Source organism: Sphaeramia orbicularis, chromosome 19, assembly GCF_902148855.1.
Source record: "Sphaeramia orbicularis chromosome 19, fSphaOr1.1, whole genome shotgun sequence".
NCBI lineage: Eukaryota > Metazoa > Chordata > Actinopteri > Kurtiformes > Apogonidae > Sphaeramia > Sphaeramia orbicularis.
In genome coordinates this window covers 17,941,603-18,079,162 of record NC_043975.1, presented here as the reverse complement: position 1 = coordinate 18,079,162, position 137,560 = coordinate 17,941,603, and the positions used below count along the sequence as shown (strand labels likewise).

General features: G+C 37.4%; 3 protein-coding genes and 3 non-coding genes across 10 annotated transcripts; 1 reads left to right on the top strand and 5 right to left on the bottom strand.

Annotated features, from left to right (window-relative positions):
• Positions 1-764: 764 nt before the first annotated feature.
• LOC115410310 (retinoic acid-induced protein 1) lies at positions 765-14,495 on the bottom strand. The gene is made up of 6 exons (XM_030121911.1): positions 14,312-14,495; positions 10,330-12,941; positions 7,354-7,447; positions 6,998-7,047; positions 5,284-5,355; positions 765-1,060 (listed from the first exon to the last, which is right to left on the bottom strand). The coding sequence occupies exons 2-5, from the start codon at positions 12,934-12,936 to the stop codon at positions 5,308-5,310; spliced, it is 2,799 nt and encodes a 932-aa protein (XP_029977771.1). The 5' UTR covers positions 12,937-12,941; positions 14,312-14,495; the 3' UTR covers positions 765-1,060; positions 5,284-5,307.
• A 7,442-nt stretch (positions 14,496-21,937) lies between these two features.
• On the bottom strand, positions 21,938-78,639 carry LOC115439233 (myosin phosphatase Rho interacting protein). 2 transcript variants are annotated; one of them, XM_030163036.1, is made up of 24 exons: positions 77,659-78,639; positions 71,107-71,184; positions 68,624-68,689; positions 58,890-59,041; positions 57,380-57,464; positions 57,103-57,274; positions 55,974-56,418; positions 50,840-50,966; positions 50,005-50,109; positions 46,392-46,448; positions 45,135-45,203; positions 44,961-45,050; positions 44,732-44,841; positions 43,366-43,924; positions 42,409-42,546; positions 40,712-40,771; positions 31,666-31,813; positions 31,464-31,581; positions 29,615-29,774; positions 29,433-29,546; positions 27,695-27,781; positions 26,868-27,030; positions 26,697-26,782; positions 21,938-22,913 (listed from the first exon to the last, which is right to left on the bottom strand). In XM_030163036.1, exons 1-24 carry the CDS (start codon positions 77,779-77,781, stop codon positions 22,842-22,844), a joined length of 3,384 nt encoding a protein of 1,127 aa, XP_030018896.1. In that variant the 5' UTR covers positions 77,782-78,639; the 3' UTR covers positions 21,938-22,841. The 2 variants fall into 2 exon arrangements, with proteins under 2 accessions (XP_030018896.1, XP_030018898.1); XM_030163038.1 differs by lacking the exon at positions 40,712-40,771 and having other exon boundaries at positions 77,659-78,638.
• Positions 77,260-93,214, top strand: dhrs7cb (dehydrogenase/reductase (SDR family) member 7Cb). 4 transcript variants are annotated; one of them, XM_030163042.1, is made up of 7 exons: positions 77,260-77,278; positions 83,819-83,975; positions 87,634-87,746; positions 89,586-89,796; positions 89,900-89,992; positions 92,642-92,815; positions 92,951-93,214. In XM_030163042.1, exons 2-7 carry the CDS (start codon positions 83,822-83,824, stop codon positions 93,157-93,159), a joined length of 954 nt encoding a protein of 317 aa, XP_030018902.1. In that variant the 5' UTR covers positions 77,260-77,278; positions 83,819-83,821; the 3' UTR covers positions 93,160-93,214. The 4 variants fall into 4 exon arrangements, with proteins under 4 accessions (XP_030018902.1, XP_030018900.1, XP_030018901.1 ...); XM_030163040.1 differs by lacking the exon at positions 77,260-77,278 and adding an exon at positions 80,335-80,481; XM_030163041.1 differs by lacking the exon at positions 77,260-77,278 and adding an exon at positions 80,335-80,512.
• Positions 93,215-93,729: 515 nt separating this feature from the next.
• trnat-agu (transfer RNA threonine (anticodon AGU)) lies at positions 93,730-93,803 on the bottom strand. The gene has a single exon. It is a non-coding gene; the product is annotated as a tRNA-Thr (tRNA).
• Positions 93,804-96,076: 2,273 nt separating this feature from the next.
• On the bottom strand, positions 96,077-96,150 carry trnat-agu (transfer RNA threonine (anticodon AGU)). Its single transcript has one exon. It is a non-coding gene; the product is annotated as a tRNA-Thr (tRNA).
• A 660-nt stretch (positions 96,151-96,810) lies between these two features.
• Positions 96,811-96,883, bottom strand: trnai-uau (transfer RNA isoleucine (anticodon UAU)). The gene has a single exon. It is a non-coding gene; the product is annotated as a tRNA-Ile (tRNA).
• Between the last annotated feature and the right edge of the window lie 40,677 nt (positions 96,884-137,560).

The following is a 137,560-nucleotide window of genomic DNA, read 5'->3' as shown; positions in this document are numbered from 1 at the left end:
AGAGCTCATAACAAAATCCATAAAAGGCATTGATGGATTTTTGGGGTTTCTCCTTTTCCAAACGCAACATGGGCAGGTTTAGAAGCTCCGTGGCTCAAGTGGAAGGAAAAAGTGCTTACAGCCAAATAAAAATCACACGGTCTCATCCTGACAGTTAAACGCGGTTGTTTCCGAGTTTACAGATGAACCCCGTGAACCAGAAAAGCCACACGAGAGAGCCTGAAGAGGACTATAAAATACAGGGGAGGCAGTCGGCTGAAGTGAATACTACCGCTAGAGAGCAGAGGACCACGGGTGTCCAAAGTGCTTCCTGTTGAAAAAAAACAACAAAAACAAACACCCTCACACGGGGAAAATACATTCAAACTCACTGAACAGTTCCCTCATTAGCATCGACTGGACCCATCATTAAGTGCGAGCATCAGCTGGTGAACGTGACACTGGCTTTTGTAAATGTAATGCCGTGGCTCAAATGTGTTTCATATAGATCCCTGTCCACCTGTGTTTAACACACTAATCAGGTACCTTGTTCTGCGAGGAAAAAAACTGAGGGTCACTTCTCGACTGTCCCGTCATTCGATAAAACCAGTATCTCCTCCACTGGCTTCGCACGTCAACATTGAACTGCTTTGCCAATAACTTAAACACACAATCAAACCTCTTTAACAAGAAGCCAATAAGAAAGTCCAGGAATAAATAAACCAAGTATATAATCAAATACTTACAAAATCTTTAAAAAATTAAATATATTTGATTGTTATTCATATTTTTTTTCTTTATCCAGAAAAACAAATTCCTTATAAATAACTACAAAGTGATAACACAAATTCAGCATGTCGCTTTAAGTGAAATCCGGTGGTGTGAATGGCGTTCATAGTACCGGCGAAGTTCGGTGACTCCGCCCTCCCGGAGTCACTGTCCTAGGGTTAACAGTGCAGCTGAAGAGCAGAGAGTGAAGTTAAGGTTTACGGGTGCTAGCTGTCAGTCAGAAGATCCCTGGTCCACGGTCGCCATGGTTACCAGTGGGAAGGGAAGGAGAGCCCCTGCAGGATGTTGATATCTGAAAGAGTAAAGCATAAAGTCTTGATTTTAAGGTGATGAAAAAACATTTATTCGGGCAGTACTTTTGTCACCATGTGCTCATTTATCATTAGAATCAGCGCCGGTCAAGTGTCATGAAAGAATTTATCACAAAAGTTTTTCAGATTCTCGCCATATGGACGTTTAGGATGATGTCCAATTTTAGTTTAGTTTATCCTCTTACAGACCATTTTTACTAAGGAACTGAATATTTTATTTTATTTATTTATTTATTTATTTTTTTTAATAACACATTAAAAAAAAAAAAAAAATGAAGCTGACCTTTGGGATATAAAAAGGTTATTGTCGCCACCCAATCAATACCAGAAACCTGATTTGTTCTACATGTGCTTTTTAGACACCAGTGTTTCTAAGTAATTTATTACCTCCGCCAAGGAGGTTATATTTTTGCGGGCGTTGGTTTGTCTGTCTGTCTGTCTGTGTGCAAGATAACTCAAAAAGTTATGGACAGATTTGGATGAAGATTTCAGGAAACAAAGAACAAATGATTAAATTTTGGTGGTGATCGGTGGTGGTGGGGGGCCCTGATCTGCGCTCTCCGAGTGTTTTTCTAGTAATATATACTTACATCAGACAATTAGTAGTTTTAGTATTCATGAAATATAAACTGAAACTATTTTAATTAAATAAATCAAACTGTTAAATCAGATGAGATTATTTACTGGACTATCCTCAGTTCACTCAAACACTTTAAAAAAATCTGGAAGTTGTATTAAAAACCTTAAAGATGTACTTACAATGTAGCTTATCTTCCATTTCATTAACAGCATATGTATGAGACAGTCTTTGCAAAGCTGGAAACAGATTTATTATTATTATTATTTTTTTTTAATCAAAGTGTCTGAATCCTATATATCATAAATAGTAAAAATGAATTTTATTTATTTCCATCTACAACACATTTCTTTTTATTTATAAGTACTGGTGACGAGGAGTAGATATATTATTGCACAAGTGTAGAGCAAATGGGTTTGTGGTTAACAAGGCAGTAACAGTTAACAGATGTCATTTTATCCAATTACACCTGTGCATGTTATCTCATAATTAACATGTGAATTCTACAGTTATTGCCAAAAGTGTTTCATTTTGTTACAGCAACCGAATCATAATCATAAAGATCATCTTCAAGTCCAAGTAAATGTTCCTGAGACATGTTCATAAAAATAAGATGGACAGACAACCTGAAAATGAAATGACTCCGGTTCTAGATATCACTGACATGCACGGGCATAAAAATATATTTTAACTTTTTTTTTTTTTCATGGTCTTAAATTCACTACCTTTGTCAGTGGACAACTTCAACTTCTCTGCAGAAAGCCATTAGATAAACCCTGAAATCCAACTACAGTTACACTATGTGGGTTTGATTGACAACACCCATTAAAGCCTGACACAAATCTATTTTCTTATGTTGGGTTAGTTCATTCGTTTTAATCCCACAGCACATGTTCTTTGACTACACTGTATTTTTATCTCATAATAACACAGTCACTGTGTCAAATCTGTAATTACAGTCACTCATTCTTTCCGAGATGTGAAGCTTTCCTATGGAGTAAAAAAAGATGTTAACAAGCAGGGAAAAATACTTCAAACTACAGACGATTTTCTTGAATGATTTTCAGCATAACAATGACTAAACAAGCAAAAAATGGTAAAACTTCAACTATTCAATAAGCTCAACTTGTCATCCTCAAAATAAGAATAGATATGTGTAAAAACAAAAACATTAAACATTGAATATTTCTGTATCTGTGTTGCATCCTCATGAGCAGGAGTCAACACCAGTCACTCCTTATATATGGTTGTTATGGTAACAGGCAGTAAGATGGGAAATGATAAAGCTGGAGGAAATGTGTCTTAGGCTATATTCAGACTGCAGACAAATGTGGCCCAAATCTGATTTTTTTGCCCATATGTGACCTGTATCTGATCAGTTTGAATGGTACAAATCAGATTTTTTCAAATCTGACCCAGGCTACTTTCATATGTGGTCCTAAATCTGATATGCATCTGATATTTTGCAGTGTGACTTCAGTCTGAACGGCCAGGTTGCATTTATCCAACCTTTACATCATTGAAATGCGACAAACGTCACAATTCTGCGTCCCAGGAGGAGGAGCGGCAGGAAAAATATATTTACTTCCGTAAACACAGTGCGTGCCTGTGTGGTCACATATTACATGAGGACCTCTTTTGTGTATGCGTGTCACTTCAGGGTTACATTCAGTTCATACTCAAAACTGATAGAAGTCGCATTTAACGTGTAATATGAACGAGAACACAAAAAAATTGGATTTCACCCAAAAATCCGAATTGTGCATTAACACCTGCTGTCTGAACGTAGTCATACTTAGGCACACTGACATTTTTTCCACTTCCACAGTAACACACACAGCCGATTCAGCACTGAACTGAACTGCTCTTAACTCAAACTGTGTGGCTGTTACTAATAATAACCGAATTAACTGTATGTGAGGTACATAAAGGTAATATATCAGTAAAGTAGGATTCCATAATAGTGGCGTTTAACACGCAAACTGTTGTGAGGTAATAAAGGTGAAGTGGAGAGCTTGGTGCGAGTTATGCAGCTTGCTGAGCTGGTGCCACATCTGAAGGAAAACACAAACCAAAGTGACTACAGCACAAAGCAGCAGTTTGTCACAGGAAGCTGCTGTTGGTTTTACTACTGAGAGGCAATATTTTACCTTCAGCAAAAACAAACATTTGTCAACAGCACCTTAAAGGCTAGACAGTGGAAAAATAGAGCCAACACTGGTAATTATTCATCTTGGTGATCATTACGTTTATTATTTCTCTGTGTCCGCTCCTGGATGATAACTCAGATGAGCCAGGTACCAGTTTAATGCCTTGTACGATATGTAAATTTTGTCGTTAAAATACTGTAGCATCACTTAAAGGACAGCTGAAACACTTACCTAGGCAGCAAATTACATAATGAAGCTCTATAGAGTACCATAAAGAGTGTATTGAGGGAGGAATAGCATCAACTGTGTCCACCCTTCTTTATAACATAACTCTTAATAACCCACAATTTAATCTTGTTGAAACATTATAAACACTGACTGTAATAATGCACCTATGGTAGAATGCGGCTGCAGTGCATTTAAGTCAAGAAAGACAAGTATGGAGCACTGGTTTAACACCAGATTCCAAGTATCCCTTACAACTCAAATGTTTTTTTTTTTCCTTAAGAAAACAGAAGTTGCATTTAATGTCAGGAGATCCAGATTATATGGACAAAAGTATTGGGGCACAATAATTAAGGTGTTTAACTGTTAACAGGGAGCTAGGCTACAAAACTAACACGTCAAATGCCATAATTTTATTTTATATTGTGATAAATGTCACTGCAATAAACATATCTGCTTCCTCTTTACAGTTAAGTTTCTTTATATATGCTTACACACTGCTTCTGTTTGTTTTTACAGAATTTTACTCAGCATTTTCTTTTCTTTATTTCATTCTATTGTTTTAAATACTCTACCTCTAGATTTCTGAGATATTTGTCATGTTCTGACTATAAATAATCATTATAAATCTAAAGTAACTAAGGGAAATCAGCCTCTAAACTCTGAGATTGATCTGACATTTATTGTGAGATTTGCTGACAACAGAGATGAGCGTTTTTAGCATGATACCACCAAGAAGGGGAAGTGTGACGAGTCCCAGTATTTTTGTTCATAGTGTTCGGTGGCAGTAGTAGCAGTTCTGTTTTTCACAATGTTGCGGTTGGACACTAAAAACTCTTTATATTCTGTAAATTATTCCTAAATATATGACAGTGGTGGCCAAAGTTTTGATACAAATTGACTCTTTGCATGAACGTGATTTGCCAATACAAGTCTTTCAAACTTCTAAAATACTTGTAATTTACTTCAGAGATGTGTTTCAAAAATAGAAAAAAGAAAAACTGAACCAGCAAATTGTGCAAAAAACTCGCAAAAAATTTTGTGGAGCCAAGCAAATCCTACAAAATCCTTCACATACTAAGATACCTGATCTATTCTGATTTGTATGATGATCATGACTCCAAAAACCATCAAGCCTGTACTGTCCTTGCACAGACAACGCTACTAAAAATGATAGTTTACACATGGATGAAAAATGATAGTTTACATGTTTATGCCTCCAGCACTGAAAGTGTAACAGGCACTCACTAACCATGTGAGGTTTCGGTTGGCGGTGTCACCTGTCAACCCATCTGCTGCCTGGAGGGGCTTTGAATGTCTTGTTCTGGAGGGAGGAGAAACAAAAGCTGTGCAACTCATTCTACATAGAGCAGAATTATATTATGTAGCCTTTGAATGTCATTACTGTCACATGGTGTAAACCCAAAAACAAAAGGGTGAGGTCAAGGGTGTCACGGATGAACAGCCCACTACTTTTTGATTCATAACTTTTGAACCGGACAAGTTTAAGACAAATATTACACATAATTGGAAAGGTCTACAAGCCATCTTAAACATACTCAAAGGGCAAAATTTAGTTTCAAATATTTTTAAATGAAAAATATCAAAAACTGATGGACAAAAAATTCAAGTATTTTTTGTAAGAATTACAAAGTTTTCAAAAGTGAAGTTCCTATGACATTTTCATTCTAAAATTTATTCAGTATATACCTTAAACCAGGGGTGTCAAACTCATTTTAGTTCAGGGGCCACATACAGCCTAATATGATATAAAGTGGGCCGGCCCAGTAAAATAATATAAATAATATTGTCAACTCCAAAGTTTTCTCTATGTTTTTGAGTGGAAAAAAAGTAAAATTCCGTAATGAAAATGTTAAAACTACGAACTGTGCTTGAACATAACATGAACAAATATGAACCTGGTAATTCTTAAGAAAAATAATTGCAATTTTAATAATATTACACCTTAGTTTATCATTTATACATGTGCATTACAACTCACAGATCACAGTGGATCTACAAAAACACAAAACATTTAGTAACAGGCAGAGTATTGGTACAATTCCACATACTTCTCTTAAGACATTTGAGGTTTTTCATATTTGTTCAGGTTATTCAAAGTTTGCTTGTAAAAGGCTAGTCTGTAAATGTAAACTTTTTTTTGTAATTTTCCTTTTTTTTTTATTGCAGTTTTCATTATTTATAGGTTATTATGATAGTATTTTCCTGGTCTGACCTACTTTAGGTTGAATTAACCTAAAATTATTTGAACATCCTTGATTGTTAATATCTTCAGTGTAATTTCTGCACTTCACAAATTCATCCCAGGGGCCAGATTGGACTCTTTGGTGGGCCGGTTTTGGCCCCCGGGCCTCATGTTTGACACCTGTGCCTTAAACCCTCTACTTTACACCCTAATAATTGGTTAGTGGAAAAAAAAAAAATTTGATCATACCTAAATAGCGAGAGTTTTGACAAATGGCAGCATCACGGATGGACAACAAAAGTAAATATCAAGTTAAACATTTTTTATTTCAATCATCAATATCGCATGCATTTTTTTAATATTTACAAGATACAGATAATATTAACATTATATTCAAATGTATTTTGCTTAGATATGTGCATATATTAATTTAAACACTGTGTGTTTAGAATATGACAAATAACATAATAGTCAAATATCAGTGTGTTTGGAATAAATTTTGTTTATTTATGAGTTTATAAAATGAACCCAGAATGATGGCAGAGAACTTTGTCACTTTCCAAACATTCCCCCTCATAAAACTCAATTTTTTTTTTTCACAATTTTTTTTCTCATTTCAAAATACATTTTCCTGAAAATATAAGTAATTACCTACCCAAAAATATAAATTTAGTGTAGATTATTGTAATTTATTTATTTTTGACCAGATGTCAACCTTCCCTTGACTTCGCCCAAAAGGCAAGTAGTTGCTCATGCTCACCTTGTGCTTTTTACACTTCATGGAGAAATTTTCTTCAATGAGGACGCAGTCTGTGAAAACAAGAACAGAACGTGTTGGAGTTAAAGATGCTGCACCATTTTTATCCAAAAGGTTGAACCGCCCACACGTGTAAGTTCAGACTTAGCGGAAGCTATAACAGTCGACCAAGCTATTTTCAGACTGATGCACTAGCAGTGGGTGTATTCAACTCTCAAAGTTAAAGCAAAGACTTCACAATCGATACTTTAATAGAAACGGTAGACCGAGCTGTATTTTAAGACAGCATCTGTTAAAAAAAAAAAAAAAAAGGTGTACCTGCAAAACGCACAGAATGAGGAGTGAAGATGAGGACTTACCTGACTCCAGAGCACACCTGTAGTGGTACTTGTTGGGACAGCCTTTAAAGAAGCAGCCCAGTGTGGCGCCTGGTTCACGGCAGGCCGAGCACATCTGAAAACACAGTGCATGCATAAGTCAAGTCAGAACACCGTGGACACAAATCCAGCAAGTGGAGAAAACAACAAACAGCACCTCTGATGTGAAATAAGTTGGAGATTAAATACACAGCGAGGAGTGTGGGCAAAGGAGCGTTAGTACTGATTAGTGTTTACCGAGAAGGCTGCTGGCACGGCTTACAAATCACAAGAAGATGCCTTAGATAAAATGCCAGACTTCTCATCAGTGACATCTTACGAGAAAAAGGGGCACACTAGGGGAGCTCCTCGAGACCTTTCAAAGTAAATCTGAAATCTAAATGTTGGTTTTCGCAGCTTTTGAGGTCTTTAATGGACTTGAAGTGGATGCTCTAGACCCGGAGGACCTGCAGGAAGCATATTAACATCGCGAGCAGCACATATACACACACAAATGCCTTAAATGCTATGGCAATTAAGGGAAATCTGCGCTGTCTCCAGGTTTATTTTTACTCCTTTCAGTATGATTGACATATGCTGAAATCTTACAAGCATAAACAACTGAGAAACTAAAGAGATCAGTGGGTTATAAATACATTTAACTGAATTTTGTTCTAACTGAAGCCTTTAAGTGCATCTCATATGGATCAGTTCTCATGAGATAGTACAGCTCTAACGGGACCCAAGTTTCAAGAGAACCGTGAAACCAAAGATTATTCTTAGAAAAATGTTGATTTATATGGATTAGTATGACCAACAGTGTTTTTTGACTAGACAGACAGTAAGAAATTCAACTAGACATAGCAGATAAAATAATGTAGAAGTAAAATTACAATAAAATCAGTCATTTCTTAATAGTCCTGGAATTTTTTTTTTTGAAGAAAACACAAGCCTTTATAGTAATTAGTAGTTTTTAACATGTTGAAGCACAGTGTTTCTCACACTTTTAAAATTGTGGAGCATTGTAACTTTTTAGATAAACTGAAAAAAAAATTAACTACCCTTTTGTATCACCACATTAACAGGAAAAGACATGTATGTTTGATATGTCACAATTTTACAGTGCATATTATTGAAAAGATATGCAAGAGACCAAATAAATGCATGAAGGCAGATATAACAGGCATCTATAATAAGATAATATACACATTTCATAATAAGTAGACTTTAAGTGGCATTAACAAGATTTTTTTCCCACTGCACTTTGTCATCCAAAGCATCCATTATCAAAAACATGAACACAGAAGGTTCTGAGTTACTTAATAACTTTGCCTCAAAAATAAAACTTCCAACACTAGTAATGAAGACTGGCATATCCTTAGAGCCTGGTAACTCTGCCCATATGTATTTATTTGGTCTCATTTACAAGAACGTGTTTTCAATTACAAGTCCATAATACCATTTGTGACTTAGTTGGTTTAACTGTTCAAGTACAGGTGATGAAAAAAAATAACAAATGTGAGGTCTTAAAAAGGATAACACCTCTTGTGGAATGTGTTGCAATGGTTTGTGATTTCTAAAACATGAGTCTGCAGGAAAAAAAAAAAAAAAAATTAGGAGACGCTGTTCTAGAGCAGTCTACTCAGCTGTGAATTGAGAACAGATGATGCATTTGTTGTTTTTTTTCTCCTCGTTATAGTGACCAAAGACCATGGCATTTAGTGAGGATGTCCTATTGTTCATTTTGGCTATTCACAATGGAAATAGTGTAACCAAAGAAGTTCTATTTACAAGAACTGAAAGTCAATAGTTTATACTGCAACAGAATCAGTGAAAACACTTCCCCACCATTTCAGACTGAAAGCAGTTCTCAAAACCATGAATTATGTCCTCTCGTTTATTTTAATATTCTTGTCTACTGTCAAATAACTTCTATTGATAAGAATTCAAAGATAATTGTTTGCTGCTATACACTGATATTAACTATAGATCAGAGCTACACTTTCAGCACATTGGACTGAACGCAGTTGCCAAAAAATGCACCAGTTTCACCAATTTGCTTACATACTCTTTCCTATTAACACTGCAGACTGTCTTTGAACATCATCTCATATCCAATCACCTCTTATCACATGACTTAAGTCCCATTCTCTGCTATCTCCATGACAACTGAGCAAATTCCATTTGCTGAGGATGGAAAAAAAAAAAGAGGAAAAGATACTAAGAGATACTACTAGTTGTGTTTTCTCTGATTTCCAGAAGACAGTAAAACAGACAAATAGAGTAAAATCTCCAAACAATTATCATGCTTTTTGGATATAAATTAGTAAATTTGAAGCTTAACAGCCAAGTAAGATTGTCATAAAGTCAAAATTACAAATGGTGCCAGTGTCACCTGCCTGCACATGTCATGATGGTGATTTGGAGACAATAAGAATCCTACAGGCCAAGAATACAAGTAAATAATAATACATTATCGTATTTGGCAATAATTTTCACACTGAAATTCATAAAAGTATCAAGCCAGACCCTAATGGCAGATGTGTTAAATAAACCAACCCTTACAATGCTATTTTTGCTCTGTTTATTTATTTATTTTTTGCATTCTTAATATGTTTGGTGGATATATAGTTTACGTTTTAAAGTTGCTATAAAATTCTTATTCATCATTTTTTTATTCAGGTTTATTTTCTTCCTACATGCTTTTCTCATCTATTATTTGAGATCTGTGTGGATGTATCTGATGTTTAATATGTTGCTAAAAGTTATACATCCTGTAATATTTTATTATTACATCAAAATTTCTCTGAATTGAGATTAGTTTCTTGTTTAGATTCAGTTTCCACAAGCATTTACAGCATTTTTTTTTTCACGTTTCAGCTCAGTACTTATCAAGTTATTTAAGTTTGTAGAATTGTGAGTGAAAAAGTAGATTTAAGTCATTTCTGATAACATGGCAAAATTATCGTGCTGATTTACCGTCTCCTGGGCCACTTTGACAGCCTCCTCCAGCCCGTAGACTTTGCCCTTCACGAGGAACACTCCTGCCGACCAGATGCCACAGTCTTCGTGGAGCCAGTACTCGCAGGGCTCCAAAGGCAGCAAAGGTGGGCTGTACCAGTCTTCTACATCTGTACAGTTGGTGTCTGAGCGCGCCCGCTTTGCCGCAGGGCTGCCAGTGCCGTCAGTCCACTGGCGGCTTTCGAGGCGGTCTTTCGGCTTCAGCTGGGTTCCTTGCCTGAGAGACCACGGAGCTGGTGGGACGGCACACTTCCTCCTCCTACCTCGGATACTGCAAGATGAGGAGTCTGAATCACTGTAGTCATCATCCTCATCTTCTTTGAGTCCTGATGTGCTGGCTGGTGTTTTGGTGCTTGGCTGGTACCCTTCAGGGTAATAGGGGCCGTGGAGGTCCCCCAGGTCCATGGCATTGGCTGACAGTCCACACAAGCAGCAGACAAGCAAGCGCTGGTGTTGACTGTGCGTGGATGGTCGGCCCAGCTGCAGACAGGAAGTGCTGGGAACAACTGCCGAAACAAAGCCACTGGAGTGACCCTGCTGCTGGTGGCCCTTCTTGTGCTGCGTTCTCACCTCTTCAGGGTAGTTGATGATAGTGCACAGTGATGGCGATGACTCTTTACTCTCTACACGGATGAACGGTGAGAAGGTGTCAAACCTTGTTTCCCTTCTCTCTTCTTTGTAGTTCACATACTTCAACTTGATCTCAGGCTCCTTCGGAGAAAACATAAATGAAGACTGTCCACGTTTGAGCTTCTTTCTACTTCTCTTGGGGGTCCGAGCTGCCTTTGTCTTGGCAGCAGGAGATGCTTTCCTCCTTGTCACCTTGCCTTTGGCTGTGCCTTGGCTTTTCTTTGGAGATTTTGAAGGGGAAATTCTTGTCACATGAACTTCAAGTGAATTTTCTGCACGAGGGGAATTTTCTAGTTTCTTGGAGTTTTCATGAACCCCAAACTGAAGACCTGATTCTGATGTGCATTTCCTTTTTAATCTAATAGGGGCTGTCTGTGGAGAGCGTCCCTGCTGTGAAGCATCCTCAGGTTTTTTCTTTGACTGCTGTGGGCTCAGCTGTTTTGTAGACCTTGGAGAATTATTAATGATTTCAGAATCAGAGGTAGAGTCTTTGCAGCTGTCAGTGTTAAGATTATTAGTTTGGCCCCTTTTCAGCCTGGTTTTTTGTTTTACCTTTTTCTCTGAGAAAGATGCTTTTGCTGTGATCTTCCGTTTTCCTTGAGTCAGGGTGCTGTTTTTCTGTGGACTTTTTGTGGTAGAATCACTAGTTGTAGTTTGGGAAGATTTCTTATTGGTTCGTATACATCCTGACACTTTATACCGGCTGGAGTTAATGTTCATAACAATAGCGTCTAATCGTGTCCCTCTGCCAGAGCGCACTGGCAGTCTTTTTTCTTTTAAAGTCCTCTGTAGTGCCCTTGCATTCCCATTTACATGAATTGTTTTCTTGAGATTTTCCTCCAAGACATCAGACATACAAGCATCCTCTGTCAAGTCAATGAGTGGCTCCAACACCGCTTTCCGTCTATGCTTATTTCTGTCACTTGAATGCAACACTGGAGTACTATCCCCAGTTGTAGAGTTTGGCTCAGTGGCCTCTTGTGTCCTCAGGCCATCGCCCTCATCAGCTGTGTCTAGAAAAGAGTTGTCGGCGCTGGGAGAACTGGAGGCCTGTGGCAGGATGAACACATCCTCCACGTCATCCAGTGAGGTAGCAGAGGGGGACACAGGGTCCTCCAGAGGACTGATAAACTCCCTGCCTAGTAAACAAATGTCTCTAGAACCCTCATTACGAGGGATAACCAATGCATCCTGCTTTGTAGACATGAGAAAGAGCACGTCAGAATTCTCACTTTCTGTATTTTCCTTTGTGTCAGCGTTGGGGGTCTCTGGTGGGGATTCAGCACACATTTCTGAACTTGACCAGCTGTCACCTTGGCCGTTCTGTAAACTATCAAGGTTATGAGCCTCATCATCTCCCAGGTGCTCTTCCACATCTGCACCATTGAACTCTTTAAGGTTCTGTCCATTGTCCTCTGGTCCCACCTGAGCCTGAGACAACGACTGAAAAAGTTCCGTCTGAGTAGCAAGGTCCATAGGCCTGTCCACATGTTCTAAATAATGCTGGTTCAGTGCATAGTCAGTCTCCCCAAGCCCTTTTTCTGAGTCACTAGGTGGAGGGTGTAGGGAGAACTTGCTAATAGACTGTACGCCATACAAAGGCGAATGTCCGGACAAAGACTCATGAGCGGTAAACACATGAGACCTGCTCACGTAGGAGAGGGTGACTGTAGTGTGGGAGAAGGCATTGTCTGGTTGAATTTGATCCCCTGATTGGATGTTTGACGAGCCAGTTTCTGAGAAGGGTAATCCAGTGCTGCTGGTCGCAGAGTTCGGGTACCAGCCGGGGCTCTTGACCATTCTAACGGCATCGAGAGACGTGGCGTTGAGGACACATTCCTCACTTTTCCTTGTCAGGTCGATCACAGTGGGGAGGCTGGAGATGGAGAGGTCTTGAGGTTGTAGATCATCTAAGCTGCCAGGTGGCTGCTCCATAACAACTAAGGTTGGACAGGTAAAAAAAGACAAGTGTAATGGCAATTAACATGGGAGGCAAAATCAATCAAATATTTGGGCATAAACATAACTAAAGACCTTTCCAAGTTATATAGAAGTAATTATGAACAAGTTGACATTATTATACGGGAAGATATTGAAAGATGGTTTGCATACCCATTGGGAATAACTGACAGCATTAATGTAGTAAAAATTAACATCTTGTCACGTCTGATATATATATTTATATATATATATATTTATTATATATATATATATTTATATCTCTGCCTATAAATATTTCAAAAGATGAAAAAAAAAAAAAAAAAAAGACAAGTGTAAGGTATAAGTATCTGTTTGTTTTTAACATCAATTAAAAGCTCTTTTGATTTAACCAAAGGACACTTAAACATGGTATTTGAAGACACAGATAACTTATATCCAATTAAACTACATCAACATCATATGTGAATTGGTGTGTTATTTGGTAGTTAAAAGTTTCTTTTTGATTATTATTTCGAAGCATAAAGTCAAACAATGTGCATGTACTGCTTTTGGACATCATAACTGATAGAAAACTGACGTATGCTTGAATGTAATTAACGTTGAAGGATGTGCCAGGAAAACCTCACCTGACAATTTGTTTTGGCATATTTCCAATAAATCTTTAAATACCCCTTGTCGTTAACGCCAAGCAGAAACCATAAATTAATAATGTACTTCGGGACAGCGGGCTTACTATTTGCCATCTACATGACAGGTCATAGCTGCTAACGATACTTAGCTTAGCCATAGCTAACGTTAGCTAGCTAGGCCCGGTTAGCTCCGATAATGTCCCGTACGCCAAACTCCATATGATTTCCAACTGTTTAACGGAATTTGTCTTTTGACGCCAAGTTGTACGGCGATGGATATATTAATACATTTCCTACCGATTAAAAGCAATTAAAAACTTCAATTCGGCGCTGTTTAAAACCTAAAGAAAATGTTAGTTTTGACAAAATAACAACTTTAAGGTCTTAGTCATCCACAGAAGTCTTCGTTAGTGCTCCGAACAACTTTATCACAGGATCAACGGTCGAGGCGGATGTGTAAATGTTAGATTTTATTAATATTACTGCGGTTTTTCTGTGTTATATGAAGTCCGAATTGAAGAAGAGATTTCAACGATCCAAATTAGTGTTATTTGTGTTTTGACTCGACACCCGAAGTTGACAGAAAGCGAGGTTTAAGCAGTTTAAAGTTTGCGTTTAATGGAGTGTGGTAACACGTTCTCACAGTGGAAGGGAACGGTGAGCATCGGGGCAAGGCCCGGCTGGATGAAACAAAGACAGAGCGGAGGTAACACTGCGATCTGCCGCTGCTCAAAACTTACCCGGACAGGAGGAATCGTAGCGTTTTTAAGATTTAGATTAAAAAAATCGATCCGGCCGTCATCGCTTTCAACAAGAACCCATCTTATCTGTCCAATCTAAATAAAAGTACTAGGATAGAAAGCCCCAAATTAAATAAAGATCCACACACTTTCCAGGAACACACTATTCTGATAGCAGCTCTGTGAAGTTGTTTAGATTACCATCTCACTTCCGGAATCTCTCTTCACAATAAAATAATTACAAGGGGACTTCTAAATTGATTATTTTTTTATTTTAAGTAGCCTGATATAAATAAACACAAATACTACAGCACAATTAAAAGAAGTATTAAAACATTTCTAAGCAGGCAATGTGGCGAGATTTTTAAACAGGCAGCCCATAGGTCAGCCATTATCATTAGCCGGTGGTCCTAAGGTGGACTGTTGAATGTTCACAAAGTTAAAAAAATAAAAAAAATAAATAAACAAGAAAAGCACTCGGAGAGCACAGACCTCCGCCATTTTTCTTCATTTTGTTATTATATTTTCTTCATTTTTGTTCGTTTTGTTCATTGTTTTCTTCATTTTGTTTTATATTCATTTTTGCTCATTTTGTTCCATATTTTCTTCATTTTTGGTCATTTTGTTTTTATATTTTCATTTTTCATTATTTTCTTAATTTTTCCTTCATTGTGTTTTTAAATTCATTTTTCTTAATTTTGTTCAATATTTATATTTTCTTCATTTTTGTGCATTTTGTTCATTATTTCCTTCATTTGTGTTCATTTAATTTTTATATTTTCTTCATTGTTGTGCATTTTGTTCATTATTTTCTTCATTTGTGTTCATTTAATTTTTATATTTTCTTCATTTTTGTGCATCTTGTTCATTATTTTCTTCATTTGTGTTCATTTAATTTTTATATTTTCTTAATTTTTGTGCATTTTGTTCATTATTTTCTTCATTTGTGTTCATTTAATTTTTATATTTTCTTAATTTTTGTGCATTTTGTTCATTGTTTCCTTCATTTGTGTTCATTTAAGTCCTGTATTTTCTTAATTTTTGTGCATTTTGTTCATTATTTCCTTCATTTGTGTTCATTTAATTTTTATATTTTCTTCATTTTTGTGCATTTTGTTCATTATTTTCTTCATTTGTGTTCATTTAATTTTGATATTTTCTTCATTTTTGTGCATTTTGTTCATTATTTTCTTCATTTGTGTTCATTTAATTTTTATATTTTCTTAATTTTTGTGCATTTTGTTCATTATTTTCTTCATTTGTGTTCATTTAATTTTTATATTTTCTTAATTTTTGTGCATTTTGTTCATTGTTTCCTTCATTTGTGTTCATTTAAGTCCTGTATTTTCTTCATTTTTGTGCATTTTATTCATTATTTCCTTCATTTGTGTTCATTTAATTTTTATATTTTCTTCATTTTTGTGCATTTTCTTCATTATTTCCTTCATTTGTGTTCATTTAATTTTTGTATTTTCTTCATTTTTGTGCATGTTGTTCATTTTTTCCTTCATTTGTGTTCATTCTGATGATGTGAGTCCACTTCTCCTTCTGATTGGACCAACCCCCGCCCCATCACCACCAAAATTTAATCATTTCTTCCTTGTGCCAGTATCAACATTTTCTGAAAATTTCATGAAAATCCGTCCATAACTTTTTGAGTTATCTTGCTAACAAACAAACAAACATGCACACAAAGCAAAATGATCACAATACCGCCTGGTGGAGGTAATAAAAATAAACTTTCAAACTCGGAGCCCAGAAAGGAGTAGGGACACACTGGACATGTTCAAATGTATTTATTAACATGCATTTTAACTGTGGCTTACATATGGGTGACTTATATAAGCTTGTATATATGTATATATATATATATATATATATATATATATTTGTGTGTGTGTGTGTGTGTGATGAAATATTTCATACAGTCACATAAAATGAGAAGTGGTTGTTGGTGATGAAAGCTAAAAGCAGCACAGTGTAGTCTGCCAGAACATTGCACCAACTGAACATGGGAAAACATTCTAGAGAGATACTGTATCACATAAGACCATGAGAAATGTAAAACTTAAGCTTCCTTTATTCTCACTTTGGATGTGACAGGGGCATTGTTAGGATCTGACCAGATAATCACACCTTTTTTCTGGTTATTTCAGTGTAAAATAACTCTAAGATATCAGACACAGCTCTACCAAAAGGCTCAGCTGAGGAGCTTATTGTGTGTGTGTGTTTATTTAAGTATAGGTTTCACAACTTCAAGTAAAAATAGCCAACATAAGTGAAATTTAAGATTCAGTGATCTCAGTTTCATTTTCAGGAGCAGAGGGAGAACAAGCTAAGTGGTGTAAAGTAGGTTTGAAAAATCAATGTTATTGTGTTTTTGTAAGTCGGATGGATCACCGAAATGTCCGTCTAGCTCTAAGTATCAGTAACATGTCCTACACAAAAAAGCTCTTTACCCCATTTATTTATTCATTTATTTATTTATGGGGGGTTGGCCTTGTGAGATGAATATACAGGGTGTCCCATAAGTCTCCATACATAGGAGACATAATACATTCCATACATATATGGTTCTAACATGCATTTCTTTATATTTCTTCTTTATAGTTCTTCAGCAGTGGAGGACACGCATTGAAATGTGTTCCCGACAAAATGGCAGTCATATAGAGCATATTATATAAATAAAAATGGTTTATGTCAAGAAACGTTTATTTTTCCTATGTATGGAGACTTATGGGACACCCTGTATATACGTGTTTTTAAAAGCATCTGTAATCCAAGTTATTCTTAAGCTTTAAGGCAGATGCATTCCTTAATATTAAAACTGTATAGATAGTCCATTAGAACTCTGTCTTGCTTCTTGGTAGTTTTTTTCAGTTCAGCTGGACTGGTTTTGCTCCAGTTGAACCGAGAAGAACTACCAAGAAGAATGATGCCCTAGGCAAATGAGAACCTACAGACATCTATCTTACTTGTTTATTTATTTTATTCTATTTTATTTTTTACTACATGCTTCTTACCTATATTTCACATTCTATGTATGCACCAAACCACTGAAGCAAATTCCTAGTAATGTGAACCCACTTTACTTACATGGCAATAAATATGATTCTGATATTTGTAATTGCTTATTTGTAGCTTTCTGTAAATACTGTACTGCTCACCTCAGGAGTAGTACAGGAGTAGTACTATATGTGTGGAAATGGCTCCTGAAACACATCACCCGAGGAATCAGTAAAATAACTTTAACCCTATAATGCCAAATGTATCATACTTGATACATGAGTTTTGAACCCCTCTACATGATCAGTGTGATTTTTTTTTCTTGAAAAACCTGATGTATACAATTAGATACGTGCAATACATGGATAATCCACCAGGGGGAGGAATTCATTCACCAGAGGCCTTTCCAGTGACACCACAAGATTGTCAATAATGAGGAAGGAGGCTGAACTTCAGCAATTTTGAAAAGGAATTACCAATTTGTTAGACATGTTAATGTTATATTAGGTTTTTGTTTGTTCAAAACTAATAATATTTGAACACTGAGACCTGATGTATCAAATATGAAACAAAACTGAAACTCATACATGGAAATATAGGCTATATATATATATATATATTTTTTTTTTTTAAATGGTTTTCTTACTTGTTCAGGAAGACCAATAAAGGCTCCAATTTCAAAAAACTGGAATTATCTGTCAATGATTTAATGGTGCAGGCCTTACAGGGTTAAAACACTTAGTTAAACAATATGTAGTGACAATTGTGAATAGCGCACAAATGTCCCAACAAAATAAATGTAAAATCTCCTTGTTTCCTTTGTGTTTACAGGATTACTGTTAAGCCATGGTCTCTTGAGTGTTTTAGTCACATTGCTGTTTTAGGTAAGTCCTCAAATGAACTGTTGATCTTATTTAATCTATATTTAACCCTTGTGTCCTCCTCAAATGCATTACTCTCTGGACAAAAATGTGTGGCAAAAATGTACACTGAACAAAAATATAAACACGTGAACCAAAAATGCAAAGTTAAATTGATCTATAATAAATTATGCCCACATATAGTGCTCATATGTGTACTGAATGATTTGTTTTGCTCAGTTCTGGTGACCTAATTTTCATTGACCGCTCCCTGTGGGATTTTTAACTCAATGATTTATTCTACCCCTGAGCTACATAGAACATAACATTGAGTTGGTCAGTCAGTGTGACCAGTACACAGGCACTTCTCGCACCAAGGTCGATAATAGGCCACCCCCAAATGTGTACTTTTGTCACAGGCCATGCACACTTTTGGAATGCTCTGGATCAGGGTCAGACAATATGTTCCAGAAAACATGTGCCAGCTCCAAATTGCGCCGCAGGAGGAATTGGACAGCATTACACAGGCCACTACTGACAGTCTCCTGAACTCTGAGAAGTACCGCTTTACAAGATACCAATGGTGAACACACTCGGTACTGAGTGTCGTGAATTGTGTACAAATTTTTAATCATGTTTCTGTTGATTGACTAGACTAGACAAGACTAGAATTTAATGTTTCCAAATTGATAAAAAAAACAAAAAACAATTTGAAACAAAAATTTCTGTGTGCATTTATATTTATGCTATTAAATATTTATTTATTTATTTACTTATTTATTTATATATTTATTTATTACCTCCGCCAAGGAGGCTATGTTTTTGCCAGGGTTTGTTTGTTTGTTTGTTTGTCTGTCTGTCTGTCTGTCCGTTATTGTGCAACATAACTCAAAAAGTTATGGATAGATTTTGATGAAATTTTCAGGGTTTGTTGGAAATGGGATAAGGAAGAAATTATTAAATTTTGGTGGTGATCGGGGGTGGGGGGGCCCACGGGGGGGGGGGGGGGGGGGGGGCGCAGACCACAAAATTTCATCAAAATCCGTCCATAACTTTTTGACTTATGTTGCACACTAACGGACAGACAAACAGACAGACAGACAAACAAACAAACAAACCCTGGCAAAAACATAACCTCCTTGGCGTGGGGGGGCCCACGGGGGGGGGCACTGATCAGCCTTGGCGGAGGTCTGCGCTCTCCGAGTGCTTCTAGTTTATTTATTTATTTATTTACAGGGGTTGGACAAAATAATGGAAACACCTTCTATGATGCCACAATGTTAGGTGTTTCCATTATTTTGTCCAACCCCTGTATTTATTTATGTCTTTTATTTTGTATAACTCTCTTAAACAACTTAAAACTTGCTCAAAATTGCCAAACATTCAATAATTTTTGGGATTTAACCCATCCAGTGCCAATTTAATTATCTGAATTATTTATTACAAAAAAAAAAAAAAAAAAATTCCCATATAGTAAATAGTAGGTGGATGGGACATTGGTGGTGTGTAGAGTCTTGGATAGGTCAAAGATCAGCAACAAAACTGATTTGATTGCATTAGTATTTTTAATGTAGTGTCTTTTACTCCCGTTTGGACACCTTAGTGGACTATAAACATGTTGGGAGAAAAAAAAAAAAGCCTGTAGGTAAAGACATTGTTGCAATAATCGAGCCAATGTCATAAATGACATCCGCATGGCCGCTGATGCTGGTTCCCCCTCCCTGCTCATTCTTCTCGACCTCACAGCAGCATTCGATATCGTCGACCACCACATCCTCCTCAACCGCCTTCATAATGAAACCAGTCTCTGCCAAACCACCATCAACTGGTTTGCATCATTTCTCTCGGGTAGGATGGAGTACGTCAGCCTGGGAAACACCAAGTCCCAAACAACCCTGGTCACCTGTGGAGTCCCCCAGGGTTCTGTCCTCGGCCCACTCCTCTTCATCACATACATCCTTCAACTGGGCCGTGTCATCAACCATCACGTTGTCTCTTTTCACTGTTATGCAGATGACACGCAACTCTACCTCAAGACCCACCCCAACTCTTCCTCCTCCTTATCATCTGCACCATCATCCTCCACATCCTTCCCCTCACTCTCCACCCTCACCACCTGCCTTGAGGAGATAAAGGCATGGATGAACCACAGCTTCCTCCTCCTTAACAGTGACAAAACTGAAGCCATCTTGATTGGCACCCTCCATCAGGTCCAGTCCTCCTCCATACCCTCCATCTCTTTCTCTAACCAGACCATGCCACTCTCAACCTCTGTAAAAAACCTCGGTGTGAAACTGGACCCACACCTCACATTTGAAAATCACATCAAGCACCTGTTTAAAACCTGCTTTTTCCACCTTAAGAACATCTCCAAACTCTGCCCCACTCTCAGTGTTTCAGACACAGGAAAGCTTGTCCACACCTTTGTCTCCTCAAGGCTCTACTCCTGTAACGCCCTTCTTTATGGGGTCCCCAAGAAACAGCTGCAAAAACTTCAGTCCATCCAAAACAGTGCTGCCCAGGATCCTCAAACGGACCCATAAACAAGAACACAAGAACACCAATCCCCTTCAGAATTACTTATGAGACCACCCTCATCACCTTCATAATAACACCCCTGACTACCTCAAGGACCTCCTCACCCCTCACACCTCCACCCGTAGTCTCAGACCACACAGCACCAACCTCCTTCTCCCCCCCAGAACTAAACTTCAGACCATGGGTGACCGGGCCTTCTCCTCCGCATCTGGAACTCCCTCCCTGACCACCTCAGAGCTCCTCAGTCACTGAACTCCTTCAAAAAGGGCTAAAACCTTCCTGTTTAGACAGGCTTTTTATGGGCCACCATGATGCTCTGTTTTATTCACCTAGTCTTTTATTCTTGATACACTATTTTTTTTTTTTATTGGACTGTCTTCTCTCTGTAGCACTTTGAGATTCTGCTGAATGAAAAGTGCTTTATAAATGCAATTTATTATTATTATCAATTTACATTAATAGTCAAACAAGTTCATTGTATTAGAGACAGAAAAAATACTTACACAGCAAAGCCACGATAATACTGAATACCCTGAAACATAGAATAGTAATTTATAGACACTGAAATATTAAGCATTTGATGATGATGCAACCTGTAAACATTCAATTGGGATTAGAGGCAGAAAGCCTATGTAAATGTGTGTGTATGTATCAGTGTATATATGTATTTTTACATGTATATGTAAGTGTGTGTGTGTGAATATAGCTGGTTTAGATAAAGGGGTGAGAGCTAATAAGCTACGTTTCTTCTCACTCCTTTTTGAGTATGACTCTTTTTTGTATTACTTTTCGCTTCCTTGAATTTTCATTTTTAGATGATGTTGTGCAAAGAACTCACTTAGTAGCAATCAGGAAACTTGTACAATTTCCATATTCTAAATAAATCAATAAAAAAAATTGTATTATTTGATGTTTAGGCCTACACTGCATTGATTTGGTTAATTGTGCAGCTCTACCTGACATGTTTGTTTTAAGTATAAGACAAACTTTCTGTAGTGAAACTATCTCATGGTTAATAGGGTTTAATTTTTTTTTATTAAAATGTGCTGGAATCTTTGAGCAGCCTTACAGTACCCAACAAGGGTCCAACTAAACTAAATATAAGAATTTTTACTGTTAAACTACATCCTCTTCACTTTTTTCATGACCATTTTCAGATTCAAGTGTGTTTAGCAACACTTTTCAACGTGCAAGAGCAGCAACCAAAATGAAACACAAGGCCAAGGGTGCAAAAATATTTATTGCTAATAAACCTGTAGTCAGTTGGTGTATATTTGCTTTATATTTACAATAATAGAGTACAGAGGAATGGGAATGTGAAAGAAATATCCCAACCATTTAAATAAATACAAAGGGACTGCCACTGAACAAGACTACAAACATAACCAACTCCAACTCCTATACAGCTGGACCAATGATTGCAGTGAGGGGAAAAAAAACAAACCTCTATATAAATTTTCATATATATATATTTAAATTATAATCAGTAAATCCCATCCAGATGCATTCAGCTGTCGCCTTTCCGCAGGTTACGTGATGTTAAGAGTTCAGGAGTCAAGCGATGCAGCAACATGGAAGGCATTTGATCGACAATGCAGATGAGCACTTTGTTGTGCTTTTTTTATTATTTGTTTTATCGTGCAGCACTGCTGTAGGTGCCGGAATGAGAGGAAAAAAAAAAAGCGTAACAGAGTGGTGGAGCATTAACGTGCAGCCCTGAATGCCACACTCATTCCTATGGGTTCATGTTATTACTCATCAAAATGTGTTTAGCCGTTTAACATCACATTTACGCCTTTGGCTAGCAACGGCCTCGGGAGTTAAAACAGTAGCTTACACAGTCAGAGTTTTAGTGTACGCATGACAGATGTTCAATTAAAAACAGTATTTACAGTAAGACATGGCAGCAACAAATAAACAATACAAAAAAAGTCACAGTTAACTGAAGTGCATGGAATGCAAACTCTAGACATGAAACTCAAACTTCATACCGTGTTTGTTTTTTTTTTTAATAATATATGATCTGTGTTTTGTGACCAGTGTGTAGTGTTACTAAATAAGTACAGAGCTAAAATATAGTGGACTTCTAAACATGCAGCAAGGTAGGCAGACACGATGCGTCACTGTCAGAACTCCTTAGTGTCTTTATTGTCGAACAGGTGGAGTCTCTGCTCAGCGGTCAGGCCTTCCTTTAGACTCTGCAGAAGAGAAAAGAAAAGCAACAGTTCAGTTTAATCACTTTCAGGCCAGATGTGAGCACACAATCATTGTTTCCATGCACAGTGATGTTCCACTATTATTCCAAATGTGACAATATTCTTAACTCTGAATATTTTCCTTTCTTGTCAGATTTCAGAAACCTCGGATCTTGGTTAATACTTGGGTTGAAGTGAATTCAATGCACTTTATGTTAGTATATGAAGAATGCAGTTACGTTTCTTAGTACTTTTAATATCTTTTCTACCATCCTAATCTTGTTAATTTGTTTCCCGCCTGCCACAGAAACGGAAATTAGTCAAAGCTAAAATCAAACACAGCATCTCCACTCTGAGTCTGTTTTAAATAAATGAGGATATTATCATTACAATAGCAGAAAAATGTTCAGGCATTCCAGGTTTTGGCTTTTTTTTGTAAATGATAACTTGTAAAGTAGGTGTAATTCATGTAATTCAATGTAAGCTACAGACTAAAGGCCTTAGAGTGAGATTTACACAAATACAAATCAACTAATATATAGTTTATCAGTAAGTGGTAAAAATGCAAAATAAGTCAAAAGTTGAAGGAGAAACACATTATGGAGGGACACCAGCATCAACAGAACCAAAATGTTAAAAAAAATATAGATGGATGGTCACTTTACATCAAATAAAACCAGAAACAAAATGTAAAAAAAGAACAGAAAATAGAGTTTAAAGTAAACCCTACAAGAATATGTAATAAAATGTTTACATCTGAGTTCTTTAGTACAAGAGTAGTTTGTGGTTGTTTCAGCCCCTTTTCCTATATTTTGATGTGATTTATTTATTTATTTTATTTAGCCTTTATTTATTCAGGTAAGTTAGTTGAGAACTGATAAATGACTAGTTAGAATAAAACAACTTATCATTTCTACAACTCTAAATGTTTAATAAGTTATGGAGAGCAGTGGGACTAAATACTTACTCTTTTGCAGATATGTAGAGACTATTTGTTGCTTTCTATTTCTGAGTTCTTCTTACATGTCACTGACTAAAACATCATTTGGATAGCTAAAATAAAAATGACAGACAAGAGGAATTGCAAGTAAAATCTTTGTTTATGCTTAGTATTACTGGTTAATCACACAGTGAAAAAGTTTGCACATTATTGGACCTTTAATAAACAAAGATGCTGTAAATCATAATTGACATCATAATTTTCAGTTTCTATAAATGAACACTTTCCTGAAAAACTGAAAAAAGCAGTAATGAAAAGCCAATGAATTCTGCATAGGACATAATTAGTCTGCATGTAAATAAGAATGAATTAGGAATATTGTCTTTTTTTGGAATAAAAGAAGAAACTGGAGCATTTTGTCCATGTAAACATAGTGGAATTAAGCATTTCCCCTCATTAATCTTTAATCAGGAGAGCCCACACACCACACTGATCCCCTCTACCCCACTGTGGATCCTGGTCTGATCATTCACTCCAGACATCCATTAATCACACTGCAGATTCTGAAAAGCCTGTCATCCACTCGTGCTTCACCACCATGCATCTTTGCAGTGGGATATCTGTGCATACGGATGTGAAGTAGCGACTCTAGAGGTGGAGGGCGGAGGATGCGGCTGCTGTCTGCTTTGGTTTACCTAAAGGAGGGGTCCTCAGCAGCCCTAACTGTCCCAGGGCATGTCACGACTCACAGACTGAGGACAGAAGGGGGAAAGACACACCGGCAGCTGTGTGTTAGATCGACTACTACGCCGTTCACTTTGTATCACAATCCCAAGAGTGCAACTCTAGATGGGAGGACAATTATATGCGGCTCAGCAGGAACACAGATGGTGGGCATGCAGCGCTGCATGCAACCCCGCCGGTGACCTGAAGATGGCAGTACTGCACTGGAAACGGTTTAGAGCCGTAGCTGCGGTGGAGAGCGCTGCTTTGACACAATGGACCTCATGAAAGAACCACTCCGCACAATTTGGCATCAACTAATTTTCTTCAGTATTTAAAGTAAGAACACAATCCACCAGTGGTTCAGACCTGTTGTATAAGTGTCTTTATGCACAAAATCGACACAAGTCTGACAGAAATTACAATTATACTGAAATAATTAAATACATAATGAAACTACCTTAATTCTTCAGTCCATTTATGTATATTTGATGATCATGGCTTTGTTTCTTTTTTGACATTTAATATTATTTATGATACAGACACTTGTTGCGCCCTTTGAAAATCCTCCGGCCAAAAATGTACATAAAAAACTGCTATAAAATCATATCAATGTGTTTTTTTTCTGTATAAATCCCTTAAATCATATCACTTCTGTTGAAAACTGCCAAACCTTCTGTAATTTTCAGGATTTTAACCCTTTAAATGACAGTTTGAGTACATGATGACACAAAATATGAGACATTTTCCATGTAATACCTGGTGGAGGGATGTGGCATTGTTTTATATCAGTCTTGGGAAAAGTCAAACACTTAACACTGATATCATTGGAATAGTAGTTTTTGTTCAGTGAAGGACCGTCATGACAAAAAAATGCCTCACTGATTTATATTGAAACATTTTTTAATCTCAAAAAATACTAATGCAATGAAATTAATGTTGTAGCTACTTCAATCACCAGCAATTTAATATAGAAAACATATAATGTTATGCGTTTTTCCCCCATATATAAAAGTAACGTCACATATTCAAACTGTCATTTAAAAGACTAAATTCCTGAAAATTATTGAACATTTGGCAGTTCTGAGCAGAGCTGAAGTTGTTTAAGAGACTTATACTGAAACAAAGCAGAAAAATATTGATATGATTGTTTTAACGGTCTTTAGTGCATGTACTTTTTTGTCTGGAGGTCCATTAAGGGTAATAAACTAGACACATCTAGGAAAAAAATATTCATGTCAAAAAAAGACGCCATTAAAATCACAGTGTATACAATTATTTTCCACTTTAAGAGAGTGTAATCTGCTAATGAACTTCAGGCCTGATCATAAATTATTCATAAACGTTTTCCAATTTTAACTCTATAAGTGCCATTTTAAAGGGATGTGGCCCTACTCTTTTAACACCGAAACACTGTATTTTCCATATAGTAAACACTACGTGGAATTGTTTTTCGAGTGTCAGTCAAACATTAAAAGTAAAATTATTAAGTTACATTTTCTTCTAAGACTGCATGATTTAATGAAAAAGTTTTCTCTGTGATTTGGATATTTTTCCATCAGTATCTCTCCCTTCTGTCACTGAATCATCGCTAACACAGTAAACCTCTAAAGTGCAGCCTTTTGTGATTATGTAATTGCACATTCTGACACTGTGCCTGTGATTCCATTAATTGTGCAGCTCTGACGCCCACCTACATTTTTTACGCTTAATTTGGTGTTCCGTTCCAGACTTACGATCCTTTGAGTTTGATGCTCACTGATCCAGATTATTTATGAAGGTATTTATTAGTTTGACTTTTGGGTTCATTTCTTAAGTTTTCCAGTTTCTGCTGAAGTCGAAGGTTATCATTTTCCAACCGTACCGCATTTTACAGTCTAATATCCATGAATATCTTGGTTCTTTAACCTTTCATATCAGTCATAAAGTGTTTTTTTTCCCTGTTAGGCATCAACATTTCCTGTATCTGAGGTGGTTCTATCATACAAGGCCACAGTGAGAAACGAGTTAAAGAAAGTTGAGATATGAACATGTTCTTGCGCAAGCCCCATTGGATGATACAATCTGAGTGGAAATGCTGGAGCAGGATGGATGACTGGTATGAGTCTTCACAGGAAACTCACCTTTGACCTCAGGGTTCGCTCTGAACGTTTGGCTGCAGCAGCTGCCATCTTGAGGATGTCAGGGTTGCTTTTGGACTTCATGATATCTGAGGAGGAAATATGGAAGAGTTAAAAACAGTGAATGGAAACAGAGAAACGGACCGGTATCCAGGTGTAGATAAGTGTAGTCACCGTATCCTCCTCGCTCCACCTCCTCCAGCGTCGACTCCCCCAGAGCCTCGTGGGCCAACTGCAGCTGGTCTCTGAGCCGGCCCAGATCCCGCTCAGCTTTGGCCTTGACGATGCTCAGCTCCGTGTAGATGTCCTTGTACTTATCTGTTGCATATTTCTTATCCTACAAACACATTGTTTTCCAGATCAGGGAGAAGGTGTGTCATAAGCTTATTATAGCCAACAAGAACTAAAATTAGATGTGAAAAGCAATGTGTGGTTTTTTTTTTTTTCTTTTTTTGAACAAATGAAAACTAAGAATGAAATAAAAACAGTAAAATATGCTTCCTTTTCCATGTGCGTTGATAACTGACGTGGACGAATAAAATGTCTTTGCACAACATGAACCTTAATCATGTCAAGCATTTTTCTTTATTACTTTTCAGCCTTTATAAATTAAGGCTCGTTATAACCTGAAAAGCACGGGAAACTAAAACCAGTCAATTCCTTAAATAAAAATAGAACTATTTCTGCATCCATGAAGTGAAATTAAAAACATCAGTAAAAACATAACCTAATGAACGTTTCAAAACTACAATAAATCTACTTCAAACATAAGTTATTATTCTGTCTTTTCAGCCTCTACAAACCAACGATCTCCTGAAGAACAGTAAAACTAAAAGGTTTTAGTAAATAAGTTGTTTCAGAGTAAAAATACATGAGCATATGCAAAAATGACAAAGATTAAAAAACAAAATAAAAAAAAACAAACTAATGGACATTTCAGAAGTATAACAACTCCAGGAGTCCTTATAGGAAAGTATTATCTGAATTTAATTATTTCTCACTCTTTGGGCAGCTTGAAGTTCGTCTTTCAGGGAGTTGATTTCCTGTTTTAGATACTGGACCTCTGACTCCTTCACTCTCAGCATCACCTACGAAAAAAATAAGACCAGGTTGATAACGTCACAAACTGAATAAGATGAGGAGCTTCTTCCAATGTTTCTAAGGCTATGTTCAGGCAGCAGGTTTTAATGCACAATTCAGATTTTTTTGGTGAAATCTGATGTTTTTTTGTGTGTTCGTTCATATTATACATTAAATGCGACTTCTATCAGTTTTGAGTACGAACTGAATGCGACCCTAAAGTGACCTGAATACGCAAAAGAGGTCCTGACGTAATACGTGACCACCCAGGCATGCACTGTGTTTACGGAAGTAAATATATTGTCCCCACCGCTTCTTCTCCTGGGATGCAGTATTGTGATGTTTGTCGCATTTCAATGATGTAAGGTTGGACAAATGCGACCTGGCCCTTCAGACTAAAGTCGCGTTCCAAAATATCAGGTACGTATCGGATTTAGGACCACATATGGAAGTGGCCTCAGTCAGATTTGAAAAAAAAATCGGATTTGTGCTGTTCAAACTGTCTTTAACAGATCAGATACAGGTCACATATGGCCAAAAAAAATCGGATTTGGGCCACATTTGCCTGCTGTTTGAATGTAGCCTTCGTGTTCTTTAGAGGAGCCTGAGGAGAATCAGCTGGTTTGACTCATTATATCAGCAAGTCTGTACTAGTGTTTATCAGACTGGATTTGAATGCATTTTAAATTCTGCTTCTTTGAGAGTTCCTTCATGGAGCCAAAACCTATCAAAACATGTTTAACAAATGCCCTACGACCATTGAAACCAAAATCCATTAGCTTGTCATTAGTGTTGATTAGTCAGACTGCATTAAATCACCAGTGCTTCAAATACCAGAAGATGATGTACAGTTGGAAAATAAAAGCTGACTATGCAGATTCGGGGGTTTGTGTGCATCAGTGAAGTGGTTCCACATTGTAAAGTTAAGCTGTGATTTTGTTATTAATGCTACATAAATGCAAAGCAACTAGTGAATATCCACAGTTGTTACTGTTTCAGGCTCACTGCACAAAACACCAATGGGCATGTGTGTTCAGTGTCTCCAAAACTCATTTCTTAGTTTTATGTCCATATGCATTAAAATAATCTGATATATTTGACCTAAATCCCCATAACTGTAGTAGCTGAAACATGATGGATTAGAAATACGTCATAGTTGTTTGAAATTGTATGGCATTATTTTCCATTTACTAATCACACCTTTGTTTGTTCACCTTTAAAGACCTGCAACTATTTTGAGGAAAATCAGGTCATTTTCTATAGTTATTAATTTAGTGATTGTTTTTGAGATGTTCACAAAAGCTCAGAGTGAATTCAAAGATTCTTAAATCAAAACAAGAGAAAACTGAATTACTTGTCAATTACCAAAATGAAATCGGCTTTTACAAGTGAATCAGTGTTGCAGAAAATGGCATGTCCATGTTGACTATGGAGCCCCTGAACGTCCAGATGGGTCTTATCTGATGACAGTAAACTCTAAAACTACATTTTACCTGAATTATTTACATATACTGATAGGATTAGTGGCTCAAAAGTTATTAAACATTTTAGATCAGTAGATATTTCAAGTCACCGGCAACTGTTAAATTCTTTGACGGTTTTTTTTAAACATATTTGGACAGGAAATAAACTCCATATTGCCATTTTCTTGTCCCTTACTTCTAACTCGTAGAGCTCTTTTCCCTGTATGGTGGTGTTCGTGTCTCCCACTCCGTCCTCTGATGTCATCGAACGCATCTTGGTGATTTCTGCTGCGAGTCGGTTGTTGAGCTCCTAAAAATACCATAAAGTTAAACAGAAGTAACAAAAGAGAACTACACTCTGTGTGTGTGTGTGTGTACCTGGTTGTGTGCGTTGAGCTCCTGGTTCTCTCTCTGACACTGCCTGAGGGCCTGCCTCTCGGCCTCCAGTGCCTGGGCCAGGTGGGCGTTTTCCAGGCACTTCTGGGAATACTGCTCCGACAACACCTCGATCTCCCGCTGGAACGAACACAGCTCCTCCCTGAAACACAGCGGCGCAGACACTGCAACATCTGGACGAACCTGAGACATATTCAGACTCTGGTGCATTTATTCTCATTATGGAGTAGACCCACTGTGAAACAGGAGACTGTAACATTTCTGAAATTAGTGCCATTAATGAAGCATTTTAACCCTTTAACGACGGCAACCTCTCCGGCGCTGCATTTTGCACTTTACAGCATTCAAATTACTCCTAAGATTCTGAGCTTTCCGACTCTATATAACGCTTTACGGCAGCAATGTGGGACTCTATTACAAGCAGAAAGGAACTGTTTCAGAGACTTCCACACAGGCTAAAAAACGCAAAACGCGCAAATGCAAAATGTGCAAAACCAAAAAGCATGTTTGAGCAGATGTAAAATAGTTGAAAGTTTATTTATGCAATCTCTAAGGACATCTACAGTTGTTTTTGATAACAAATATGCTAAAAACTTGAAGTCATTTTTTTCCTTTTTTACTAAAACACATTGTTTTAAGTGTTTATTATTTAGAATAATGATAATTAATGGCCAGATACTGAAAGTTAAGTTCTTCCTCAAAGCAAAGGTGCAAAAGAATTGGCAAAAAAGACATTTTCTGACACTTTCAATCCAAAGAAAACATGAAGACACCTAGACAGCCTGTTCCAATGGTCTGAAAAGGGTTAATTAGTTACTCAACTCAAAAACAGCCTCTGTTCAGGGTCAGTAACAGATTAGCATAAACCTGAGAGCTGAAGTTCACACCTGCACTTCCAGTGAAAAGTTCGAGCACGCTGAAGACCTGCAGGTGAGCGTCGCCTGAGTAACTAAACATGTCGCTGCAGGTCTTGACTGACAGCTGCAAAATCTGACACTACAGCATCTCACCAGTGCTCATAGCAAATTAAACGGTTCAACTGTTAGAAAAAAAAAAAAAAAAAAAAAAAAAAAAAACGTCAACTGCACCTGTCATCGTATGTTAAGATTCAGAATTCGCTCTTCAACAATGTGACTTGTGCTGATTATAAACTAAATGACTTTTCAGGCGATTTCACTGTCACTATTGGAATAGTATGAGAGTTTTGAGTCAATCCTGTCATATCGATCATAGGGCGTGAGGTGGTTCCTTTACTCATCTTGAATAGAGAATAGTAAAGTTCAGATTTTTCCACTAAAAGGAGGCTTAACATACAGCCCGTGGGCCAAAACTGGCCTGCCAAAGTTCTAATTTGTCCCACAGTATGAACGTGGAAAGAGCAAAAATTATACTAAAGTAATTAAGGTGTCATACTTGTTTTGGTTCAGGTTCCACATTCAGCCCAAATGTGATCTCAAGTAAAATAACAGCATAATAACCTACAAATAATGACTCCAAATTTAAAACAAAATTTCATTGTAAAAAGTCAGTATCAGATCGGTATCAGCAAAACCAATCCTAAAAAAAATCAGATCGGAAGCAAAAAAATCCAGATCGGGACATCACTACTAATTAGGACTTAGAGTTTATTGATTTTAAGAGAGCTGTACTGAAATTTATGAGCCCTAATGGACATGCACTAGAAAACCAAGTGAAGCTGTGTATTTTTCACTCATGTCGGTCTGTGTGAGACCAGGATTAAGTCACAAAGACCTCTTTCGATCGTGACATCTGACGAGTGTAATGATTGCGTTAATACCAATCTTACGAAAGCCTGAAACGTAAAACTTACTCATGCTGTCTGCGTATCTCCTCCATGTCTGCGTTCTCTGCGTTGTTGTTAGCTTTGCGAGCCTTGTCCAGCTCTTTCTCCAGCTCTGTCCGGTGGGCATTTTTCATGGCTTCGATGGCTACAACAACATACACAGACGGCTTTTACCTCCGAACATCGTCGCTACGGAATCGAAGCGTTTTGCATCGGTGACTGTTCTTACCGGCGATGGTGGCCGCCGTCTCCTCTGCCAACAGTCTCTCCTTCTCCTCCTGCAGATTCTCCAACTCTCTCTGGTGTTTCCTCTGCAGCTCGTCGATCACCTTCTGATGGGACTCCTCCATGGCGGCGAAGCCCCGCTCGCATGTCGCCTAGGAAACGGGAGGAGGGTGAGGGGCAGCTGTGAGTTTGCAGGTCGTTCTGATGCGGACCTAAAGGTTCTCCTGAGCGTTAGATCTGAGCAGGACAGAACCCAAGGCCTCTGAAATAAAAGCCAGAGCATGCTGAAGGCCTGCTCAGTTCAATTCCAGAAAGCTACAGCCTGTTAGCCATGAGCAAGTCCAGCCTGTGTGAGTATAAAAAAGGGTTAAGAGGAATGACAGGATAAACGATACGATGAAGGGATGCACAGACGACGACGGAGACGGGGTAAGAAAGAATATGTAGTCATTTCTAATTAACATCGTCCACAAGAAAAGAATGACACAGATGAACTTCTACTGATGTATAGAACAAACTCAGGTCATGTGTTAAATACTGAAAACAATCCTAATCAGCCTGGAACACAGCAGTGACAGATAAATGGTCCATTACGGAGATGATTAACCCATGTTTTATCGTAAGATATGGCCTGATGTCCCTTTGGATTCTCACTATCTATTGTTTTTTGGTTTTGTTTTTTCAGTTGCTGATAAATTGGGAGGTAGTTAGATGATTAGACTTGATCAGATTTCCTGCATTTGTATGACTTGAACATTACATTTTGACATTATCTGTTCTGTAACACCATTGATGCTTCCTCTCTTGAATTAAATGTGAAAGAAAATCACAAATTTGAGAGAAAATGTACTGTCATAGTTCTTACAGTCAGCGGTTTTATACTTATTTCATTTCTTTATTCAGTGGGAGTGAGCTATTTAGTGTTTGGTCTCTATGTTCCAAGTGTATCCAATAGACCAGAACAACATAAAACCTATAGAGTCAATATGTACACCATTTGTTAAATTATCACAAGTCATTTCATCATCTCAATAGTGAGCAATGTCAGTGCACATTATAGACTTAAGCTTAAGCTGTCCTGCAAGTACTATCAAACAGATTGGAGATAATCAAATGCACCTTTAAAAGGAAGTCAAGTCTGTTTAGCATATTTGAGTGATGTGGGGAAACACATAATAGAACAAGTGGTGCCAGGTACAACAAACCCCGCCCCTCGGACATATTTCGCCAATTATAAATAAATAGGAAGATTTTAAAAATTCATAAACAACTGGAACCTTGACCTACTGTTCCCAAAATGTAATGAGATCCACTCTGGGTCACTGGCAATCTATAAAGTAAATTTGGTATGAATTCAACAAATAGTTTTGCTGCTACAGACATGTCAAATTTCATCCATTATAAGTAAATTGGAGAAAAAAAAAAGATTAAAAAATTAATAAAAAATTGAAACTTTGACCTACTGTTCCCAAAATGTAATGACATCTATTCTGGGTCAATGGCAATCTATAAACCAAATTTGGTATGAATTCAACCAATGGTTTTGCTGCTAAAGTGTTAAAAAACAAACAAACTGAACCAAAAACAATACCCCTTACACCCCTTCGGGGGGCGGGGCAATAAACCTCATCCATACACACTTCTGTCCACATGCTTTTTCAATGCGGTGCAACTTTCCACTAGACAGGGTTTCAATGGTCTAAACACTAGTCCTGCTTCCGCTGCCTATTCACCCCCACTAATCTGAGTACTCAGTGAGTGCCGGTGTCCTCGCTGTTTCTCTGCTTTGGTCTGGCTGTGGCCAAACAGAGGAAAAAGATCTCAGCCTGTTTTCACAGGGATAAAACCCCCTGAGAGCCCAGAGTGGAGCTGTGAGAGGCTCAGCTCACCTCCCCCGCAGAGCAAATGTAAACTTCCTGCTCTGACATCACAGCCAGTGCCAGCTTTATTTACAGGAGTGTCTGCCGTGCATCTTATGTGTAAATATATTCTAGGTCAAAGCAGGGACATGGACGAGCATCAGCTATTGCCTAAAATTATCTGCGAGGTAAACATCTCAAATGTCACAAAACCACCGATCTGCTTCAACACACCGACTGTCCATGTGTACCGACTGCACCAACTTACACCAGTTTTGTTAACTCATCAAGACCCAGAGCTACTTTCGTGTCAATTCCCAAATGAATTTTTCTCTCTATTTAACCTTTCTTAAGTTATTTATAACCATTTATTATAATATTATCCTCTGAATTTTGTGTTTTTTCAGTGAAACTCAGGTTCCTATATTTAATTTGTTGATCATGTAAATGTTCTTAAAAGGTCAGATTAACATTGATGGCTATATCAGAAACAGAGAAAACTGAAGAAAAAGTAACTTTTTTTTAGCAAATATACCGATGACTGAATATAAATCAAGAGTCTATATCTACTGTCACTGATCCAACTCCACGGGTTTTACTGGTGAATCAATGTTGTAGAAGATGATGGTGTTTCCATGTTCACTACAGAGCCTCTGAACGTCCAAGTGGGTCATTTCTGATGACCATGAAAAGATGACAAACTGCATTTTACATGAATTATTTACATGTATTGATAGGATCAGTGAATCAACAGGTATTAAACATTTTAGATCAATAGACGATTTTGTTCGACGGTGGATGTTTGGGGCTTTATGGGTTAAATAAATGTTAATACTCTCAATGTTATCACTCAAACTGTCTATATTTATCCTTTGGGAATTGTTTACTATGATTATTATAATGTACTGTGTGAATTTACACTAATTACATCTTTACAGCCTTTACACACTGGGGAGTTTCTTTTGCGATGAATTTGTGACTATTTTTCTTTTTTTGTACAGTTTTTGTCATTAGTTCTTTCACAGGGGCCAATATTTCAGAGTGAAAAAGCCAGAGTTTATTTTTCTGAGCTTTTGCAGCCCAATTAAAACCATCAAACAATCATTTGTGTGAAGTTTACGTCATGTGACAACACTGGTGGAGCAACAAACTGTTGATTTTTAGCCACAGTTAGATTCGTGTGAACGACAAAATGATGAAGATAATGAAATGAACTGTAGAGCAGCATCCAGGTGATGTTGAATCAATGACTGTCCAATGGCCTGGACTGAATATATCTGAATCATATGTTAAATAATAAAATGAACTGTAGAGCAGCATCTGCAACTATGAATAGAGAGGAGTTTCTGTAACATGAGTGTCATATGAACCAGTTTGGACCATGTGAGTCTTTTTACTTGGACACTAGACACAGACGCAAAGAAAGAGAGGATTCTGGATGTAATCAAAACATACAGGCGACAGATGAGGCTCCAGGTGATGTTGAATCCATTACTGTCCAGTGGCCTGTTCCGAACATATCTGAATCATATGTTAAATAAGTGTTGGGAATGTGGCAAAGTCGCACCACTGCTGCTGTGAACAGGGTATCCATTAGACCAGAACTGAGCACTGTTACTGTACATTAGAGACTTGAGCTAGAATAGTTAGGATGAAACTTTTCACTCAAGGATATATCGTACATCTGTGTTGTTTTTCATTACGTCCCAAGTGTGTAAAGTAGAAGTGTCAGACTCATTTTGGTTCAGGGGCCATACTTAGACCAATTAAAGCTCAAGTGGGCCAGACCATTAAAATAATGACATAACCTAGAAATAATGACAACTCCTAAGTTTTTTATCTTTGTTTTAGTACAAAAAAAACCCCATTAAAGTATGCAAATATTTACACTTTACATAAAGATGCAAATAACCTAAAAAAAAATTTCATTAGAAAAATTTGTGCAATTTTAACAATATTATGCATCAACTTATTATTTATACATGTACATTACACAGACTGTTACACTAATATTTGGCAACACGCATAATATTGTCAAAAATTTTAGACTTTGAAGTAAAATTAGAATAATTTCTACAATATTACAGCTCAGCTTATTATTAACACAATTTACAGATCACAGTGGATCTATAAATGCACAAAACATTTAGTAACAGGCAGAAAATTGTTAAAATTGCATATTTTAGGTTCATATTTGTTTTTATTTATGTATTTATTTGCATTTTATTGTGAAAGGTAAATGTGTAATGTTATTTTTTCACTTAATTTTTCAAGAAGAAAATCTGTAGTTGTCATTATTTACAGGTTATGTTTTTTTTACTTGAGATCACACTGGTCGGTATATGGAACCTGAACTAAAATGATTTTGACAACCTTGACTGTTAATATCTTCAGTGTAAGTTTTAGACTTTGATTCCATGGGCTGGATTGGAACCTTAGGTGGGCCGGATTTGGCCCACAGGCCGCATGTTTGACACCCCTGGTGTAAAGGCTGTTAAGGGTTCGATGTGATGAATGTAGTAGCATTCAATGATGAAGCTGCAGATTGAAACCAAGTAAATACCCATCTCCATCCATACCACAGTCTGATGGTGGTTTATGCCTTTTGGATGTGAAGGAAAAAAATTAAATATAATAGGTGTGATTTTCTGTATTAAAAGTACTATAATGTTTCAATTTCTCATCTCGTTTTATATTCAAGTGTATGATCCACATAACGTACATTACAAATAAATTTAACCCTATATTCATTAAGCCTTAAATATAAAAGCTGAACTGAAACTGTTCAGCGTAAACATTATAGTACTTTTTTAACTCAAAAAAACTGAAGCTCAACCATTTACTCGTATGTGTTTACAGGACATTTTGACTGATCCAATTTACCACATCCACCTTTATGCAAGAAGCAAAGGTCACAACTTAATACAGAAAAACAGCAAAAGCGACACTAGAGTCAGTATTTGGTTTGTCCACTCTGGGCTATTGTAGAAACATGATGGTGACTCCATGGAAGAGGATCTGTTTCTCCTGCAGATTTAAATGGCTGATAATGTTTATTGTCAGGTGATTATATACAAATGAAAATCTAGTTATGAATAATTTATTCCATTACATCAACATAAATCTTACACACTACGCCTTGAATTCATTAATAATTACATTTATCAATATATCTTTTAATCTTCCACTACAACAGTACACCCTATAAAGGACCTGCTGTAACATTCAGATTACAAGTCCTCATGACTTTTAATTTAAGGTTGTAAGTGATTTTACGTGATCTAGCTTAGACTTCAACTCACCTATACTCAAGTATCTGAACCAACTGCAACCCATTCTCCAACCAAATGCATTTATTTGTGTTTCAATGAACTTTGCTAAATATTGTAATTGTCAATGACTTTGGAATATATGGCTCTCATAAAACTCATGGATTTGAGAGTTATGCCGTAGATTTAGTGTTTCCATTTTGGATTTTTGTTGACAATAAAAAAAACACAAAATTATCAATAACTTAATTCTTGAAATTAGCTAATTTTGTTACTTTTAATGGTGAAAACATTACCGAAACACTGCTGCCATGAACATTTTCCATGCAAAACTCAAACTTGACCAATATAATGTTGGGAACTGTCCAGAACCAGGTCAGTGGAGTATTTATTTTAGTTCCTTTTACCTCCATTGTACTTTCAAGCCAATATTATCTGAAAATACTATGAGGGCCAAGTGACTTCTTTTTTTTTTTTTCCAGCTGCATTATGACACACTACTATGATAAGCCCTTGTTCCAACTGTGCTTGAAACCGCTACTTTCATTATTAGATAAAATGTCCATGACTCAGTGTTCACTCATTATCTTCCAACTGGATCCTGTGACCTTCAACAGCAAATAGAGCTGTTGGCTCAGCTGTCATTCAATTGCCATAGGAATGTCTTATTTCTCTTATCATAACTATCTCTACTTTGGTCACATCATGTCAAATGAACCAACATTTGACTCTGACATGCAGCTGAGAGAACGATTAAGATTATCGAGACTTTAATTTGTCTAAGAACTGGAGAATTACGTCGAAGTGTTAATTAAAGAAAAAGGTTAGTGCAAAAAGCTAAATGGAAAACAGATTAGAACATACATTTAGTTCAATGTATCTAAATGCTAACCACCTAGTCTGTTTCTAAATACTGAATATGTTAAAAGGCTCAGCTATCGGTCATCAACACCTCAAAATGCACCACAGCTGAGTCAAAGGGTTACATTAATGAGCAAATTATACTAACACCAGAGGAACTCATTTCACAAGATAATGGTAGTGAAACCTCCTGAAAGCTTCTTGTATTATTTCATTGAATGTAGTTAAATATCTCAGGTATTTCAATTTCTACGAATGATGGAGATGAAGCTTAAACAAAATGGGTTCCTCAGTGTGGAACTACTGCATTGCTCATGTTAATATCAACCTAAGATTGTTAGTTGTCATGCAACACAGAAGAAAACTGGTTTACGGAACCATGAGCGAGAATAGGGTGAGCAAGGTTAGGAAGGCAGGTAGGGGACGGGGAAAGAAAGGGATCTGGGAATGCCACAAAGGAACACAAGGCATCACAGATGAGGACGGCAAGGACAAGTAGCGCTTCCACCTTCAGGTTTTCCAGGTCTTTCTCGTATTTCAGCCGAAGAGTCGTTATGTCGCCCTGCTCTTCGCGTCGTCTCATCTCTTCGGTCATGACTGAGACTTGGTTCACCAGCTCTTGAATGCTCTCCTTCAGGGTCGGTGTTTGGGCTGAAGTGAGATGCAACGGTGCGTCCTCAGTCCTGTTCGGATTTGCTGGACTCATCATACTTCTGAGCTCCTCCATTTCCCGGTCATACTTCTCCATCAGGTTAGTCCTTTCCATCTCATGCTGCTTCTTCAGGTTCTCCATGCAGTTTGTTAATGAGTCAATTTCCTTTACGTTTTCTTCTGAGCGGAGACGTAATGTCTCGCTGCCTTTTGCGATTTCCTGCCTCAACTTTTCCATTTCCTGTTCATAGATATCTTTGACCTCCTGAAGCTCCTTTCTGTGCCTTGCTATCATGTCATGAAGTTCAGTGGTTTTATCCACAGAGTCTATGGGCTGGCCTTCAATGTGAATTGAAGTTTGCAGCTCCGACTTCAGAGGTACCTCAGACAACTGCCTCTGAAGATCTTCTAATTTGGACTGGAGATCTTTGGCAACTTCTCTCAGTTTGGGACAGTTTGCACATTCCGAGCTACTGATCTGAGCTTCTGCTTGTTTTATCTTTTTCTCGTGCTCAACCTTAAGTCTGATTGTCATGTAAGACAAATAAGTTTCCTTAAGGGCATCGAGCAGATGTTCAGAGGGCTGTTTCAGCTGTCTCCCAAACGCGGAGCTTGCTAGAGCCAGTGACAAAAGCTTCTCATCTTTGTCCAACTTCAACCTGGAAACAATCTGTTTCCACAAATCTGACTTTGCTTCCAAGGTCTCTTTTAATTCTTTGAGAATGAACACATTTGCTTCATTGTCAAGCCAGCTGTACATGGATGAAAAATCTAGCTTTGATGCTGCCTCAGTCTCAACTTCACATTCTGCTTGTTGACAGATTCTTCTAATCAAGACAATCAATTGTTTCTGTGCCATCATCTGTTTTGCCAAACCTCTTACACAGCTGTGTCTTTTTTCCTCTGGCGTTACTATCATGGTACCTAGCAGTTGGCTCCAGAACTCACCCTCTAATACCAACATCTTGTCTTTTTGGCTGACAAAGACTGGCTTTTCTTTTGACAAACCAAGGTAATCTGTATCAAGTAAAGTGCTTTTTAAGTCCCCTAGCATCTTCTCTACATTATTATCTACATTCCCTAATGTCTCTAAAACTTGATTAATTGCTTCAGATTTCTTTTCAAACTCTTCTACAACTTGCTCTGTAAGTCCTTTATCAGCAACCTGCTCATCTCCTGCCTGAAAACTCTCACTAACGTGCTCTGACTTTTCAACTCTACCTGTTTGTTTTTCTAACTTCTCTCGTAGCATCCTTATTTCATTTTCTGCTTCTGCTAGTCTCTCTCTGCTGACTTTCTCAGATTCCTGGCTCAGTCTGATTAGTTCACTGTTCCTGGCTTCAAGTTCACCACAGCGCTTTTCTGTTGCCTCAAGTTTTGCTTCTGTCTCAAATAACTTCCCGTGAGATGCTTCCAGTAGCTCATGGAGTTGCTCTTTTTCAGGATGTAACTCCTCATCTTCGAAGTCTGCAGGGAAGCCCAGACCTTTCAGTGTGGCCTCTTTCAACTGCAGCTTCTTCTCAGTGTCTTTTAGGGAATTACCAAGCTCCTCTAATGTCACCAGAGCTTCATGGAGCCTCAGGGATTTCTCATTCAGCTCCCTCTCATAGTATTCCCTGTCTATGGCACTGGCCTGGTTTTCAGCCAGTTCTGCCTTTAACATTTTTAGCTCTTCCATGACAAGATGATGCTGTTTCCCACCCTGCTGGCTGATCAGCTCAACTTTCAGTCTGTCTATTTCTCTGTCAGCCTCAGTCAGCTGGTTCATTATCTCTTGACATCGCTGTTTCAACGCCCCATTTTCACTAGTTAAAAGTTCAACCTTCTGAGAGAGCATTCCAATTGTCATCTCATTTGTCTCTGTATGGTTCTCAATTTTTGAGAAGGGACTGTAAGGCATTTTAAGGCTTTCAAAGTTTTGTCTCTGAACTTTCCCAACCATGTCCTCCATAGTTAGAAGACGAGCTTCGTATGCCCGAATGCTTTCTCCCGCCCTCGCTAAACTCTTGTTTATGGTTTCATTTGCTATTTCTTGTTGGCATTTCCAGCTTTCCAAAAGCTTCTGGAGTTGATGTCTCTCTGCTGATTCTTGATTACAACTATGAGATCTTAGCAATTTTTCCAGTTCCTTTGTAGTCAAAGTTTTGCCAGTTATCAAGTCTTCTAGTTCCTGAATTGCGTCTGGGCTGTCCTGGAGCAAGAAGCTAACGGTTTTTAAGACAGGTTCAGGGGGAGGGCCTTCAAGAATAGATGCTTTCTGGGTGTCAGAAAAGTAGGGTTCCTTGATGGACAGGTGAGAAAGCGAGAGGCCAAGCTGTGCCTGCATATTGCGCTTTTTCAGCTCTTGCAGCTTCAGGAGCTCTTTGGTCTCCTGGTACTTCTTTGTTAAACTCTGTGCTTGAGAACTAACCAGTTCTGGCCTCTTCGTCTGGGGCGTCACATCAGCCTCCAGACCCAAAGGGTGCTCCAGCTTGGAAAAGGGGACCAGACAGTTGGTTAACACACAGCAGGGGACACACAAGCTTGCTAATAATTCTGAGCATTATCTACCAATTATACTTCTACTTTCTATTAAAAAGTGACATTATAGTTAGCATTCCCACATTATCCTCTCAAATCATAATATGTAAATGAACAATGATTCACAACACTTCAAAATTCCCGGTGGTTAAATGATGTGAAGTAAAAGCAAAGGAAAGCGTTAAATGGCCAGTTGTTAGTAAATCAAAACAGAACATGCACATTAACTGGTTAACAGTTACTTCATGTAGTAAGTAATGCAATATTAGTTTCAGCTGGATGGTTTACTTAAGAATGGAAGGAAACCAGATCCTACAAACACATTTGTGCAGTTCTCTGCTCCAAGTTCATGTCTTGCACCAAAGCAACTTCTTTCTACATGGAGACAGTGAATCCAACTACATTATGCAAAATTGTTTTCATTTCTTTCATTTCAGGTCACTGAAATATTATATTTCTACAACAACAACAAAAAAACAACACAAAACTGCAAACATTATGTGATGAGAATCACAGCTGTGCCTACCCTAAAATCATTCATAGACATACTGAATCATCTCTCACTTTGGCAAATCCATCCATACACTGACATAGTAGCACAGAGTTTCATCAAAGTCATATATTTATGCCAAGACAAAGCTGATAATATCTGTTAAAAGAGCAAACAAATAGATGGTCTGTATAGAAGTTAATAGAAGATGAATCTGATGTCCATGCACATAATGAGAAAACGAGCTGAGAAGTTATTATTCATATGTTGAGACAAACATTTCAACAATTAAAGCTTTTGCACCAGCAACTGGGGAGGATATATCACTCAAAAATTAAAAGTAAAATAGAAAAAAATTAACAAATATATCTACATATAGATATATAAAAGTGTGGTGTGGATTAATTCCTGTCTGCCTTGTATATGTTAATGAAAAACTATTTTCTTTAAATAAATCAATTAGCACATTTTGAAGCACTGGAGTCTGTCTGCCTGTTCATTTAATCAACTTCATACCTGGCAATAAAATATATTACTGTATTAACACAGTCACACAATGTGCAACACTGTTCATTTGATCCAACACACCTGCAGACAGTTACCATGTGACACACCGTACCATATGCAATACACTTTTTAACACACGTGTACCGCAAATTAGTTTTTGGGTTGGTTAACCTTAATTTTCTAGTTTCCATTTTTAATTTAGAGTGAAATAATCCTCTTATAGTCACATGAGCAACTACAAAAATTGGAGTTGACTGGTTCATAATTAATACAATTCTCTAGCATGCTAAATAACTGCTAGCATGAGTTCAGACCTATGAAACAGAAAGGAGGGATTAACTAGTAGAAGCCAATGTAGTAATAAGTTCTTTATGTTTTTCACATGCACCGAACTCATGCAGAGGCACATATCTGTAGCCATCTTGTTGCTTTTAAGTCAGTTTGATGTTTTCTTATATTAAAGTACAACATGCAGAAGATGTTATAAAATGGAGAAGAAGGTACGGCTCAGAAATGGGCATGGAATTTACAACAGGACCTACTCTGACAGCAGAGAACCCTGTTGGACACCGAGTAAACTAAGAACTCACCGGAGAGATGTAACCTGTCCGGATGTCCTGCTCTCTCTCCAGGGCCGTTCGCAGCTGGAGTTCCAGCTCCTGTTTATGATTGTTGGAGTCGAGGAGCTGTTGGTGACAGCTCTCCAACTGTGCCTTCAGGTCCTCTATCTGAATGATGCAAAATAGAAACATTTATTGAATTAAACATACTTTACTTTGCTTAACTTTTGCCTCTGGATTAAGGTTATTGCATAATCCTCAAGAGCAGAGAAATCTGTTTGTATTCTCGAGGTGGCAAGAACAAGAGCAAAGTTCGTTTTGGTTGGCAGATTTCATATTTCACAAGAAACTCAAGTGCAGAACTCCTGGGAAGTCCTCAGCTTTTCTGCTGGTCTCAGTCAGACTGGAGCCTTTTTGAGTTGTTTACCTGTTCTCTTCACACTGTGCAGCTTTCATCCAGGTACTCCGTTTCCCTCACCATTAAAAAAAAAAGGCTTATATAGGGCAATTCTCCTGTCGGTGCCTCTGACCACGTTGCTAATGAAGATCTGGAGTTTGTCCCTGAGCGCTGACATAGGCAACTCACTGCTCCTAATGTATGCTAATTGTTAATGCTAAATACTGTGTATGTAATTGGATGGGTAAAATGCAGAGACCAAATTTCCCTAATGAAGGGAGTTAAAATTTAAGGTTTTTTAACCACACCCACTTCAAATTTCTGACTAATCATATAATAGTTGTCGAGCATAGTTGTTGGACACCACATGCGCAAAGAGTTCTACCGGGGTGACGTGTCGAGAACAAGCTACGAGAAAAAAATAAAATCATCCTTTTCTTGCAGCTTTGGGAGAGAGAACACATTTTTCTGTTCCTGTATGTAATAACCTTTAGTCTTAAACGGTCATCTGTGCAACATTCAACACAAATGCAACCAAAACAGAAACAAGAAAAAGCCACGTCTCTATAACACAGAGGACATAAACATACCCCTTGCTTGTAATTCTCTAGTAGCTGCTCCAACTCCGCGGCCTCTCTGGGCGGCTGAGTGGAGGGCAGAGGCACCCTCCTCTCATCTCGTATCGGTGTCTTCTCCACTTGTCGCCAGTGTTGTTCAATCACCTCCTCCACTCTCTGCTGCCGCTCCAGAGAGATGGGACTCCCTGAATCGGGCTCTGAGTGTCCAGCTTCCTCTGTGCTCCCTCCTTCTTTAACAGGAGTGTTCTCCCCCGTTGACCCAGTCACTGACTCGTACCTCTTCCGCCTCTCCTCCCTCCTCCGATTGCGTTCCAGATCTCCCATGTCCACCTGCAGGCTCTCGGCCTCCTGCGCCCGTTGCTGAGCCAGAGCCTGGGCGATAGGTCTAAACTCCGCCCAGTCAAAAGTCTTTGAGCGGCCCTCTCGCCTTCGCTCACGTGCCCGGCTCTTTATCACGGTCTGAGTGGATTCTCTGTCCGCAGATGAGGCCTCAGAGGAGGGAGAGTCCTGAGTGACATCTGGCCTCACCAGACCCTCCAGAGCAGAGAAGGTGCCGTGATCCTCAGTTGAGCTGAAAAGCAGAGAGAAAGTTTCTGATTTGGTTCAATGTGCTCACTGTCCATGTCCTGAATAAAACCCGATATGATGTTTTCGAAACCAACAAATAATGAGTACAGATAGGTAAAATATTAGTATAGTAATAAATATACATCCTAAAATAATGTACTTTCCAGAGACATTAAAGTATATTTTTTTTCTTTCCTCCATTTCATTATAAACAGTGATAGAAAGAAGAGCCTTCTACTAGATGTATGATGTTATTAACAGAGCAATATTTGGACCTTCAGGGCTCATCAGAGAGACAGCATAAAGCAAATAAGACCAGAATGACTCTATTGGGAGAAAATTCTGCATTTCCAGAGAGAAGCTGCTGTTTTTTTTACATAACATCACAGCATTGGCTTCAATTTCAAGCCACAGTTCTGCTCTTTTCCCGTTTGTCATCATATCTTTGTTGTTGGAAGGAGGAGAAGGATTCATGTTCTTAGTGCAAATATACACAGGAAATACAGGTACGAAACTATCTCAGGCATGGTGTGTGCACAGTAGTGTGATAACAGCACTCAGGTTCTAAACTATCAGGGAATACACTGCATCAGCAGAGTGTCTGAGAAACACTTTCACTGCAGGAAATGGGTTTACCTCTGTTCAGTCATTTGAAGGAACAGATGTCAGACGGATATAATGGATCATCTCTAAATCTAATAAAGGTTGTGTGAGCGACCTACAAAAAGTCAACTGATAATTTCAGCGAACTAGTTAACACGGAGCTGTTATTCATTATGGCTGATGGATGTGTTGAGGACACTGTGCCAACCTTGCGACATCAGGAGCAGTAGACGGTCTGACGTTCTTCATGACCGCCTGGATCCAGTTCCTGCGTATGCCTGCTGTCATGGCTGACAGAGTGTGCAATCCCTCCTGGGTCTAAACAGGGAAAGGCGCCATAAAACATACGCTGAGAAGCCAGAAATATTTGAAGAAACACACTTAAATGACCATCTTGTCTCTTATGAGAAGGCGGACATTCACTAATTCAGTCTTACATGGATCTGGAAACCATAGTTGCGTTGAGCCTGGTATTCAGTTACGTTGTAACAGGTAGAAAGGTCAATCTCCCCATCCAAGTCAGAGGCCTGATGATACACAACAATGATTATAAAACAATTTTCCACAAGAAAAACACATGCAAAGTCTGTACATTTCTTAAATAATCTCACCTCTTCTGCAATCGAGTCCTTGTAGTATCGCAGGCTGTGATCTGTCAGCACAAACCAGTATTTCTTCCACTAAAAAAGCAAAAGCAGAGACTTGACTCTTACAGAGAAGTGAAGAAGTGGTCCAGTCGGTAGCTAGAACCTACTCCACGATGCTGCTGTGGGTGCCTTTCAGCATATCATGTACTCATGTATTTTAAAGCCTCCAGGTTCACGGTCGTCTTTTAAGTCTTCTCGATTGAAGAAATAACATCAAAGTGGCCACAGCTCTGTAAAGGCCATAGAGCTCTACAGACGTTCAGGACTGCTTCACGTGGACACTTCAGATGCTGTTTGAACTAGCTTTTTGATGACTTCATTACTCCTTTTCAGACTGACACCGTCTACCTTTATTTTTGCACTTCTTTGGTCTATTAAATGAGTTTTAGCAGTAGAGAAAAAATACTTGTGCCAATGGATCTGCTTAGCATAGTTTTTCAGATTGGTCTTTTCTTTTATGACATAATTTATGACATCTCCTGGTCTTGGACTGTTTGCTTGTTTTAGATATTTGCCCATTTAAATGCTTATTGTTTGAGTTGTGTTCTATTTTTTGAATTTGTTTTATTGAGCTTTTAGCTAACCTTCATCTGGTTATGTGGGTGTATTCATGTGTATATTGCTACAAGCATGTAGTATTACTATGGCAACACAGACAGAATAAAGCCAGGAGGGTTTTAATATTTACAAAGATGACTGATCTGACTATACTATATAGACCACTGGCCCAACTATCTGTATCTCTGATTTCTCTGTCTGGTAGAACTTATCAAGCTTTTTTATTAGTGATGGAAAAGCATGAAAAATGTAAATACTAAAAAAAAAAAAAAAAAAAAAAAATTCAGAGGATTAACATTGTTCCGCTGCAGAACTGTACTACAACACAAGTCTGCTACAATGATCGGCCAATGCACATTTTCTCAAAATCTGGAATAACTGCGAAATGATTAATTGGTCTATATCTAAACTGTGTTAACCTTTTTGTTATTGCTGTTTATTTATTTGTTAATAACTTCATTAAAAAACTACACTGTGATGCAGCCACCTCCCTCTCTACTGTGTTTTATACACCACAATCAAGTTTTCAGTACATATCTGACTTTTACTCAGTTTATTTATGGTTACTTGTCAATCTTTTTGATTACTAATGATCAAAATGACCCCCCAAAAAACATGCAGTCCCTTATAATTGCCCCTTTTATATGGAATATGTTTAAGTACCTGTCCTTGTTCATCTAGCTTCACCATCCATCCTTTCTTGAAGTTCAATAAATCAGGCTGAAAAAAACAAAAACAAATACCTGTCATCATCAACTGAATCAGACTACAAAACACTACATGCAATATGACTCCAGGAGTGATTAAAACAAGTACTGTACACATTTTATTTTATTTTCCACAGAGCATCACCACTTACCTATGGCTACAAAGACAGCAGAAGTTATAACTTCTCCAAATAAAGTGAAAGGAAATGTTTCTTTAAACATCTTTTCTCAACACTCGTAGTGTATCAAAATATCAAACACACATGCCCAGTCAGTCAGCGGAAGGTAGAAGTTGACCCTACCAACGAATTGGAGACAAAATGCTGTAAGAAACATTACTGGTGGCCAGGGGCAACTTCTGCCAGTTTTGTTGTCATCTGTGCTTTACTAGTGCTCGATAATGATTCCACACAGTGGGGGAAAAAACACTCACACACACGTGAACGGTGACCTCAGGAAGCAGTGGAAGGTTGTGATATACTCTGACACACAAACACCTGTCTCACTCGTCCAACATACACACATGTAAAAGCCATGATAAACAGAACGAGTGCACTGAACACACACAGGGAACAGGAGGAGACGTTTAACCTGGACAGCAGAGGGAGAGGAGGGGGCTGCACTGCCCCCTGCAGCACCGAAGTTTGGTCTACAACATCCACACCACAGCCAAGAAACATTAAGAGAAAGGCAGTTTACTCCACAGTGGAAATCACTCACGTTGTTTGCATCCACACATTGTAAAAGGAAATAACTGATAGTGCTGCCAATACAGGCCTTTGTTAATGTTGTTTGGATGATGCAGTGAAGTAGAGAAGGACCATGGGAGTTGTTTTCACCACTGAATGAAATTATGCTAACTGATAAGGGGACACGATCCCGGACGAGCCCCCGTTTCATCAAATACATCATGTCATTCAGTAAACATTGACACTAATATTGGGATAAAAACACCACTAACAAGCAAACAAATGAAGCAGACGTTAATATGAATAAACAGTTTAAAACATTTGACATTATGCAAGTATACAAAATTTATAGCACTGGCCTCCTTTATGGATATTTTCATGCACATATCTACATATGTTGGTTAATGTTTTAAGAGGTGCCAGTCACTGTTTGTGGTGCAACTGAATGGTACTGGGCTACATAGATGTGTGTCTGGTTTTATATCTCAGAGAAAGAAAACATACTTTGTAATTTTCGAAACACTAATGTTGTCAGTACACTCTGCAAGACCAACATCCTTGTACAACAGTAGTAACATTGATTCACCCAGGAAAAAACAAAAAAGTAATAACAGAGAAGACGTAATAGATTTTGACTGTGAGACCAAAGAATGTTATTAGTCGTTACCAAAATAAATTACATCTCAGACTTCTAACTGGAATGGTACTTGGTCTGAGACGGATGACAGGAGAAAGGTTGACAAAAGCCCAGTGTTTCCGTTATGGACAAGAACTAAATCAACTCCACACAGAGGTCAAAGGTCAGAGGAGGAGGGTTTAGATATTTCTTAACCGTGGATTTCCAAAGTTCCCTGCATAAACACACTAAAAATAGCTTTAAAGTCTTGCTTCCAGCTGAGCTCTCCAAGTATTTAGGGGGGACATTTCTAACTGTTTAATTCAGTTACCTAACTGATCCTGGCCTCTGAGCCCCAACAACAACCCAATGGCCTCTGAGCACAGGGATGAAGACTGGGCTCTGGTACTGACCCTGGATCTACAGTTCACCAGAACAGAGGAGGCCTTGTCTGGGAAAACCAGACAAACTCAGGCACACTCTATAAACCATGACGTTTCATTTTTAACCATTAGGTAAAGTCAGAACAATTAACATATTTGAGCCCAACTATGAATATCAAGTGAGAAAAAGCTTAAAATAAAATCAAAAATGAACTCTGACATTACATCTCTGATACAAATGACTTCCAACAGTGGTAGCCAATCCTCGGCTTCCTCCATATTATGACTGTTGTATTACAAGTTCAACTTGCCCACAGCAGCGAATACACATTTTACCAGTCATTAAACATGCAAAACAAAATCTGCTAGTTGGGACAAGATCAGCACGGTCATGATGAGACACATGACTGTGCATCAACAAATTATCACCACGTGTTATAGCTGTTTGCTTGATGCGTTCCCACGTGTTCTTTTTTTTCTTCTTTTATTTATTTTCTGTTTTCCTCAATTACTTGCAGTTGTAGCAAGAACATACCAAAATTAATCTTAAACAAAACTCAACTTTTTTGTTCATTCCATGAGAAAAAAGGATCAGAGAAGAACATATTATTTTACCTGCACATTATTCAATACATGAAAAAATAAACAGATAAAGTTTTGTCAATTCCAGTCACTCAACATCTGATACTTGAGGATAAAATGTCAAACTGCAGAAGTAAGTTACATGTCAGCTTCCTGCAACTTAAAGAGTCAAGATTTCCCTCAACTTTGTTTTTATTCACAAAGGTCTTAAATAACCCTTTAAATCAGTATCTTGATATTTTCATAGTTTGACTTCTATACTGAAACACAAATATGATGCAAGTTTTCAGCACGTACTGACACTTATAACTAATGTTCCTCCTGTAGTTCTTAATCTCAGAACAAAAAATAAAATGCTTCTATATTTTCTGGTCATACTTTTTGCCCAGTACATCATTAGTAATAAAAACATCTGTTGATTTTCTCTGGCATCCACTTCATATTTCAGAAAATAACAAACATATTAAGAAACAATAGATTTATGAATGTATATACTGCCACTCATTTCAAAACAGTGGGTAAAATATGGTGAGATACATACAGTACTGGGCTTAAGTCTTACATCACCCTTAATGTTTTAGCAAAATTATCATATTTATACATTTCCTCAGTCACTACATCAAGACATATACAACTAATATACATAATAACAGCATTAAAAACAAAAGTTACAGAGAAAATATCAATATTCTAGAAGCTGTATGATATATATGCTCTGCACAGAGATGAGGAAAAACAACAGTCAAAGTCTAAAGAAAAACTTTGGGATGTTCTGAAGGAAGCTCGGTTCAATACACTACAATATTATTTAGGAAAAACTCCACGAGTCAATTCAAGAGAACATGAGATGTACTCAATTTAAACAGAGGTCATACTAACTACTGACAATACCTGTAGAAGCCATTTACATCTGATATTTTTTGTGTGTTTCAATACTGCGCACATATTTCCTGCATTTTCTAGTTTTTGTTTCTTAACAAGGAGACTGAGAAATCAACATGTAAACACATTAAAACCCTGAAGAAGAAGAAAAAGCTGACGGAGACTTTTCCACAGTACTTTAGAGGCAACAGGTGGCGTCAACTAATAGTTTAATTTCTGTTATAGAAACCAAACAGCAACAAGATGCCACAATTCATGATGAATCACACCAGTTGACAGGAATGGTCTGTTTTGTTTTTCCTCTATGCAACATTTATGTACTTGATAATTATATGAAAACAATGCTTTAGTGACAGAAGGCACTGAGAACTGAACTGGCTGAGTGACTATGTTTGAACAAAGAGAGCAGCCTCTCACCGTCATGACTGACTCGGTGGTCCTTCGATCCAGAGACTTGGCTCTCCTCAGAGGAGGCAGAGTGGAGGGGAAGTCCAAACCCTGACCCGCATCATGTCTCTGATCCTAAAGTACAAACACACTTTAGGTTAGTTTCATAGTCATTTGATGTCAAATAACAAAACAAATTAAAGCTTCAAATGCCTTTTTGATGTTTGACATCCACCAGATGATGGGAACATTAATGATTCACGTCGGACTTAGGTCTGTTTGGCTGGGAACTAATGTACTGATGAGAAACGGCATGACAGTTGTGCCTTCTTTGTCAAACCCACATATATTCTGAGTGTGAATCAGCAGAGACTAGAACTGAACCAAAGAGAGTGAAAACAAAACAATGAGCTAATGGCGTCATGGTAACCTCAGCAGCTCTACATCTCTGTGTGAGAGTGAGTAATGTTAATGTGTGTGAGCAGTACGGCGCATATGAGCGTTGGCATCTTTATCTGTATGTGCTCTGACTGTGTGATCGGAGTGCGGGGTCTTGGTTTTGTGAGAGGGCTAGGGTGGGAAAGGGAAGCGTAATCACCAGGGGAATCCCACCACAGAGTGGAAACTGGAAATGAATACAGCACACGCCGCTGACCTTTGACCCCCAACCAAAACAAAGGCAGGACAGAGAGAAGGAGAGAGGGCGAGGGTGAAGGGAAAAGACTGAGTAGAGGGGGGAGGGGATGGCAGGTTGAGTTCACATCTGTTCCAAAACACTGTTTACAAGTTTTTTTTCACCCAATCTATTGTAAGCAGCTGCATAATGTTGGCACCGTCAGCCTGAACACACACAGTGCACTTTTACCTCTCTGTGGAAGCGTCTGTGTTCACTTCGGCCTTGTCTGACTCCACTCCTCCCAGATTCTTCCACCTCCATTTTCTCCGGATTCTCTAGTTCCAAGGCTTCCAGCTTCTCAATCACACCGGAGCGACTGCAAAGTGACACACACAGAGAGGTTCGCTAAAAATACAAACTCCTTATCACTCAGCCTTAATTCTTTATATGCCACACTATAGTCTCTATGTACCTCGTAAGTGTTTCTGCAAAATAAAGAGTTAATTGTGTTGCTTTTAGCTTCCATTATCAAGAACCATTTCCCAGTTCATGTGAGTATGTGGGAAATTTAAAGTGGTTTCAGTGGACAATGTTACATTAGAGAGTTTTAGTGGGTAAAAATTATGGAGTGATCTGTGAATAGTCCAGGTGCTGAAATAAAACATCGTCTCCACTGACATGTTTTTGACAGATAGATTGATTGATTTACTTCGAATATGAATGTCAAAAATGAAGAAAAATTTTTAAAAAACCCAAACAAAACATTTAAACATAAGATATACATTACATATTTGAAAAGGAGAAGAAGTATATATGTTAAAAGTACAGTATATACTACACATACAAATACATCATATGACTGAACATGACTTTCCTTGAGCAGGTTATTTTTCATAATATAACTAGTACTAAAAAAATAAATTCTTAACTTGCTAGTTGAAATGATAATACAAAGCACCTTTTCTTACATATAACAGACATCTTGTCATTTTACACGTCTACTTGGCATTTAATAGGCATTTCTATAATTTTTTTTTTCTTTCTTTGTTTCTTTCTAGAATTTTTTTTTACAAGAAGCAGCAGACATATTGAACACATATGGTGAAATGATACATTTTATTAAAAATCTTTGCTGCTTCACTGTTCTTTCAAACAGATAAAACATTAGTTGGGCCAATGTTATTCTTTCCTCAACCTAAGTGCATATTATATTTGTGTTTTTACTGTGGACTGTTTCTGATAATTTTCTATTTTTTCCAATAAAATACACTTTTTCCAAAGACTGGACCAGCTAAAAAAAAAAAAATCCTAATGGGAACCCTAGACTAATAATAAAAATGTATCTGCTTTCATTTCATTGTAATGTTTAAATGCTTAAGTTTGTGTGAGTACTATTTAAAACTACTTTAATTCTGATTACTGCCACCGCCACCAGCTCCCTTCCCAGGATATAAAGCTTTAATAAAAACTAGTGACTGTCATATAATCCTGATACTCCACAGAGCGCCTCCCTGTTTGGCTGCTGACAGACTTTCAGCTGAAGACTCGGTTACACTGCAGAGTACAGATAATATTGGGTTCAAAAACAGTTCAGCAAACTACGTTAACAATCAGTAGACGAGCTGAGAGCACTGAAGCAGCAAACAGACACAACATACACTATTTCCATTTCAGCAAGTTCTGTAATTAGTCTCCACTGGGCTTATTCGTGGAGGTTTTGCAGGCTTTCTTCTCTGTATAGTATTTTTAAAGGCCATGACCTGAATTTCCAAAATGCCTTGAGATAATCATGCACTGTGATTGGTGCTATATAAATAAAACTGAATGAAGTTAGACAAGAGAGCATCACAGTTACCTCAGGGCACAACTCATGATCTTAAGCATCCGTGATCAGAGACATCACTAATTAAATGTTAGCTGTGGCTTCAGTGGGATAAGGTTACAATCTAATTTTGGGTAAATGAAGCAAGAGGAGCTACTACTAACAGAGTTTCTCCTTTTCTTGGCTTTTATAAATATACTTACATTGAAAGATTTGGAGTAAAGTTTTATTGGAAATCGTTGCAGTTGTGTACTCAAATGCTTGAACTTCAAATGATTTTTCAGCTAAATTACACACGCAGACCATTTATCAGAAGGCGTTCCTTCAGAAGGTCTTTCACATAAACTGAGCATTAGATAAACAGCCTAAAAAAGACTCTAGTGTCCATCTGTAACCTTCCTCAAACTGTGACACAGTACACCGCACACTGTGACACATCCCCACACAGGCCTTTTGTTCGAGGACAGAGGAATCTGCATCGCGGGGAGGAAGCGGCTGAGAGCCAGTGGGAAATATTATATGACTCTTTAGCCTAAATGCTGCCCTTATTTGGGGACTGTTGAGCAAAAATTGCTCTCCTTAAAAGGGAATGGAGGAGAAGGGAGTAGGACAAGGACAGTCTGGGACCGAAAGCAGACTGTGTGAAGGGTTCTGACTGAAGCCGGGTCCCACACAGGACGGTGTGGAACCGTCCTGGTGTAAAAGACGGACCCACAGGTACATAGTATTTTAACTCAAGGGGATAAATATCTTACACACTGGAGTAAAATGAGTAAAATTCACTCCCTGATAGTTATTTAACAGATTTTTTTTTTGTGCACATAGCATCAGCAAAGGCCATGATAGCAGTGAGTGGCTCTAGTATCTGGAAGTTGAAGCCAACACTGATCTGTTATAAATGCTGGTTACAGGGTTCGTATACATTTTTCAAGGTCAAATTCAAGTATTTTTCAAGCACTTTTAAGGATCATTTTGAAATGTTTCCAGCACAGCACCTTATCGCCGGGGGAACATATATTACATATCTACAGGAATACATATACTCAAGATTATTTTCGTCACTTCTCATCACAATGACGTACACTGTATAAACATCTAAAATTATGTTTCATAATAGCAAAAAGTTTAGAGATTAAAGGAGAACACAAAGTTTTATCCAAAAAAAAAAAAAAAAGGGGAGAAGGCACTTGGCATTCTTCAGGCACAATCGAGCCAAAGATTAAGATAAAAATGTACCTGGAGTCGACCTGAGAGCACCTGCTATGTATCTTTTGTGACATTAAGTTTTATTTTTCAAAATGTATCACCTTTCTGTTAGTAGCTTTGGCTTGGCATCTATCCGAGCAGAGTTAATATTAAAAATAAATAAATAAATCACATCACAGAGTTATAATTACAAGCACTTAAACTAAAATTCTAACACTTTTTTTGACCTGAAAACATAACACTCAAATTCAAGCATTTTCAAGGATTTCAAGCACCCGTACGAACCCTGTGGTTATATCTGCATATGATCTGGTCTTTCACACTGATAATAACACTGCCAAGACCACAACGAACGAGATTATTAAGAAAGAGAAAAAATATTATGTAGGCAATAGTATCAAAAATGTGTGAACCATTCCCAATTCTATTTGTTCGTGATGAGAAGCATGCTTAACCCTCTGCTGCTGTAATCCTTCGTCTGACAGCAGTTAATCGTTGCTGTGTTAACAGAAACGCCATTGGTAAAATGTCTGTCAAGACTTGCTCTTAAAAGTGACTCAGGCGCTCATTAAGGCGTGACACTGTCATGCTTAATTTTCCATTAGATTTAGGTAATGAGGTGTATGTCATGCCTATAACAACAAGCTGCAGTGCACTAGTAGTCGGTTTATGGGGCAGTATGTGGGCACTCCTCTTTTCCTCTCCTCCTCTTCCTCTCAGGCTTGGCAGGGATGGAGCAGGAAGTTGCCTGTGGGAGGAAAGAGATGACCTCCCCTCACAGCAAACCCCCACCACCTCACCCACTCGGTTTGCTAGAAATGTCGCCTTCTCTAGTGTGTGTTTTTTGTGTGTGAGACCTGTGACCTCATGAAGAGCACCGGGGGCTGAGAGGCAGATTACTGAATGGAAAATACAGAGGCTGTGTGTTTATACAGTCTGTGCTTACACTGAGTATGGGTACTGATAAAAAAAAAAAAAGAACAAAAACTGGCAGGGAGAGGTGATTATTAAGAACCAGAAACACACAAACACAAGTATGATGTCTTCGTCCATCTTCATCTTCTATTCAAATATATCAAAACCTTTCTTAGTATGTGCGTCACAAGATAGTGTGAGCGCTGGTGTACATGCCTTTAAAAGGATAAGCGAGGCTCAAGTATTTCCAGATCTCAGTGTGTGCGAGTTCACATTCCAAGAAAAGCAGTCAACTAACCTGGTTCATCACGCTAAATCACCAGCTGATTAAATCCGTCACCTGTCACCCTATCAGGCTAAGTCACTTCCTCTAAATGCTGAGGGTGTCAGAGCATACTTCCTGCTTCATTCAAGTATACAGGTTGTTTTCACATAGAATTCAGAAACTGTATATAATAAGCCTGGGTAAAATAAAAAAAACAGCAATATGTTCCAGTGATGCATACTTTAAAGGTTCAGTGTGTGAAATCTGTGATGGGAGCCAGCTGTTTGTTGATAATAACCGACTACATTTATGTGCTTAAACTCCAATTGAAGCTGATGTTGCATACTATTACTACTGTAGAGTTGAAAAGAGGCGTTTAAGAGGTGCTGAAGAACTTGTGAAGTTTTTGTAGACACACAAATCCAACTACTCTGTACAGAAAACGGTGGACAGGCTGTTATTATGCATATAAGGAATGGACACAATTGTTAGCCTGGTAACGGAGTTCGGTAAAGTCAACAAACGATGAGCTCCATGTGCAAAACAGACTCCAACAGTTTTCATATGAGCACACAAGCATGCACAGATGTTATGTATTGAAATTTTAATAACAATAAAATATGTATTTTGTTATTTTGCTGTGTTTGAGACGTTTCTGGGCGTAAATATTTTAGCAGTATGCCTGTGCCTCTAGCTAATAACACTACTACATGTGTTAGCAGAGCTGTATAAAAAGTAGCATATATTGTCATATTGTAAACTGTTCTGACCCAGACCTCTTTGCCAAGCAGGAGGCAGCATGTGCTTCAACTGCATTCAGAACCTTTCCTTACATTTGTACAAAAGTATGACCATATATATTTGTGGTTTAAATCATATCTCCTGTGAAATAAACTGCTCACTTTGCCCTAGTTCACTGAGTGGAGAGGAGTTCTAATGATGTTTGCAAACATAAAAAAAATTTGCTTCAGCTGTATCCGGACAAATGCTGCTCTTGATGGCATTAAGCTCTTTGGAATTGAAATGGGGAACCAAAGAACAACAACTGGAACTTTAATAGATAAAAGTTGAATGAAAACAACCCTTAAGATGAGATATGATAAGACTGAAAAAATAAATATTAGTGCACAGACACGGTTCTAGTGGGATGCAGCTATGGATGGACAGACACTGACCTCCTCTCGGGGCTGAGGACGGCCTCCCTCTCCTGCCTGTCAGGGCTCCTGAAGCGGCTCCTCTTCTCAGCCTTCCTGGCCTCGGCCTCCTGCCGCCTGGACCTCTGTGTGTCATGATGGCTGTGCGAGTAGCTTCCCCTCTGGTTTGCTGGATGGCTGTCGGTGCTGGTCACCGTGCTGCCGCTGGCGTCGGAGTCAAGCGAGCTGACGGAGCCGCTGATGTGGGAGCCGTTGGAGAGCAAGGAGCTGCCGGAGGGGAACGGGTCGCTAGGAGCTGGGGAGAGGCAGCGCGGGACGCCGCCCAGGCTGGAGCAGGAGCCCGTCGGGGAGAGCAGGTCGCTGGGGGGCTGGGGGGCAGAACCGTGCAGCACCAGGCTGCCCCGGTCCACCTCATCACCATTAACTGAGCCTATGTCAGACCCCTGGCCCACAGACGCACAGTCACCTAGAGCAAATTCAGCAGAACAGTTTAAAAATTATAAAAAGGTATTGTTAGGTTTGCCCATTATTACATGTTCTATAGATAAGCTGCAGTCCAGTAGTCTTTTTTGATAAGGAAGATTCCTAAATGAGTGAAATGCAAGTATGTTGAACTTTGTTTTAACAGTAAAAGGCCTGACCAGGGATGGGGTTGCAAAATAGCCTTGGCTAGAAACTCATATGCATGACATCTGTTTTATATTTTATATGAAATCACTTCTAACGTATTTGACCCTGTTCAATAAACACCTAAATAAATAAAATAAAATCTAAGTGGTAGACTTAATCGGCACTGATCTAATTCTCTGAATTAGGGCTTAGAGGGAAAAGCATATATCACTGCTCTGACTACACAGGTCTGCTGGCACCAGTATATGAGAGACAACAACATGAAGCACTAATCTCAGTTTTACAATTTAGGTTTAAATTAAACTGAAATTAACTATATTAATCCAATATACTGCCAGCTATAATCTAAATGCTGAGGAGAGACACTTCAGTGCTTCCTTTCACATTTTCTTTAACATGGGATCATCACTTATGCCAAGAAATGAGATAATTCTTCAGGAATAAGTCTTCAGAAAAAGAAACAGGATGATATTTTCCATAACCACAGTGGAACGGCCATAGAGACGTCGGTCCTCCTTACCTGCAGGGGGCACTGGTGATCCCGGAGGCAGGTCAGCAGCAGACCAGACTGCAGCCCCCTCCGCCTCTCTCTGGTTCAGCTCCTCCTGCCATATGATAGAACTGGAGTCTGGAACCTTCTCAGCCTCTGGGATCCCAGAGCCGGTCACTGCTACCTTGGCTGGACCAGGTTCCTGGAGACCAACAGACGAAGAAGTCAGAAATACTGGAATAATAACAGAACCGAGGACAAAAACAGGAGAGTTGGTGAAATGTGGAGGATAAGTACAAAGGGTTACCTGTGAGGTTGCGGGCTCCACTTTGCGTTTCTTCTTCTGGTTCTGTTTATTAGTGCGTGGGTATATCACCAGCTGCTCACTCCACCTAACAGACAGTCGGACATGAGCATTTCAGACGCGCACACATGCCATCTAAATGTCGACACACACAGGCAGATGACTAGAACTGAAATGATTACTTGAGAAATGCATATAACATAATTACTGAAATCACTGATAAAAGTTTTCTGCATGCAGGATTTGTTTCATTCTAATAACTACAGATGGGTTATAAATGATGTAGCCTACTTAACATTTCAGAGTATTATAAACTCTTCTGATATGACAAAAATTTGTAATTTTGCAAAAAATATCATGATTATCTGTTGAAGCCTGAATAGTTGATCCAGAGAGAAGGTCTGCTGTGATTGGTTGTTACCTTGTTAGCAACCACAACTAATGCTACCACTGTAACTTATGAGTTGTTACTTGCAACCAAACTGGTCATATGTGACTAATGTAAATATGAAAAGAAAGTATTGCACTTTTTAATTCACTGCATTTATCTGACAAATTCAGTTTTTCAAATTAGGATTTTGATGCAAATGTATGTAAAGCTTCTGAAATACTCTGTAATGTTACTGTAGATTAAAATGCATATAGAAATAGAGCTGAAAGGCTTGGTTAACTGATGAGGAATTAGTTATGAATAGAATACATAATGGTTTTTCATGCATATGAAGTAGGTAGATAGTCATTTTTCATTTAAAATACTAAACTTTCATGGCTCCACCAGTTTAAATGAGCAAATTTGCTGTTTTCCCTTTGGGTATCTTGACCTTTTATCGTCAGAAGTGATGGTGGCACTGTGACGGTGATGATATAAGGACCTACTGAAGCCGTTCATGCTTCCAATAAAGGGCTGTAATGTTACAACAGGATTTTGATTCTTACCGAGTCTACCCATCAAAACTCTTTATGAGGTGTATTCTCGTGCATAAGCTCCATTACATGTTGGCTAAAAGCACTCAGAAGAAAAACATGTCATGATACTGTATGCATGGACTTGTTCCAACCTTCCATCTATTTGTTTTTGTCTCCTACAAATGTCCCAAACTCTTCCAAGAGGACAGGCTTGGATTATAATGTGTAGCTACGCTGAAACTTGAACTTCAGCTTGAACTCAGGAGAACTGTGTTGCTCCTCAGTGTTATGTGCGACTCCACCCACTGCATGATTTTGGAAAGTGTTAAAAAGTCATCAGCCGACTGGGGAGGGTGTGGATGTGTGTGACGGGGACAACGTCTACACAGAGAATTGCAAAACATTTTTACAGAACCACATGAGGGTCTGAAAGGTTTATGTTGGTTTTTTTTTGTTTGTTTGTTTTTTGCACTGCTTTACCCACAAAACCTCATGTTCACGTAGGCTATACTTAAACATTCTCACCACTTTACCTTTCCACAAGGCAAGCGCTTAATGGCTAAATGGGTAAAATACTCAGTTATTATAATAATAGGCGACTCCATACCCATTGATGATCTCTTTATTCTCCCCTCTGATGAAGTACTCTTGGTCGGGAGTGATGATGCACAGCGAGTTCTTCTGTCCCGTCTTGGGCTCGGCATCGATGACGTCTGTACAGAGGTTCATGTTCACGGTGCCCTGAGGCAGCGTGCTTGGCTGAAGGAGAGAAAAACATGACACGTTACTTAAGAAATAAACAGAAACTGGAACAAATGCAGCAAATAAATGGCAACCGAGTGCAAACTATTAGCAGTGGAAAATTTCAAAGAGATGCTTGAGTCACTGCTTTCCGTCTATGTTAATGCGCTGGTTCGTTTCCATATTGGACGGGTGACTGCGCGACTAAACACTGATATCATTGGGCTCACATTTCAAATAGTTCAGAACTCAAACAGAAGATATGAAGGAAAACATGGCTCAGGGCTGCACAATGTTTCATGAGTCTGCTTCAATTCTTCGTCTGCTTTTGTTTTGGGGGGTTTTTTCTCTCGAAGCAGACCTCACTGAACGTGTACTGTATGGACACCGGGTTGTTATCACCGGGTTGGCATGGCAACGAAGCGAATCCTTTCAGCCCTGGCGGAGTGAAAAGAACAGATGACAGCAGTGGGATAGTGCACTAAAGCCGCTTTGTGTGTTTGAACTTCTGTGATCAGTGAAGACCAGAGAGCTGCTTTGTATACTTTTTAGACATCCTGACATTGTAAATTCCTATTAAAAAAAAGACATCTATTCAAGCACCAATGTAAAGTCTCCTCTGCAGTCCTGTGAACTTCATAACTTATTGTCTTGTTAACATCAGAGTCAAGAAATCTGCTCGACTTCCTGTCAAAGCTTCTCTGAGTCTGCTTCTCTCTTATCAAGCTCTGCTGCTGCCACAGATGTGAAACAGGTGCTGTGTCTCCTTCCAGCTCCTTTTAAGGCCACTGAACGCAGATCCAGCTTTATTAAGATCTGTCTGTAAAACCCCGGGGGCTGCCAAATATGGCAATTACGCCGCGTCGCACTTTAGAACTCAAGACTCTACAGAAGAATTTGCTCTATTAGTGAGAAAAGGATCAAGATGGAGAGTAAGTAGCAGTGGCTGACATCAGTGTGGAGGCTAAGGAGAAGCCTGGTGTGTGGTAAAAGTCCAGGAAGACTTGGAGCGTTGTACTTTGTGCAGTAAAAGTTGAGACTTTTTACTGCTGCTGCAAAGGACCTATGACACACATAACACAAAGGAGCAGCTCTTTTTGTTATTATGGATGACTATACTTTAACTCTGCAATAATTTACTTCAAATATGCAAAAAAAAAAAAAAAAAAAAAATACCCAACGTTCAGTTTCTCCATTGCAATAATTGTGATTGGGACAACATATTTCCAGCAAATCCCCAATAATAGAGGGTTCTTTGTCAGAATACAAAGAACTGGTTCACGACTGAGGCTCAGCCCCAAACCAACTCTTAACCCTTAACAACCTAGAATTATTTTATGTGGCGGTATCCAAATAATTTTCTCTCTGTATCAAAACTTTCACCATTTATTCTTTTATCCTCTGCAATGTTTGGTGAAAAGCAAATGTTTTCCTATATTTTATTTGCTGACCATGTAGATGTTCATAAAAGCTCAGAGTAAATTCAAAGATTGTTGTATCAAAACAGAGAAAACCAAAGAAAAGCTGACTTTCTTAACAAAATATATCATTAACTGAACCACTGTCATTTATCAAACTACATGACTTTTACTGGTGAATCAATGTTTCAGAAGATGATACTGTTTCCACATTCACTACAGACCCTCTGAATGTCCAAATGGGTCATATCTGACGACAATGAAAAGTTGAGAAACTGTATTTTAGCCATTTATTTACATGTACTGATAGGTTTAGTGCATCAAAAGTTATTAAACATTTAAAAATCAGTAGACATTTTTAGCTGCTAGTGATGCTTTCAGTCTTTGAGGGTTAAACAGCTATAAAGCACAAGAACTACCTTAATTTTGCTTTTGTTGTTTTTGTTTTTTTTTCCCTGAATACACACCAGCTGAAAAAGAAACCCATGCTCCTATTTGTAGACCACTACTAGCCTTTGATGACCTAAAATCATATTTCTCCTTTCAGCTGTAGCTCATATTTCTACATGTGTCACCAGTTAATTACACAAATGGTATCCATGGTAAAAAATGTTCAGAGTGCAAAACTCTGCAAAGGCACCCAAGTACCCCACAATAAAGTGATGATTCCTCAAATTTATGCAAATTCACTTTAGATTTCAATCTGCAATCTTCAAGACATAAGTCGAGATACCTCACATAAAATCAGGAAAGTCTGTAAATAAACTCTTGAAACACAGCAATTTTGGATAAATTTACCTCAATTTTTGTGATACTGAATTTCAACATTACAAATTAAATGAGTTTTGACCAACACACTATTTATTTTTCCATTTCACTCCACATTAGTGAATGGGACTTTTTCCAGTCTTTAACCTTTGACCTACAGCGGCAAAACATTTATTTATCTTCAGTCACTGTCATCAGGAATACACACATTTAACAAATCGGGACAATTTATACAAAATTGTTGTTACTAGACTGCAAACAAAACGTAATCCTGGTAAAAACAACTTAGATTGACAAAAGTAATAATCAGTAGAGCCTTCAATTTCCTGGGGATTCTGCCCAAATGATCAATAAAGTTCTATCTAATCTAATCAGTATTTTTCTACTGCTTCACGTCTTCTTACTGTTTTGTGTTCGTTTCAATGCCCAGGTTTGGTAAACAGAAATCCTACTTTAAACATTCAATCCGCAAATGTTAAAACAATAAGAGGCAGGAAGGAGTGAGGAAAAGTTGCTGTATTTGCATTATGGGTAACGTAGGATTTAGCCCATTCTGTGCTTGATTTGTAATAGAATTAGATTTGAGATAAGCTAGCCTTGGCTTTGTTTCAACTCCACACTACTGTAACTCTCTCTCCATCCATGTTGTGTAAGTGCAAACATGAAAACGCAGCCAGTTCTGCCTGAAGGTGAGATTTGTGCGCTATTAGCTGCTGTTAGGTGGAGCCTGGGTTTCTAAGGCCCTGTTGATCCTGACCCTGTGAGCATAAAAGCTACTTGTTGCTTGGAAACTGCCCACTGCCACTGGCACCAAAACAAAGGTGATGTTTTTGCCAAGGCTACCATTGAAAGCCAAATGAATTGTCAGGGGTTTGATTTCTACACAACTGGTCCAATTCCATATCCTCCGATTGTGTCTGCCTTCCATGGGGAGGACTATTTTTATCTTAGCTCTGGGATATTATTAAAACTAACAACTTTCTCACAGACTCCTCTTCAGACTTAAGGTTCTCTGACTGACATGACACAAGAGGCTGTAAAGCACTAAACTAAATAGAGACAATACAAGCCACGGGGGACTAACAACTAAAGAAGGGAAGTATCTACAAGGTAATTACTACATACTAAAACCTTTATTTTTTATTACAGCCCATGCCCAATAGTAAACTTTCCAAAAACTATAAAAAAAAAAAAAAAAAAAAAATACAGCAAGTGAACCAGCTTTAAATGGAGCCAAAGGCATGTCCCGTCAGACTGCCACAGTGAGCTCTTGGGGGGTGGGACTGCTGTTTTATAAGCTACATATGCTTGAACATAGTACCCTCAATCCAAACTGGATCTGCTCAGACTCTAACCTTACCAGTGGTAGCCTGTTGGAAGGAAATACTGCCAGAAAAATCATAAAATTAATCGCCAAACACATGGATAATTTTTTAAATGATGTTGTGCTGAACATAGCGTGTTTGACAGAATGAACATAGCTACTCTATCACCTCCTACTGATTCACTGACAGACATTTTGGAGTATTTTAGTCTCCATAATAGTTTTTTTTGGAACAAGTGACTATTTTAGTTATTGTATTTGGGCACGAGAACAGTGTTGGGGATAACGGACGGGTCAAAGTTCCTATGCTAATGCTAACTTACTGAAAACACTGACCATGCCACCAAGAAACACTGCTATTGTCAAACACCAAGTAATTTTACCTATGTGATAATGATCAATACAATTACCAGTAGGTCAACTTCATGTAACGCATTTACACATTAATTAGGCACGCTAACAGACTGCACAACTACATAATGAAGCTAATTTTAGCAAATGTAGCTAAGTTAGGCTCACTAGCCAGGTAACATGATTAAGCATCTGTAATTTTCATGAAACCTTCATGCATCAAAATCTTATTTGTGTAGGTTCTTCTTGTACATTTGTGCATTAGGCCACAGATATATTTGTTTCGAAGAATGCATGCGTGTGTGCACGATGGACTTAATATCCTGTCTCTATTTAGGTCGTCTCTTCTTACACGGCTTGACACTACACATAGAAAAGATGTAATATGCACATAAACAGTGGGGGCAGTACAGTGGACGAATGGAGGATTATTTATTACTATTTAAAACTAGTATGATGGCAAGCTGCAGCTGTATTGCCAATACTTAATTTTGGGGCTATCATTCTTTTTTTAGCAACATGAAAACATCACCGAATGTGATCATATTTGATACGTTTGGATAAAATGCAAGATGTGGGAGTGGGGATTTAACACGGGTTTCTATGGAGACTGATGTACTTCTGATGCCACCTTTCTAAGGATCTGCAGGTTCGGGCACGTTTTTTCCATTTTTCAGCCCCTAAGAATGACCACTTGTGCAGGCCAGAAGCTGCTCTGGAGTAAAGTGTTCCCCTCCTTCAGTCTGTTCTCATGGTCATTGACCCTTTGACCTTAAAGCTTTCAGGGTGGTCTCTCTTTTTCCATTACTCTCAAAGAATCCCTCTCTATTACTTCCTGCCTCACCGTCTCTGCAGTTTTCCTCTCAATTTGATTAGCCTTCTACATAACAGTGATGTTCTCACTCGACTATTCCGCTAACTATCAGATGCATTAGCGCTGCCAGCATCAGCAGATCTGGGTGCTTGCTGTGGCTGGCCGTGTGTGGAATGTCTGGGTCTGGGGCATATCTGACGTTTCCTCTGTGGTTTTCAGGGGTTTGAGCTCCCTTTCTCTGGCTCTCTGTGGTCCCGGGACTGCGAGCTCACTGCAGTTCACCAAATAAGGGCATTTAGACAGGAGCGCATCTTTCCCCCTGCTCGTGGTGAAAATAGTTGAGCTTTAAGAGGCCGCTGTTTCAGATAGCACCCTGCTGTCTATTGGGGGAAAGTAGCAGACGATGTCATCACTCCCTGGATCCAGTTCACAAAGACGAATCAGATATTTTAAGCATCAGTGTGTGAAAATGAACCGTCTTTTGATGTTTTAGACTTCATCTTTTTAACAATTATTTGCTTTGGAAAGACTAAACAGAGAGGAAAGGATAAATGTCATCTCACTGAAAAAACACAAATGATGACTGAACAAACTGAACTTAACTGATCAGTTACTGAAAAACAAGTAAAAGAAGACGATCAACCCTATCAGAGACCAGTCACACAGACATCTATAAACTGGTCTGGATTTTTTTTGGCCAGTTCTGACAATGCCACAAAAACCAAATGTTTCACCGATCTTGTTTGAGAGCTGCTGCCATTAAATATAAACTCAGACAAAACATTTCAATGAGTTGCGAAAAATTGTACTGTGTCTAAAGGTTGTATTTCTCCAATTAATTACTGTTCATGCCCAAAAAAATGATGTATTTTAGGGGAAAACACCAGAAGGAGGCTGACATCATTAGTGTCAGGAGCATTTTGATTTTCAGCAGCTTGGTACTAGCTCACAAAGGCACAAGGAAATGAAAGGAAAATAAGATGAAGTTTAGAAGTCTCTAACCCTACCACCACCAATCATGAAAATAACTGGAAAAAAGTGAATTCTACAGGACATAGCAAGACAAAATTAGGCCAATTGAACCATTACCAAGCTTTTCTAAGTGATGAAATTTCTCTAATTGGCAAATACTCAAACTCAAAACAACAAAAACTGAGAAATAGAAGAAAATATGCTCAAGTACAACTTTAAAGATGCCACTAATCAAGTTAAATTATATCCATATCTGCCTGGAATCCTAATATTCAAGTGAGAAATGAAGAATGAAGAAAGAATATAGAAATGAAGAAACTGAACACAAAGGGTATTTTTGGGATGAAACTGAGGTTCTCACGGTGTTCATAGATGCCATAGCACTGACTAATCCACTACTGTAATTACTTAAAGACTACGGACAGATCAGTATGGTGTGGAATAATGACCAGAAAAGTGTTTAATAGTGAAGTCAACCTTCACAAAATATTCTCTTCAGTTTTGTTTTACCCCATTACATTTACAAATTGCTTACTTATTTCTATTTTACTCCCAGCTGTTCCTTGTTTACCTGATAAATATGCATATTTTGTATTTTAACGACTGAAATTAGGTCTTTGTGACATGATGCGCATAAAAAATTATGAACATTGTGCTCCTCAGTAGATATTGTTTATTTAGTGTCATAAATTGCACTTTTTACCGCATTTTGTTTTAACATTTCGGGGATGCATGATCTTCAACAGAGAATTAGGCAGGAAATTAACACAAAGGAAACATAAACATGAGTGAAAGTGACATTGAAATGGCTATGAAGACTCAAAATAAAGTAAATACAGCTTGATTATTTGGAACCAATTTTTCACTCAATTTACCGAAGAGCTACTACATTCCGGTAATGCTTCTATTTAAACTGCTGTATAAAGTATATGTTTTTTGGTTATATTGCCCATCCCTGAGAGCAAAATTCTTTTTTTTTTTTTGCATTGTCTTTTATATTTTCTTTAATAACACATTTTATTTCTTCTACTGGGTTATATGGAAATGTGGCCTTCACCTCAGTATGTCAGAGCTTAAAGTCTGAATTAATGTTTCTGTTAGAGTTTTTGTAAATTATGGCCAAAAATGAATCCGCAGAAATCACTGATCTTGAGCTTTGATAACAACAATCTAATCAGTTGATCGCTGAGTGGATGACATTCACCAAATGCAGTGGCCAATGTTTATGTCAAGTTCTTTGATTAGAATGTGTTCTAACTGCCTGCTAGCAGCACGACATGCTGCTGGTTGGTGACCAAACAACATGAAAACCAAACAAACAAACACAAATGGAACCTTGTGTATCGACATTAGCCATGAGCCAAACAGTTACTTCGAACATCTGTATCAACCCAGAATATCAGGATTAATTAATCCCTCTGGGGGTTCCTCACATACTGCACTCACAATAACAGGTCAGACATAGTGAGATTTAGAGACATAATTTAAAAAAAAAGAAAAATTACTGCACTTTTGGAGTCTAATAACATCTTAAATAAGGTAGATAGTTGTGTGCTACTATCGGGTCAGCATAAGATAAGCAGCCACTACACTATTTAATGAACATGATACTGGAAGTATACAAGAAGTGCTGTGGTATGACTTAACAGGGCTAATCTGTTGATGAACTGCAATAAGGGCAGAGCTAATATGATCAAAAGAGTAATAAGACAAAGAGCGGGTGGGTGTGGTTTCAGAGACTCTCAGTGAGCCACATGAGACAAAGGGATATATGAATATAAACCTCAACCCGGCCTGAAACAAATCATATCTGCCCTCCACTGGAGGCTCGAGCCGCTGGGTAAACAATGATGAGCTCGATGAGATCAAGACCATTAAGGTGTTGTAATCGTCTGCGGGGCTGTGGAGCTGTGTATCCTAAGGGTCCGCGGCACAAAGCAGCCATTTCCCTGACCCAGTTTTCCTGCCTTCTGGAGCACATGAAAAGACCAGAGGACAATGAGGCAAACAGTTTTGGAATCACGGTTACAATGAGAGGAAAACACAACTGCACACCAGCCTGGGTGTCACTGGAAACACATTACACAGTGGAAACGTGCACACGCATTCACGCAAACGCAGAGTGTTTCCTCCCATTGTCATCACAGGCAACACAAAGAGATTCACCAAATGGGACTTCAAACGTCTGGCGTCCACACAGAGGAATAGTTAGTGAATTACAGAGTGGGCTCTTCTCTTTACTCCACACTGTCCTCTTCACTCAGAGACACACCTGCAGACGGACTCTATCAATAACATATAAGTTACACTTTTTGGATCGTTCAGACCTTTAAAACTGAATAAATCTGTGCTTCAACCCAAACCGGTATCCATATGTTTCTAGCAGGCTGGTTGTTAATGTATGGCCCCCCTAGTGTTTACACACAAGCAGTCTAATCTCCAGTCTGATCTGTCAGTGTGGGTTTGGTCACCCGTGTCACATTCCGCTGGCGACACATTACCACCACAAACACAGGCTTACACTGGGAACCCAGAGGTAACTTTTTGTCAGAGTTAAGTTCACTTGTTTTGCACATAGCAGGTTTAAAATTATGTAGCAGAGCACACACAAATCATCCTGCAATCCTCCCTAACCCTTAAACCCCTGGAACTCTTTTTTTGTACCAACTTCCAAATAATGTGTCTCTATATTTAACCTTTCTAGAGTGATTTATTGCTATTTATCATCCTCTGAATTTTCAGTAAAAATCAGGTACTTTCTTGTTTGTAAGTAAGCAAATATCAAAACAGAGAAAACTGATGAAAAAGGGACTTGATCAGTAAAACATCAAAAACAAGCATCTACAACTGTGAGTTGTCAAACTACAAGGGTTTTATTGGTGAACCAATGCTACAGAAGATGACAGCGTTTCCATGTTCGTGAGAAACTGCATTTTGTTATTTAAATGTATTGATAAGATTAGTGGTTAAATGGTTTTTGAACATTTTAGATGCTTTTTGTCGCTGGCAGCTGTTTAGGGAAATGTTACTTCTATCCCATTTTAGCAACTGTAACTTGGCACAGGAGGCCTTTTAAGCTTTCAGAACCAGTGAAAATACTTAGTGTGTTTTCCATATGGTCTGACAGCATATCTGCAGTACTGTGAAGTGTATGTATATACTAGAGCGACCCTCTTTGAGCTTACATTTTTTTAGATGTTCATTTACATACTGGCAGCAGGTACGGAAAAACATTTCACTGTGAATCATACTATGAATAACTGCACATGTGACCAAAAAGATCTTATATTATCTGATGTGCAAAGTTAAGACGGAGTGTTCCATTTTTATATTTTTTTGAAGCTTAAACCCAGACAGGAATCACACACGCAAAACTGCAGTAAATCAATTCAATCATTACAATGACCAATGTGTGTGACACATGCATCGCTCCTGTTATGTTAAAAAATATTCTGTTCCCTCTTTGAATTAATAATGCAACAACCAGTGGGAAAACTATTTCATTAAGCTCAGACCACATGTTTTTTGTTGTCAGTACCAACACCACACATCATAAAGTATCAGCCAGCTGCTTGTGTTGAGCTCACTGTATATCAGGGGGGAGACAAAAAGAACCAGATCTGATGTGTCAAGCAACACTACAAATATTGATAAATTGTAATATGAATGTGCACATCTGCACACCAGAAAACACCAAAAGAACAACGCAACCAACGCAAGGAAGCTGCGTCATTTAGATCTGAGCTGGGTTTAAACAGCCATAACGCCATCAGGGGACGATGAACTTAAATACCTCACTTACATCACTGACAGGTTCATCAAGGAATAGATACACACTGTGATCTCCCAACATGTTACATAACTAACATTTGTAAAAGCGCACACACAGAATGGAAGTTTCAGTATTTACCATCCTGTGAAGAGAAACCTGTTTGGAGCATGTGATTACTTACCGATTCGTCCAGTGCAAAGCGTAGACAGCCGTGTTCGTACAGTACAAAAAACCTCCGCTGCCATTTCTGTCCGAAAAAAAAAAATACACACACTATCAGCCTAGCCACAGCAGATGAATTTATTGCAATTATTTAAGAAGGTTTCATTAGGGATCTGAAGCAGTGACTGATTTTAGGACCACTATGCTGACCAGAAATACAGTTGTGGAAAAAAATAGACCATCAAAAGTCATCAAAAACAATGGTTATGCGATCAAGTACTAACTCCTGTGTGTATCATCATGTGAATAAAACAGACAGATAAGAAAACATGGAAAGTCTAAAAGCACTGTTTTTGTCAGTGCAATGCCATAGCTACTGATGTAAGAACTTAAGTGATTTTGGTTATTATCAAGAAAACCATGGAATATAACTAAATATCAGCTCTAAAATTAAACTCTTATGAGCTATCTTTGTTGTTATCAGTATATTTGTCCAAAAAATGTACCTTTAGTTGCACCAGACATTAAAATGAACAAGAAATTGAAGAAAACAAGGGTGGTCTAATAATTTTTTCCACAACTAGATCCTGACACTTATTATATTCTTTAATCTTACCTCATTGCAGTGTTTCAGTTCTATTCTGTTTTTATTTTTATGTAGGTATTTTAGTGCTTTTAACATATATCATATTTATTTGTTTTTAGCTGAATGATGTCCAATGTGCTATGTTGAAAAAGAAGATTCCCATTTTAACTTGACCATTCATTCAAACCTGCAACTGAATGAGGCCTAGGCTAAATCATTCAGTAAAAAATTGTTTTACAGTTGACAGAGAAACATCAATCTTCTTGCTAAATCATGTTACATGTCAGCTAATCCAGACACATCTGTTTTACTTGTAAGATATTAAAGAATTAAGAAATTTATGTGGAGAGACAATTCACCAACCTAATCTACAATTTATCATGTTTTTTTAACCACTTGTACACTTAAAACCTGTATTGCCACAATATTTTTAGGATCCATAGAGACTTTTGGAGATGCTGCTGACCTAGATTTGTCTGAAATGTGGGACTACAACTCAGATTTTATAAACAATGCTGCCTAATTGGGTGATATCACTGGCTGCTGGATCATAAATCAATGTCACCTCTGCATTGACCCTGTCAAAAAAGAAATAGTACACAGGAAAGAAGCATTTCTTAACCAATATTCATTTTTGCATTTCAAAGTTTATGATCTATAAGAAAACATCTTTACATCTCAGGTTACATCTGACTTTTTTAAAAATCCCGAACAGATCATAAACTCTTTAATGTAAAGATGAAATTTTAACATGGAGACCTGTAAATATGGCCAGGCAGTTAGTGCTCTGTGCAAAGAACAGCTGTATCTCAGTTATTTTTATATTATGACATGTTCAGAGACAGACTGAAAACAACAAACTGTCTCAGAAGTTAAGAGGCTTCACATGACACCTTCACAAATATGGCAACATCCCTCTATAATCTTGCTTAAACCCATAAGGTCAGGTCTAATATTAGTTCGAAAAAAAATCTACTTTCATTGAACTCAATCAATGTTTTAATATTTTAACTCTTTGAATGCCAGGTTTCTGTCATAATGCCACCATATTTTCGGATAAAAAACAAAACAAAACAGAAAATATGAATTATTTTCAATATACTATAAGTAATATATTTTTCATAGGATTATTACAGCCTGTTACATGTCAATGATAAACAGCAACACTGACTTCTATGCATTATTATTTTCATGCAGCGTCAAATAGGACACCCATACCACTGAACACAATAAATGTGCTTTTCATTTATACAGTGATTTGAATGGGTTTCAATGCCATATTTTTGAACTTAACAGTATCAGTGTAACTTTTGCTTGTAAACAGTGTATTTTAGACAAACTGTAGGAGCTGAGCTGGAAACGACAAGATCAAATAAAAATACACATTCTTGCCAACATTTATGCCATATGCATGAACATAAGGCAAAATTATATAAAAAAAAAAAAAAAAATGAAGACTGAAAAGCGAGTAAAATGAGCATGACAGTTCCTAATGGTTAAACTTTGACCATGATAATCCCAATGATAGAGGTCCCACCCCCTTCTTGATTCTGATTGGTTGAGAAGGGATATTATTGAGAGCAGTGGTTTTCCAAAAGTTACTACTTTCAACTCAAGTGCAGAAAAACGCTGAGGGCGTCAACACTCAACTTCATAAGATTGTACACTGCTTGTTGCTACACTTCTGGCCACCATAAATGTTTGACTCTTCTAAAACTCTCCACCCACACCGCTACAGAACAAATGTAAAACCATTTCAGGTCACTGTAGTGGTCTGGAAAACCATCTGCTGAAACTCTAGCTTGTAATGTACTCTTCTGGAGTTTATTTCTACTTCGTGGCAAATCTTACACGTGCATTAGCTGTGAATGTACACAACTTTGAACATACAAGCAGGCCTGTATGCACGCTCTTACCCGAGATCTCTGCATAGGATTGTCGAAGTCAGTTCCCTCAGGGGCCAAGCACAGCCATCCACCATAAATAGGTTTAGCCTGTAAAAGAGAAGGGGGTGCAATTTAGGTAATCATTAAAACTGGAGGAGTGTGTGAGCTGAGGGGGATGGGAGAGAGAGAGATTGTGTAAATATGAGAGAGCAAAGCCTTTTGGGGTCCAGATGTTACCTCTGTCCCTGCAGTGCATTTTGCAGCCACGCAAAACCAGTTAGAGAGCCTTTTGGTGGTAATTAACTCGGTATGATGACATGCTTCAAGTCTCTCTGCAGCAGATGGGACCGGTATGACTGACGGACGAGTGGTGTACTCAAAATAAACAAAATACATCTCCACACATGCTCACCATTCACTCTGTGGACGTGTCTGACAGAGGCAGCAAAGTTCAAAAGATGTGGAAACATATAAACACAGAGGCAGCTCCCACCGGGGCACCAGGTAGGCTCTTTAAACCAACTGATCTTTGCTCTCCATTAACACTGAAAGACTCTGCAAAAAGTGTTAACCATTAGCAAGCAGACCTCATACCTCCACCTCTTTCCATCTGTATAAAGGGCTCGGCAGGAAGTTAGAAGATCATTATTATCATCATTATTTGTCTGCTGTTCTAATACTGGCCCTGTTACTGCTCCATGTCACTGCATGCCTGCCATAAATCTATACATGCCATGCTTCCACGTGTATGGACGTGTCTATGAAGGCAGTTTTGATGAGCAGAAACCATTAAAGATTATTCCGGAGAGGTGCTGTGACCCAGATAGGGTTGACATAAAGTTATATCTACTGATATCTTACATAAAGATTGACAGCTTAAAAAAGGTTCAACAATAATCACTACATGGAAAAGAAGAAAAGAAGCAAGAACTGTAGAAAGTTAAAGGCGCAATAACATGTAATTTGTATGTGCACGCATCTCAAACACACAGTGGACTAACGCTGGTCTTGCAATGAATGCTACCTTATTCACCTAAACATGGATTGCACACTGAAAATTTTCACTTCATTTACTGTATAAAAGGGAAAATGTGATAAAAACAAAATGCTCAGCATTTGATTTCATTTGCATCAAGGAGAAGCCTTGATGTTTCATTGCTCCTTCTGTCTACGTATTTCAGCCACCTTTTTTTTTTGCTGACATGCCTTTGGGGTATTCCATGTTGTTTGGGCAACTACTATACTCGGGGTATCTCATGTTCATTTACTCATATTTCAGTGTTACTGCTTTGGAGTAAAACACTGCAGATACTGCTGCTCATGAGAGAAAAGTCATTTCATATTAGTCAAACCAAAGAGGTGGAATGTCTGTTGCTGCTGGAATTATGTATTAACAGTATCAAGTATTCCTACAAATGGACAAGTCTAAATACAGTTGTTGTTTGTAACTTTGTAGTATTCAGTTAGACATGAACATATGAACCAGCAGAAGTTTGTGTAAAGTCGACACCAGTGAGATCGTCTCCATAACAAACTCTGTCACAATGGAAAATTTCATGGGTCAACGCCACAACTGAAACAGATGACAACCACAGAAAGATGATCTGAAAAGTGCCGGCAAGAACTAACTCATGACTGCAATTGCTGGAAACACCGTCTCTCATTAGATCAGGCACACACCTAGCCTACTGACCTGCCTGATATATTTTCCTATAGCAGTGCTTATGACAAGTCCTGTATTCATATCAGCTAATTCAGACAAAATATTAAAACATCCTCAGGGCCAGAAAGAATTAAAACCTCTCACTTAACATTAGAGCCTTATATTGGTAGGATTTAAGACCATGCTGCATAGTACTTACTAGGTTTAAACAAACAGTGGGTAATTTCTGTTGTTGGATCTCTCCATCAAAGCAATAATGAAAGATATAGTAGATATTGTTGTGAAGTATTGTGGGATCATGGGAGTTGTTTTCACCAACACTGCAATGACAATCTATCAAACATGACTTGGGAACAAATTACATAAGTTAATTTCATATTAAATTTAGTAATGAGTATTAATTATACATCAATTTATTGTAACAAAACAACAAGTCATGTGATACCCTCTTGCACCTCCACATGGTAACTCTGCAGTAGCTGCACTGACCTTATGTGACCTCAGGCAGTGTAGGTCCAGCTGTTTAGTGTTAATCTGACAGCTTTTACACCAGCCCACACTATCCAAACCAAACAGACAAATGCAACCATAGTTTGAATAAACTGGGCCAAACCAGGTCAGGCGTGGTGGCACCTTTACAGTGCATTAACAACAGTGTAGTGCACACTGTAAACAGGGTATGACCGCATCTTTCTGTGGCCAACTGTAAATCTATTACAGCGACTGAATCACAGGCCATGACTGTTATTCAACAAAGACTAAAGGCACTTCCTGGGCAAAGATTCAATCACTTCCATTATTGTGCAGACAGTTCAAAGAATAAGCATCTAATATACAAGTCACTACAAAGTACCATGTGATGGGTTGTAGTGGTAAACAAAAGGAGTAATGACAGAGAGATATGACAGAAAGTTGGCTTCCTAATATTAGAATGACCAACAAAGTCTTTGGGACAATGTGTAATCAGGATTTATAATCCACTGTGAAAGAAAGCACCATCTTAGTTTAGACCAGTGTCATAAGTGGAAAAAGAAACGCATTCAGTGCATCAGTGCATATCATGCACTAAATGATGTGGCACTGCCATCCCCAACAGGGCTGAGAGTGACAAAAACAAACACAGCTGGGTGTGAAAGTAGGAGACACATGTGAAAATCATTCTACTATCAAAACAGAGGTCCTGCATTCGGAAAACACTACAGGCTCTTTTCAAACCTGTCATTACGATGTATATCATAATCCAAACCCAAGTGGACAGCTCTGAAGCACATGTGGACAGACTAAGATCCAATCAGTCACATTCAGTGGTGACCTGGACCACATATGTCCACATTCTTTCAGTCTGAACGCTAGTGTGTCCTAACCCGCAATGAAAGAATGCCGACTCAGCTGACGGTCTCATTGAGCAGCGAGTTGTCACATCAAAGTGCTTTAAAGAGGTATGAAATGTGCACAAACTGCAGTTTTTATGTCAACATTTAGGGTGTATTGATTGCTTCACACATCAATTTGTTATATCTACCTCCAAAAAGTTGCAAAAGCTAACACAACAATGTTATTTGTTTTGCCATACGTCATTTTTTTCCTTGACCCAGTACAAACTGTTTTATTTATTAACAGTTATCAAGTAACAAAGAATAACATAAGATGAGCAAGATGCTGCGGGTACTCCATCAACAGATTACAGACACTTCATGTACCTTCAAGAAATGCTATCACACTTCTTATTATAATGAATCTGGATGTGGATGGAACTTCAACTACAGCCATTCAAGTAAACAACACCTATTTCTCAGACAACAGTAATGTTTGTTTGTGTTTCAGCTCACAGACATCTTTACCTGTTGCCATTTGTCCATACTGCAACTTTCGACAGAGATGAGAAGGAAGTAAAACAGCGAATTCTTTCACTGCTTCCATCATCAGCTCTGGAAAAAACAATGTGCTTTTTTGTTTTACCAGTTGCTCAGTCAAGAGCCCATGCCACACTACTTGTCCTGGACAATCATTATTGTTGAATCCTGGTTAAAACAGCAAAGGCACCAAAACATCCTTTCTTTCTGTTACTTCTTTAGCATTTATGTAATTACACAGAAGCAATACAACATTAGTTTGTTGAACCCAGACAAAATGTGCTTCCATGATGTGTGCTGGAAATGAAGTCTGGTGCTATCTTTTAGACTACTCAATGAACTTTATATTTGCATATAGAGAGGGGAAGTGTGATTTGGTAACAACTGGTCAGTCAAGATGCATGTGAGGCATTTTAATACTATGTAGAGATGCAACTGGAAAACCAGTTCCAAATTTAAAACAGGAATCACAAACATTTGCCACCAAACTTATGAATTATTCCTTCCAATGACAGGATGTTTTTCTGACCAGAACCCAGCAGCTAAATAAGCTCACTGCATAAAATGAATGAATAACTTAACACGATCAAACTCAAAGTTCAACTTAAATATAACCTAAAGCTAAAGACACAGCTGCTTAATCTTTTTACTTTTTCAGACATACAGCTGCAGCGACGGCCCGCAGGCCAGCGTGGGTTTACATCGTATTCACAAAGCAAACTATATAATACTATGAGGGCTGGGCTAAAATTGTGTTCATAGATGTAACTCTTAACTCTATATGGCACTTTACGTTGATTCTGAAAACCTGTGTTAGCCTATTTTGCCCCCCCCCCCCCCCCCCCCCCCCCCCACAGAATAAAAATAACCAGGAGTAGACAAAGAATCACCGATTCACTGACTGATGAGCAGAATAAACAATGACATTAGCATCAATAAAATCTTGTCATTTTCCATCCTTAACCCAGGGTGTAAATGACTGCACTTAAAACCTGTCCAACTGAGATCCAATAATAAAAAGCGCACATTAATACCAGGTCAAAATGGGGTCAAAGACATACTCCATTGATGAATACAACAAAACCTTAACATAATTTTACAGTCACTAACTGCCTTTGCATTTCTCATATGTTAAACTCTCTAAAGAGTATCCATTTCATGTAACCTCACAAGGTGGGATCTGGGAAACTCTACTCTGATTTCACAACCCCGCACTTCCCTTCTCTCCCTGCGACTCCTGCTCCCACTCCTTAAGCCCTATCACATCCCCGCCTGTCTCTCTCCACCTCTCCCACACACGTTAGACCTCAGCCTGCCTGCCTGCATCCTCCATCACTGTCTTGCCTCCCACTACTACTCTCTCCCGGACTGTGTGATCACTTTTCTTCTGGCAGTACACAGGGGAGCCACCACCACGCCTGCCAAACATCTCAATTCTTATGGGACAAACAATTCAGACGACAACAGTGAAAACCGTGACAACAGAGCTGGAACTCGTGGGGGGAAATAAAAACACCCTTTTCAAGTACATTGAGTGAAATAAAAGAATGCTCTGGGGCTCCAGCAGCAGCCCCTCCCCCAGCCCACCTTTTATTCTAGCAGTGCTGAACAAAGAGATTGTTTATATTGGACACTGTCCTTCCGACATTTAGTTCTCTTCTCTTTGCATAACTTTTCCATGTGGGCTATCTGCATCGGATTCCTAAGCTCCAGCTCCCTTTAAGTTCCTAATAACTTGCATTTAATTTAGGGTTCAAATTCACTTAGCTAAATCACCTATTCACTGTTTTAATGGCATTATACTGGAGCTTTCTTTTCACTGGTTTATTGAGTTTGCGTCCTTTAAGTCAGCTTATATCAGTTACTGAACACTGAGAACATTTTACAAAGCCTAACCCTCACCTTGGGTTTGTTAAACAAGACTCAGAAGTTTAACACTGTTTATTTGGTGTTACATAACACAGCTCTAGGCCAGTAATGGCCTGGTGTATAGTGCTAACTGGTTTGAAGACTGTCCAGCTAGAAAACTTACAAAACCTGCTTGTGCAACTGAGCCGTGTGCTATCTGTTTGGATAGCTGAGACATTTTCCAAAGCCAGTGGGCGACTGGGACAACAGTCATGAGGATTGATGGTGAATCTTTTCTTGAAAGCCAGAGCTATAAGCCAATCTGGTTCTCTGGACGAGTGTCGTCACACAGGCCATGGGAGAGTGTGTGGGCCAGGTCACAGGGGGATTAAAGGAAGTGATGTAAGAATAAAGCTGCATATTCTGACTCAGAAGTCCTGCACCTGAAGGGTTAACCTATGATAAACTCTGTTCAGCAAGCAATCAGACTTCTGAAAGGAAAGCAAGTGTGTGGAGGAGAAGAGGATGCTGACGTTTGCTGTTTGGCTCTTAAGCCGTGTTCAAGGGCCCATCTGGGCCTCATTGTCTGGGATCAATTACAGGATACAACAGAGACTAAACTAATGATCTAAAAGAGAGAGACTCAGAAAACATCCTTGTACTAAAATGTAGAGCTTTACTTCTTTGTCTTTACTTCCCTTCCTTCATCTGGATTACTATAAGCTTCCACAATTTGAAGAGTAGTCACTAAAAATAAAAAGATTATCAGTAGAAGTGTAGTTCTACCTCCAGTTAGGAATTCACTTTCCCAAAGATTCAATCACAGGGAAAGAAAGAGGTATGAAAACAAAGTGAAGAAACATAGCTGTCTAACATTTCAGCCAAAGTAAACTTCTCTATATCCACACTGTAATTTGAAGACTGTTTAACAATTTCTTAAAGACTAATTCTCCTACTTTTAAGGTTAAATTGTTAATATTTCACAAAATGGAGAAAGTAGCTCATGAGAGATATAGAATTAAACCAGGTGTTTTTAGAGCCTGCATTCTCATAAGCTTGACAGGCTGGTTACATTCCTACCAGCCAATAATTGTTTTTACCTACTGAAGTTTGGCAAACGCCCAGGGAAGATTATCTTCCTTGGATGTCAATTAAGGGAGGGCAAACTTTTAACGATCTACAAGCTGATGATAATGTATTACTGGTTGTTTCATTTACCTGGGTTAAATCCTGGTCCGTCAACAGATGCAGCTCCCGTGGTTTGAAGCAGTTCTGACATTTACTTTTGTTGAAGAAGTTCGCTTGAAATTTCCTGCAGGGGTTTTCCTTGGCGGTAGACATGATAATTCACCTCTTTTCAGACTCAGTCGGTTTTCTCTGGAGTACTTTTTTATCAACAGTGGAGTTGTAATTCCGCTGTTTTCTTGTGCGTGTCGTTCTATCCCAACTTGGAAAAGGCTCGATGCATTTTTAGAGAAAACACCTCACAGGAGTTGAAATGTTAAAATAAAACGCCTCTTTTGTCACTTTAGTTGTATCCCATTTCTGTTTCCCAATAAATAATTAGCTGCCATTAAGCCAGCCTTCCCATCACTCCGTCAGTGATGAATGCTTCTCAGTCCATGGCCTGCGACCACAAAGCGGAGTGGCGAGAGAAGTGGCTAATATCCTGTTAGCTTGCCAGTGGGTTTCCAAATCAATAACGTGATGGCGTAAGCCACAAATGCAACGTTTGCACACATTTATCGCCTGCAGGCTCCGAGGCGACAGTGTCCGTCAAGTAAGTACAGACTCCCATGTGAAGGACCCAGTCCAAAAGAAAGCTTGCAGTCAGACAGCAGGCTACTATCTTAGTCGCAGCAGTCAGTCCATGCGAAGTTCATCCAGTGCTCCTTTGCTAGGCTACGGTTAGCCCAGTTAGCTAGCCAGATAGCTAATGAAATCCTCTCCAGCCTTGGCGTCTTCAACTTGACTTTTCCAACAGAGACCTTCCGAAAATCTAAACGGTTCCAGTGCTTTTCCTCCAGATATAGACGGTGCATGCAGGAAAAGCACCCCTCGGCCGGTTCCTGGGAGCAAAATCAGTGTTTAGTGTTTGGTTCCATAACTAGCTTGGTTAGCAGCATTAGGTTTATTTTCTTCTTTCCAAACGGAACGAGGGAGAGGAGAGAGAGCACGCACAAGCTCATGGAATTCCGTGGGATATCGCGATAACTGCTCACTGTCGCCACCAGCAGATAAAATGGTGTAATTGCATATTTTAGTAGTTAACACAGAAAATATATAAATATCTATTGGAGTTAACAGCTGATTAAAACATATTTAATCGGCATTAAATACAATCAAATGGACTTGTACAAATGGAAAAAGTTGAAGTGGGCTAAAGTGGATAAATATAAAGTGATAAAATGACTACATATATGTTTCATGAATATTAATGCGTGTTAAATGTAATATTTAACCCTTTCATGCATAAATTATGAGAACCTTAATCAAGATTTTTTCCTGAGTGTTTTTATTCCTCTATGGGCATGAAAAAAACAATGTGATTGAATTTTTTTAAAATTTTTTTATGAACCTTACAAAATGTCCACTCAGCTGGACACCATGCGTTTAATTTTTTGAAGCAAAGAAATGTGTATTTAGTGAAAACTATGAAAACTATGATTTTTTTTTTTTTAAATGTTGCTAATCTGATGTTTTCTCACATTTTAACATACTATGATAGAAGTTATTACTCACTCGAATAATATGCAAAAAACAGCAAAACACAACAACTTTCTGTTACAAAAACAAACCCTGTTAATTACAGTCTAATAACGATTAGCAATTGATTTACACTCAAACATGTTCCTACAGATCAGGTTTATCATTAACAGCAAAGTTACAATAATGGTATGAATTGCAGTGTATTATGGGATGGTGCATAAGCGTCCACTGTGTTGGCTGATATGGAACTAAAACAACCAAACCCATGAATATACAAGAAAACAGCTGTGGAATAACTGTCCACTGGAGTGACCAGTATGCATGAAAGGGTTAATTTATTAATCAATAAATGTGTTTAAATTCTCAAATATTGGTAAAAGCTTATAGAAATGCAATTAATGGTGACACGTGCAAATAAAAAATACAAAAAGTGGACAAAAGTGAACAAAAAACCACATACACTTAATAGATATGATTATATATACACTTAATTAAAATCAGAAAAGCGTTATTTTATTAAGTGTAAGATTGTAATTATTAATTCATGAATGTGTTTCAGTTTTCAAAAGTTAGTAAAAGCTGATACAACCGCAATGCAATTAATAGCTTTAACATTAGATATGATGTTCTTGTGGTAGCAAAATCATGCTAAATATGTATGCAGGGTTTTTTACTATTAGTAAAACTAGAGCTAATGTCAACTCTGCAAATTCATGCATAATTTGTAAAATACATTTTTTGTAATGACTACACACACAAAAAAGTATTTTTACAATGCTCATCATTAATTAACAGTAGGTCTGGTTTTCATCTGATGTCCCACGCTTGATTTTAAAAATGTACCTAAGAAAAAAAAAAAAATAGAGAAAACATACACAAGAAATTAACTGACACATTTACAAATCATGGCAATAAAATCTAGTCAATATAACTAATAAATACTATCAGGGCAGCGACAGTCAAAAGCTTTATAATAGGATAAATATAACCTCAGTAACACTTGACCTTAACACAAAGTGAGAGTAAGAATCCCACTTGTTGCCACCCATCCCTTGACGCTGGCAACAAGGGAACATACCTCAGATACTATGGACCCCATGTGTGTATTAATGGCTGACTCAAGCAGGGGCTATTATAAGCAGTAGGTTTCAGTGGACAGCAGTGAGTCAGACAGACAGACAGACAGACAGACAGAGGGACAGAGCTGTGTGAATGGACGAGGGACACAGAGGGAGGAGAAGGGACCAATACCCTATTACCTAACTGAACCCGGAAAAAAAAAATCAACACCAACAGCCAGTCCTGCTGAAGGATTAGCTCCCTGTCCGTGCTGTAAGTGAACCAAGAATAACACAGATTACAGGTGTGTGTGTTTGTGTCTGGGTTGTTGCTATAGATGATCACTCACAAAGCTGTGACTAACCCACTCGGATCCAATCACGTACCAAGGCCAAATATGGGACTGGGCTGGGAAGTGGGTCTCTGGAGTCATCATAAATACTAGTTTTAATATGGATTAGTGGTTGTCTTCATGTGTTTTCCCAAGTAAAGCAGTGCAAGTAAGGTTGCTTATATATATGTGAGCCTCCTTAGTTGCTCCCCTTGGGGTATCTTATGACAATATCCTCGAGGTGACATAGCCCAAGAGCTGTGTGCATGGCCAGAATATATTTAGCTGTTCTCTTCAAACTCACTTTACATGGTAAGTGTGTTAGCGAAGCCTCGAGGGCTTCACATTTAGGTTACATTTTTGTTCTTTAAAACAAAAATTCAGTAGTTCCGAAATGCCTGGAATTTGACCTATATTGTTCCGCAATTTCAATGTTCAGTACAAACATAACTGTACTGTTTCATAGCCTGGGCTTTATTTCTTTACTACCAGTGAAACACACTCAGGAAAGCTATTGTCTAACACACATGATAGATTTGACAGATTGTGGCGATATCCACTTAGTTCTCAAAACAGGAAAGCTCTGATCAGGTGCATCCTGGTAAACCCCATCAGCTCGTATTGGTGCTGACTAAATCAATACCAGATACAGAAGAATTAGTGGGTACTGACATGTGGCTATGAGCAGAGGTGGCAAAACATTTGTGTTTGAAATGAATTTGGGGAAAAGCAGCCAAAGTACAATGTATTCACTAAAGTAGAGGTCGATATTAAAAAGTAGCCCTTTTGTAGGACATTTATTCCAGCAGTTTCAGTGCAAAGCTAAGTGATGGGAAGATAATTAACCCACTGTGATTGTCTGTTTCATTAGGAACCAGTTTTTGTTTAATGTCCTTTTAATTATTTAACCCTTTCATGTATAGCGGTCACTACAGTGGACAGCTATTCAAATCTGTTTCACTTATTCAAGATATTTTTTTTGCTTAATTAAAAAAAAAAAACAAAAAAATAAAAAAAATCTGCCAGTGTAACAAGTGAAAATGATCTTGGTAAGAGTTCTTGAAATAAGATTTTCAAGATCTATTCTCTAAAAATAAGTTCTTATATCTCACTTAAAAGTTACTCTTTAGGTGATTATGTCTTATTTTAAGTCTGATGAGATATTTTTACTAGGAATGAGAAAAATACACTTGGTAAGATTTAGATTTTTGCAGTGAGGTGCATCATTCATGCACTGACATTCATACCATTACTGTAACTTTGCTGTTCTTGATAAACCTGATCTGCACTAAGATATCTGAGTGTAAATCAAATGCTAATTGTTATTAGACTGTAATTAACAGTTTTGTTTTGTTTTTTTACAACAAATTTTTTTTTACATATTATCTGAGAGAGAAATAACTAGTATTATAGTATGTTAAAATGTGAGAAAACACTTTAATTTTTTTTTTTTTATACTTTTATTCAAGCGACACCAAGTGACAAAGAGATTTATGTACGGTATTACACAATATTTACATTTACATTACATCATCATAATGTCGGGGGGGGGTTAAGATATATGGCATGTTATATATAAAAGAAACAAAATGTCAGTCAGTGATAAGAATCAACATCCTGTCTTGGTTGTGTAACTGTTCTGTGTATGGTGGAGTGTGTAAGATGTGTCATGTTTTTATGTCATAGTTTTCACACCGTATGCCAATAAATGCATGTTTCTTTGCTTCAAAAATTAAATGCATGGTATCCAGCTGATATTTTTGTAACTCCATGAAAAATAGGTTCACAAAAAAACGTCAATCACATTGTTTTTTTCATGCCTAAAGAGGAATAAAAACACTCAGGAAAAAAAATCTTGACAAAGGTTCTCATAATTCATGCATCAAAGGGTTAAGCAAGTATTTGTATAAATTGCCTGTAAGCTTTGTGTACTTGTGTTTGGCTAACTAACTGCTAACGCACTTACTGATTTTATCATCCCGTATGCCGTCAAAGTGCTTTAGTAATCTATTGTTTTTAAAAGTGCAATAAAAATAAAGATTATTATTATTTCTGGACCAAGATTGGGACTACCTTCAAGGAGGATTGAGATAAAGTAGAGACCTAGTTTGTGTAAAATTATTGTTTATATGAATGGTATATTTTGAGTTAATGGTGAAAATGGGCAGACACAAACACAGGTAGAAAATGAGCATTAATGTGTAAATTATTTTTCAGTCTCAGATGGACCTTATGATGCATTTAAATCATCCACTCCTGTGGCGAAGTTTTAAAAAAAAGTACCTTAATTTTAAAATTATTCAGAAATATTGAATTGAGATGGTAGATTTGTTTATGTTGTTGATTTTTAAAAAAAGTATTATTATGGTGTGAATGCTCGATGCTGTACACATTTAAGTTGATGTAAGCAGTGTATTAGTTGAAAAGGATAGGCAAAAAAAATAAGCTTTTGCTTCTAGCCTATTCCTTTTTTGGTTTTTATGTTTATTATGATTAATGTACTGAGTACAATGATTGATGTAAAACCAAAAATAAATTAATTAATTCATTCATTCATTTATTCATTCATTCATTCAGATTGTTCTTCTTTTTGCCCCTTTTCATTCATAATGTGGACAATCTGCTGAAATATAAAAGCAGATTTTCCTATTCTGTATTTTTTTCTTTATACTTTTATGACTAAAATAAATAAGCTAAAGAAAACTCGAAAAATACCTTCTTTTCACTTTCCCACCGTCTTTTTCTCGTGCCGATATCGTCTTGTTTCATCTTCTCCACTGTTGAGTTTGGATGTAATTTTCATTTTGTTCAGCTGTCACATCTTTTATATCATGTCTTTTCTGTCTTGTTACATATCTAGGAGACACTGATAATTCAACAATTCAGTCATCTTTTTGAAATGCTTTTTTCTTTACACCTCTTGATACTGAAAAAATGTGCAATATAACAATACTATATCAATAGTTTCACATGCATTACAATTAGCAGGATTTTACACATTTAGGGAGTAAACAAAACAGAAATGTATTTATTTAGAAAATGTATAAATGTACGGCTCAACTAGAGTACAGATACCTTAAAAGTCAACTATTACAGTGTCAAAGTGTGTGTATTTTGTTACTTCCTACTTGTATGTGTGGATTTTCAGGCTCAAGTATAAGTTTCACTATAAACAAACCACACCTTTGCAGACTTGAACCTGATCCGAGCCGTGCTGTCAGGTCTTATGATGCAGGTCAGTAGGTCTGTAGCACTGATCGTTCACTCTCTCCTCTGCAGAACATGGCCCTCCCCTCTGTGTTGGTGCTGCCTGTGCTGATCGTCATGGCAGCGGGAGTGTACTACATCTACAATGAGGTCATACAGTTCATGTCCATGACTTTAGTGCGAAACAAAGTGGTGGTGATTAGCGATGCTGTGTCCGGGGTGGGAACCGGTAAATGATCTCACTTCTGTTTTTCATATTAAACCTTATGTTCATTGCTTTAGAGACTTTGTTTTCAGTTTTATTTGTTAGTTTTTCTGCCAGCAATATGTCTGAAACCCAAAGTCTGTGAAATTCACTAGACTTATAAACCTTGGAGGCTTTGGAGCAATTGATTCAGGCAACAATCCAGGTCTGGGATTTGCGCCATCAGAAGATTATTGCATTGAATCCATGACTAAAAGTTATGTGGTGACAGACCAGACTCAGATTTATAAGAGTGCGCTATTACTCGGGTTGCGAGCAATAGTTTCTCACTTCAGAATGCACGCTTATCTTGTTTTCTGACAAGAGTTGATGCCTCTCCATTAAAAAATAAGAAACAGACAGGATCTTACCTTGGCTTTAAGACTGAAAATAGAGCTCTTTTTGAAGATTAAACAGCATTTTAAAGCACCTCAAGGGCTTTCTAATAACGATACTACCTTTAATTTAATAAGATTTACATTTCATAAATAGTAGTATCCTATAAATGTACAAGAGCATGTACTTGCTTATGTTTAACCCTTTCATGCATAGTGGTCACTCCAGTGGACAGTTATTCTACAGCTGTTCTCTTGTATATTCATGGGTTTTGTTGTTTTAGTTCCATATCAGCCAACACAATGGACGCTCATGCATCATCCCAAACACTGCAGTTCATACAATTATTGTAACTTTGCTGCTCATGATAAACCTGATCTGCAGTAACATGGTTGAGTGGAAATCAGTTGCTAATTGTTATTAGACTGTAATTAACAGTTTTCTGAAACTTTTTTTTTTTTTTTTTGAATATCCTCCTTAGACCCAGCAATGCATTTTTTCCTCTATAGGGGACAAAAGTTTGACAATTTAACTGAAATGCTGTTCATTGCAAAGGACATTCCATTAAAAAAAAAAAACAATAAATAAATAAAAATGATTTTTAAAATGTATCTGAAAAAACTTGCTTTATGCAGATTCCAATCAAGACAATTTTTTAATGTAAAAAAGCTAAAATTGTCAATTTCCTGGGTCTCAGGAGCATATTATCTTCATGAAATGAGTAATGACTAGTATTAGAGTATGATAAAAATGTGTGAAAACGTCAGATTAGTGGCATTAAAAATGCTTTTATTTCATAGTTTTCATGCAGTAAATCACTTTCTGATGAGTTTTAAATACATGTTTCTTTGCTTCAAAAATTAAACACATGGTGTCCAGCTGAGTGGACATTTTTGTAACTCGACAAAAAATAGATTCATAAAAAAACATTTCAATTGCATTTTTTTTTCATGCCTAAAGAGGAATAAAAACACTCAAGAAAAAAATATTGACTAAGGTTCTCATAAATCATGCATGAAAGGGTTAAAACAACAGTTTGGTATCTTGGTAAGAATTAGTTCCTCTTTTTTTCTGGGAGTTTATTTATTATTCCTTAAAAATGAAGAAATTAATTTGAGGCAAATCTGAGATATATTGGAATATATGGCATAAATAAAAGTGAATAAAATCAAAGAATCAGCCAGGAGGTACTTAGCTTTGTTAGCCTAGAATTTTCCAAAACCATCATCATCATCATCATCATCATCATCTTCTTCTTCTTATTATTATTATTATTATTGTTATTATTATTATTATTATTATTATTATTATTATTATTATTATTATTATTATTATTATTATTATTATTACTATTATAAACAGAACACCCAGAACGGTGAAGTACAACGGTGTCACTATTAAAGTAATGCAAATAAATGCATTCTACCACCTCTTAAACATTATAACTATTGTTACATTTGAGTCATGTCTTGTTATATTAAGGCGGTAACAATGCTGTGTCTCATTTCAGATTGTCTTATTACACTTCCATGTACTTATTTACATAGTGTGTGAATTTCAACAGGGTAATGCTGCCTGAGATTGAACCTGGCTGCACTTACCAGAAATTACAATCACACCACTCAGAGAAAATTGCCGAACATTATCATTAACATTTGATGGCAAGGGTTTCCTGCCAAAACATCTGTCGGCTTGTTTACTTCACATCGGTTTTAAAAATGCATGTGATTTTAAATGCACTTTCCAGAGTGTCGTCATTCACACAAGGTGGAAATTAAGTATTATCATTGAAATACACTGACAAAAATGGAAAGAAACCTGAAATCAACCTGCTCATTGATGAAGTAAACACTAATTAACATATCATATCTAATTGTGCATCTTTGACAGCTTCAGTGTTTCACATTCATGATATAAACAGTAGTGGCTCTACTCGTTCCAAAGGAGCTTGATAAAGAACCTAGTGTTTTTACTCTAAGATCACATTTGCAAAGTGTCTGTGTCCATCAGACTCACGGTTTGTTTGAGGTTGAAGAGGTAGTGTGTTTCTTCCTCATCGCCTGAAGTCGTCATTTCATCAGTTACCATTCCTTCACCAATAGCGAAACATGTTATATAATTCGGCAGGTTAAAGTGGACTAAATTGACACTTTTTCTAATTATAAATCACTACAAATGGACAGTGTTGAGGGTAATGGATTACAAAGTAACAGATTACTGTAATTTTGTTACTTTTATGGGTAACAAAGTAAGGTAATGTACTACACCAAATATACCGATAACTAAATTGCATTACTGAGTTGTAGGAACGTAAGCCAGGTTCCATTGATGGACTTCAATAAACCATGCCTACCAACGTTAATGCAGCAAACTACCCATGATGCAACACTGTAACATACTGAGGCATGTTTTACTTGCTTTATGATGAATTGTACAATCCAAGGTTGTAATAGTTATGGATTTTTCATTATAGTTTAGCTTTATTTGGTTTTTGACTTTTTTTTTCTCTAATTCAGTTAGTTTTAATTAGCTATTAGAGCAGGTTTGCTAGTTTTTATTAGTTTTCGTTATTTTCTAAATGCTTAGCTTTAGTTTTTTCATATCTTTTATCTTCACCGTCATATTAAAAAAAAAAACCCAGACAGGACTCTGCTGCTTTCTCCCAACTTTAGTCTCCATGTTTCCAGGTAGAGTGGGGACCAGAAGACGACTCTAAACCACAAGTGACGGACCGTTAAATATCATATGGTGCCAGCAGCTAAAATTGCTTGAGGGAAATAAATCAATTTTATATCAATCCGACATTGACAAAGACGAAAACGAAGGGAATTTTATCCATAATTTTTAAACATTTTAGTTAGTTTTATAAGCATACAATACAATTTCAGTTAGTTATCGTTTTTTTTTTCTTTTAATTATAGTTTTTTTTTATTTCAGTTCACAAAAATGTTTTTACAATTCTAGTTTTCGTGATTTCGTTAGTTTTCGTTAACGATAATAACCTTGGTACAATCCCTCTGAAATGCCGATAATATGACAAATTAACATCGTCCATGTTAAGATCAGAACATTTCCTCTTATTGCCTTGTATTTATTAATTATTGTTATTTTTGTTTTTATATCAATAGTTTTCCAGGTTGGATGCTAAGCTAAAGTGGCTAATTTGGCAAAAGCTTTATTCTTAACGACAGACATGGGCGTGTAATCAGTCTGGTACCACATTTGGCTCAGTGTATTTCCAAGAACATCAAACCATTTCTTTAAATAAAGTAACACATGATTTGTTTTTTCCTCTGTGTCTGCTCAGAGTTGGCCCATGTCTTCCATAAGGGCGGTGCCAGACTGGTCTTATGTGGGACCACCTGGGACAAACTGGAGTCTCTGTACGACTCACTGACAAATGATGCTGACCCCAGAGAGGTGAGGAAATGCCGTAAATCACAAATGTCACATGTCGGCTTTAATACTCTGAAATGCCATAAATATGTCAGACTTTGCGTAAGTCCTTCCAAACTAAAACCATTACTCTTCTTTTGTGGAGCTGACTCATCCTTTTTGGCAAACTACACAGCTGAGGAACAAATCTATGACTGTGGCTATCCTAGTTCATACCTATTAATATACTCTGAAATATTCGGCGCTACAGTGATATCACATGATTATCAGCTTACAAAGCCATTAGCAAACAATATGAAACAGAAATAACTGGACTCAATATATGACTTTGACATTACATGGTGAGTTTTTAAGTGAAGATCAGGTTCTGTCCTTGTTTTTATCATCACACTCTGCTCTTTCACCAGCTTCCAGATCAACACTTCCTGGTCTGGTTGATACAATAGCAGGAAATCCTCCCTGACAGCACATTGTCCTTTGTGTATCTTCACTACATAAGACCAGAACAGATGTGTCTTCATTAAAAAAAAACAAAAAAAAAAAACATATACACACATAATAATATTATCCATTTTACAAACATATGAACTCATACCTTCTAGTTTTTTTTTAGTCTTAGTGTGCAAGATTTAGAAAATTCTAACTACAGAAACTGAATAAAATATCCATAATAGTGTAGAATGTCTGCAAAATAATCAGAATACTTTATTAATCTCAGGAGAAATTGTTGAAAAATAAGTATTGTTGTGTATTTGCCACCTTAGTGTGAGCTGTTTATATGTATTGATAGTATCTTTTTTGGTTTGTTCTTAGTGGCATTCAGCGTTAAAGTGAATTTCCATGAATTGCTATGTTGGTCTACAGAGCAGAATATATTTAAAACCTAGCACAGTCTACTGATAAGCTTTCTTGGGTACTTTATTTCTATTTATCATTTAATATCCTGCATTTTTCAGTGAAATTCAGGTATTTTTTTGCTCGTATTTAACCCTTAAAGGCCTGAACAGTCTAAGGTGACCAAATGCATCTACTGATTTAGAATAACTTCTGAACCACTAAGAATATCAGTATATAAATAGATCAGGCAAAATGCAGTTTCTTAGCTTTTCATAGCCATCAGTTATGACCCATGTGGACGTTCAGAGGCTCTATAATGAACGTGGAAACAGTCATCTTCTGCAACATTGATTCACCAATAAAACCATGTAATTTGACAAATGACAGTGGTTATAGACATGTGTTTCATGTGCAGTTAATGATACATTTTGCAGGAAAAGTCACTTTTTCCTCAGTTTTCGCTATTCTGAAATAATAACCTTTGGATCTACACTGAGCCTTTATACACATTTACATGACTAGTGAATTAAATATAGGAAAATTACTGATTTTTGCTGAAAAATGGAAAATGCAGAGGGTAATATTGTGATACATATTGATAAATCACTTACGAATGGTTAGATGTGGTGGGAAAAACACAATTTGGAAGTTGCCACCAAAATAGTTCTGTGTCTTTAAGGGTTAATTTACTGATCATGTAAATGCTCAGAAGTTTAGGGTAAATTCAAAGGTTGTTATAACAAAACAGAGAAAACTGGAGCAAAAGTGACTTTCCAGCAAAACATATGATTAACTGAGTGCAAAAATAAACACCTATAACCACTGTTATTTGTCAAACTACATGGGTTTTCTTACAGAAAGATAATGGTGTTTCCATGTTTATTATAGAGCCTCTTAAGATCAAAATGGGTCATACCTGATGATGATGAAAAGCTGAGAAACTGCATTTTACCTGAATTATTTACATGTATTGGATTCATGATGAACAGTAAAATTGTAAAGTGATGAACTTCTGTGTCTCCCCAGACCTTTGCCCCTAAATTAGTGATCCTTGACTTCAGCGATGTGGACAGTATGGAGGATGTGGTGGCTGAGGTGGTGGAGTGTTATGGATATGTGGATGTTCTGATCTGTAACAGCAGCATGAAGCTCAAAGCTCCAGTGCAGAACATCTCCCTGGAAGTGGACAGAAACATCATGGATATCAATTACTTCGGCCCTAGCACTCTGACTAAAGGTAGGCTGGACAAAATGACCACAATAGATTGTATTATTGTCTTTTATTGTTATTGCCGTTATCATTCTTAAATAAATGCTAATCTGTGCTATTAATATGACAGGTATTCTTCCAACAATGATCTCAAGAAGATCAGGGAACATTGTGTTGGTCAACAGCATCCAGGGCAAACTTGCTATTCCCTTCAGAAGCTCCTGTGAGTTTTCAGCCTTTTCAGCACCGAACTACTATCTTTAAAAGTTTATCATGCTTCAAAACAACGACGGTTAATTGATTTTTGTTGTGATCAGGAATTAAAAATAGCATATTCATTGGAATTTATGCTAAAGTCTATATCAATTGTACTCTTCATTGAGTTGGTAAAATGCTGCACATGGATAGAATCATCGTTAGACCATTAGAATCAGTCATCACATAATTTCCTGGGTCATATTTTTGGACAAATTGTGATATTTGCACAACTTTACTATCCTAACACTGCTGATTCATTTTTCATCATTAGAACTCTTGTCCACAAACGTGTACAGAAAACCCATAGCTGGCTCTTAGGAGGTTAATGCTACAAAAAACGAGCCAACCACTGAAATATTTCTTGGGGAAGAGCATAGGGAAAACAGCATTTATTGAGCACTAATTTGGTCAGACTACCTTGATCATTGAAGGTATTCATAACATAGTTGTAACCCATAAAGACCCAAACCTCCACCAACGACCAAAAGCATCTGCAAATCTAAAATGTTTAATACCCATTGATTCACTAATCCTATCAATACATGTAAATAATTGGTGTAAAATACAGTTTGTCATCTTTTTATGGTCATCAGATATGACCCATTTGGACGTTCAGAGGCTCCGTAGTGAACGTGGAAACTCTGTCATCTTCTACAACATTGATTCAGCAGTCAAACCCATGGAGCTGGATCAATGACAGTGGATGGAGTCACTTGTTTTTATGTTCAGTTAATGATAGACTTGACTTTTTCTTCTATTTTCTCCGTTTTTGATATAATAACCTTTGAATTAACTATGAGTTGTCAAGAACATCTAAACTGAATATAGGAAATTAACCCTTTCATGCATAGTGGTCACTACAGTGGACAGTTATTCTACAGCTGTTCTCTTGTATATTCACAGGTTTTGTTGTTTTAGTTGCATAATCAGCCAACACATTGGACACTTATGCCATACCATAACTGTAACTTTGCTGTTCTTGATAAATGTGATCTGCAGTGATATGTTTGACTTTAAATCAATTGTTAATTGTTAGATTGTAATTAACAGGTTTTTTTTTGCTTTTTTTTTTAATGTTTTTTTTTTTTTTTTTTGCCTATTATCTCCATGAACTAGGAAGATTATTACTGTTATTAATTATTTAAGGAGAAGGAGTGGGATTTTATAAGTTATGCTTCTTCTCACTCCTTTTCGAATATGTATTATATGTCTTATGTTTAAGTGTTTTGTTTATTTTTGTTTCTTCTGTTTTGACATTCATATTCAAAATAAATACATCAATCAATCAATCAATCAAATCAATCAATCAATCAAGGGAGTCATAACTAGTATTAGAGTATGTTAAAATGTGAGAAAACATCAGATTAGCAGCATTAAAAATGTTTTTATTTCATTGTTTTCATAACACTTTCTGATATTGGGTTTTAAATACATGTTTCTGTGCTTCAAGAATAAAATGTATGGTGTAGCCGAGTGGACATTTTTGTAAATCCATGAAAAAAAAAAACCCTCATTTGCATTGTTTTTTTTATGCCTAATGAGAAATAAAAACACCCAAGAAAAGCTCTCGACAAAGGTTCTAATAATTCATGCATGAAAGGGTTAAACATAGGAAAATACATGATTTACAGTGAAAAATGCAAAATATACAGGGTGGGGAAGCAAAATTTACAATATTTTGAGGCAGGGATTGAAAGACAGTGTATGACCAATTAGTTTATTGAAAGTCATGAGAATTTATTTGCCACAAGAAAATTTACATAATAGAAAATGTTTTTATTCTATGTGTCCTCCTTCTTTCTCAATAACTGCCTTCACACGCTTCCTGAAACTTGCACAAGTGTTCCTCAAATATTCGGGTGACAACTTCTCCCATTCTTCTTTAATAGTATCTTCCAGACTTTCTCGTAATAGTTTTGCTCATAGTCATTCTCTTCTTTCCATTATAAATAGTCTTTATGGACACTCCAACTATTTTTGAAATCTCCTTTGGTGTGATGAGTGCATTCAGCAAATCACACACTCTTTGACGTTTGCTTTCCTGATTACTCATATGGGCAAAAGTTTCTGAAAAGGTATGGATAATAGTGTTAGGTATGATTATGACATCAATATATGTTTGGTTTCAAAACAATTGACGTAGTGCCTGCTGAGAAAAAACAACTAAATGTTCATTGTAAATTTTGCTTCCCCACCCTGTAGAGGGTAAGATTATAATAAATGCTGATAAATCATTTAAGAAAGGTTAAACAAAGAGAAAAATTCCTTTGGGAACTGACACAAATGTAGCACTGGGTCTTTATGAGTTAATATGTAACAGCAGGTGTTGATGCGGAAGCAGAAATACAAAAAACTTGGACCAAATAAAGCTACTCCCTTTTCACATGAACACAGAAGTAACATCACTGAGTCTACTTGTACAAACCAAACAGGTACATGTGCTCTCATGGTGTGGTGTAACACACAGGAGGACGTCCTGTGACAAGACAGAAAACTATTAGTCTAAGTATGTCCTCTGCAATGTATGGAATGACACATGACTACACACCTCTTTTGTGTTTGTGCAGAAGAATGAATGTACCTGTACGGTTGTGTTTGTTTTGGCACCTGTTAGATGCGGCTTCTAAACACGCGGCGCAGGCTTTCTTTGACTGCCTCCGGGCTGAAGTGGAAGAGTATGGGATAACTGTCAGCACCATCAGTCATACTTTCATCAATGCCTCTGAGCCGCCACCTGCTGTAGAGGGGGAGCCTGCCCCCAGCCGGTGGCAAGACATCCTGGCTGCATGTGAGTAATGTAAAGTCAATACTGAGTAATGACATATGACAAATCATTACAAAGGGTGTTCGAGGTAATAGTAAACAGATAGAAGGTGTTATTGCAGTTGTTAAATTAATCTAAATGAGTTTTTTCCCTTAACAGATATTGCCAAGCAGTTGACCCATGGTGTGCGCCCGTCAGTTCTGGCCAATGAGATTATGCTAACAGTGAACAGGAAGAGGAAAGAGGTTGTCCTGGCCCACCCCATCCCCAGAGTGGCCCTTTACCTCCGCTCCCTCGTCCCCTCCTTCCTCTTTGCTGTGTTGGCTGCTGGTGTGAAGGACGCAGTCTTATCTGATGAGTTGCAGTAGGACAAAAAAAAAAAAAAGGGAGAAAAATATGTCAGTTGACATGTTTTGAAATGTCCACATACTGCTTTTAAAAACAGGTGCTTGTAAGTCTGGGTTACTAAATGGACCGTGGGGAAATATTTCAGATCATTTGTGCATGCTCAGTGTTTACATGAATCCATTCGTCCACGAAGCTTCTGCTAGATTAGCCATGTTAGTTTGGCATAAAGACTAGAATCATAAGAAAAAATGCTAGGTTTGCGCTCTCTAAATACAGAAACACTCAACCTGGTAAGATAAAATAGGGTAGTCCTTTATTAGTCACATGACCATGACATTTGCAGTGTTGCAACTGCATATATAAAAAGTCGCACCCAGTAGAAACAGTCATATAAATATGTTCAGAAAATATAAATAACACATGGAGCATCTAAAACTAAACTGCACTGTCTTGCCACCAGTCCACCTCAAGCTCTATGGTCTTTCCTGGCATTGATTTGGAAGTAGTTCTGCCGACACTAGTCCACAAAACCCTGGTTTAGTTACTTGTACTCCTTTTGATAAAGTCAACAGCTTCCAGAGTTTTGTGAAAGGCACTGCTGGGATTTGAACCCAGGATCTCCTGTTTACTAGACAGGCGCTTTGACCAGCTAAGCCACAGCGCCACATGACAGACCCATCAATCTCACTAATGCAATTTTTTCCATTATGGCTATGTTGGACAGTATAATTAGGAAAAGTACAGGTGTTACTGGTAACATTAACAATGGCTCTGTTCCATGTAGTTTCTCCTGAAGGCTGTTCTAGTGAACCAGCAAGGAAATTTCTGAGGTCATAAACTGATGCAATGGGATGTAGTTTTAATGACAATAGTCCCACCTGAGTGTTTTGTACCATAACAAGTCAAAACATCAGCTGTGAAAAGGGTCTGTTAAAGCTATACCTACCGATGTGGCATTTCTCACAGCACTTAGCAAAAGTTTGAACATGAACAACCCGCCTCCCTCCAAAGCCCCGCCCCCTTCCCTCTGCCTGAGCTCTGAGGCTCCTCCTCCTCTCTCCTGATGCGGAGGAAGCAGAGGTGGAGGTCCGGTCCGTTTTGGCGTGTCCGCGGACCCCTCCCTCAGTAATCAGATGCATCATCCACCTGCCGCGGGCCCGCGGCTCCTGTTCCATCAGTAGACCTGGTCTGTGCAGTACTGGGTCAGTGTCTTCACTGCAGTGCCCAGGGGACGGGCGCGCGCACTGTGAATGCGCGGCCTCCGCGAATTTTCCGTGTACATTTGAAGTTTCATAGTCCATACAATTATCATCCTACATCATCTTACATGTGTGACACCATGTACATGTACCTGTATGAGTCCCACCGTCATAAAAGCTGAGCTTTATGCAGACCTGTTCAGTCCAGTACAGCTGACTTCCGGACTTTTATCTCCATCCTTCATTCATCAGACTCCCGTTTGTGCCCCTCAGTTGTCGTTTCTGTTCATAAATCCGTTTTTTCCCTTCCACATGTGCATGTCAGTTCTATCCAAACACATCCTAAACAGTAGACTGTGGTCAGTGACAGGAGAAGCAGCGCGAGTGACGCGTCAGATTCAGAGGTACACATATCGGATGTGAGACGGCGATAATGGATCGGATGCTGGACGGCCGTAATGGATGATTGACAGGAGGCTCAGCCAGGTTCGGCCAATTATTTTATTCGGACCGACTAAAATGATTGGTCAGACTTTTATCAGAAATATATGAGAATTAAACATTTTTGAGTTTCAATACCTGGTGGATTTCTTTTACATTTTAGTTTGACACATGCATATCAGGAGCATTTTAAGATGACAAAAGAAAAGTGTAAAAAGGCCACATCATACGGTATAGCTTTAAGAGGATATGAACTGCAATTAAAGGTTCAGTTTGTAAGAGTCATACATCCTCATTTGCATACTTGAAGTTTACATTAAAGCTTGTGTGTTTTGTGTTGGGAACTGTTTTGGTTACCTTGTTATTCCAATGTAGAAGACTTTGTTTAGTTTCACCTCAGAATCCTTAAAGGTGCTGGGGGAAGAAGGTCTGAGTGTCTGTTCATACAGAAGTCAACTGCCTGCTCTTCCCTGCACTGATTTGAAGGTAAATCTGCCTGCACCAGTCCACAAAGTGCTGGTTTATTTACCTAAACTCCTTGTGCCAAGGCAAACACCTGCAGCGTTATCAGAGAACTTAAGCAGGAGACGGAGTTGTATTTTTAAAAGGCACTGCTGGGATCCGAACCCAAGATTTCCTGTTTACTAGGCAGGCACTTTAACCAACCAAGCCACAGCACCATATAAACTCACACCTAATGCACTTTTTCACAAAAGACATTTTCGATGGTAAACGCAGCACTAGTGTACAACATTAGCTACCATTTATTTAGATATGAAAAACAGGCTCAATACATTATAAACTCCAACAAAATAAGCCTTAAAGCATCATGCATTGCCCTTAGTTAATTAGAATTTTGCATAGGCATTGCTTTTTTCTTTGACTGATATCATTAATTAGGTGCTGAAATAAACACAATCCACTAAGATTTGAGAAGGGTCTAAAGGGCCCATGGGTCCTCTGGGATCCCCTAGAGGTTTAATCCATGTCTGTCCTGAAAAGGTTAAAAACGGAAATTATGTTCTGTATGTTTGGAAAATAAAACTGGATAAAATAAGGGTTGTGATGTCAAATGTTATTTGACCCCTGTGTGTCAGTGACTGGATGTTCACCAATGTCTGCTCCTACAGAAAAGCACAAGGAGCTCTTTTGTCTTTCCTGCACTGATTTAGAGGTAGTCCCACCCACACAAGTCCAGAAACTCCTGTGTTAGTTTTCTGCGCTCCTTGTCATCCTCATCTGAGATGAGGCCAACAACTGCCTTCTGCAGGAAACTGTTTCCAGAGTTGTGTTTAAAAGGCACTGCTGGGATTTGAACCCAGGATCTCCTGTTTACTAGACAGGCGCTTTGACCAACTAAGCCACAGTGCCATACATTCACTAATTAATATGAAGTGCTACAAAAACCCATTGAAACACTGTATGTGTGTTGTGTATTACTGTGTGTGTGAGGTCTATGGGGTACAATGCTGATTACAGAGTTTGACCAGCAAGAAGGAGGGAGTGAGGGTTAGAATTAGAGAGGATACCTTGGCTATCATCCATCTCCAACTACCTGCGCTGTGTCAAGGGTGATATGCAGCTGAGCTTGCTGATCAGTCTGTCAAGTGTCCTCCATGCTGCCACTCCTGCAGACACCTCATAGAAGATGGCAGATTTCGTGATTGAGTCAAAAAAGGTCCTTGAGGGCTCCTTGGAGCCCAAACGACTTGGGTTTCCTCACCAGGTAGACCCACCTGACCCGTGCAGTTGTGTTGTCGATCCAGTCCAGTTTCTTGTTTAGGTGACACCCAAGTATTTGCAAGAGTTTGCAATATCAGTGTCAATTCTGTGGGTGTTTGCCAGTGTCAGGGGTGAAGAGGGTGTCTGTTCATATAGAAGTTCACTGATAGCTCTATCCTGCTTTGATTTGGAGGTAGATCTGCCTTCCCCAGTCCAATTAGTGCTAGTTGAGTTACCTGAACTCTTTGTGTTGAGGAAACAATTGAAGAGTCTTCAGAGAACTTCAGCAGGAGACAGTTATAGTGTAAAAGGCACTGCTGGGATTCGGACCCAGGATCTCCTGTTTATAAGACAGGCGCTTTAACCAACTAAGCCACATGACTTAATCATCATTCTCACAATTGCAGTTTTTTCATAATTGACATTTTGGACAAGAATCATAAGAAAAAATGCTAGGTTTGCTCCCTCCAAATGCAGAAACACTCAACCTGGGTAAGATATAACTGGGTACTCCTTTATTAGTCTCATGACAGGGACATTTGCAGTGTTGCAAAAGCATATTGATAGCAAGAAATTTGCTAAATATGTTCAGAAAATGTAAATAACACACCTGGAGTATCTAAGAGCAAACTGCACTGTCTTGCCACTAGTCCAACTCAAGTTCTCTGGTTTTTCCTGCTTTGATTTGGAGGTAGTTCTGCCTACAAAATCATTAATCAGTTACCTGGGCTCCTTGTAATGAAGGCATCCATTTCCAGAGATTCATGAAAGCCACTGCTGGGATTTGAACCCAGTATCTCCTGTTTACTAGACAGGCAATTTGCCCATCCAAGCCATAGCACCACATGATGTCATTACAAATCTCACAAATGCAGTTTTTTCACAATAAACATTTTGGACAGTATAATCAGGAAAAGCACAGGCGTTACTGGTAACATTAACAATGGTTTTGATCCATTTAGTTTCTCCAGAAGGCTGTTCTAGTCAACCAGCATGAAAATTTCCAAGGCCATACACTGATAAAATAGAATGCAGCTAGTTTTAATGATAGAAGTCACACCTCAGTGTTTTGTACCATAACAAGTCAAAACATCAGCTGTGAAAATGGTCTGTTAAGAAGATGTCTTGCAATTAAAGGTTCAATATGTAAGATTCATACATGCTCATATGCTTACTTGAAGTTTACATTAAAGTGTTACATGTTTTGTATTGTGAACTGTTTTGGTTACCTCATTATTGCAATGTAAAGCACTTTGGCTAGTTTCACCTCAGAATCCTCAAGGTGTCAGGGGAGAAGGGGATGTTTATTCATATGGAAGTTCACTGCTTGCACTTTCCAGCATTGATTTGAAGGTAAGTTTGCCTGCACCATTCCACAAAGTGCTGGATTAGTTACCTGTACTCCTTGTGCAGTTGTAGTCTATAGCAGGAGACAGTCATCAGAGTTGTGTTTTTAAAAGATGCTGCTCGGATTTGAACCCAGAATCTCCTTTTTATACTAGACAGGCACTTTAACCAACTAAGCCATAGCACCATACAGATGTCAAATGCAGTGAGCTTTTTTCACAGGAGACATTTTTGATGGTAACTACAGGAAAATCACGGGTGTTACTGGTAACATTAACAATAGCTCTGTTCCATTTAGTTTCCCCACAAGGTTGTTCCATTAAATCAGCATGAAAATTTCCAAGACCAGAAACTGAACTATCAGACGGTGGAAATACATAAATAGAAAGACTGCACCCCTGAAAGTTATAGAGGAAACATCCTCATAAATGTCTCCACGATCTGTTTGTAGCTGGTATTGATATCCCTGCAGCTTCAACATGAGCAGATTTATGGTGATTTTTCCCTGTTTTAATTCTTTTTCACCTCACTCTCAAAGATTGACGAAAATGTGTCAAAAGAACAAACATTTTGTTGCTGATGTGTATCATGTATGAAGAGAGGTGAAGTCCTCTGAGTTTAGAGCAAAACTAGATGTTTATGTACTTTGTCACAAACCGTGGCTTTCTTGTCTTGTGAAAATTAATTTCTAAATTGGTAAACATCGTATGTGTAAATGATGGCACAATTCTATGTATCAACACTAATTTTTTTTTTCAAATCATACCTAAGGAATGATACATAATTGCGTGAACATTAAGAAAACAATGCAAAATAAACCTTATTTAGCCAGCAATAGTACCACACAATAACTTTAAATATCATGTCACATTGAGGCACATATCACAGATAATTATTACTTTGTTAAATACCAGTACATATTCATATATACTGTTGTTGAAAGACATTATTTTGTGCAACATCCATACTTAAAAGGTACTTCCATGTATGTTAGTTGCAACATACCAACATCGATAAATAAAAATGTGCTTTGTTATCAGTACTTTTACATTGATGTGCAACTTCTACTAACTTACAGCCACACTTCTGAATTTTTTTTTATGCATGCATGTGCCCATAAACATTTTATCCCCTGTATCATCAGTAGAAATGCTTTGATGATTGGCATAGACTCAGTGCTTAGTTTGTACATGTCCTTTGCATGTCCTCCAGGGGGCAGCATCACATAGTTATGCATAATAATGACTGTGTTCATGGCTTTTGCTGCTTCGGAGATAACCCTCTATCCCCTCAATACATTATTTATATAGGGTTTAACACACCAGTATTCAGTATTTACTCTAATAATTTTCTCTATATAATTGATGAATAAACCCTAGATTTATTTCTAAGTATAGATTATAATATAGAAACTATTGTGCAATTGTTTCAGCATAGCAATTATAGAACATTAGTAGAACAAAGAACAGTTTTTACACGACAACAAATTTCTCTCAGGCCGTTAAAATGTTAATTTCAACGCAATACCATCTCAGTTACATGTCACATGTAGATTTATTGCTCTCATCACTTGAGGCCTGCTGCTGCTGCTAGTATTATCCTAGAGGGATTACCTTGGTGGGGATCAATGGTTATCCATGTGTTTTGTATGTGATGTCATTATGTTCTGAAAAAAAAACAAACAAACATACTGGATGGGTTTCTGTTTCATTACATCAGAAATAAATGATAACATTGTGGAGCTTGTGAGTGTGATATAAATGAAGAGTGAATTGAGAGCAGTGTGTGTGCGTGTGCGTGTGCGTGTGTGTGCGCGCGAGGCTGTTCCCGTCAAGTCCAGCTGGTATGCGTGAGCGTGTCCTCCAGGTCATTCTCCTCTGGGGAGTTCAACATCTTTTGTCTCCATGGCCGCCGGACAGGAATCTGTTTCTAATGTTCACATGAATAAATGCAGCTCTGTGACATTTCCAACACGTCACACGGGAAAGGATTTCTTCAGAGCACTCAGCTGGACTCTCCAAATTGGGGGTTTTGATCTGATGCATTTACATATGTCACACACAAAAGTGCAAGATCATGTATGTTTCATCGCAACCCATCCAGCTCTGCTTACATGGGAATAATCATCAAGCACATTTTCACAGGGATCATGACCAAGTCGGTTTTTATCAGCCATGAAACTGTCAGATTTACTTCTTCTTAAAGGTAAATCAAACAGAAACGCATTGAAGTGTGCACTAATATCTAAGAATGATCTAAGCCTAATAGTTTCTCTCAATCATCTGTCTCTGCTGGTGCTGATAAAGCCCAAACATGGCAAGGATGATTCTCCTGAAGTGATGCATCCTGAAAGCAAGACATGACTTATATATGAGAATCACCTCAGAAACGTTCCTTCCATGAGGGAGGTGATCACCCTTATCAATTTTTAAAGCCCAGGTTATTGACACTAACCTGACTTATGGAGGTTATGCAGAGGCCATGGTAATGATTCGCTAAGCTTTCACATACAACACCAGAGGGGCTGGCTCTTACTTTAACATATTGGTTGATAGCGGTCGTTATTGCTTCAATGAATATTACGGTAATGTCTGTGCAATGGGGCCCTCTTTGTCCGTCTGCTGTTGCACTGGATATTTGTATTCTGCCCTGTGGGGTAGTGACACATATAGAAAACAGAGTCCAAAAGGCTCTTAAGCAGGAAACATGCTCCAGAATAAAACATGCACTAAGTCTTAAATATAGCATGGTGATCACATAAGAGGGCTCTTCCTGACCGTTTACAAAGACGCACTCAATATGTCATAAAAATGAGTACATGCAATAGATAGTTCGTGAAAAAACAGCTGGCCTGAGGCAAAAAATGAAAGCAATGACTGATGTGACACCTAAAGCAGAACAGGCATGAAAAAAGAATTTCTGCATATATATTTTATCATAGATTTTTTTCATTAGTTTATTTTTCTTCAACTCCAAATGAAGCTGAAGTATCATAAAGTGTAATTGGATTGGCTCTGAAACAGCTTCAGCTTTCCTAGAATTACAATGAAATTCTCCATAAAAATACCAAGATAAGGTTTCTTTCCTGGTATTGCTCTGATCTCATTCACCATATTTGGATCTTTTAAAGTGACCTGGTGGTCCATCTTTAATTGTGTTTCTGGTAATAAAAAGCTTTGATAACTTGATCACTTCTTAAATCAGACTTTCAAAACTTCTTATTGAATAAAACTAATTTTTGCTTCTTAAATGCTTTTCCTCTGCTCCTTTAAACTTAGTCCTCGCAGAATACAACCATAACTACCATTAGCTTTAAGTCTTTACATTGTTATTTATGCCATGTTTTCTTCTTTCACACAGAACAAGAGGATTATGCTATAAAAAAATCAGTGTTGCATTTATTTATTAATGGACGAGGTCAATTTGTACCTGCTTTTGCAGTTCAAATAAAGACAAATAAAGAACTAGAAAGACTTCAACATAAACACAAATCCATGAATAAATCTTACAAAATAACCTTTATGAATCACTCATCATTGTGTGCTAATGTGAAATTTAGGGTGGAATTGTTGTGCTTAGAGCCAGTTTTGTTGTTCTGTCTTAGAAAAGGATTTTTTTTTTTTTTTTTTTACATTGAAGTCAGGTTGTTATCATGGACGTATGGGCAGCTAAGGTAGCCAACAGTTAGCTTAGCTTAGAGTGGTTGTATGTAATACTGTACTGGTGTTCCACAATCTCAACAGCGGGGGGAAGTCATGACCCGGAACACACTTAGGATGACGAAAACCACCAATGAATCAATGCCAAGTATCCACAGACTATCACTAATTGAATAAAGTATAAAACTTGTGAACTATGGTATCATCAAGTTTTCTGTCATAGCTTTTATTTTGCCACTGAAAATAACAGTGTCTTATAATCATCACATGCTACATCAGCTGATAATTTACATCACAGGTGTCAAACATATGGCCCGGGGGCCAAAACTGGCCCGCAAAGTGTTCCAATCTGGCCCGCGAGATGAATTTACAAAGTGAAAAATGCAAAAATTACCCTGAAGATATTAACAGTCAAGGGCATAAACTCAAAAATAACAGCATAATAACTCCAAATTATACTAAATAATTATTATTAAATTAAATTATTAAATTATTAAATTAAAATTATAATGACTCCAAATTTTCTTGGTTTAATGTGAAAAAATTAATACGATATTAAGCTTCTAAATAATGGCAACACCTATTTTTTCTCTTTGATTTATTGCAAAGAACATTAAATTCTGATATCCTTTAACAATAAAATGTCAATAACCTGAACAAATATGAACAACCTGGAATGTCTAAAGAAAAATCAGTGCAATTTTAACAATATTCTGCCTGTTTTGTGCCTTTGTAGATCTGATCTGTAATGCACATGCAGAAATCATAAGTTGAGGCCTAATATTGATAAGATTGTGCTTGTTTTTCTTCAGAAATTTCAGTTTTTTCCAGTTATTCACATCTTTTTTGTTTTGGATGGAAATAGTTTCATCATCTAATGTTATTTTTTGCACTACAAAATTTGGAGTTGTCATTATTTATAGGTTATCATGTTATTGTTTCAGTGGTTCGGCCCACTGGAGATCAAATTGGGCTGAATATGACCCCTGAACAAAAATGAGTTTGACACCCCTGGTTTACATTATAGCTCTGTTAGCTTAGCTCTGTTTTTAGACAGAAAACAACTACAAAAAAAAGACAAAACACCTCCCTTTTCTGTACAATTTGTATTGTCAGTAGCTGAACTAAAAATCTGTTTGGAATCGAACAAAGTCAGAATTGTCACAGTTTAGTCTTAACTGTGGATCAACAAACAACAACTTAGCAAAGATAATAACATCACACAAAGGATACCCTATAATGAATGACACCGAATGACAGTAGTCGTTCTGGTTCTGGTCTGGTTAAATTAACTGCTCCCTTTGGTTTATACTTCTGTCATTCCGTTTACAAACGTGTACTCAAGTTGGATCAGATTTAAGGGCATTGCTTCGAGCCAGGGGTGAGAAGGGGTTGGGTTGTCTTCTTCACACCAACATCATTATCATTCTGCTTTATTCCAGCATCATTTCACCCCAAAAGCTTGTCATTCAGTTTTAATGCTCAGAGCACAGGGGAGGGGTTGTCATTTACTTTACAAAAGTTAGTTAGGAATAAAGTAGAATGACAATGAAATCACCCCTGGCTCAAAGAAATGTCCTTAACCCTTTCATGCATGAATTATGAGAACCTTAATCAAGATTTTTTTTCCTGAGTGTTTTTATTCCTCTTTAGGCATGAAAAAAAAAAACAATGTGATTGAATTTTTTTTTTAATCAACCTGTATTTCATGGAGTTACAAAAATGTCCACTCAGCTACACCTTGAATTTTATTCTTGAAGCAAGAAACATGTATTTAAAACCCAATATCATAAAGTGATATGAAAAGAGTGAAATGAAACCATGTTTAATGCAGCTAATCTGATGTTTTCTCACATTTTAACATATTCTAATACTAGTTATTACTCACTTCATGGAGATAATATGCAAAAAATAAGTATTAACAATTGATTTCCACTCAAGAACCAATCAAGAACAGCAAAGTTACAATAATGGTATGAATTGCAGTTTATGAGATGATGCATAAGTGTCCACTGTGTTGGTTGATATGGAACTAAAACAACAAAACCCATGAATATACAAGAGAACAGCTGTAGAGTAAGTGTCCACTGTAGTGACCACTATGCATGAAAGGGTTAAATTTGATCCAAATCGGGTACACGTTTGTAAACCGAACGGAGCGGTCATTTTACCGTACCAGAACGATTACTGTCATTCATCAATCGGTGTCATTCATTTTAGGGTATCCCATCACATAATCATTTTATGCCTTCATAAGCTTCATACTCAAACTCACCCAAGAGGAAAAAAAAACGATACCACTTCAGCATCAAACTCATTCTTTTCATTTAGAGCTGAGTCCAGTGGTGAAAATAACAACAGCGATTCTAACTTTTATCAGTCATTTTCTTTGACTCTAAAAGTTGTGTCACGGTAGTTCTAATCCCATTTGTCCACTTTGGGATCATTTGGTTGTTTTTCATTGCCCTGTAGACTTGGTTTTCCTCACCATGGTTGGAAAACAGAGTGACTCACTACTCCCTCTAGTGGTCACATATATCTGACAGCGTAAATACAGTCACGGAAAGAAATATTAGACCACCTTTGTTTTCTTCAATTTCTTGTTCATTTTAATGCCTGGTTCAGTTAAAGGTACATTTGTTCAGACAAATATAATGATAACAACGAAAATAGCTCATAGGAGTTTAATTTAAGAGCTGATTTCTAACTATTTTCCATGGTTTTCTTGATAATTACCAAAATCACCTCAGTTCTTACATCCATAGCGATGGCATTATACTGACAAAAACAGTGCTTTTAGGCATTCCATGTTTTTTTATCTGTCTGTTTTAGTTACATGATACACACAGGCGTTAGTACTTGATTGCATAACCATTATTTTTGATGATTTTTGATGGTCTAATAATTTTTTCCATGACTGTACATTCAGTTCATATCTCTACATTGGGAGTCAACTACAGTATAATATGTAACAGTCCTTGATTCTGAACACATTTTTTCAATATTAGAAAGTTAATACCTGCTAATATAAGGTGTTTCCCCCCAGGTGTTTCTTATTCAGTTATTCTCACTTTTGTTACGCCCCAGCCTAGGGGTTCACCAGGGCGAACATAATAGGCTCAACTTTTGTCCCCTCCCAGCTCCCAAGCACACACGTCAGTCAAAAACTAAAATTCGCAGTATTTATTATCAGTATTTTGTTCAACAACTAAGGAAGGGTTAGGGGAGGGAGCGGCTAAAACAACAAACAAAATCTCTTCTAGTTTAAACTAACTTACCTAATCCAAAATAAATGCAGGAAATAAAATACAGAAAATTTACCTAACTACCTAACCAAAAACAGGAGAAAATGGGAAAAGCAAAAGAGCCGACCTCCCCTACCTGAAAAAGGTTCAATTTAACAAAAACTATTTACAAACACAAACAATCGAATTTTTTCAGGAGCACGAAGACTGACGGTCACACACACATGAACACAGGGTTGAGAGCTGGCAGGAGGCAAGAGCGAGCAAGGATGGGAGCTCCAGGGCCATCTTTAAAGGGCCGGGCAATCATGCTCCCCCAATCAGAAACCTGCAACAAAACAACAAAAGGGGCACAGCACACCTACAGGACGGGGGGAAAACACACACACTAAACAGAAAACACATACATATACATATAAATAGATAAATTATGACCCAGGGTCATAACACTTTTTGTATCCTAAAAAGCTTCTGAAAGTGTGTGTGTGTGTGTGTGTGTTTGTGTGTGTGTGTGTGTGTGTGTGTGTGTGTGTGTATGTACTGCTCACTGAATCACAAGTATTTGGACAAACCCAACCTGTCAGCCTGAGCACAGTACACATGATTAAACTATTCTTTCAAGGTATAATCTTAGCATCACATGAAGGGATTTAAGAGGGGATTTCTTTGAGTCACAGAAGTCTTCCTAATCCCTCACTCTTGGTTGTTTTAAAGATTACACATATCTAATCTTAAGGGAAAGTTTGCCTTAATCTCATATAAATCCCAATGCACACTGCTCCTCATATCCCATCACTTCAGAACTGTTTCTCACAGACACACAACACTCTCCATAAAAATTAGACTACACTGCCAGTTACAGATTAGAGACTTTTAATGTTGATTATGATAATCCTTCAATTTTCTTGCTTTTGGGCTGAGGAGCTTTATAATGTTTCTCATGACCCCCAAATCAAGGGAGACCACAAATATAATTGTGTCTACAGCAAATGTCAAAGAACGATATAAATCAGTATGAACTTCAGGGAATATGTAGCTAAGTCAAATCCTCTACATGTGCAACAAAAACCAAAGTGACGCAAGAAACTTTGATCATTGGACTGAAAATAGACTTGGATTAATTTGATAAAAGCAGTGCTTATTGTTCCTCTCCGGAGTTCTCTGTTAGAACGTCAGCATGTCACTGTGTCAGTATTGATCAGACTGGGTCTAACTGGAGATGTTAATAAAGTTCGAGTCTCTGTATTGATTGTGCGCCTATTATCAGCCAATGTATTGGGCGCTAACTCAATGTTCAATGTCAGGCTCTGGGCTGATGTGTTGGTTTTATCGCAGTCCTTGTAAATAAGTTTCGTCCTGGTTTACACAAAGAACTTTATGTGATCCCTTGACAAAGTAATATGTCATTTGGGCATGAAAAGCATTATGAGGAGCCCAGTGATATTATCTTAACCCTTGATTAGTCTCATCTGACCAATTTAAGTGGAAATATACACTTCTTTCATTTAATTACTATAAAATAACATGGATGTTCCGTAATAAACCTGGAGCAATATTGGATTTAAGACACTGGTTTACAACTGGGAAAATCCTGGCCCCTCCCCCCTTGAATGTTGACAATGAAAACACATGATTCTAGTCTGACGTCTTTATTAGGAGCCAGATAACTGATGAACTGAACATCTAAATCAATGCAATAAAGTATCTAAGTAAACAAATGTGAGTGCCAGAATGTCAAACACAAAGCAAGCAACCAATTAATTTGGCTAAACTACGCTAATATTTATTTTTCTTACAGTCAGTATTTGCAATTTCAAAGCCTAATATTACCAGTTATCAGATATTGGCACCACCTACAGTACAACTGATACAATGGTTTGTAAAATTGCGTCCATTAATATGTTGAGACAAAGGAGGTTATTATTATTATTCATTATTTAAGGAGAAGGGGTGGGAATCTATTAGTTATACGTCTTCTCACTCCTTTTTGAATATGTATTATATGTATAATGTTAAATGATTGTTTATTTATTGTTCTTCTTTTTTGACATTCATATTAGAAATAAATACATCAATTAATCAGCCAAATCCATTTATCTATTTTGTGGTATGTTCTTTTTTGGAGATAAAATTCATACTCACTAGTTTCATTAGATTGTGATAGTTGAAAACAGGGGTGTAATTTTAGTTCATGGGCCACATTCAGCCCAATTTGATCACAAGCACACAGTAAAATCACCAGTGTTTATATAACACTTAAAGAGTTAATTTTAACACTACCTCAGTGAACATATGGTCCCTATCTACAAAGTGTAAAATTTCCACTGAACATAGAGTTACATTTCCAGAGTCAACTTTACTCTAGTAAGAGTTAATATTTTACACTACACTACACTAATTAGTGTCAATCAAGTTTTACACTATGTGAGAAGTAACACACATTGTGTTATTCACATTCAACACTGAAGAGTTAAGTGTTAAGAAATAACTTTTCCAGTGTTAAACCTACTTAACACTACATGTTGATAAATAAATTACCCCAAAGAGTGTTGATTTTTAACTGCCTCCTACCAGTGTTACATATGATGTACTATAGTCCCAGTGTCTGCAGGGGCGAAAAAAAGGTAACATTATTTCTGTACCCAATTTATTCCAAGTAAAAATGAAACACTGCAATTAAAAGTAAACATAAAATGACATGTAAAATTAAAGCCACCGACCCAATATCACGTTATCCACTTGAAATTCGGTATTTGAAAACACCAACATTGACAATGACGACGTAACTTTATTCTTGCACACAGATTCTGCATGGATAAAATAACAAAACCAATAGTTTATTTACACAAAATTGCCGCAGTTTTTCAATGTGAGGAAGATGGCGATGCCACAGTCCAACTTCTCACTCAACTTGAACGCGGAGGTTGGTGGGCGGGGCTTTTCAGAGTCATTATTTTTTAACACTGAAAGGTATCTTGCTCTTATTGGTATTGAATTAACTTTGAGAGAGTCAATTTACTTTAACACTGAATATATGACACTGACAGTGTAAAACCTGTTAACTCCGATTATTTTCACCAACACTGGAAGTTATCTTGTTAAATTTTACTTTGTCCATTGTTGGAATAACTCCGAAAGAATTAAAATACTTTGACACTGCATTTTTTACACTGGCAAATTTACTGTGCAGGTTGGACCAGGAATATAATAACCTATAAATAATAATTTTGTTTTTTTTAATGCAGAGAGGAAAAAGTACAATTTAGCACCTTATTTACACATGTGCATTACAACTTACAGATCACAGTGGATCCACTAAGGTACAAAACATTTAGTCAAAGTCGCAATATTGTTAAAATTCCATTTATTTTTTAAGAAAATTCAGGTTGTTCATGATTGTTTAGATTACTCACATTCACATTATTTATGAAAGGATTGTTTGTAAATGTAAACTTCATCATGTAATTTTACTTTTTCATCCTAAAACAAGAAACAAAACACAGAATAAAATAGGAGTTGTCATCATTTATAGATTATTATGCTATTATTTTACTTGTCCGATCCACTTGAGATGTACATGGTACTTGAACCAAAATGAGACACCACTGACTATTAATGTCTACGGTATAATTTTTCCTCTGGTCTGGATTGGACAAATGTTTGACACCCCTGGTCAAAAGTCTTCAACAATTTTATAAGTTTATTCTGAGCCACACTATGTGGAACACTTTCAGATTTGATGTATGATAACACCTGAATTCTACACTTTGACATTTTAGTCACCATACAACAGTGAAAAATCTATATGCATCATTCATCTGCACTGCTACAGCTTTAACCCATAAGGACCAGGGGTTACTTTTGTATAAGTTTCCAAATGAATTTTTCTCTCTATTTAACCATTCTTCAGGGGTTTATCACCACTGATTGTAATATTTTCTTACTTATTTTGCATTTTTTTTCAGTCAAAATCAAGCATTTTCCAATATTTAATTCACTGATCATGTAGATGTTCATTAAAGCTCAGATTAAAAATAAGGGTTATTATATTAATAACAGAGAAAACTGAAGAAAAAGTGACTTTTTCAGTAAAATGTATTATTAATTGAACATAATCCAAGTGTCTCCATCCACTGTCATTGATCAAACTCCATGGGTTTTACTGGCGAATCAATTTGGTAGAAGACGATGGTGTTTCCACAGTAACTACGGACCCTCTAAACGTTCAAATGGGTCATTTCTGATGACAATGAAAAGATGACAAACTGTATTTTACACCAATTACTTCCATGTATTGATAGGATTAATGGATCAACAGATATTAATCTTTTAAGATCAGTGGATGGTTTTGGTCGCTGCTGGCTGTTTGGGTCTTTATGGGTTAAACAACGAAGCTAAGGTCAGACCCATACTATTAGAGTCCATATATGTATAGAAAAACAGCTGGAGAAGAAAAGAAGAACCATTTGGACTGTGTTGTTTTACGCCAACTTGACAAATTTTCAAAAAAATTGGGGATGGTATTTCTAATAAACATAATAATAATAATAATAATAATAATAATAATAATAATAATAATAATAATAATAATAATAATAATAATACATTTTATTTGTATGGCACTTTTCATAGAACTCAAAGACACTTTATATGCAGCAAATAAAAACAGAAACCAGGCATATTAAAAACGGATTATAAGCAGGTGCAGATGTAGGTATACAAATATAAAACAGCTAAACATTAAACATTAGGATTAAACATTAAAAGCAATCTTAAATAAGTGAGTTTTTAAAAGGCATTTAAAGGTGTTGGGGTCGAAGCAGTGTCAGAGAGGAGGTGGGAGGGAGTTCCAGAGGGTTGGAGCTACGATGGAGAAAGCTCTGTCCCCCCCAGGTTCATAAACCTATGTGAGGTGAGCATCATTTTATGCTATATCCTCCTGGGACCCAGCAATGCATTTTCGTCCTCTGTAGGGGACAAGAGTTTCACAGATTTACTTAAAGGAGTCATATTTTGCTAAACCCACTTTTATTAGTCTTCTGTACATTTATTTGTGTATTTGGACCCTAATAGTTCACAAAGTTTGAATTTGAACCCTCCAGGTGCTGCAAAGCTATCTTTATATTCATTTTGGCAAAAATCGAGTGGATTTCTACAACCCGTTTTAATTCCTGCTTTATTTGTTACATCACGACATTTGCACATATAAGGTCAAGACTTCCGACGAATATTTCTCAAAATACCCCGTAACTGTTTGTCAGCAGCAGCAGTTGTAGTCCATACTGAAAATATGTGCAGAATTTGAGCCAGTTACCTAAAATGTTCAATTGTTGGTTGTATTAATGAACACAAGTGGCTGAACGGGACAGAAAGCACAGCCAACAACCTGGAGGGGGTGGGGTGTGAAGTGACTCGTTTGCATTTAAAGGGCCAGTGAAGTATCACTCCTTTTAAAAAAAAGAAAAGAAAAGATGTCCACTGCAAAGAAGATAAAAAAAAAAAAAAAGTAGTTGAAAATCTGTGCCATCATGCCGTTTCTAATCAAGGTGATTATTTAATGTAAAAAAGCCAAAACTTTTACTTTTCTGGGTCTAAGGAGGATATTCTTTTTACAGCTGCGAGAGCCTATCATGGCTACCTATGGGGCAGGGTACATCCTGTGGGGCACGGCACAACCACAAATTTTACACATAAAGGACTGTTTATTCATCACAAGGATCTGTCTGCAAGGTCAGTTAACTCAAATGTTCTAAAAGAGTATAGATTTGACAAGATAACCTGTGATTGGCACAGAGAGTTATTTCAATTTAACCCATGAAGACCCAAACACACACTGGCGACCAAAATTATTTACTGATATAAAAAGTTAAATAACAGTTGATTCACTAATCCTATCAATACATGTAAATATTTGGTGTAAAATACAGTTTGTCATCTTTTCATGGTCATCAGATATAACCCATTTGGATGTTCAGAGGCTCCGTAGTGAATGTGGAAACACTGTCATCTTCTACAACAGGGGTGTCAAACTCATTTTAGTTCAGGGGCCACATTCAGCTACATTTGATCTGAAGTGGGCCGAACCAGTGAAATAATAACATAATAATATATAAATGATGTCAACTCCAAACTTTTCTCTATGTTTTAGAGTGAAAAAAGTAAATTTACATTATGAAAAGGTTTACATCTACAAACTATCTTTTCAAAAGATGTGAATAACATGAGCAAACTGAAAAAATAAGTATAATTTTAACAATATTATGCCTCAGTTTATCATTTACACATGTTCATTATAACTTACAGATCACAGTGGATCTACAAATACACAAAACATTTAGTAACAGGCAGAATATTGGTACAATTGTTCTGACTTCTCTTAAGATATTTCAGGTTGTTCATATTTGTTCAGGTTAATCACATTTTTTGTGAAACTATACTTTGTTTTAGTGTAAATACATGAAAATATTTACATTTACAAAGAGAAAAATATGGAGTTGTCATTATTTATATGTTATTATGATAATATCTGACTGGTCCTGCCCACTCGAGATTGAATTGGTCTGAATGTGGAACCTGAACTAAAAGGATTGTTAATATCTTAGTGTAATTTTTGCATTTCACAAATTCATCCCAAGGGCCGGACTGGACCCTTTGGCGGGCCGGATTTGGCCCCCGGGCCGCATGTTTGACACCTGTGTTCTACAACATTGATTCACCAGTAAAACCCATTGAGTTTGATAAATGACAGTGAATGCACACACTTGTTTTTATGTTATTTTAATGATATATAGTATTTCACTGAAAAAGTCCATTTTTCCTCCATTTTCTCTGTTTTTGATATAATAAACATCAACTTTAATTTGAGCTTTTATGGACATCAATCATGATCAGTAAATTCAATGTAGAAAAAAAACCTGATTTCTGCTTAAGAATGCAAAATACTGGCCATATTAATAGAATAAATGGTGATTTATCACCTAAGAAAAGTTAAAAAATAGAGGAAAAAAATCAAGTGGGAACTGCCACAAAAGTAGCATTGGGTCTTTATGAGTTAAGCTAAAAGACATTAATCTACGTTATGTGAGCATCTATTTTTCTATCCTCTAGCAGAGATGGTAAAAAATGGAAAATGTATGACACCACTGCTTTGAGTGTTTACTGTTAAATCATTGTTATCTTGTTGTCTGATGTCATTTTATCTTGTTTTTGTCTCATTTCATCTTTTGCATCTTGCTGTGCTTGTCCTGTGATACGACACTGACAGATACACCAAGAGATGATTTCTATGTGTCATTCTTCCATCCATTTAGATTGGAATAGGTCTTGATGTTGTGAAGGCACGATATGTTACAAAAGATAATCAGTGCATCAAAACTAAAGCCTGTTTCCACAACAAAAGAAGTATAACATACAAATAATTGCACATGAACTGATGATGCTTTTTGTTATGCATTGCAGTATTTCTTTGCTGTAATTACTATGCTAAATGAAATCATGGACCAACGCCAAAGCAGTAACTGCAATATGCAGCTGGCGAAATTAAATGTGACACATTGCACACGCACAGATTTCAAGAATACTGCAGAAATGATACCGAAGGTGACAGTCTGCAATGTGATATCGTTGTTTGTGCACCCCGGCCAAGTTGCAAAGCTTCGGCATATTGAGTTCTGATAGACCATTCCCTCTTTGTGCATATTATATGAGAGCTATGGGAATCCAAATGCAACAATATTGACACTGTGCAATTAGAGCGGGGTCATTAGGTCTGCTGCTATTTTTGAGGAAGAAAAGCAGGAGTTGCATCACAGGAATCCAGCTCGGCTGTGAGATGAAGAACACACAAAAGCAAGCACATAAACTTAGACACACAAACAACCCTGTCTTTATCTACCCACCCCCACCTTCACACACTCACACCCTGTCCCTGGTCCTCGTCTAAATTAAAGGGGGGAGTGATAATGGGAGGAGGGGGTAGCTAATGAAACAGAAGGGGCACCAGGCGAGGAGGGATTTCTAAAGCCTGCCTTCAGTGGATGCCTTGACCCCAGCTCAGCTCCTCACCTTCTGGGCCTCTTCAGACCACCATCCTGACCTACTGAGACACGAGGTGTAGAACCTTTTCAAAATATTTGATTGGATTTTTCCTTTGAAAGAAAAAAAAAAATTAAACATCAAGGTGGAGAGATGCGTTTCAAGAAGCACATATGGGCTTCAGAATAGCGGTCAGCTTCTAGAGGATCATATCTGGATGAGCCTAGGTCGGCCTGTAATAACCTTACATAAGCTGGGTTAGGGGGAGAAATCACACTTGTGCACACACAAACTCAATGAAAATGTCATATCTAGTGTTAAGTCACACGTTATAGATCAGTTTTAATCCCCTTGAGCCCCTGTTTTTTGCACGCGAAAGGGGTTACCATGACAACGCTAAAAACAAATGCATGAATACGTCTCCTTTGTGACCGCTTTTTCAGTTAGTTTGAACATTCGAGTCTCATTTATCAGTCAATAATGACATGCTCAAAATGTCAAACGTGCATTTAGAATATTGTTCTGCTTTTAATTAAAGGTGGAGTGTGATATAGGGGGTTGGTGTCTTAATAACTGTTGTGTATTCATTACCTTACAATAAGGCAGAATGGACAGGTCTGCTTCTATAGAATCTGCCATGTATCACAAATATACTATGGTTCTATGGTGGCCCAGAATGGACAAAAATGATAAATGTTGATGTTTTAGAGTCCTCATGGCCATAGACTATAAAAAAAGTGGGTGAGTTCAATGACTCAGCCAGTTTGGTTTGTGGGCCATTTTAAAGCCTCAAGTGAGTGTCTTTGTTCCGTCACCATCTTAGTTTCATGTCTTCTGCAGGGTAGTGAAAATTTTGCTTGAAACCTGAGGTGAACTTACATCTTTTTACACTTAACCTTTAGTCCTTGTTATTTTTATCATTAGGTCACTTCATACTTCTACTTTATACCTCTACATCATTCTGTGATTTTTATTGCATAAAGTGATTTTTATTCTGTCATCTCTGTTATCATTTTACACTTTAATATTTATGATTTGATTCCTGTCCTTATTATAATAATTTTTTTGTTTTTTCCAATGCAGCTTTAATATAGACTGCTGTCGAAGAGAATTTTGCTGGATAAAATTTGCACCCTGACTCTGCCAGAGACAACTATTTGCACATTTTCAAAAGCTACTAAATCAGTACATTCAACGCTAATCGCTTTTCCATTGGATATCTGAGCAAAAATTTACCGATATTTACTAAATGTCGAAAAAAACAGAAGTGTGTAATGTCGGTTTTTCCATTAAGTCACAAATACGATGACTTGTTTATTTATTATCGCGAGATGACACGAGAAGTCAATCCATAAACATGGCGACAAATGTAAATATGGTGTTGATTTATAGATATATTCATTATTATTATCTATTACCCCTCTATCCTGTGCTAAATTAAAAAATGATTTGGTTTCCTGGTGTGTGCACACATACCGCACCATGTTTCTTAAAACTCTTCTTCTTTGCTTGTTGTAACATCCGTCAACATTTTTTTTTATTCACGTGCCTTAAAGGTCCCGTATTATGCAAATCTCACTTTGTGAAAGTTTTCTTATAGTAGTGTGTGTTGCAGTAGCCTCATTATGAGGTTCGAATTTGAAAACTGTCTGTTTCCTCCCCGCCTTGCTACACCACATTTTGTGAAAATGCCTGCTCAAACGGCCGAGTTTGAGTTGGGTCCGCTTATGACGACATAAGCGGATTTAACTCCTCCCCCTGACTGTGCCCCCACCCTGCATGAAAAGGTAAGCCCCACCCTGGCAAAGCGAGCCCCGCCCTGGCAAAGTACCTCTTGGACAACAAACATGGCAAAGGCGAGACACGCAAGTTGTGGTGTTGTTGGCTGCACACACCAACACGAAAGTTTATTTTTGCTCCCCACTTCCGAGCCTCTCCGTAAAAAGTGTCTGGATTATATCTTTGATGGTCATGTACCAAACAACATTCCCAAACGCTTGTATGTGTGTGCCCGGCATTTCACGGACGAGTGTTTTTTTTTTTTAACATGGGCCCATACAGCTCCGGGTTAGCACAAAGACTCCGAATCAAGACGGACGCAGTACCAACGCTTCGTGACCCAAGTACAAGTGAGGGAGATGTAAGTTCTGATCATTTTTTTTGTATCTTTACTGCATAACCCTACATTACGGATAAGCTGGTGGTTGTTGATGTGTACGTCTAACGTTAGCATGGCAGCTAACATAGCTCGGTTACTGCTGCTAACGTTTGCGTCCCCGTTAACATGCAAGAGCTGATAATATCAAGAGACATTCAACAGAACTACTGTGAACACGGGCCTTTTGTGGTTGGCATCAGTAGAGTTAGCATCAAGCTTGTTAGCAGCTGCCTGCATTAGTGGCGGCAGGCGTCTTTCCGTGTCAGGTCCACGAACCCGACACAACACCGCCGTTTTCCGTCGGGGCTCAATCACGCCTCAAGGCAAAGAAAGCCAGTGTTTGGAAAGACGTTCTGTCTGAGACATGTGTATTGTAGACGAGAGAGGGGCATTTCAGACAGGTGACTTGTGTATTCAGAACAGATAAGTAGTACTGCTAGCGTAAGCCGCGTCCTCTCCCAGAGAAGGGAGGGGGAGTGGGCGTGGACAGATGTGTTCATTTGCATACCCGGAAGCAGGCCCAGAAACAGCCTGTTCTGAGGGCTGGTGAGAGTGACTTTTTCGACCGCTGAAACTCCGAAAAAAGGATGATTTTGGGGCGAACAAACTTAAATACTATGTTTTTGGGCTTCTGAGACCTATATGACGTGACTGAAAAATAGCATAATACGGGACCTTTAAGTTCTGAAAAAAGGTCTGTCCATTGTAGTTTTGCATGACATACCAATTGTGCTACGCCTGAAGAGCCACCTCTTCCCAACGCAAAAACATATAATCAAAAAAATTAGAGTGAAATTTTTTGTTCTTTCCATTAGGCAAATTTGTATGCTCAAGTTATATTCGCGCAATTTGAGGGTCAATGGAAAGGCGACTACTGTCCAGTTGTCAAAACTGTAATAAAAAAACATAAATATGATTTTTGCTAATTTGTATTTGTAATAATACTGTTTCATGTGTTTTCAGTGATTTTTTGAGATTTTTTGCACAGGAACATGGGCAGCCACTAAGAATAATGCTACATTGCATACTGCACATTACTGTGGGTAACAATTATACTTTCTGATGCTTGTTAACATTTAATATTTGGTCACAGGTCTATATATCTACCATAGTTAAACCAATGAATGATCGACTGCTTATGCAAGACACTGAAAACAAATCCAAACAACACAAACACTTCTTTGTACTAAAAATGAGCTACTGGTTTTCTTAACCCTGTAAGAAAACCAGTAGCTCATTTTAGTTCAGGGGCCACATACAGCCTAGTATGATATAAAGTGGGCCGGACCAGTAAAATAATATAAATAATAGGATAAGAACTTATAAATAATGTAAACTCCAAAATATTCTCTGTTTCTGAGTAAAAAAAGTAAAATTCTGTAATGAAAATGTTTACATCTATGAACTGTACTTGAACATAACATGAACAAATATGAACAACCTGAAAATTCTTAAGTAAAATAAGTGCAATTTTAACAATATTACACCTGAGTTTATCATTTATACATGTACATCATAACTTACAGATCACAGTGGATCAAAAATACACCAAACATTCATAATATTTAGAATACTGGTAAAATTCAAAATACTTCTTTCAAGACATTTCAGGTTCACATTGTGTCTAAAAGGCTAGTCCATAAATGTAAACATTTTTGTGTAATTTGACTTTTTTTTACACCAAAACAAAGAGGAAAATTTGAGGTTTTCATTATTTATAGATTATTATGATAGTATTTTACTTTTCTGACCCACTTTAGATTCAACTGACCTAAAATTATTTTAACATCCGAATTTTTAATATCTTCAGTGTAATTTTTGCATTTCACAAATTCATCCCAGGGGCCAGAATGGACCCTTTGGGGGGCCGGTTTTGGCCCCCGGGCCACATGTTTGACATCTGTGCTGTAAAGCCTGAACCATTAAGTCACTGACAGAAAATTCTAGTTCTTTGAAACCGGAGCCTTTATTGGTCCTTCTGAACAACCAAAAAAAATTGTTTTCAAATATCAATTTCCATGTATGATTTTCAATTTTGTATCATATTTGATACATCGGGTCTCAATGCTCAAATTGTATTATTTTTGAACAAACAAAAACATAATATAATGCAAACATGTCTAACAAATTGGTAATTTTTTTTTTTTAATTGGCAAAGTTCTGCCTCCTGACAATCTTGTAGTATCACTGGAAAGGCCTCTGGTGAATGAATTCCTCCCCCCTGGTGGATTATCTGTGTATTGCATGTATCTAATTGTATACATCAGGATTTTCAAGAAAAAAATATATCACAGTGATCAGGGAAAGGACTTCAAAACTCACGTATCAAATATGATATGTTCGGTGTTAAAGGGTTAATTATAGGTAAACCCATGCACAGATAGACAACTGATGCCTTTAGTACTGTCAGGAAATGGAGTTGTCTTTGTTTTTGCTGCATCACAGTCATTATTACCAAGTACAGTATCACAGAGGCCAGAAACAATGTAATAGTGATCATAATTTTATACTTTCAGTGTTTGAATGGAGGCAGACAGAATTTGTGGTTAATGAAAAACGCCTGAAAATAGTGTTGGCTACACCCAGGAGTTGTGTTTCAATCCTCCTTTGCAGTGTCATTTGACCCAGGAATGAATACCAGTTGTACCCAGTTGTGCCCTATCACACTAAAAACAAAAGCTAAATATTAGTGGGTCCTTTGTGTGGATTTTTTCCAATAGAATCATTACATTTTGGGAGCATCCTAAAACGACTCTTTATTATTTAATCTTTCTGGCTTCATAGGCGATATATTCATCTGTGTTGTTTGTTATTTTTGTGCGATTAATGTGCATGAATTATATTAACTCAACAAGCTAATTCACTAAAGGAAATCCAGATAATAAGATAATATAGACCCACAAAATTTGAAACTCTGTTTTTCTGTGGCATGCACATGTTAACCAGTTTTCATAGTAAAAGATGAGAAATTATGATTAAAAATGGTATATAGCTTTGTGTAATACATGCATAGATATCTCTCAAGTTAACTTAATTGACCCAAGGGAAAATCTAATCAGAAGCTCAACACAATGTCGGTTCTGCAAAATAGGATATAAATAAAACCAATTTAAACCATTTCGTAAAAAATGGGAGACTGTGACCTATAGCTGTCACATCATTATAGTTTATTTTCCTCACATAAAAAGAGCAGAATTCTTTTTTTTTTTTAAACTCAGTGCATAATGAAATCACAACAAAAGACCAAGAGGCTGTTTCATATCACAAATTCCACATAACTCCCAGTCCCCGCTTTGTCTCGCTTTGTCACCAGAAACCTCAGAGTCAAATTGCATCTGCAGAACACCGATATACCCCCCTCAGCAGAAGGTGAAACAGACTTTGTGGCCACTTGCAATCCAATTGTTCCCTCCTGGCTAAACCAGCAGGTTTTTGTAAAGCATTTTCATCCTCATCAAAACTTTCTGCGCCTTAGTTTTGGCCTCTGTGTCTTCAGATGAGTCCCCACATGGAGCTGACAGTGAAAACAGGCCTGATGAGGTTCATTTCGGGGGGTGCTGATGCGGACACGGATGGAAGACGGGGATCAGAGTAAGAATGGGAGGAAGAGAGGCTAGGCATGCATGGATGTAGACCAGAACAGAAGCAGGAATCCTAATTGTCTGTTAAGAAGACTTTTGTTCTCTTGCACAGGGCTGACAGCATGTTTCTTTATGTACCCGCTAAAAGGTCCGGTGTGTATCTATGTGTGTGTGTCTTTTACATGGCCACTAACAGGTCTCGGATCACTGATTATGAAAAGAGCGGCTGGTAACTGTTGTGTTTCTGCTGGTGGAGCCCTAGTTTGTGATTGGCTTATCAGCGCTGCACCGCCGCTGCAGGCAGGAAGGGTTATTTTAGATTTGTGAATGGAGACCATGTGGCCTGTTGGGTAATCTGTGTGAGTTACTGGGACCCAACTGTATAATGGACCAAAGAACGTGGCCTCTTTTGTGCACATGTGCTCCCATTCGTCAAGCTGTTATTCAGCAGGTTTCTTTGTGGACTAAAAGATTTAAAATATGATTACAATGGCAAGTTAGGCTTTAAATTAACTTAGGGCAACACCTACATAAAGTGATACAGGGATGCTGCGTCAGTGTAAACTGGAATTTAACATTTCCCCCGTTCACTCAGCTAAAAACAATGGGATTTTTTTCCACTAGCTTCACTTAGCCTTTCTAGGAATTTACTGATATTTGTTCACTCACTTCAACTTTTTCTGTTTTTTTTTTTTTTTTAAACTCAAATGTAACACACAGAAATACACATTCTTCCCTTTGGAACAGAACCAAATAATGTTTTAGAAATATTCCTCACTATTATAAAATTAATCCTGCTGCAGGGATGTTAGCGTTATCCCAGTTTCCTCGAGGAAAAGACAACAGGACTTTGATATTAACAGCATCAAATGCATGCCACAGAAAATTACTTTTGAATTTTAGCCACTTTAATATATATATATATATATATATATATATATACATATTTTGTAGCATAAATGCCTATATGAAAAGTACCATGCTAATACAGGGTGACACAAAAAAACGGGAACTTTTTAACAATCCAATAAAACCAAGAGTGATGGAAGAAAAATATTTTATTCATAGTAATTGAAACCTTAAAACATGCCATTTAAGAAACAATGATGGAATTTTCATTTTTTTAAAATTACAGGGTGACCCAAAAAAATGGGAATTTTTGAAGTGCGTATTGGCAGACATGAGCAAGTGGCAGTACTGCGAGACAGTGACCTTGAGCAAGTAAACACACCCCCATTTTATTAACCATTGGCGGCTGTGCGAGAATTGTTCGGTAACCGTGTGATCTCAAGATTCGGTAACGTTCCCTGGCCCCCTAGATCGCCAGATTTGTCCGTTCGTGATTTTTTCTTGTGGGGCTATCTCAAGAGTAAAGTGTACACAACTCGACCAAGAACTCTGGATGAGTTAAAACAGAGAATTCAGGATGAAATTCACAGTATCCCAGCTGAGATGTTGCGGCGGTCAATGAGGAATCTCAACAGCAGATTTCAAGAATGCATTCGTACAGGAGGACGCCATCTACAGGAAGTAATTTTTAAAAAATGAAAATTCCATCATTGTTTCTTAAATGGCGTGGTTTAAGGTTTCAATTACTATGAATAAAATATTTTTCTTCCATCACTCTTGGTTTTATTGGATTGTTAAAAAGTTCCCGTTTTTTTGTGTCACCCTGTATTAGATGATAAACACTACAATTGAATACATTATATGGGATTCTTCAATTGACTATTGAGTTTTTTTTTAGTATAAATGTCAATATTAAAAGTAGTTTGCTAATGTTACACTATAAATACCACATACAAACTACAAACACCACTTATCGTTTTATTTTTTGTGCTCCTAACTATTTTTTCAGAAACCTTTCCTCTTGCTGTGACCTGGTCTATTGAATAAAACAACTCAATAAAACAAGGTTTAAGGCATACTCACAAGTAGATGAGTCTTGATGCAATGACACTAAGCACTATAGTCTGATTAGACTCCAGACTAAGACTTCCAAAAGCATTTTCATTCATTCATTCATTCATTCATTCATTCATTCATCCATTTTCTGAACCCGCTTTATCCTCACTGGAGTCGGGGGGGGGGGGGGGGGGTGCTGGAGCCTTTCCCAGCTACATGGAACGAAATATGACAATCTCTAATATTTTCATTTTTATGTTCATTTGTCTTTGTTGACTTTAGAAAAGAAATGATGAAGGAATCACTTTACAGATGTTTATCATCAGTAACATAGACAAACGACTGGTACCCCACACAAACTTAATGTCAGCACATGCAAATCTTACATATTGAATGTAAAAACCTTATTTCAGGCATCTTGAAAAAAGGAAACTTGAAGTTAAAAACATTAACTCACTTCTTCATTATTAAAACATGTGAATGCTATTTATGTACATGAACTCTAATGTATGAGTCCATTTCCATTTGAATCTGATGAATCTGGCATTGTTATCATTTCTGATGGAGGCTAGGCCATAGTAGTCACCACAGGGACTCTGGTAGAAGCTGTTCTGGACTCAGGGGACTGAGGATCGATGCAAGGACTGCTGGCTGTGATCTCCACTGCTCAGCTGCAATAATGGCAAACCTCTCAGGTCTCTGTGGGAGTATTAGAGTATGTAGATAATGGCAAGGCTGGCTTTGAGCAGCTTAAATGTGTCTCAAACCGACACACTGAGACAACAGAGACCATTTTATGCAAAATTACCCAAATAAACTTCAGTGCTTTCCAAACAAACCAATTAGTTGAGAAATATGCCTTTATACATATTTTATATAAAATATATTTGACAGAGAAGTATAAACAGAACCTCATCACGTTATTTAATCATACCTAATATGGGCAAATATTAGCAAATTGGCATTTTAGCTCCGCAAACATTACTCTGTGGAAAAAAAGGAAAAAGAAATTATCTTGTTTTTTTTTTTTTGTTTTTTTTTAATACACAATTTTTCAGGGAAGCCAAGGCAAGATTCACAGTCCATACTGCTACCATGTGTTGCAGAAATGACATTACTATGCAGCTGAATTGCAAACAATGCACAAATATGTTGTTGTGTTATGTTTTATTTCAACATAACTGCCAATGGAAATTTGAAATAGCAAAATTGCTATTGCTGAACTTGAATCGAAGTGTTCACAGACATATTTTCACTCTCTCATCACCATTTCTAACCTTCTTTGCATTTAGGTTTAGGGACTAAAACACTTGGTTAGGTTTAGAGAAAGAGAGAGGGGTAATAGAAATAGTAATAGAGAAAAAGTCAGTAAAGACATTAATGAACGTCACTACAAATATTTTTAACACACTGTGATTCAATGTATACAGTAATATTTAGATCACAACATAAACCTTCCCTAAACTTAACCATAACCTTATAAAATCACTGGAGTCTGGACACAAACCCTGATCTCTGGTATCCAAGTCAATGGGTTTTGTAAATCCACCCAAACCACTTCCTGCCCAATGAGGTGAACGCAAAAAAAAAAGTAACGGATTCTTCAAAGACAGATTCATTGCAACAACAATTTTGTGAGACAGGATCCATTTCTTGAGCAGATGGGAACCAGGACAAACCACAAGATATCAAACCCATTTCCTTTGTCACAAGGTCGGGGAGATTTTGTGCGATGCTGCTCATGGATGATATACGAAGGCACCGAAAAGATTAAAAGGTTAGAAGATGAGGAGAAAAAGAGAGGAAGTTCATGTTTATATCATTTTTCATAATTTAGAAGTTAACAGAAAGTGATGCAGACTGGCTGCTGGTATATGACAGAAGTGTCAATCATCCAAAATACACTGAAGATACAGTATTTATAGTCAAGGGTGTTGAAGTTATTGTAGTTCAGGGGCCACATACAGACCAATGTGATTTCAAGTGGATTGAAACAGTAAAAATACTATCATAATAACCTTTAACCCTATAACGCCGAATGCATCATATTTGATACATGAGTTTTGGAGCCCTCTACATGATCAGTGTGATTTTTTTGTCTTAAAAAACCTGATGTATACAATTAGATACATGCAATACACAGATGATCCACCAGGGGAAAGGAATTCATTCACCAGAGGCCTTTCCAGTGACACTACAAGATTGTCATTAATGAGGAAGGAGGCAGAACTTTGCCAATTTTGAAAAGGAATTACCAATTTCTTAAACAGGTTTGTGTTATATTATGCTTTTGGTTGTACAAAAATAATAGTATTTGAGCATTGAGACCTGATGTATCAAATATGATCAAAACTGAATTTGAAAAACTTTTTTTTTGGTTATTCAGAAGGACCAATAAAGGCTCCATGTTTCGAAGAACTGGAATTTTCTGTCAACTATTTGATGGTTCAATGGCTTTACAGGGTTAAATGATGACAATTCCAAATGTTTGTTTTTGTTTTAGTGTGAAAACAGTAAAATTACATGATAAGAATGTTTACTTTACTATCCTTGAAGAACTATGAACAACCTGAAATTTCTTTAGTGAAATAAGTGGAATTTTAACAATATTATGCCTGTTATTGAATAGATCCACTGTGAACTATAAGGTGTAATGCACAAATAAGAAGATGAGTCATAATATTGTTAAAATTGCACCTATTTTGCTCAAAAACAAAGAAGAAAAAAAAGGAAATTATTTTTTTGGGTTATTCCTAACTAACTATTCCTTACTGTTTTAAGCCAAGTCTAATGTAAAACCGTGTCCATTTGTGTCCATATATGTGTCTACATGTGTCTCAGGATTCACTAGTCTTCATAATTGCTTCTTAAGTTTGAAACTAAATCCATTTCCGAATGCTCGATGGACTTGGAACTTGATCCCCTTTATTTTAGCAGCACTGTGACTTGATGTAATTGCAGTAAACTGTCCTTGATAGCTTCTGTTAATGACGTATAGGTGCTTCATAGAGTGTTAATTGTGCAGATAAATATGAGTTGTGTCTGTAGATGTCCATTAGGTGGGAGCAGCATATGCCAGAGCTCATGAGTCAGATGGGCTTCTGTCTCTGTGGGAATAGACCGCCTACAGCTGGCATCCACAGGGGAACACACACAAAACAAAACAAAACAAAACAAAACAAAACAAAAAAAAAAAAATGCACACACGGATATTGCAAAGAAAAGATGTGTAAAGCTGCCCTTCATGCTTAACCTCTTTACATGAGGGGATTATTTTCACTGTATAATTAGTAGTCGAGGAATTGGGGCAACAGTGTTAACTTAGAAAATTGTCTGATAAGCATTAATGACTACTAAATTCAGTTTTCTGGGGGAAAAAAAAAAAAAAAGAAAGAATTGAAGCTATGTACTGTGTCTCAGTTTGATATCTTCCATACCTAAGCTTGATATTTTGTGCTAAACTGCTCGTAATTATAGTAAATTGCACAACAATGGAACTGGGTTCGATTCCAACACCAGTCGATGGGGGGTGGGACCTTTCTGTGTGGAGTTTGCATGTTCTCCCCGTGTCTGTGTGGGTTCTCTCCGGGTACTCCGGCTTCCTCCCACCATCCAAAGACATGCACTGATAGGTTAATTGGTTAATCTAAATTGCCCATAGGTGTGAATGTGAGAGTGATTGTTTGTCTCTATATGTCAGCCCTGCGATGAACTGGCAACTTGTCTAGGGTGTACCCCGCCTTCACCCCTATGTAGCTGGGATAGGCTCCAAGCGACCCCCGTGACCCTAGTGAGGATAAAGCGGGTTCAGAAAATGAATGAATGAATGCTCATAATTATAGTAAATTGCACAACAATGTAAGACATATGCCAGGCTTACAGTAGGTGCAGCATCTATGTCATTTTTAGCGCAAACTAAAACAAATAAAATCAAAGTTTTTGTCTCTATCATTTGCTTTATCATCTGCTGGATGTTTTTTATCATCTGCTCAGCTTTTCTGAATTTTTGTGCAGATATATGCTCATAAAACTGGTCTGTAATACATGAGAAATGTATAATTTTGTTGTCTGACCCACCGCAGCCTCTTTTAAGACAATTATACATCACATTATCATTATTTTTTTAAACGCACAAGGCAAGACTTTGCATAATAAATAATAAAACTGATTAAGTATAATTTATACTATTGAAGTATGGAGTTAAATCATTTGATTCTTTATGATTGAACTTTAATTGGTATTTAATTGTGCATCAGTGAGGTTTGTTGTGTAGCGCTTGTGAGGTGTTTCGTGATGAATAATCTGACATGGAGGTAAATGAGAAGACATCTAGTTCAAATAATTACTAGTTTTGTTTTTAGTCATGTATTAACCCTTTCATGCATAGTGGCTCATTTCAATGCCACATTCAATGCCCATATGTGTTACTTTGTTTGCCTGCCTAACTGTCCTGTTTTGCAGAGCTGTGTCGATGGGCTGTGATCAGCTTAATTGTGTCCACCTGCTGGAAGTGAAGAGCTGGGCCTATATAAAGGGCTCAGTATCTGCTGCTCGCTCTCTTCACTTTTTCCTCAGCAGACCATGCAGCTTTTTGCTGTTTGTTTTTTCTTGTTCTTTATTTTTATTAATAAATTGCTTCTTTTTTTGCATTCAATCTGGTTTTGTGTCCTCTTTTATGTTATGACTCTGAGCCGTTCATAACAGTGACAAACATCACAATTCTGCATCCCAGGGGGAGGAGTGGTGGGAAAAAATACAGGGGTTGGACAAAATAATGGAAACACCTTAAAAAATCAACAAAATATAATTTAATATGGTGTAGGTCCGCCTTTTGCGGCAATTACAGCCTCAATTCTCCGAGGTATTGATTCATACAACTTGTGAATTGTTTCCAAAGGAATTTTAAGCCATTCTTCAGTTAGAATACCCTCCAACTCTTTTAGAGGTGATGGCGGTGGAAATCGACGTCTTACTTGAATCTCTAAAACTGACCATAAATGCTCAATAATGTTGAGGTCTGGGGACTGTGCCGGCCATACGAGATGCTCAACTTCATTAGAATGTTCCTCATGCCATTCTTTAACAATTCTAGCTGTATGGATTGGGGCATTATCATCTTGAGGTGAAGGTGTTTCCATTATTTTGTCCAACCCCTGTATATTTACTTCACGTTTCAGACCAAGATTATCAAAGAAGCCATCACTGCTCCACCTCCAAACCACACAGCTTCTTTCAGTATGTTCTTTTTGCAACCAAGCCATGTAGAAGTTGTCTGAGCCACTGCAGCTTCAGGCTCCTCAGGTGTTTCTTGCAGCTCAGGAGTAAACAATCCTCGGTTCATTTATGAGACGTTTTCTCTTGACTTTCTTCCGGCAACTTCTGATGATTTACAATTGTCTCTTTTAAGGAGGCTATGAGGCAAAGTTGTTTCACTCTGAAGTTCTGTGACATGAATCTTCCTCTATTTACTCTCCAGGAGCTCGTCCATAATCATGAAACTATGTTCAGCCTCAATCACATGATATTGGGCATTTTTCAGAGTAGACCTCAAGGATGTGATGGTTTCCTAGTCTTTATCTCTGGTGGATTTAAACTGCTCTTGCTCACTCAGGTGCTTTGTTACTTATTCTTCAAGTTTCTCCCGAGGATCATGCTTCTCTGCTCTCACCTTGTTTAACTGTGAGTCGTAGATATCCACCTGACCCTGAAGCTCAGGGTTTTCAAGGTCAAGTCTTCAATCTTAGACTCAGTGTTTGTGTAAAGTCTCAGACTCAGTAAATTTCTTTTTTTCCACAGTTTACAGATCTCAAATTCATGAACAACACATCAGTTACTGAAAAAAGATCATCATTTCCTATATCCTTATCCCTGACTCTGGACTGCAGATCAACAATTTTAGCGGTGAGGAGCTGATTTTCATCCCCCAAAGTCTACTCAGTGATCTCAAGGTCCTCTTGTATGATGAGATCATTTTTCTCTTGCTCTCTTTTCTTGATTTCTTCCTCCATTTCTGAAACTCTGTTCTTCAAGAACTCCTTGTTTTCTAGCAACTGATTCAAAGCTGCTCTAAAACTTGAGAGATTATCTTATTGAGGGTGAATGAACAGTGTTGTCTTTTGTTAGCTGTTTTATCAGTGTGTAATGTTGGTCCCTGGTCTGAACCTATGTTTATAAATTTGGTTTCTATGTGACATCATAAAGTCTCTGACATCATTGACAGTGATATGATCAACTATGTTGTTTTTAAAGTGCTTTATAAATAAAGATGAGATGAAAATAATATGGTACTTATTGTTATAATAAAAACGTACAAAATAAAATGGTAAAAATCTGATATTAATTAGGATATATTTTAATACACTGACAAATCTCTGCTTTATGCTAATATACTGTGTGATTTCTACATAGGCTAGAGAAATTAATCTATATAACATATTTGTTTCTTTATGGGTAGATTGTGAGTTTATTTATCATATTTGATTTTATTAATTTATTTATTTTGTGGCAAATGATTTTGTTGAGCTGCTCCAGCATTGACTCCTTCAACCTGAGTTTTACTTTTAAGTAAATAATTCAATTCTATTATTGGGGTAGTTTTGTTAAACATCTGGGGAAGGTAAAGCAATGGCAAACCACTCTGTGAACATCTACTAAAGCGTCGTATGTATGAGGTAAGTGAAGCTATTTTACTTTTATTATTATGCTAATGCTAGCTAGCACGATTTGTTCATGCTAACTAGCATTAGCATTGTCTGAAACAGAACTCATTTAAAAAATCAACAGTTTCTAGTTTGATCACAAATTGTACAGGTTAAACCTGCAATAATTAGCAATTTATGACATCATTCAGTAAACTGTAATCCATTATTAAATTTGGTGGTAACTGATCCACAAACACCTTTGAATTAATACAATCTATCATTTAATTGTGACCCACATTGTCCGGAAACATTTAGTCGTAAGGCTTTGCCCATATTTTCTGGGAATAAATCACATATTTATATTTAAAAAGTGTGATATTAGACATTAATGTTTTTATAGCATTTCAAGGCTGTCTCTGTAATTAGCTAATTTAGCCATATTTTCTCCGAATTATATCACATAATTTTGTTATACTGAATATTATTTTTTTAAATATGATTTTAATAGGGATAATAGACTTTGTTTTTTGTTTTTTTTGTATTTTATTTATTTAATTTAAGAAACATAATCAGTTTTATTCCTTTTGTGTACAATAATTAATCTTTTAATCACACTATCAAAAGACAGTTTATTAAAAAAATATGTTAAAACTAGATCAAATTTTCTGTAATTATTAATAGAGTTCACAGTGAATCAATAAATCACAAATACAGTAAAATCAGGTCAAACTCACTGATGGATGTGTAATTTATATTCTTATACATATTCATCAGCTTCACCCTTATTGGTTTTATCAGTCATACACTTGATTCACCATCAGTGGCACTTTGATTAAATAAACTTTGTTCTACTGTTTAATCAGTTCATGCAGAGAGGTCAGGACACTGAGACCAAGAAGTGACTGGAAGAAGATAATTACAGGTATGTAAGTGATGAGGTTAATTCAGTTTTCATTTAATCCGTAAACCATTTCAGCAGAAAGTACCAAACCTTTTTTTCAGCAGTTATATAATGTTTTCATAAACTTGACAAATTTGTGCATGTCAGTTCCCATATAGTCTTATTTATTTACTGTTTGTTTGTTTTAGGGATAATTAGCATAGATGGTGTACAGACCAAAGCATTTACACCCTAGGGTAATTTGCAATGCCTGTCTCTAACTGGGCTTTTGAGGTAAAACAAAACAAACAAACAAACAAAACTGTAAAACTGTACAATATGTATACACAACCATGGTAGTACACAATATGTAAGAGAAAAAAAAAATCTCTTGTCATACTTACACATTAGTGTACGGGCTGTCATGATGGACATTGGCAACTGTTAGAAATGAAGTGTTTCCTTTGTGATTTCTTAAATGTATGCATATTTGTCACTTAAATATCTCAGATCAAACAAATTATAATATTATACAAAGAAGACCTAAGTAACTACAAAATGCATACAGGGGGGGAAATGCATGTAAACAAGTAATTTCCAGCCCTTGTTAAATTATGAATTAACTGTGATTAACCACATTTTCAGAAAGCTGAGTTCATTTTCAATAGCCACATAAGGCCTGATTAATGCCAGATCTTCAGACTCAAGAAATAACATAAATAGAACTTCACTGACAAAGTAAAATAGGTTAAAAGAGTTATTGTCTGCAAATGGAAATAAAGTGGTGAACCCAGGAGTGGCCGGTCTAGCAACATTACTAGAAGAACAAATTCACAACTTATTCAGGAAATAACAAAAGAACCCAGGATAACATCTAAAGACCTAAAGACCTCACTTACTTCAGTTAAGGTCAGTGTTCATGATTCAACAACATTCAACAAAAAGACAGAGACTCTTCAAAAATGACATCCAAATTCCAAGATGAAAACCACTACTGACCAAAAAGGCCACACAGGTTTATCTCATTTGTCAAAAAACTACTAGATAATCGTTGAGAGTTTTGGGAAAATACTCTGTGGACTGACTTTTTGGACAGTTCTCGCCACATTACATCCGGTGTAAAACTAACATAGCATTTCATAAAAAGATCATACCAACAGCACTGTAGTTAATAAACAACAGACTCCAACAGAAACTGAAGCGCACAATCAAAATATGTAAATCCTCCAAACTGAACCTTTAAATATTACCATGAATGACACTTATGTACTCAATCCATTACAAGCCAGCGTCTCCATAAGGACCAAATCTGTCGCTGGGTGTGTATTTGGTTGTGTGTAATTTGGTGCCTCCATATGTACGTGTCTTATTAAGGGCCAATGAGACGAAGGCCCCAGGGACCGGCTAAATGAAGAGGGTCATCAGTCTCCGGCTCCTTGCCTCTGTCAGGACACGGGTAAGGCGAGAGGAGAGAAGAGGAAGTCTGGAGTGAGATTTGGGGGAAGTGGAAAAGGGGACCATATTTGGGTTGAAATGTAGACATGGGAATGACATTGATCGGGTACAAAGCCTATAGAGTATTGACTAACGCCTGGGGCTATTAATAACACCGCTTCAGAACAATAAGCACCAGAGGTTTATTCAAAAATGATGAGAACTGTTTGATAAAATAATCATCCAGATTTGAGCCCCATTTTGGGAACAATGGGGAAAGGAAGCAGTCCTAGTTTGGCTAGATAAAAATTTAATCATCCACTGTCTGACATAATTGGATTTCAAAGTTTATGTAAGGAAAAACACCACAAATGTTCCTCTCATCGAGACCTGCTGCTTAAATTTGACGAAAGGTGAGTAAATACATTAGGGATGTAATCCTGCTTGAGATTAGGGGTTAAAGGGGCTGGTAATCTAGTGATAAAATATGCGAAAGGGAAAATTTAATCCCTAGTTCGGTCATGCATGGTAGATTTTGATTAAATATACCCCGCTACCGTGATCTGACACATGAAAATAGGCTAATGTATATTTTGCCCTGCATTCATAAAAAAAAAAAAACATTGTCAGAGGGAAATAGAACAGGTCACATGAAGCAAATGAATGAATGATAATGAGCGTGAACAATAGTCATGTTGTTTTAATTTGATTTCTGGCAAGAAATGGTGCATAATTATTCCAACAAACCCATATGAGTAACATTAGGGATTAATTATTCTTTAATGTCATATTTGTAAGACTCCAAATACATGTATGTACAGTTCAGAGGTGGTGAAAATGAGGAACTTTTGAAGTCCATGGGATATATCTTGCATACATCTTTATTAAAAGTAAAAAAAAAAATCATATTCATTATGATCATGTCTTTAAAAATTCCATAATTATTTAATTATGGAAACAATCACTTATTAATAAGTAACTAATAAATAATTCATAAATGGCTAGATATACAAACATGTCAACTAAATAACCATCCGAATTTAATAACTACCACCTTCTAATTAGCTAAACAATAATAAAATGAGCTTATTCAAAAAATGTTTTGATTGTGTTGTTATTAAGTTGAGATAATCATGACAAATTTATATATGTTTTGGCAATATATCAAATATATCAAAATAACAAATTGTATCTGTATCCGAGATATCACTTTCAACTAAGTTACCCATTACAAAAACACCTCTGAAGGAAGTGTCTTAATTCCAAATCACATGACCTGCTCCACATGATGTCATTTCCTCCTGAAGAAAACACTGGCAAGACTCCAAGGTATATCCTTACTCCTCTTTCTTCGTTATTTAACATAAAGTAGTGTGTGAGTCAAGTGTGTATTTATTGCACTCTTATGTCGACAATGTCTTCAAAGTAACTTTCAATTTCTATTTTACTCAATTGTATATATGATATTTAAAATAATCTTTCTGTATTAATACCATGTGGTGTTATGTTATGTTGATTTTAGGCCTGAAAACAGTAAAAATGTCAACAATACTTGTCAACTATATTACCCTGTAAAGGGAACTCAAAAAGTCCTTCCATTACATATTGACCCAAACAGACTCACGCATGAAAAAGAAGTATAAGTGAAGATTTGCTTCTTTAAAAGTATAAAAATAAGTCTAAACATGAAAAGTAGCCTTTGGCTTTTTACAAGTGGTTGTTTCTGTTCAAAACTAAATTAATCCTGCACCATGATATAATGTAAGGACTATGAAAACATTTTAATTTCAACTAAAGCAATAAGCTAAAAGTATTTAACATTAAACCCCATTCTTTTCATTTAGAGCTAGTGGTGAAAACAGTAACAGTGGCTCTATCTGTTATCACTTTGTCACTTTCTTAGACTTTTAAAGTTGTTTCTTTGTGGTTCTCATTCCATCGCCTCACTTTCTGATGAAGCCCCCATGGTGGTAGTTTCCTCACCATAGGAGTATGACAGAGTGACTCACCACTCCCTCTAGTGGTCACATAAATCTGACAGTCTTGATGTAAATAGGTTGTGTTCATGTCTCTATTATTCAATACATTTTTTTTAAATGAAGATTAATGGTGGCTATGCGAACCTTTAAATTTTATAAACATACACTTTTACCTTTATACGATGGCATATTAGGGCCACATAAGGAAATAAAAACGCTTGTCACTATGAGAATAAAGTCATCATATTTCGAGAATAAAGTCATAATATAATGACAATAAAGTCATAGTTAAAGAAAAATGTCATTATTTAATGAAAATAATGTACTTTTATGAGATTAAAGTTGTAACATTTTGAAAATAAATTTGACAGAATTCCCAGTTACAAGCAGCAACTTTCACTTCTGTCGGACCGGACGAACCCCAAATGAAAGTATAACCTTACGAAATGTTCCATGTTCTCCATTATGCGATGAGTGGGTATGACCTTATTCTCATAAATTATGATATTTTTCCCACCTGTTTGTATTCTCGTAATATTATGGCTTTATTATTGAAATATTCCAACTTTAATCTCATTAAAGTACGACATTATTTTCGCTAAATAATGAGTTTTTTAAAATTACAACTTTATTCTCATTATATTATGACTTTATTCTCGAAATATTCCGACGTTATTCTCGTTGTGAAGCATTTTTATTTTCTTATGTGTCCCTAATACGCTGTCGTACCTTTGGGTTTGATGGTAAAGAAAAAAAAGGTTAAAGGTTAACTGGCTTCCCTGTTGGAAATTCCCATCCTAATACACACAGTACCTAGCATTAGCATTAGCACATAGCACACAGTGAATGTAAATGCATGAAGAGAGGCTGCTGTGCATGATGACAGATTTTATGAAAGGTGAAGCAGGAAACTGGGATTACCCACATATTGGTATGCTCTGTCTGTTTTTAATCCCCTTGTAAAGAATATCCCTGTACAAACCCAGGATAACAGATTTATCTGGGATAACCATGTCGTTACATAGCCTCCCTCCCACTCAGAGTCCAAGAGGAATAATAATCCAACTCTCTTTATGGCGACGATGTTAAACAATGCTAGCAGATGTGTCTGGGAGCCTGCGGAAATGAGGGCAGGCTTTCCAGCAGGTAGTCTTAATCTCTTTTTCCTGATCTGTCTCTCCCACATGCTCACACACTCTGTTCCTCTGAGTGTTGGGACATTAACCTGTTGTCTCTAGCGGTTAGAGTCCGGCATTGAAACTCAGTGACACCGGGCGTCATCAGCTATGAGTGTGTGTTGGTGAGCGTTCATGCATGTGCATACAATTGCTCTTGCCTGAGTGCAACAATACATTTTAATGTCAGAAAAACTGCAGAAAAATGGATTGTGCCGCTGGTTCTCCCTGTAAAAATCAGATCAATATGGAATGCAAGGTGTTCATGCTTCAGCTGACTGCAGACGGGTCAATACCAAAAATGCATCGGGACGTAGAGAGAGGCTTTTTGCAATTACAATTCATTATTATTCCATTAGGATCCATAGAGAAACACTACAGTCGATACAGAGAGGTGTGCAGCTCTTCAAAGTCTTGCACAAACTGTAAATGTTGTCTGTCCTTCTGTGGAAAAAAGCTTTATCCTTTCAACTGTGTTAATCTTGTAATTTAAAGGGGTTAAAGGGTGTGGCTCAGCTGATTAGCCCGACTCTGCTTCACCGTGAAGATGTAGCCACTCTGATAGTTGTGTTGGAACAAGCAGCAGGGCATTAGAGTAGATTAGGGTCGGACTAGTGAGCCCATTAAACCCTGTTCTTGAGCTTTAGAAGAGGCACGACGAGGTGCATCCAGTTCTACTGAATGAGGCATCGTAAAGTTAACATGTAGGGCATATTGTAAACCTGTAGTCTGGATCAGAGGATGAGCTCCTGCTTCAAGCTTCTTCTCACACAGAAAAAATGAACCCAAGTGCACATACAGTTGAATGTCACGCTCGGCCCTTAACCCTTTATGGGGCACTCATACAAATACTCAACCTTAGTGTGTTACTTAGTGGATTACTTTTGTGATTTTTTTCAAATTTTTTTATTGTCGCATAGAAAATTAAGGTCAGTGAAGTTACCATATTTGGTTCCTTATCCATAAGTGACAAAACATAAAAATACAAATCCAAAAAGTATAAAAAAAAAATACAAGAAAAACACATGTAAGGTGAAAAGAACATCACCTTTAGAACATTACAACAGCATAAGTGCTGATCCAGACACTGTCAACGTCCACATTCTCCCTTTGAACATCATTCCTTACATTAGTACCATTACTTTATGGTACCTAACAAAGCAGATACACTCACTGTTTATGCAGAGGTGGACCTTACAGACCCTGTAGACCACATTGGACCTGAGATTTATTGCCTCACTGTCTTCACTGTAACTGTTGCTGTCACTGTCTTGTAATGTGTGTGGAAATTGCCGAAAATAGTCACTTGCCCGATAAAGGGTTAATTGTTTTAATTTGACAGTACACATTAGTGTTTCATTTACTTTTTTAAATCACAGAAACAGATATCTTTTAATAATATTCCTCATTTTTTGTATTACATTAGATTCAACTTTGTCATTACACATGAACAAGTACAAAGTAATGAAATGCAGTTTAGGATCTAACCAGAAGTGCAATCACTATGAACATAAATACACAGGATAGTTAGTTGGAGTGCTATAAATATACTATATGGATTGTTATATACAGATTACAATATAAAGTATTAAAGTACAATGAATATGTTAATAGACATAATAAATGGATATATTGAGTGGCACAGACATAATATACAGATTATGGACATATACAGGTGGATAGTGGCATAATATATAGACTGAGGTGATATTAACATGCTGTATAATTTAAATACAATGAACATATTACATTCAATCAGGTAAGCTTTCTGCCCATTGATATGTTTCAATCTCTGCAATTGCCAACCACCATACTGTCAAAATAATAAATAAAAAAGTAAATAACATCACTCCAAATTACAGTTTGGTCTCAACACGGTAATCATAGAGGTTATAATTAAATACCATTGTAATTACTGTGAAATGACCAGGTTATAACTTGACATGTAACAGTAAAATAAAAAGTGTATTACTAGGGGATAAAACATTTAAAGGTAGGAAGGAGAATTATTTAGCTATATTTCAGTAACAATGCAATAAGTTCAGAACACTTTTTAACCCATAAAGACCCAAACAGCTACCAGTGACCAAAATCATCCACTGATGTAAAATGTTTAATACCCGATGATCCACTAATTCTGTTAATCCATGTAAATAATTGGTGTAAAATGCAGTTTGTCATCTTTTCATGGTCATCAGATATGACCCATTTGAAGCATCTGAACATTCAGTTCAGATCCTCCATAGTGAACATGGAAACACCGTCATCTTCTACAACATTGATTCACTAGTAAAACCCATAGAGTTTCATCAGTGACAGTGGATGGAGACACTCCCTTTATGTTCAATTAATGATAGATCATACTGAAAAAGTCACTTTTTCTGCAGTTTTTTCTGTTTTTGATACAATGATATGCTCAGTTTTACTCTGGTGCTTTAATCATCATCTACATCAGGGGTGGCCAACCCTGGTCCTGGAGAGCCACAATCCAGCATGTTTTAGATGTATCCCTCTTGCAACACACCTGATTCCAATGATAAGCCTGTCATCAAGCTCTGCAGAAGCCTGATAACAACCATCAGGTGTGCTGGAAGAGGGAAACATCTAAAACATACTGGATTGTGGCTCTCCAGGACCAGGGTTGGCCACCCCTGATCTACATCATCAGTGAATTAAATAAAGGAAAATACATGACTTCATTGAAAAAAAAGGAAAATACAGATACATACAATATTGTAATAAATGGTGGTAAATCCTTTAAGAAAGGTTAAATCCAGAGAAAAAAATCAATCGGGAACTGCTGCAAAATTACCACTGGGCTTTTATGGGTTAAAGATGGTAATAACCTGAAAATAAATAATTGAACATATGTTGGTTTTCACAATATGATAGCTCTGAATTAAATAAATATAAAAATTATCAGAAAAATCCTTCTTTCTTTGTAATAAACATGAATTGTGTGTCTGTAGTAGTATCTCTATTATTCAGGCCCTTTTGAATACAGACATTTGTATAAACTAATATTTTCTTGCTCTGCACACACATGAATATAGAAAAACTAAACTAAAACATGCTGCTGTTTTTATAAGAAAATTTTAATCTTAATAAAAATAGCTCTTTGTAGAGCACTTTGCATTTCAATGAGATTACTCAGTTTCCCTTTTATTGTTGTGTTATTAACAGGCTGTAATGTTAGGAGCAATTGGAATCATTGATCATCCGATATAAAAATCCACTTTTTTCCTGTTCATTGTACTTAGACACATACAGAAACTTCATGATAATATTCCCATAGTTCTTTGCAGAATTTACTTATTTTCCAATTGGAAGAAATGATGTAAAGGTTCATTGTGGTGTTGAAAAGCTCACAACCACAACCTACAGAATTACATAATTGAAACGGGCTCAGTGGATCAGTGGACCGTGACCTGTATTTTACAGCTACACAATAACCTCGCTGCAGCTACAACATGGAGGGGTCAAAGAAGCACCTTCCTCATTAAAACCAAAACCATATACACATGAAAAGGCCTGAGGATTTACACAAAGGAATTACCCTCACACACACACACATGCACGCATGCACGCACACACACACAGACACACACTAACCTAAACGTCCTCCCCAAAGCACCATAAGTAGAGCTTATCCCTTCTTGGAGCACTCTGATCTGATCTGGTACCTCCGTCTCATCCCACCTCACCCTATGGGTCAAACACACCCACCGACACACCGACGCACACATAGACACACTCTGCACTCACTCTCATCAAGACCCTGCATGGTTTCTTGGCCGGTGTGTTTATCAATGACAGGTGGAGAAGAGGAGCAGGAGGTGCAGCCCTCTGATCTGGGTGTGGCTCTGGCAACACTCGATGACCCTACAGGCCTCCGATCCAGGGACTCAAACAGGGCTGATGCTTGTTCAGGCAAATCTAGTCGCAGTAAAATGACTCGACCAGGTATCAGAATGAGATGTTACATGTGAAATTAAACCTGGAATTCTTTCTAATCACCAAAAAAAATCAGTATTAAATTGCACTGAGCCTCTAGTAATACACAATTAGGGATTGGAAGTGAGAAGTGGTTCCCAGGAGCTCAATTCCTTGGAATTATTGCTGCTTGTGTAATAATTCCAGCTATCAGCATCACATTAAATGCACTATATGTAATTTCTGTATTTTGGTCCAAGTAGCACAGTCCAATGAGATTTCCTTCTTTGTGGAGTGCCTAGTATAAAACAAACCAACAAACAAACAAACAAACAAACAAAAAACAATTAACAATACAGATCTAAATAGAAGATAAGTAAGGCAAGTAAATGCACAGTATGGAGAGAAAAAAATTGTATAAATAAATGCTTAGGTGTGTCAGTAAAAGCTCCAAAGCATGTTGAGGAAATATGCTCAGTATCTATGACAGTGAATATACAAACCCCTGACGTGTCTGTGGAGAGCGTTCTGAATACATGATTTATTTTAAATATTCCGAAAAAAATTTAACTGTTTGCTCAATAAGAACATTTTCAAAAGGTACTGATAGACCTTGGGCTTTCCATAGACATCTGAGCATGCTCAGTGCACCCCACACCAACAGTTTAATGGGGGGCAAAACACAGAGCAGTGAGTAAAACCAACTTGCTCTAAAAAATAGGCTGTTTGGGCTTTTTTTTTTTTTTTTTTTACCTCCACCAGGAGGTATTGTGATCACTTTTGCTTTGTGTGTTTGTTTGTTTGTTACCTCTGCCAAGGAGGTTATGTTTTTGCCGGCGTTGTTTTGTCTATCTGTTTGTCTGTCTGTGTGCAAGATAACTCAAAAAGTTATGGACGGATTTGGATGAAAATTTCAGGAAGTGTTAATACTGGCACAAGGAAGAAATGATTAAATTTTGGTGGTGATCGGGGGTGGGGTGGGGGGGGACAACTGATCTGCCTTAGCGGAGGTCTGTGCTCTCCAAGTGTTTTTCTAGTTTTGACACTTTTTTTTTTACAGGTTTTTTTGCAGTATTGTTGTGATTTTC

Bases quoted from the DNA above. Each gene is read 5' to 3' on its own strand.
- LOC115410310 (XM_030121911.1), bottom strand. From the start codon at position 12,936: ATGGAGCAGCCACCTGGCAGCTTAGATGATCTACAACCTCAAGACCTC. The intron at 7,048-7,353 runs GTAAGTCCTCAT...TTGTTTTCACAG, and splicing joins CAGGTGTGCTCTGGAGTCAG to ACTGCGTCCTCATTGAAGAA. The intron at 5,356-6,997 runs GTGAGCATGAGC...TCCTCCCTCCAG, and splicing joins TGAAGTGTAAAAAGCACAAG to AACAAGACATTCAAAGCCCC.
- dhrs7cb (XM_030163039.1), top strand. The intron at 89,797-89,899 runs GTAGGCTGGACA...TTAATATGACAG, and splicing joins CCCTAGCACTCTGACTAAAG to GTATTCTTCCAACAATGATC. The intron at 89,993-92,641 runs GTGAGTTTTCAG...GGCACCTGTTAG, and splicing joins TATTCCCTTCAGAAGCTCCT to ATGCGGCTTCTAAACACGCG.
- LOC115439233 (XM_030163036.1), bottom strand. From the start codon at position 77,781: ATGTCTACCGCCAAGGAAAACCCCTGCAGGAAATTTCAAGCGAACTTC. The intron at 59,042-68,623 runs GTAAGTAATCAC...TCTCTCCTTCAG, and splicing joins GCTTTGCACTGGACGAATCG to CCAAGCACGCTGCCTCAGGG. The intron at 40,772-42,408 runs GTGAGTTCTTAG...CCCTTTTCCAAG, and splicing joins GGACAGGTTACATCTCTCCG to CTGGAGCACCCTTTGGGTCT.